The sequence below is a fragment of the Canis aureus genome, chromosome 3 (genome assembly GCF_053574225.1).
Source record: "Canis aureus isolate CA01 chromosome 3, VMU_Caureus_v.1.0, whole genome shotgun sequence".
Lineage (NCBI taxonomy): Eukaryota > Metazoa > Chordata > Mammalia > Carnivora > Canidae > Canis > Canis aureus.
The window spans coordinates 26,290,650-26,423,220 of NC_135613.1; the positions used below are offsets into that span (position 1 = coordinate 26,290,650).

At 53.6% G+C, this 132,571-nt stretch overlaps 1 protein-coding gene and 1 long non-coding RNA gene across 7 annotated transcripts; one reads left to right on the forward strand and one right to left on the reverse strand.

The window, feature by feature from the left end:
- The first annotated feature begins 11,762 nt into the window (after window positions 1-11,762).
- Window positions 11,763-26,120, forward strand: LOC144310399 (uncharacterized). Its single transcript, XR_013376111.1, has 3 exons — window positions 11,763-11,954; window positions 21,630-21,888; window positions 25,692-26,120. It is a non-coding gene; the product is annotated as an uncharacterized LOC144310399 (long non-coding RNA).
- A 15,981-nt stretch (window positions 26,121-42,101) lies between these two features.
- On the reverse strand, window positions 42,102-111,510 carry SPSB1 (splA/ryanodine receptor domain and SOCS box containing 1). Of its 6 annotated transcripts, none has more exons than XM_077891308.1 (3): window positions 111,350-111,510; window positions 53,825-54,665; window positions 42,102-44,154 (listed from the first exon to the last, which is right to left on the reverse strand). In XM_077891308.1, the coding sequence occupies exons 2-3, from the start codon at window positions 54,516-54,518 to the stop codon at window positions 44,027-44,029; spliced, it is 822 nt and encodes a 273-aa protein (XP_077747434.1). In that variant the 5' UTR covers window positions 54,519-54,665; window positions 111,350-111,510; the 3' UTR covers window positions 42,102-44,026. The 6 variants fall into 6 exon arrangements, with proteins under 6 accessions (XP_077747434.1, XP_077747432.1, XP_077747431.1 ...); XM_077891306.1 differs by lacking the exon at window positions 111,350-111,510 and adding an exon at window positions 110,085-110,188; XM_077891305.1 differs by lacking the exon at window positions 111,350-111,510 and adding an exon at window positions 98,342-98,401.
- Window positions 111,511-132,571: the final 21,061 nt, after the last annotated feature.

The following is a 132,571-nucleotide window of genomic DNA, read 5'->3' on the forward strand; positions in this document are numbered from 1 at the left end:
TACTTTCTTGTGTTTCTTCTCAGAACGTACCAGGAGGACACCACCCCCCATAGAAGACAGCTTCCTGACCAGCACCCCGTGTCAGAGGTCATCCACAGATTCTCCTCAAATTGTTTTAAAAACAGCTTTCACCCAGACGCTGCTTTCTGTGGGTCTGTACGCTGAGGCCAAGTTATATTTAAGCAGAGCCCTCCTACCTCATCCCCAAGAAAGCTCCTCTAAAACCACCTACATCCAAAGGAAAAAAAAATCCGTTTCTTCAAGTGCATGGTGACTTGAAGCATAACATGTGCAGTGTGTTAGAGGGTGGCCTGGGAGAATGGGTCGGCTCCTGGGTCTCTGTCTGGGGAGGAACAAGGCACCATAAGGGCTGGGGAGCGAGTGTCTGGCTCCCTTGTCACCACAAGGCCTGTGGTTTCCAACCCTGTCTGCATCCACGTCCCACTAAACAACAGTGGGAAAGAAAACAGACTTGCACACAAGCGGACACACACACACACACCCAGACTTGCACAGCCTTCAGAGGAAGTGGAGCACCAGATGTTCTGGGTTTCCTGTTCGATGCTTCCACAGCTGGTCGAGTCTGTGGTTGTGGTTTGTCTGTCTCGGGCTCATGTGAGAGACAAAAGCTGGGCTGACGGGAAACCTCCCCTCCCGGCCCCCCTTCCTCAGCTCTAACTGATCAGTCACACGGAAACCTGGCAGGTCAGACATTTCCTGAAACACCCAGAGCTTGGATTCTCCCAGGAGGAGGCTGACTCCCCCTCTGCTTGAGAAGCAGCCCCTGGGCTGAGGGTCAGCCCCCAGAGAACCTGGGGATGACGGCAGCGTCTCCGAATTTACTATTCATGGAGAGCTGCATCCCTGCTGAGCAGAAGGAAGCTGAGGCTAGGTTGCTAGAGTCACTGATCCGGGGCCTGGCATAGAGCAGCCCCTCAAAACACTCAGCACGTGCAGGAATGATGAGGAACAGAGAACTTCATCTCTGGGGGTTGGATCTAAAAGCTCTTGCTGGCCATCACTTCTTGCGAGTGGCTTTGGATTCAAACAGGCAAGGGTCTGACACTTGACGGTACTCCTGGTTTGCTGCAAGTAATTCAAACCTCTCTGGGCCAGGTTTCCTCATCTGTAAAGCGGAGACAGTTCTATCTATTTCACAAAGTTGTGAGGCCCAATGAGGCATGTGGATTTGCTTGATAAGTAGTCTTGCCCATAGTCACTGCTCAATAAATCCTGGTTCCCTCTTCTCTTTGAAACACAGCCATTTATTTAAGGGTTCACCAAAAAAGCCAACCAAAGCATTGATCCCAGAACAAACGCCTGGTGGGGCAGTGGAGCAGGAGTGCCGCCAGTACAGGTGTCAGCACCCATTGTAGGCAAAGGGGCTGGGGCTATCCAGGGTGGGGCCTCTAGGCTCCAGGAGGGAACCGCCAGAGCCTTCCTCTGGGCGTGGAGGAGGGCTTGTCCCTGGGAGCTCAAGGGGAGAATAGATAGAGCTTTCCTTCACCCTTTAGCTCGGTGGTGATATTAATACTTACGGCTACTCTTCAGCCTGTTCTTGGACCTGGGCAGCCAGAACCCTGCCCTGAGCCCCAGCTTTTCAACAAGGCCCCTTGAGGCCCCCTGCAGCCGCAGTCCTCCCTATGGGTCATTGCCTCTGAAGTCTGATGGACTAGGTTCAAATATTGGCTCTGACACTCATGAGCTAGCTCTGCAGCCTTAGCAAGTTACTTTACCTCTCCGTGCCTCTGTTTCCTCATTTATCAACCAGGTAAAATAATAACCACATCATGGGGTAGCTGTGCTGCTGAATTAGTGAATGTATGTAAGCACTCGGAAAAGCCGCTGGCACAGGGTGGGGGGCATCACTAAAGGTCAGCTGTCGTGTGCCCAAATGCATTTGATTTTTTTTTAATTTTTATTTATTTATGATAGTCACACACAGAGAGAGAGAGAGGCAGAGACACAGGCAGAGGGAGAAGCAGGCTCCATGCACTGGGAGCCCGACATGGGATTCGATCCCGGGTCTCTAGGATCGTGCCCTGGGCCAAAGGCAGGCGCTAAACCACTGCGCCACCCAGGGATCCCACATTTGATTTTTATAACAACTGGACGGCAGGTAGGTTCTGTACCTAGTTCCATTTCACAGATGAGAACACTGAGGCTCAGGGAAATGAAGTCAGTTTTGCAAGTTCACACAGGTAATAAGTAGTAAGGCTAAGACTTCACTCTAGTTCTTTCTCATGTGTGAGCTTTTAACCGCCTCCCCCAGCTGTACTTTTTTCTTTTCCTCGGAGCTCCCCAGCCACCCCCAGGATGCTCAGCCTCTTCCTGCCTCCAGGACCTCACCCCCTGCAGTCTCCAGCTGGATTTCAGCTCTCAGGGCAAGGTCTTGACTCTTGACTAATGTTTCTCTGCAGGAACTTATCTTGCAGAGTCACTTTTTACAAGCAGTTGTTCCTAACTGGACAATAAGTTAATTCTAGAAACAAGTGCTTCTAGGACAATTTGTATTTTAACCCAGAGAAATGGGAGGGCAGCCCGGGTGGCTCAGCGGTTTAGCGCCGCCTTCAGCCCAGGGCCTGATCCTGGAGACCCAGGATTGAGTCCCACATCAGGCTCCCTGCATGGGGCCTGCTTCTCCCTCTGCCTGTGTCTCTGCCTCTCTCTCTGTGTGTCTCTCATGAATAAATAAATAAGATCTTAAAAAAAAACAAAACAAAGAAATGGCCCTTTGGGGAGGATTTCACAAAAAGCAGTCTGGCAGGAGAGATCTTTTGTTTTAGTTGGGGAGTGGGTCCTTTGCTAAACCCTCAAAACCAGCCACTCTGGTGCTGGCTTCGTCTGATAGGAGCAGCAGCAATGGTGTGGTGCCAGGGTTCTCAAATTTGGCATAATTATGGTCTGAAGAGCTTTGAAAATGGAGGTTCCCAGGCACCATCTCAGAGTCCACGAGCTACATTTCGAGAAATACAGGCATCATGGCAAGAGACACAAAACCTAGGTTCAAGTTCTCTAATTTAGCTGTGCAACCTCAGACGGACATTAAATCCTTCCGAGCATCAGTGTCCTCATCCTTAAAATCAGAAATAAGCCTGTGTCACTCGCCTCATGGGGGATCACTGGTGAAGTACTTTGTGCTCTGTTACGTGCCTCAGGATGTGAGAGAAGTGTGTTTTTATGCAGTATTCAACCAAGGACTGCAGGGACCTTCAAAGGCAAGCACAGACGCCAGGCCCAAGTGCAAGGAAGCTCCCTAAATCTTTGGTGGGATAAGGGCCCCTCAATACACCCTCCTAAGCACTCCTTTGGGTGAAGGCTGAGGACCGGAGGAGGAGGAAGTGATGTCTTCCTTCCACCTCTTGGGTGCTGGTCTCTCCCAGTGAACAGCCTGGTAACATAAACCAGAGTGTGGTTGAGCACGAACCAGTCAGGGTGTGCTGGGTGATGGTGCAGAAACAATCTACCCTGGGTCTCAGCACTCGAACACAATACAAGTTTATTTCTCCCTCAACACCTATACATCCCAGCAGGCCAGCAGGCAGGTCTGCGGCACAGACTCGCTCAGGGCCCCAGGCGGACGGAAGGTCTATCTTGTGGCCACACCATCTGGAACACCCTGCTTCCAGAGTCAGCGGCTGGGGAAGAGAGCCTGCAGGATGGGGCATGGGCTTTTTACTGCCGTTGCTCAGTTTCATAGCCTCAGCTAGTCACCGGGCACAGCTGGGCCATGCAGGGGAGCATATGGCATATTTGGTGAGCATTCTTGCTTCTGCCACAGGATACCCCCAAGAATAGGAGATCGGAAAACCCTTGGCCCAGATTTTCAGCTTCCGTACAAAAACCCATGTCCCTTGAGAGAAAAGGCAGGAAGACTTCATTGAGTTGCTCTTGTACCTACATACTGAGAGATTCAGCTTTCCTGTCTGGTGGAGTGCCACTTTATTTGTTCGAGAAGGTGTTTTTTTTTTTTTTTCTTTCCCTTTTGCTCATTCTTGTCTACCCTCAAAACGTGGGGGAGAGAAACCATCTGCCTCAGCCAGCCAGCAGTCTGGCCCAGGCCCCCTAGGATGAAGAGAAGCTGTTCCCTACCAGGCCAAGAAATATCCCACGTGCTCCCAGGGTCCTTTGGGTGCTGGGTAGGAGGCTGCCATGGCCAAGGGGCCTCGTGCCCAGCTGCCAACTCCAGGGTCAGTCCTAGCACTCTGTGCAGAGCGTAGCTGAATGCAATGCAAACATCTCTGAAAATGGAGAACACTGGACTGGAACCCAGCAATTTGGGGCAGCAGTTTTCTGGAGCACATAGCTTGGGAATTTGCCTTAAGAAAATTTTCATTCCTAGAGTGTTGGTGGATAAATGGCACTTATTTGTTTAACCTCAAATCAAGCCACAGCCCCCATTTCTGGGCTGATTTGAAAGAGTTGTTTTAAAATAGCTGAACAAGCTGAAAAGCATGGGTCTACATTGCTGGAATGGCTTTGCAGAACGCGGCGGGCTCAGGAAGTTCCTGAATTTTCCATAGAATGTGACCAAGAGGCATGGGGAGGAGGGGAGACAAGCAGAGCCCGGGGCCCCTCTCCTGGAAGACTGCACGTTGGCTGGACTGTCTCTGCGGTGGGTCCAACCTGGTCCTGGTCAGTGTCTCCTTGGGAGTTTTGGGGTGGGAGGAAATCTGGAAGATTCATTGCTGAGATCTCTGTTATTTGTCTGACCAGCCTCTGCTTCTGCTCTTTTGGTACTAGAATACCTCTGTCCTTAGGAGAATCTGTTTCATTGGTTTAGACAGGGCTGACTCAGTGGTGTGTTTAACAGATGGCTCTGGAGGGTGGACTGAAAAGCCCTGGTCTGTAGCATCTGCCAATTTCCATGGTGTAAATACTCTCATCATAGCCAATTTGAAGCTACAAACTTCACTTCACCGAACAACCAGCCCTCACAAGTACATCACTGGTGCTGATTTTACCCCAGCCAGGGATGGACACATGACCATGAGGTGCCTTATCAGAGTTCTTTAGGGTTGTCAGAGGAGGTTGGTTCTTTCCCTTGGCATGGCTAAATAGAGAGGATGGTAGTCTGGGGCTGCCAGCAGCTGTCTTGCCACTTATAGGGAGAGAATTTGTTCGAGAGAGAGAAAAAGGACACTCCTGGTAGCCTTTTTTTTTTTTTTTTTTCCTGGTAGCCTTTGAACTCCCGAATCCAGCCGTACCTGAAACTGGTGTATTCAGATATTCACATCAGTATTTCCCCTTCTTTGCCTAGGTACTGTGACTTGAGTTCCTGCCTATAAAAATGCCATGAATAACACAAATGGGCCACCCATAGGAAGCCAGTAAAATAGATCTGGTGTTTGTCTCTTGACTGTGGTGGTGATCTTACAGGTGCACACATCCATCAAGACTCAGTGAATTGTACACTCTAAGTGGGAGAAGCTTACTGTAAGTAAATGACAACCCAAGATGTTAAAAATATAGATTGGGGTATGTGTAGGGGTGGGTGGGAGTGGCTTTTTCCATATTTTTTCTGCCAGGCAAAGGTTTGAGCAGGAAAGAAAGTGAAAGTAGAACCGTTCTACCATGTCATGTCAAGTGGTTCTTATTCTAACCTGTATCATGATTTATACCCACCGGCCTGCTTACCAGCTGGGACTCCTTGAAGAAGAAAGAGAGGAAGGTAGGACGGAAGGAGGGGAGGGAGGGGATGAGGAGAGGGAGGGAAGAAGGAAGGAAGGAAGGAAGGAAGGAAGGAAGGAAGGAAGGAAGGAAGGAAGGAAGGAAGGAAGGAAGGAAGGAAGGGCCTTTCTTGGAAGCGGGAGAAGCAGAGTTCTCCCAAGCCGAAGTTCAGTGTTCCCTTCTCTCGCAAGCCCTGGAAACCAGCCAGAGTTGCCATTATCCTTCCCAACCACTGAAAGTAGCCTTTAGAGCAACCACACAAAAGCAAATGGGGCCCAGCAGAGCTTTGCAAGGTGCTCCTTTGAGGAGGAGTTGAAACCAACCTGCTACAAACCCGGTTTTCCCTTTCTATCTCTGGGGTCTAGGAGAGGGTGGGCTCTGGACTACGAGGGAGGGGAGAGCCTACGTTCGGCCTAGGGCCCCGGTCCCAGCCTCCAGTCCTGGCTCAGGGCTCCGAGGCTTCTGGCTCACTCCCACCCCTCTTCCCGTTGCTTAGGGCACCTGGGCCAACATCTCATCTGTGACACCGGCTGCTTAGTCACGATGGAGTTGAGAAATAATATTGGTAACAGCAGCTACTGCTACTTCTATCAGACTATTTGGCTGCCCACCCTGTATCTGGATCGGCAAGCACAAGCTGATTTAATTTTCACAATCCTAGAGTTAAATTCTCCGATAATTGCCATTATATAGATGAGAAAGCTGATGCTCAGAGAGGTTAAGTCATTTGCCTGGGGTCACACAGTGAAGAAGAGTCATTGCTAGGTGTCAACTCAGGTCTGTCTGGCCCAAAACCTAGCTTCCTGACCACAGAGGGCAAAGCACTGAATTCATAGTAATCAGCCCAAGCCACGTGAGCCATCCTAGGCAAGGTGAATTCCAAACGCCTGCCGCCCGCCTGTGTGAGAGTGCTCTGAGCAACACAGCTAGGGTAGAGGTTCCCAGGTACTGATCCCCACCTGCACCCCCCGCCAAGATCCTTGGGAGATTACTGGGGTGGGGGTAGAATGGGGCCAGTCGGCTACCATAGATCGGATCATCCCGGGACTGGCTCATGGCTCTGCCAGAGTGGCTGGGCACGCTTGCCCTCCCTGGCATGGGTATTATTCCAAATGTGACATAAGTCCTATTCAGTCCAGCCTGCCCTACAGGCACCCCTCAGATGACTGCCTGGCCCCAGACAGAGGGAGTGCAGAGATCCACAGCCATTGATTGGCTTGCCTGTAGCATGAATGCAGGTGTGGCTCCTTGTCCCCGGTTCACTCTGGTCACGCCTGTTCTGGCCTCCTGAAGCTCCCCTTGGAGCCACCCCCTTTCCCACCAGCCCTTGTCTGCTGAGAGGCTGCTCCAAGGAAGGAACCGTTTTTGGCTGAAATTTTAGCTGAGTTCCAGGGATGCTGGCTTGGTCTGGTTGGGCAGTGTGGATAGATGGAATGGGGATGGGAGGACATGATGGCACGAATTGGGAGGGGCCATAGGAAGAGGCTCAGATGTGGATGGAGAGGAGGAGAGCGGAGAAGGAGGAGGGGATGGGTATGAAGTGGCAGGGTGGTCCAGCGGATGGGATGTGGACCACCAGAGCAGGGAAGGTCCGTGAGCTTAGTGTGAAGGATGGAGGCTGAAAAGCAGGGAGGGGGAAGTGTGCCCCCCCCGGAGGGGGGGGGCTGGAGAGAGGAAAAACACCAGAGCGATTAGAGCAAAGAGAGAGCAGAGTGGGGTTATAAAACAGTTGTAAAACATAGTTATAAAATGATTATAAAACGTGACTGACTGGTGCTGTGTGCTGGGAGGGCCCAGGGGTCCTGGGCTGGGGAGGGCTGGGGAGGGCTGGGGAGGGTGGAGCTGCCCCAGTTTGGGGATGAGTGTCTGCTCTGGGTGGCTGCATGCCACTGTCTGGGCGTGTCTGTGACCGGCAGGAAGCCAGGCAGGGGCACCACCCGCCAGGTTTGGGCCTCGCTGTCTGTGGGTGTGCAGGGGGCAGCTGAGGGCCGCTCCACCCCAGGGGCTCAGAAGCCGACCTGGCAGCTAGAGGTGGGAGGTGTGCTAAGCACCATGATCTTTTCGCTCTTCAATTTTCCAAGCATTTACAACCCTGTGACCGGCGCTAGGTACACTCAGCTTTAGCATGCATTTATTTAATTTGCCCAGCCCTCCAGTGAAGGAGGCACTGTGCCCGTAGCTAGAGTCCAGTCTTCTGGGAGGTAACAAGCAATGGACCCGGGTCATTCCAGGAGCAGCTTGTCACTCTGTCTCCATGGAGAGGGGCAGGAGCCCAGCAGGGGCTGAGGCTGCTGGGGGCCCTCACATTTGACCCGGGGTGGCGGCTACCCCCCAGTGAGGGTAGTCGACCAGGAGTGCCCTTGTGCGTGTGCCAGGAGGGCAAGGAGACTCCAAGTGAGCGTGTGTGCTGTGTGTGCACGAGCACGTGCTGCGGGTGTGCATGAGCGCGAGTGGGGCGGGGGTGTGTGCTGCGTGTGCATGTGTGGGTGTGTGTGCACGCGTGTGTGCAGGGTGAGAACGTACGCTGCGTGTGCCTGAGGGCATGCGGGGTGGGAGCGGGAGCCGGGGCAGTGGGCGTGCAGGGTGTGTAGCGGCTCTGGGCGGGGAGCCAGCGGGAGGGGGGCCAGGGGAGCCCGGTAGTCTGGCTGCGGCAGGAAGTCGCTCGCCCTGCGTGTTCGGTGGCGTCGGAGGGCGCCTGCGGAGCCTGGGCCGGGACAGGATGCTGTGGTCTCCACAGAAAAGCGGGAACCAGGGAGGGAGTGGAGGCCCGGGCAGGGTGGGCGTGGGGCAGGTGCCCTGGCCTGGAGGCTGGAGGGGGGCCCGGCTGCTGTGGGGGAGCCACCCTCAGACACGGAAGAGTAAGGGGCAGGGGCTTTGCCTCCTGTTGGGGGGACGCTTACCTGTCCGTGTGCCCGCCGCCCGCCTGGCATCTCATTGCCTTTCCACCTCCTGGCCCCTCTGCTGGTCCCTCCCCGCCAGTCCAGGGCCCCGGAGCCCCATCCCCGCCCCGGCACCCTGCCTTCTTGGGCTCTGTCGCATTTCCCACCCACGGAACAAGGGTTTCTCCCTCATGGGCCCAACTACCAGAACTAATCTTTCAATGCTCCCCACCCTCCCCAGCACCCTGACCGCCATAGCCCAGGGCTGAGCTCAGGGATCCCGTATAAAAACCTGGCAGGTGGGGAGAGGGTCCCCAGTGAGACCTCATTCCCATGTTTCTCCTAATACCATTTGTTGGGATTAAAGATGGGGGGGCTTTGGCATGACACCCACGCGGGGCCTGGGTCACTATGTTGTTTTGCACGTCTCGACCTTTCATACTGTAATCCTGCATCTGGAAATTTAAGAATTTGACGCCATCTGGAAATTTAAGAATCTTAAAAACACAAAAGACTTTTCCATGTGAAGGTGTTCACAGTGGTGTTATTTGTAACAGTGAAGAATTGGAAACTCCCCGTATATGCTAAACATGGGAGAGCAGCCACAAGAATAATGTAGTCTATACACATAAATAACAGACAGACATTTTTAAAAGAGCATGATAACTTGGTGGTCACATAGAAAAGTTTTATAATAACATAAAATGATTGTAACTGTGTTGTGTGTTGTGTAACACACAACAATATCCCCACACCCAAAATGTTTGCATAGAAGGGACAGCACAATGTTAGAACTTTGGGTGATTTCTGATTTCTCCCTTTCACTTTCTGTAACAAGCATGAATACTGACACCAAGATTAATCATACCATAACGATCTGTTTCTTTTTTTCAAGATTTTTATTTGTTTATTTTAGAGTGAGCATGAGCAGGAGGGGTGGAGGGAGGTAGAATCTCAGTGAGGAGAATCTCCACACTGAGCGAGGAGCCCGACTCGGGGCTTGATCCCATGACCCCAAGATCATGACCTCAGCTGAAATCAAGGATTGGATGCTCAACCGACTGAGCTACCCAGGCACCCCTTAATAATCTGTTTTCTTATCTTGAAAGTCATATGTATTTTTGGCAAGACAGTCCAATAAGGAAAAGAAGAAAATAAACATGGTAATATTTTGTGTATTTCCTTCCAGTCCTTTCTCCGTGCATATTTCTACATCTATAAATAGATGCACTTGGTTGACTAGGGAAGAAAAATCCCAAGGAATTTTGGAGGCGTTCTTTCTGAGCTCGGAGGTCTCAGTTGCCTGGAAGTGTCCTACGGCTGTGGGAAGTTAGGCCACTGGCCCAGGCTCATGGGGTAGAGCTGCTCCTTGCTCAGAATCTCAGGCCAGGGGAGCCTGCCACTTTCGAACTGGGAGCCATCCCTTGGGAACCAGCTCATTGACCCGCTGTGCCCAGGCCTGCTGTCCCCAGGCCCATTGTCTGCACCGCACCTTCCTGTCTCCTCTATTGCCTTCTGGGGGACAGCAGAGCAATCAATCTGCTAATTAATCCTGACCTTTCCGAAGTCTGAAGTCTCCAACCAGTGGGAGACTTGCCATTTTCAAGTGGTTTGGGCAGCTGTTGGCCATGGGTGGGTGGGAGCGGTTTCTATCTCAGTTCCATGGGTTGGCTGATCAACAACAGATTTGGCCCTGGAGCTCTGATGGGGTCAGAGTACGCCTGGTCCTACCCTGAGTCGCCCTGCTGAGATGGGAACACTTCTCCCAGGGGTCTGGCCAAAGCCTCCGCCGCCCTGGCCCCCTGGGAGTCTGCTTGCCGCATTCAGGTGGCCCTACAGGGCAGTGGACTCATTTACCCCCACAGGTTGGGGCCAGCCCAACTAGCCCCCCACCCCCTTTCCCAGGACTAGGATTGTCTCCTGGGCCTTGATCTCAGGGAAAGCACTGCCTTTGCTCTTCCTAGGAAATGCCCTGCACCCTGGGGAGGGTGGGGGATAAAGGAGGTGGGGTGTGAGGAAGAGTGTTCTCAGCGGAGGACCCCCTCCCCTTCCCATCTCCTCCCTCGCCCCACACCCCATCTTGTGGCCACATCTGCCCCTATGAATAAGATCCTGTGATTCAGAGCCTCTCATCCCCCTCCCGTACCAACCCCCCCCAACCACCCCAGCCTCTCAGCAGCTTTCTGATAACCACAGCTGTGTTTCTGTCTTGGTCAGAGGTGAACATGAATCAAGAGTCACTGGGTTCTGCCCTGAGCCGACTTTCCTTTGCAGCAGCCTGTTTCCACTTAGAAGGCAAAACAGGTCAAGCTGGCCAAGCCCTGCTTGCTGGGTCAGGGCGAGGACAGGGTGGGGAGGCTGGGCTCGGGACCAGGGCAGGAGTGGGAGGGTGGGACAGGGGCCCCCAGCGACTGCTGTCTGCACTGCCCTCCCGCGCCCAGGCTGGTACCAGGCACAGAGGAGGCCCTTGGAGTATTTTTGCAGAATAGATGCTCCTCCCAAGCCCCAGGGGTACATGGCATGGGATATGGTCAGATTTTACTTTTTAGTGCTGGGAACAAATTATTTGGGGTCATTCTCTAAAAGCTTAAATCTACCCAAAGAGCATCTGCTAAGCACCCACTGGGTATGGAATCTGTGCTTTGTTTTCAAGGGAAATCTCTGTCCTCCTGTTGCTGACCCGCCACCCGGCCCAGACTTGGAGCATCGCTGTCCCCAAAGTCTGAAGCCTTCAGCCCCAAGGGGGAAGACAGTGAGGCTGTAAAGACATGGCCTTATGGCCAGGCCTGGTATGTTGGAATTCAAATGAACTTCTTGGCAGGCCTGAACCACCCTCTGTGCTGGGAATGGGCCCTTCCGATTTCAGGGACAGAAAGTCCACTCAAGCTTTCCTCAGAGACTGGGGGACTGCTAGAAGGGTAACTGTGGAGCTAGAGCTGGGAGGGGGCTCAACCAGGCCACCCCAACAGGGGGGCACTGCTGTTTCCGCCTGCCCAGCAGCCCCTCTACCTGCTGATGAGAGCCTGGCTCCAGCCGGTGAGTCAATGTTCCCACCAATGCTGAGACCTCGCCCTCCTCTCCCTGGGGGTGGGCCCAGGACGCAGAGCCTGCCAATCAGGGTACCCACTCACACCTCTGGCTGCCGCGATTGGTTTAGGAATACGCCCTTGACCCAGACTGGCCAATGAGAGCCCTTCCAGGCACTTTGCTGCTGGGCATGCTCTCTCTTTCCTGGGGGCTGCTGAGTCACAGGGATGGCAAACTATGGGTGTCAGATGACCCTTGTGATGGGCGTCAAGAGAAATCTTAATCTTTGAGATATGGAGAAAGATGGAGACCTGGTGACATCATTTGAACTCCTAGATCTTGATGTACCTGAAGCTGGCCCCACTGTAAAGTTTTCAGGTAAAACCTAATAGGTGCTCCCCTCCCCCCAAGCCAGTATGAATCGTGTTTCTGTCTCTTCAGACAAGCCCACAGTTACTGCTGCCTCTCCTCCACCGTGTTGGATGTGGCTTGAGTGTCCTCAGGAGGAACCAGTTCAAGTTGATTTTCTGCCTCTTCAGATAAGCCCACAGTTACTGCTGCCTCTCCTCCACCGTGTTGGATGTGGCTTGAGTGTCCTCAGGAGGAACCAGTTCAAGTTGATTTTTTAAAAACTAGCCATGGAGGCACCTTGCTGGCTCCCTTGGTAGAGCATGCGGCTCTTGATCTAGGGGGTTGTGAGTTTAAGTTGCTCGTTGGACATAGAGATTGCTTTATTTTTTTTTAAGATTTTATTTATTTATTTAATTTTATTTTTTTTAAGATTTATTTATTCATTCAGAGAGAGCGGAGAGAGAGGCAGAGACACAGGCAGAGGGAGAAGCAGGCCCCATGCAGGAAGCCCGATGTGGGACTCCATCCCAGGTCTCCAGGATCATACCCCGGGCTGCAGGCGGCACTAAACCGCTGCACCACCGGGGCTGCCCAGATTTTATTTATTCATAGAGACACAGAGAGATAGGCAGAGACACAGGCAGAGGGAGAAGCAGGCTCCATGCACCGGGAGCCCGAGGTGGGATTCGATTCCGGGTCTCCAGGATCACGCCCTGGGCCAAAGGCAGGCGCTAAACCGCTGCGCCACCCAGGGATCCCCTAGAGATTGCTTTAAAAAAAGACAAAGCAAAAGTTGTAGCCTGGTGTACAGTCTTGATCCAGATTCTTTCTGCATCCTTGTGGCCCTCCACTCCCCCAGTCACACACACAAGCTTCTCTTGGCTGACCTTAGCATGGTAGACAGGATAATAGCCCTCCAAAGATGTCCACGCCCCACTCCCCAGAACCTGTGATTATGTGATCTCATATGGCAAAGGGACTTTGCAGATGTGATTGGAGTTAAGAATCTTGAGATGGGGGAGACTGTTTTGGATTATCTTGGGCCCCACGTAATCTCAGGCATCCTTATCAAAGGGAAGCAGGAGAGTCAGAGTCAGAGAAGGAGATGTGACAACAGGAACAGAAGCTGGAGTGAACTGGGGAAGGGGCCAGAGCCGAGGAATGTGGGCGGGTGGCCTCCAGAAGCTAGAAAGGCAGGGCTACAGGCTCCCCACTCAGAGCCTACGAAAGGAACACAGTGCTCCCAAAACCCTGATTCTAGCCCAGTATGTTAGTCTACTTGGCCCGAGATAGCAAAATACCACAGTGTAGGTGGTTTAAACAATAGAAAATTATTTTCTTACAGTGCTGGAGGCTGTAAGTTTAAGATTAAGGGACCAGAAAACTTGGTTTGCTGTGAGGGCTCTCTTCTGGGCTGGTAGAGAGCTATCTCCTGGCTGTGACCTCACCTGATCTTTTCTTTGTGTCTCTCCCTCTTCTTATAAGGACCCTAGTCTTATCAGATGAAGGCCCCACCCTGATGACCTCATTCACATTAATTACCTTCCTAAAGGCCCTATCTCCGAAGGCAGTCACATAGGGGTTGGGGCTTCAACATGAGAATTTGGGAAGAGGGACACAAATCAGTCCATAACTCTTAGTGAGATTGATTCCAGACCTCTGAGTTCTAGAAGGATAAAAAATAAATCTATGTTGTTTTAAGCCACGAAATCTGTGTTAATTGGTTACAGCAGCCACAGGACACTTGTACATCTCGCCAGCAATGCTCTGTCTCACCTTCATGGCTTCCCACACGCTGTACCTTCTGACTGGCGCTCTTAGCTGGTTAGGTCCTGCCAGGCCCTAGAGATTCAGCTCAGGTGTCCATGAAGTTTTTCTTGGCTCCATAAAATCTCCCGTTTATACATCTGTCTCTCTCAACGATGGGTGTGTATATAAACCCTTGCTGTTGACTCTGCAAAACCCAATGCTCTTGCCCTCTTGGAGATTTTGCTTCAATCAGGGAGCTGGACAGAGGGCAGGATCTCCACCTCTCTCACTTGTGTGTCCCCAGCACCTGGCAGCATCAGGTACATGGTGGATCCCAAACTGTTAAACTGACGCCAGACCCAGTGCGTGGGAGAATGGGTACCAGTCTGAAAGAGGCCCGGGGTTCCAGGCCCTACCCTTGTACAAATCCCCAGGGCTGCCATTCTGGAAAAAGTCCAGATGTGGAGTCTCAAGGCTGGCTCATCAGGCAGGGTGTGCTTTGCTGGCTCTGAGTTCCCTGGGTCCTCTCACACTTGTCAGGATTTCTCATTGCTCAGCCAACATCCAAGGCCAGCTTTGGGGCTAAGGGCACATGTAGACCATTCATCAGTCTGTGGCCTTGATGTGTCCGCTCTGAGCTGGGCTTTTCCCTGGCCCGCCTTTCTCAAGCCCATTGGTTCTCAACATGAGAGAGTCCTCCCTCCCCCGTGCTCTAAGGACATTTGGAACTGTCAAGACATTTTTGGTTGTTGTCATAAGTCAGGCTAAGAGGGTGCTAATGGCATTTAGTGGGTAGAGGCCAAAGATGCTGCTGAACATTCCTTGATGCCCAGGACAGCTCTCTTCTGATACAAAGAAGTGTCCAGCCCCACGTCAGTAGTCCTGAGGTTGGGAAACCCTGAGGCCTAATCCCACACTTTTGAATGATTCTTGGCTGGAGAGTGTTACTGTTTGGGTTATGGAGAGTTGTCACCTCTTTTTAGGAAAAGATGGGCAAAACTCTCTTGTATCGTGTCACAGTGGAGTCCTGGCCAGGGCTATCTGCCATCACATTATCTTCCTTTGAAGGCTTTCTGTTGAAACTTTGTTCTGGAGGATTCTACACGCTGGGGCTGTGATGTCTGGAGGCCACACTAGACTGAGAGTAATGTGTCCCCTGATTCACAACAAATCCCCAAGCACACCTGTGTTTCAGTCCCTGCTCATCTCAGCCCAGCTCAGGTGATTGGTGCCAGACTAAAGTCATCTTGGCCTTAAGATCCCCTGGGGTGCAAACCCTTGTCCTGAGCCTCGGAGCTTCCACTTCCTGATTTGTGAAACCGAGACAGTTATACCAGTCATTTAGAGCTGCAGGGGAATGAGATGTGAGTTCACTGGAATGTTGGACCTGGCTTGTACTGGCTCATGAAAGGCAAATGTTCAATTTTCAGGAATTTCGTGAGCCAGTGGTTAAATATAGCTATCATTAATAATTCAGTTCTACAAACTTACAATTAAATGAATTATAAGAAAAACCAAGCTAATAGATACTCTTGAAATTCATCACTTCCTATTCGACTATGGTGTCTGCTCTTAAGGATATTTGTATCTACTGGAAATACTATGTAACAGTGGCTGCTCTGCTCCTCTTCTCTACTCCAGGTTCAGGGACCTCACATCGGCATCTTGGAATCAGCCAGGGCGCAAGCATTAACGCCACAGAAATTGACCAGTGCTCATAGGACTTGCTTTGTTGTTTTGCTGATTTTCTAGATTTAAGACAGTGATGGAGAAAGGGTAAAGAGGGAGATGAAACCTGAGAGAGAGTTGTGTCTCTGGTCATTCCATTGTGAGTAGCCCTCCAAAAAATTAAGGAAAACCTCTTCTAGTGTTCAAACACTATTATCCAGTTCAGCCAGGTAGGGAAGTCCCAATAAACATCTTCACCGTCTCACCTTCCCAGAGTCTTTCATTGCAATGGAAACACCGATTAAGCTTCATGTCAAAATCCCACCCACTCTTCAATCCATGAACTATTTCTTTCGCTGAGCTGGATGTAATAAAGCATTTATTTGCAGTAAAATTTATTTATTTACTTATCTATTTATTTAAATGTATTTTTAAAAAGATTTTATTTATTTATTTGACAGAGAGAGCATGAGGGAGCACAAGCAGGGGGAGCGAGAGAGGGAGAAGCAGACTCCCTACTGAGCAGGGAGCCCAACATGGGGTTCAGTCCCAGGACCCTGAGATCATAATCTGAGCCAAAGGCAGACGGTAAACTGACAGCCACCCAGGTGCCTTTATTTATTTATTTATTTATTTATTTATTTATTTATTTATTTATTTATTTATTTATTTATTAAAGTATGCTCTATACCCAGCATGGAGTCCAACGTGGGGCTTGAACTTGCAACCCTGAGATCAAGACCTGAGCTGAGACCAAGAGTCGCATGCTTAACTGACTGAGCTACCCACACACCTCTGTGTGTAGTAAGATTTATAATGAACTTATGCATATATATTGATGGGATCATTGCCTCCCCCCACCCCCACCGGAGAACTGTTTGTTATACATTTAGCAGCACAGCATGGAAAGTGAGCCTAGATGTGGAAATTCTTCATGCAAGGAGAGGCTTCCACAGGGTCAGCACAGCCAACAGCCCTGCATCTGGAACTCTGTGTGTCTAAGCTGATATGGGGACTGGTTCTTGCAATCCTGGCCTAGAGGGTCCACTCTCCCTGCCCACCAAGACAACCTGAGTGGACATCCATGGGGCTACATGGCACATGCAGAGGCTGTGTCCTGGGCAGAGGTGAGCATCTGAGAACCCGAAGTGGGCACCTCCTGGTTTGGGCAGGTCCAGTGCCTACCCAGTTTGTGAGATGGCCCAGAAACCCCAGGGTCCACCTGGACTGAGCAGGTTGGAATGGGAAGGTGTGAGCATGGGTGGCCCTTGGAGGTAGAGGCGGGGGTGGGGGAGGCCTTGAGGGGCACACTCAGAGTTAGTCCAGTCTAGCTGGCAAAATATTGGGTACCAGGTCATTTTCACTGAGTCACTCAGTCATTCAGACAGCATACTGGATACTGCCAGAAAGTATCCCATCTATGCTGGCACTGAACGGGGTGCAGTCATTCAGCTCATTCATCTTTCCTTCTCTTGGAGAGAAAGTTCTAAGAGAGAGAACTAAGAGAAAAACAGGCCCCAGTGGCTGGAGAGCATGGCTGGAATTGGGGGTGGGGTGGTGCCAGCATGGCTAGGTGGGAGGATGTGTTACAGTGACCACTGTAAACAGTAAACTCTAAGCCTGGCTCATGTGTTGCTCCTTTACTAGTAAAGCTCATAAGCAAATGTTGGTGGAGTGAAAACCATCAAGAGATGGAAAGCTCACTGCTGTGCTTCCAGGGGGAAGGAAGGAAAGGTTCTTGAATGTCTGAGAAGCTTCATGAGCGTCATTCTTGGAGGATAAGCCGGGTAGGAATCTCAAAGTCTGTAAAGACCCCCACCCACTGGGCAGAAGCCGAAAGGACACTATTCTCAGCAGGATGGAGCTGCCCAGGGAGATGGTTGGAGCCAGGGAGTCCTTTCCAAAGACCAGGTACCTCTTGCCTGGCAGGACAGGCATGTGAGGTCAGTAGGGCAGCCGAGTGAGCACTCAGGCTTTACGTAAAAGACCCAAAGACGAACCTTCCTGGGGCATTTCGTCCGAACCCCCTTCCCATGCCCCCTCCTGCTGGGAAGCCCCTCACTGTTTCACACATCCACCCCTAATGGAGCCAGATTTAGCAAGAAAAATAGGATGCCCAGTTACATTTCAATTTCAGATAAACAACAAATAACTATTTAATGTAAGTCTGTCCCCTGCAACGTTTGGCAACTCCATACCTCCTGTGCCTACCTGAACCAGTCCCTGGGCCAGCACCCTTTCTCCCCAGCCACCCCTCTATGTGGGCTGGCTGCTGAGCAAGATGGGCTGAGCCAGCCCCAAAGCAGGGAGCCAGGGTCACATCCAGATGCAAGGAGGAGCCCAGGATCTGAAAGACACAGAGAAGCAGAGGGGGGTCAGGCTAAACCTGTGAGGGCAGAGCTGGGCCTGAACCCGCATCAGGTCTCAAACTCTCTCACCTGCTAAAGGACTTGCTGGCACCTCTCTTCTCTGAGCCCTTGTTGTCTGCCCCATCTGTCAGATGGGGATAATAATACTACACACAGGTGGCCGTGATGGTTACAGGGGATGGAGGGCACCCAGCACAGTGCCCAGCCTTACCGAGTGCTCAATAGATGGTAGGCATGACCATACGCTTATCCATTACTATATATATCATGTCATGTCATTACCAATGATTATTTATCACAATAATGAGCTATTATTGTTGTAGACTGGACTCTGGTTTTGCTGATTGTTCTACTGCCAGCATCTAGAATGGTGCCTGGAACACGGTAGGTACTCAATAAGTATGTGCTGAAGGACTATATCATGGGAATGAGAGCTTGGCCTCCAGGTGGCCAGGAAGGGACCAGGCACCCAGCAGCATCCCTGAGGTGGGCCTGGCCCATTCCTACCTGACCAAGCCACCCAGCATTGCCTGAATGATAAATAAACTAGACACATGGGAACATAGAAAACCCAGGCTGAAATGTGTGGCTTCATTTCCGCCGAGTTCTGGGAAATCAGACCTTTCTGACCTGGGACAGGAGGTGGGTGGCCTCTCGGTGCATCTGGGAATCCTGGCTCATCGTGGTCCCCTGTGGGGATGGAGCATGTTGTGATCCCAGCCCTACCCGTCCCTCCCGGCAGATGGAGAGGAACCTGGGAAAACAAATGCAGGATAGACAGCCACGGCTTCTGTTCCAGACGTCCCCCTGCCTGCCCTGGCCCTTGCTGGGGCCCCATCCCTGTGGCGCCCAGCATGCCTGGCCAGCGCTGCTGAAGGACACCGCAGCACCCAGCTCCGGCCTGAGCTCAGAGATTGGTCCCCTGGTCATTTGAGCAAAGGCACTTGCAAATTCCTGGGACTCTGAGCCCACAAACCCCAAACTCAGCATGTTTGAAGCTGAACTCCTGGCCTCCCACTGGGAACCTGCTTCTCCCCTCGTCGAGGAACACCTAAAGATTCAAGTCAATCACAGACACGATGACACCTCACTCCTGAACATTTATTTATTTAAAGATCTTTATTTTTATGTATTTATTCATGAGAGACACACAGAGAGAGGCAGAGACATAGGCAAAGGGAGAAGCAGGCTCCATGCAGGGAGCCAGATGCGGACTCCATCCCAGGACCCCGGGATCATGTCTGGCCCCCCTGCCGCTCACCCACTGAGCCCCCCAGGTGTCCCCCTCCTGAACACTTAAACAAGTGCCTTCTAAGATCAAGGACAGTCTCTTGTGCTACCAAAATTCCATTTGCATACCCAGGAATTTAACTTCAACGCCCGAAGAGTATATAAGGTGCAACCCATGACTGAATTCTCCAACAGCCCCTGGAATTAGCTGTTGTCCTTATTTTGCTTTGATCCAGGATCCAACCAAGAATCACACGCAATGTCCGGTGGTGCGTCCCCGTCGCCCTTCTGGCAGCACCTTGCCCACTGAAGCCCTTGTCCTGCCCCACGGAGCGGCTTCCACAAGCTCCCTGAGCGCAGGCCCCAAGCCTGTCTCCGATGGTGTCGCCCCGCTGCCCGGTGTTCCCAGTGTAGGGACAGCAGGCAGTCCATGCTTTCTGAAGCCGAATGGAGGAGACGACACACGTCCTGGGTGCTCACAACTCTCCTGTCCCTTCTCTGGTGAAACCCACCTCCTATAAAGAGGGTGCAGCTGCGGAAGCGCTTTGAACTCAGACCTTCACTCGGTCTAAACCATCTAAACCGCCTAAGCCGTCTAAACTGTGGGGTGTGCAGCCACGAGGGGAACGGGACCGAGGGCAGCTTGCAGCTCATCTTCGCTCTCCGTTTTTTTCCCTCTGAGGCTGCCCTAGTCTGACAGGGAGGGAGGCGAAAGGGGGCACCTGGGCAGGGATGTGGGGAGGAAGGGCCAACCGGAGCATCTTTCTGGCTCTTTCTGAGGATCTTTTATCTGTACCCCATGGCCATGAATGCCCAGGAGGTCTGGGGGATCCGGGTAAACGAGGCCGCGCAACGAGGACGCAGCAAATGCTTCCTGGATGAGGGACTCACTGGGTCACTCGCTCTGCAAGGCCCTGGATCTGGCAGGGAGAGTGACATGCTGGCTAAAATAACAATGGCCCGGACTGGGTCTTTGGAGGGGCAGGAAGGCCTTAATGGCCCTGCGAGACGGAGAGGTCATTCAGAGTCACCAATATTTATTGACACAGCCATGACTGTTCCTGGGACAGCTGTGAATCAGAGGAATTGCCGGGAATAGCACTCAAAGGCCAGACTCACACTGTCTGACCAGCGGCCGGCCGTGTCCCTCCCTCACCCCTGCCCCCAGCAGTGGGGCAGGAACCTCGCTGGGGCCCGTCCTGCCCGGACTCGGGTACTGCCCATGCAGGCTGGACGCAGCAGGGTGCCTGCTTCTGTAGCCTCCTGCACTAAGCCAAGACGAACCTCATTCCTTTGCTTGCTCAGTGCATCTTATTGAGCACCTACTGTACACCAAGCAGGGTTTTAAGCACTGAATTTGGTTTGAATAACCAATGCAGACTGAATGTCTGCATTTTTGAGCACCTACTGTGTGCTACGTGTGATCTGGATACTGGGTTCCAGTTATTGGTCTTTATTTATTTATTTATTTATTTTTTAAATTTTTTGATTTTTTTTTCGGTTATTGGTCTTTAAAAAAAATCTTATATATTCATGAGAGACACACAGAGAGAGGCAGAAACGCAGGCAGAGGGAGAAACAGCCTCCCTGTGGGGAGCCCGATGTGGGACTCGATCCCAGGACCCCAGGATCACAACCTGAGCTGAAGGCGGATGCTCAACTGCTGAGCCACCCAGGCATGCCTATTGGTCCTTTTTGTGTGCACCTACTATGTGTGTGTGCCAGGCATGGTATCAGAATGTTTGCCCAGGGTAATGCAAGGCAGTAAAGCCCAGAACCAGGCCCTGCCCTCACTTCCTTTGGGTCCTGACAGTGCTGCCTGGGGCTGGAGGGATGCAGTTTTCCCTCAGTCCAACAGGGATCCATGTGCCCCAAGGCCAGCCTGATAGGGGGGCAGCCCCTCAGGGGGGGCAGCAAGAGTGGGTGGCCCAGCTCCAGCCTGGGATGGGCATCCAGCCCTGGCCACTTACAAGGCTGTGCAGCCAGGCTGGCTGCGGCTCTCACCAGAGTGGCCCCCGTTGCTGGGAGACACCATGCAAAACAGTGCTGGCTGTTCTGCAAACCTGGCGTCACCCCCAGCCCTGAGGCCACTGCAAGGAGCCCAATCCCCTAATTAGAACCTGCCGGCTTGGCCCTCGCCCTCCCCAGGCCTGAGCTGACTTCAGTGGCCGTAAAACTTGCAAACTCTTTCCTGTGTGCTCTCTTGGGATGCAGCCTGCAGGAGCTTTAGAGGCGAGTCACTTCCCCTGGCCAGGGACGGGGCAGGTGCAGCTGCAGCCTCTGACCTCCCTGGCGGTGGAGGCTGTGGCTCTGGGGTGTAGGGCTGGCACACCGACCCATGCCTTTTGGGGCCTGGCACTCGGTGGGCACTGGGAAGGGACTGCTGAACAAATGAGCACACCCCTTCCCCCGCCCTGGCAAAGGCCCCTCTCCAGCATCCTCACCACCCCAGTCTGCTTCAGCCCAGCTCCCCATCCTGCGAGGGTTGGTAGTGGGTTCTTCTCTGGGCTTCCATGGCATCTGTGCAGACATACTGTGTTGCCAGGAATTCCTCTAGAGTGGGGACAAGGTTCTGTCCGTCTCTGCATCTCAGCGCCCTCCTCTTGGGTCTTGGCTCTGCTGGGAAGGAGCCACCCTTCTTTCCCAGGGATCGGAGATAGCAAAGCCTGACTTCTTCTCCCTACAGACCCCCAGAGGCTGGAACAGCCTGGGCCACCAGTGTCTCTAGCCAGGTGGATCGAACTGGTTCCAGCTCAGAGGCTACTTCTGTCCAAGTCCGGGCCGAGATTTCTACTTGGAGAAGATCCCCATGGTTGGGCTGGCTGAGGACCCAATTCGGAATCTCTGACTAATCCCAGCTGTCCGACCTCTAGTCCCTGAGTGCAAGGGAGCAGCTGGCATAATCTTCCTCCCCAAGGTTCTCCTTGGCCGTGCCTATGTGAGAGGTGGGTCTGGGTTGGGCACCCCGAGGTCTTCTAGTTCCCCCTTTTGTACCCCACAGCCTGCAGAAAAGCTTGATCCCAGCCTCTGAGAACTGTGTGCTGTGGCTTCCAGCAGGGCCAAGCCCCGCTGCAGGTTTTCTGGAAAGATGGCTGCTCTTTTCTGAGCTCTAGGGGTGTTTGTCCACACCAGTGGCAGTGGGATTCCCTGGTGGGAGGCCAGAGGGAAGGGTTGACAGCCAAGGCAGGGACTTCAAAGGGCTCCTCTGGACTCACCACTTGGGCCTCCAGCTGCAGGATAAGCTGAGCTGCCAGCCTGGCAGCTGGCAAAACATGGCTCTGCTTGCTGGAAGCACCGAACAGCAAACAAGCTGCCCAAAGGCAGCTTTCTAATCAGAGTGACAGGAGGGTCCTCTCAGGGAGTGGGGATTGAGGGTGGCTGTAGGCAGCAGACATAGGCAGCTCCTCCCCGGGGGCAGAGTACATGGGATCCCCAATCTCTGAGTGTGTGACTGTGACCCTGCTTGGTCCTCGGCCACCTCCTCCAGGGGCAGGCAACTCAGCTTATGCTGATTATTAGTTACTCATTTGTGAGTGACCATACTGGGGCAGAGTGGGGATTGGATAGATTCTGGTCATGACACACGAGGAGGAGAGGAATCTAGCACTTAGTAAGCACCAACTGCATGCCTGGCTTGGTGCTTGATGTCGGGGATGGAATGAAGAAGAATCAGCTCATGGGGTGGAGAGAGGGGAGGATGTAAGTCCAGGCTGTGGCCTGTCCTGGGATCAGCTGGGAATGGGGAGGCCAGTCCTCTGTCCTCGGGTGTGGGGCCGGTCCAGAGAATGAGGTCTTTGGTGGGCTGTGGCCCTGGAAAGGAGGGAGGAGTGGAGGAGAGGAAGTGGTGTCTGGGCCGAGGCTGCAGCTGTACCTTCCTCTGAGCCTCTCCAGCTTTCCCTGGAGGCTCCAGGCCCCCTTTCCTCCCATCCCCGCTGTGATCCAAGCAGAGTCTGTGGGCCCCCCACCCCACCCCCCCGGGCCACCTGCCTCCTGGTCTCAGGCGTTCCCGTGTGACTCAGGAGGGTGGAGAAGCAGCCTGGACGCGTCTCAGCATCCTCTTCCATCTCCTCCCGGCTGGTGGCCAGAGCCCTCCACCTTTTCTGTGGGACCCGGATGGCCTGCCTGGCTCCTCGGTCCCACGGAGCACATGGGATTTGAACCCTGTTTCCACTCAGGAAAAACCTGGTACATTCCACTCAGGAAAAACCTGGCTTGTCCCTGGGTGTGGCTGGCTGGCCTTGGCCCGGGGCCCCGTGCCAACTGTGCAGCCAGTGCCGTGCCTAGGCTCAGACACCCCAAAAAGGCTGCTGCTCAGCCTCACTGATTTAACCAAGGGGTCATTTAAAATCTCACCAGGGGCCCCTGGCTGGCTCAGTCAGTGGAGTTTGCGACTCTTGACCTCGGGTTTGTGGGTTTGAGCCCCATGTTGGGTGTGGAGATTACTTAAAAATAAAATCTATAAAGACAATAAAATAAATAAAGTTAAATCTCTCCAATTGCTGGATCACCGAGAGCCTGGAATCCATCCAGAGGACAAGCCTGCAGGGACCAGGAATTATCCCATAGCTCCCAGCTCCCCCAGGACCTGTTCTTCCCAGAGGCAAGAAGCGGCACGGGCCCTGGCCAAGCCTGGTGACTAGGCTTGCCAGATGCTTCCGTCCCCTGGAGTCTAGTGTGACAGCACTCAGGGAGGCCCTGGGTTTTTATGGAGTGGCCTCAAGGGTGACAAAAGCTCGCACAGCAGTGGGCCTCGGGGCACCAGGACTGCTGGACGCTTTAGAGATGCACCCTCCTTTCCTTCTCCCCCCAGGGCTTGCTGGGACCTTCCCAGGACACTTATGGGGAGGGGGTCGTCAGCTCCTTGCCAACAAGCACCGCGGCTGGGGCTTACAGGCCATGTGGAGGCTGCCAGGATTCGCCCATTACACCAGTCAGTCCTGTAGGTGCCAACCCAGGGAACAGTGCTGGATCCACCACCCCTCCTGTCCCCTTGTAAATCTTTTACCTCTTTTCTTTTTTTTATTTTTTAAAAGACTTTATTTATTTATGCATGAGAGACACACACAGAGAGAGAGAGGGAGAGAGAGAGAGAGAGGCAGAGATACAGGCAGAGGGAGAAGCAGGCTCCATGCAGGGAATGAGGTTATGAGGTGGGGCCCTGTCTCATGGGCTTCATGTTTTTTTTTTTTTTTTTTTTAAGATTTTATTCATTTGACAGAGAAAGAGAGAGAACACTAGCAAGGGGAAGAGCAGAGGCAGAGGGAGAAGCAGACTCCCCGCTGACCAGGGAGCCTGATGTGGGGCTCGATCCTAGGACCCTGGGGATCATGACCTGAGCTGAAAGTAGACACTTAACCCACTGAACCACCCAGGAGCCCAATTTGTGTCTTTATAAGAAGGGACACTAGAGAAGCTGTTCTCTCTCCCTGTCCCCCCCCCCCCCCAGGGCTGTGTACACACTGAGCCAAGGTCCAAGCACACACACAGTCAGGAGTGGTTGGCTACAAGCCAGGAAGAGGGCTTTTACCAGGAACTGAATGGGCCAGATCCGTCCTTGATCTCAGACTCCTCAGCCTCCAGAACCGTGAGAAATAAAACCCCGTTGTTTAAGTCATCCAGCGAATGATATTTTGTGTGGCGGCCTGAGGACAAGGTGCGAGGTGGGAGGGATGCTAAGGGTCCCATGAACCAGGAACCAAGGAACCCAGGCAGCCTCTAGAAGCTGGAAAAGGCAAGGAAGTGGATTCTTCCTGGAGCCTCCAGAAGTCAGCCCTGCTGACACCTTGATTTGGAGACCTCTGGCCTCCAGAACTGTAAGATAATCAATTTGTGTTGTTTTCAGCCGTTTTGCAGTACAGTCTGGTACAGCAGCCGCAGGAAGCTAAGGCAGGGCCCCGAGGCCCGGCCTGCCCTGTCTGCCCCGCTTCCCCTTCCCCTTCCCCTAGGAGCAGCCCCCGGCCCTTCCTCTGGGAACCCACTGCCCTGCCCGCAGCCCCTCCCCGGGCCACAGCCTGGAAACATCCAAACGGTACCTCTCCCTGCGCAGGGCAGGCCGCCGGGAGGCTGGGACTCTTGCTCAAACCGCGGGGAACCGCTCTTCCCACCGAGGTGGCCGAGGATGGACGTCAGCCCGAAGCCGTGGCTGGCCGGCTGGCCGGTGGGGGTGAGGCCCGCCCCGGGGTGCGGGCCACCCCTGAAATCAGGAACGCAGAACGGAGGGACGCAGGTGCCTCCTGACCATCACCCCAGTCAAGCCCCATCAACTTGAACTTTCCGACACGGGAACCACTAGATCCCCTGATTTGCTTAACCCACTTCCAGGTGACACTCTGCCACTTGCAACCTGCAGCGGCTTATAATAATGTCACTCACTCCCGGCCACTGTGATGAGCTCAGGTGGGAAAGAAAGGGCTGGAATTACAGCCAGCCCCGTGGGAATCATCCCCACTCTGGCCTGTCTTATCTCAACAGCGGCCACTTCAGTATTTGGGGGGGGGGGGTTAAGTGTGAATCACCGTGCTCCTCCTTGAACAGTTTCATTTGGGGAGCGTCCGTGAGAAACTGAGTCCTACCTGCTTGCTGTCTTCTACTCACCCTGGTATTGCACCAGGGGGAGGTGGGGACAGAGAGCAGCCTCGCCCCAGGTGAGCACCTGCTTCAGTTCTCCTGGGCATCCTTCTGTAAAAGGACACCCTCTTCTCCAACGTTTTATTTCTATTTGTTTCTTTCTTTCTTTATTTTTATGTAGCCTCCACACCCAGTGCGGAGCCCAACGTGGGGCTTGAACTCACAACCCTGAGATCAAGACCTGAGCTGAGATCGAGCAAGAGTCGGATGCTTAACCCACTGAGCCAGTCGGATGCCCCTTCTACTGTGTTTTATTCCGTGACGCTCCGGAACAGAGTACGTGGGGAAGAAAGCGCACGTGGCTCTCTGGAGAAATCTCGTGGGTGCACATGTGGCAACGGTGGAGTAAACGTGCATTTATCAGCGGCCCCACAGACACAGGGTGGGCAGGGCTCCCTGTGCCCTTGGGCAGTCTGGGCCCGTCGAGGTCTCCGTGGCTTCTGTTTTTCACAGTCTTGGGGACAGAAGAGCCACCACTTTTGCTTTGGGGTCTGGGTGTGATGGGCACAGTAATAATAACTATTACTTAGTATCTTCCACTTGTCGCTTGGATCTTGGCTCCAGCGTCCCCTGCTTCCTTGAGGCTGCCCTGTGTGGATCAGGGGCTCCTGTGGCCTCCGCTTTCTGGTTGGGAAGCCCCATAGTGGTCTGGAGAAAGGGGGGAGGCTCAAGGCAGGGATTCTACGCTTGTATTAGTTTCCTGGGGTTGCCATCGCAAAGCACCCCAGACTGGGGGGTTTAAACAACAGGAATTTGTTCTTGCACATTTGGGGGGGGGGTCATTAAGTCTGAAATCAAGAAATGGGCAGGGCCACAGCCTCCCTGGAGGCTCAGGGAGTGTCCTTCCCAGCCTCTCCTGGCTCTAGCTGTCTTTGAGCAAAAGAGAGACTTTATTGGCTCGTGTGCATGAAAAGTCTGTGATGGTGGCCTCACCTGAGGCAGCTCTGGATTCAGGTGTGCAAATGATGGCTGAAGAAGGCATGTGTCCCTCCTGCCAGCTCCGTGTCTCTGTGCCAGCTCTGTTTTGGATGGTTGTGCCTGGGAGCAGTGGGGGGCTCCTGACCTCCTGGCTTTGGGTTCCCAGCAGAAAGGGGGCTTCTCTCTCAATGGGGCCTGCAGAAGTCCCAGGGAAGACACTGGTGGACAGGGTCACATGTCGGGTAGGTGGCTCCCCAAACGGAAATCAGGCTGCAGTTGAGACTTCTGGAAAGGGCAGGTGCTTGGTGGGGGAAGGTGGGTGGAAGTTTAGTCACTTGGGGCTGTGGGGGTTAGGAGGGGCTGGGCAGATATGGGACTAGGGCTCCTTCCACCCTCCCTAGCAGAAGGGTCCTCTCTAGCCAGCAATTGGGAAGGAAGGGGTGGTGGTCTGTCTGGGGATGGGGATGAAGGCACTTAGGTGCCGAAGGACACCCCACCTGGCCCCAGGGCTTCAGCACCATAAACCCTCCCTAGGGACGGGGCTGCTCCTTCAAAGTCTGCCGCACACGGACGTCCCCAGGTGCTCTCCAGGAAGGCTCCGATATAGTGAATGAGCAGGATGGAGCCCCATCTGCCACCTCTAGCTATGTGACCTTGGGCCAGCACCACTGCCCTCTGGGCCTGTTGTAAAAATGGGGCCTGCTCCCCATCACTGAGAGGACCCAAAGAGGATAAGCAGGCATCTGACAGGCGCCCTGTGTGGATCTAGGAACCTGACCTCTGAGTCCCACCTTGAGGCCTGGTGATGAGTCCAGTGCTCCACAGTGTCTCCTGTCTTTCTGGGTCCCCTTCATGTCCTCTCTGGTCATCTCGTGGCCAGGCCGCTGGTTGTTCCAGAGAGGTTGGCTGCAGGTCACATTCTATCCCTCCTGCCCTGTGCATCCTTGGGCACTGCCTGTGGGAACTGATGTGTGAATCAGGAGAGGGGCAGGGGAATGAAGCCATGGGTGGGGGGTGTTGGGGTTGAGGGGGTTGGGGGAACTCTGCTTTCTCCAGGCTGGGTGTGAGTACCAGGCCTTGTGCCAACTTGGTGCTGGGCCAGCGCAGGCCACAGAGGACAAGGCATCCGAGCATCTCCATCTGAACCCAGGCCCTGTCTCCTTGCAGCGGGCAAGCCTGTGCCCTGGATGCCTCCGTTTCAGCCTCTGTGAGGGCAGGACAGACCCCCAATCGCAGGGCAGCGCTTCCAGAGCTAAGGGAGGTGGAGCATGTGCGCGCCTTGCGTGGGGCCCGGTCACTAGTTGATCGAACAGCCCAGTGTGGTTTGACTTCACTCCAGTTGCTTGATCTCCAGCTGTGCTCAAACCATTCTTTCCTTGACTTACAGAATTTCCTTCACTTTCAGTTTTAACAAGCGGATGTGGGGCATTCTGATTCTCTGGTCTCTCCCTTCATCTCCCCTCTGCTCTGTCTTTGCTCCTCCTGTGCGTTGGGTGGGGGTCGAGGGGAGCAAGGTTCAAGGTGTATGGCCTCGGTCGCCCTGGTCTTTGCTGTCTCTCTCTGGAGCCTCTGGGGGTGGGGGCGTCATCTCCTCCTGTCCTTGCCCTCTGCTCCTGTCCCTGGGGAGATGCACCCTTGCTCCCTCACCCCGTCGCTGGCAGCAGGATCAGAAGGATGACCTGTTACTTCCTGTGTCATTTGTTTGAGCCCAGTGGGGCCCATCCCCACCCCACCACCTCTCTTTGACTCTTGCTCTTCTGAGAGGTCCATCTGAAAGTATCAGCCTCTTGGTTCTTCGTAAATGTCCTTCTTCTGCTTGACTACTGGCCCCCTGGGATTCTGCAGCCCATACTAGGGGGTGAAATGAAAATTTTACTGACAAAGAAGGAGCCCGGTTTTCTGTTCCAGAGACTCAATCCAGCTGAGCCTGGGGGAAAGGAGGGGAGGTGGCACAGGGCCACCTTGTACAGGTGTTCAGGCTGTGTACTGCACAAGGGGGCCTTGGCCTATGAGGGCACTATTGTCAGTGTACACATAAACTGACTTATATGAGGTATGTGGGTAAATGTGGGAATGCAGGCCTGTGTATTTGGGTAGCTGGGGCAAGCCTCCTTTATGTGAACCCCACATTGGCCTGGACACACTTAGGGAGGCATCTGTACACTTCTGGAGCACACATGCATATGCATGTGTGCAGCTGTGCCTTCCCCTGCTGAGCTCTGGGGATGCCTTGAGGTCCCTCCACCTGCTTGCTGCTCTCAAATCCAATCCCTACCCTCACTGGGCTCCTGGGGGGCAGTCCTGAGGCAGGGTTCAAGGAATAAGTAGAGACCAAATAAATGAACAAATGAAGGAAGGGGCAAGTGACCAGACAGGGAGACAGACCTGCGTCTCTATCAGCAACTGGGAGAGAAAGGAGCCGGCAAGCAGCTAAATGTCTGACCATGTGCTTTTACTTCCTGGGTTGAGCCACGCTCCGGACCCAGGCTAGCTAGCTTCAGCATCTGTGCTGGGGGGTGGGGGTGGGGGGTGGGGGCGACGGACAGCCTTTCTCTCAGCTTAACCCCAAGTGGCTCTGGGCCTGGGTCTGCAGTCTCCCCCAGACCAGACTCGGGCCTTGGGACCAGTGGGTGGAGGGAGTACTGCCTTTAGAGTCCAGAGTCAAAGCCCCCCAGCCACCTGGGTGTCTGCGGCCCCGGCAGCAGCTGCACGGCGGAGAAAGGGAAGCACCGGGCAGAGGGCAGAGGCTTTACCAGGGCCCCAGTGGGCCCTCCAGGAGCGCCTGGCCTCCTTCCTCCCTCCCGCAGGGGGCACCGGCTCCCTGGTCCCCCGGGAATGGGGCTGGGGGTGGGGGCAGGGAGACGGGTGAGCTCTGTCCCAGCCAGCCCGCAGGGAGTCTGCTGGCCCCTCCCTGGGTTCTGGTGAGAGACTGGAACACAAAGCTATTTTTATTTATGATAGTGTCAGTGGGCTGGCCTCCGTCTAGACAGCTGGTGTTATCATTCGAGGCCATCCTGGAATGCGCAGCCCCATTTATTGAGAACAGAAGACAGTGTGCAGATTAAACAGCTCATAAAAATAAGCTAGGAGCTGACACTGGGCCGGGCAAACCAAGGTAACCGGCTAGGTCAACTGTCCACGTTGGTGTTGGACACTGGGATGTTTTCAGAGAAAACAAACCTCCATGTGGCTCTGAGGGAGCCAGTGTGCTCTGCTGGTGCCCCTCAGCAGAGGTGATGGCCAGGCAGGGGGCGGGGTGGGTGGGTGTTGGGGTGTGGGGGGAGGCTGCAGGGGCTCTGAAGTCTCTCTGCGGAGCCGGGTGCAGGCAGGGCTGAAGGAAGAGCCACCTTGCTCAGGACAGGTCTGCTGGGACAGCTGGGCCTCTGTTTGTGGAAACGTCAGCTTCCCCAGGGCCACCTAACACCCAGTCACCCTCTCCTGGGGCTTTTGGGCTCAGCCAGTGGCCAGTGCTGGTCACCCCCGTTATCTGGGTGACTGGTTGAAGAGACACATGTGCTGTTGGCAGGCTCGCCACCTCATTCACTCACTCGTTCACCTGTTTACCTGTTCGTTGGTTCACGGGCTCAGTCAACCCACAGATACGTCCTGAGCACTTGCAAGGTGCCAGGCAGTGACTCAGGCCTTGTCTTCGAGAGGTCTCGAGGCAGGTATGGGGGAGACAGACGTGAAAGCACAGACTCATATCCTGGAGTTCAAGGCCGGGGACTCGCACATGATCTGATCCTAGCACTCCCTGAATTAAAGGGCAGCCCTGTGGCTCTGCAGGAGGCAGCACCCTGGCCTCATTGCCTGGCCGTCCCACCCCCAGTCTTGCCTCTTGTGTACCTTCCAGCCCAGTGACGATGTCTACCCTCCCCAGGGGCCCTCTTGGCCTCGGAGCCTCTCTTTGGGCTGTGGGCTGTGTTTCAGAAGGCGTGTCCTTGGTCCTACCTAGGGCATGTGTCTCAGATGCCTCCACCTTGAAGAAGCCCTGGCGACCCCCACCCTAGACAAGGGTCCTGGCAGTTGCGTCCATGGGCTGTAAAGCCTCAACCCTTCCCTTGGGCCTTGGAGGTCTGGGAGGTCCCGGGAAGCAGGGGCTGGGGGCTGAGTGCCGTGTGGTGTGTGTGTGTGTGTGTGTGTGTGTGTGTGTGTGTATGTGTGTGATTCTGGAGGACATGGCCCAAATCTCCAGTTCTTTCTGGAGGTGCATCCAGCTGCCCCGGGCCTCAGTGTCTTCATCTGTAAAATGGGGATGAAGACGATGTGGATAAGGGGCAGAAAGAGTTTGGGAGTGCGCTGGTGCGTGGTGAAAGCCTCCCCAGGCTGATGCCTATATAGCTCAATTGTTATCACTTTTCTCTTCACCTTTGAAGTCTGGCCACAGGGTTTGCCAGGAGGCTCCGCTCTCTGCTAGCATCGTGGGGGATCTATTTCTAAGCTCCAAACAGAAATGTCAGTTCCTGGAAAATGGAAAGAGGAAAAGGCCTTGGCCAAGAGTGGCCTTGACCAGCCCTTCTGAACGGGCAAAGCCGCCGTAGCTGAGGCTCTGATGTGGGCACGGTGGGGCCAGTGCTGGAGAGGCCAGGCCTGGGCAGGAGAGAGCTCAGTGTGGATGAGAAAGGCAGGGACCCAGCTCTGCCCCAGCAGACAATCCCAGCACCCCTCTGAGCCTCAGTTTCGACTTCTGAGAAGTGGAAGCTAGTGGCTCCCTCGCTGGCTTGCCGGGTACGGAGTATGCCCAGTGCTTGGGAGCATCTGGTGCTGGGTGGACGCTTGACTCCTCCTGTGAACAGAGGGCCAGGTACCCACTGCCGCGCACCAGATAAACCCTGCTAGCACAGCGGGCCGGCTGGTCCTTTGGGTAGGGGCAGAAAGCAATGTACTTTCTGGTATCTGGTGACGTCTTGCTGTCCCAAGTGCATCCTGGCCTCCTGCTCCCACCCTGGCACTGGCTAAAGGTACAGATTTGTTCTTCTGCATTACCCTGCAGGCTACCCTGGCCTTTGACATCAACGCCTCTCCCTGCGCCGGGAGCCTGTGTGGTCAGAGAGGGCCCTGTCCTCATTTTCCTTCAGCTTCAGGAAGCCCAATGGTTTCTCCTGCTAACCCTTCCAGCCTTGTGGGCAGCCTCCCTACGAGGCTTGAGCCTCCATTCCAGCCTCTTTTTTTGTTCAGCCAATATGTATTTATTGAACATCTATTATGTGCCAGGGTCATGTAGGGAATCACATATGGCACCTGCCCTCCCATGCCTGTGGCAGAAGAACCTCTGGGTCGGGTCCACTCTGTCCCCGGGTCACCCCCAAAGCCAAGTTCTGCAGGGTAGCAGAACACCCTCAACCACCCAGGGCGGCAACACAGGAGGGCGTCAAGAGCCTGAGGTTGGTGCCAGTGAGTGATTTTGAGTTCCAGCTTCCCCACTTCAGCTGTGTGACCTTGTGTGTGTGCGTGGGGGTGCTATCTGAACAACCGAGGTCATGAGGCACCCCCCGTTAAAGGCTGTCATGGTGATAGTACACGTTAATGTGCGAACAGCGAGTGCTTTAGCTGGCACATGGCGAGTTCTCGAGGTTGGGGTATTGAATAGAGGTAGATGTTATGATCGTGCCTACTTTGGAGGGTGGCTGTGGAGGCTCAGAGACGTGGTTTTGTTTTCCCAGGACCACTAAGGAGTCTCAGGGCTGCAGGTGGAGCCAGGATCTTTTACCCTCGTCTATTTTTGAATCTATTATCCCCAGGAGGAATAGGCTCCAGTTCCTGCTGGGCTCCTGCCCTGGAATGACTTAGGAGGAAGGCAGCCTCAATCTATTGGGATGTGCTGGGGTTCTTTCCACTGCCCGTCAGGCCCCATGACACTGCAGCAGCATCACAGGGCTGACCCGCTGACACCGTGCAGTGCCTGAGGGACCCGTCACCATGCACAGAAGAGGCCCAGAATCCCCCTTTCTTTTTAAAGATCTTATTTATTCATTTGACAGAGAGAGAGAGGGAGAGAGAGAGCACAAGCAAAAGAGTGGCAGAGGGAGGAGAAGCAGACTCCCTGCTCAGCAGGGAGCCTGATGTGGGGCTTGATTCCAAGACTCCGGGATCATGACCTGAGCTGAAGGCAGACTTTTAATAGACTGAGCCACCCAGGTGCCCCATGGGGTCCCCCTTTCCCAGGACACACTGCACTGTGTGGGCTCAGAGTAGCCATCATGACTGCTCCCAGAGAAGACACCAGAAGGTAGGGCTCAAAGAGCCACAGGGACCAGCTCAGGCTCTTCTCCAGAGCAAGGACTGCTGGTGGGTTTAAGGGATGGAGCACCCAGGGCAATTCAGAGCCTCAGCATGGACCAGGAGCTGCCTAAGGATGGAAGAACTTCTGGATGTGAGCAGAACGCATGACCTGGGTACCTGAAGTTCTTTTTTTTTAGATTTTATTTATTTATTCATGGGGGGGGGGTGGCGGCACAGACACAGGCAGAGGGAGAAGCAGGCTCCATGCAGGGAGCCTGACGTGGGACTCGATCCCGGGTCTCCAGGATCAGGCCCTGGGCTGAAGGCGGCGTTAAACCGCTGAGCCACCCAGGGATCCCCAGACACTACTGTTATTACTATTATTATATCCATGCAATCCTTCAATGGCACTCACTGTGCCAGACATTGTTTCTAGCACCTTTTAAAGAGCCACTCAATGAGCAGGTCTTATCACCATCCCTATTTCACAGAGGAACCTGTACAAATGGGCTCAGTCCACCTCCCACCTCCCCCACTGAAAAATATTTATCTCTCAAAACCCTGGTAGGTCATCCCTGCCCTGATCTCCTGGTAGGGTCCATCCAGAGCCCCTCTGCATCACTTGGAGCCCTATCTCTTGCACCTGCTGGTCTGTGCCCATCTACTGAGCATCTTGCTCAGAAGCCTGCTTTTCTTTCTTGCCTTCTTCTTTCTTTCTTTCTTTCTTTCTTTCTTTCTTTCTTTCTTTCTTTCTTTCTTTCTTTCTTTCTTTCTTTCTTTTTTCTTTCTTTCTCTTTCTTTCTTTCTTTCTTTCTTTTTTCTTTCTTTCTTTCTTCTTTCTTTCTTTTCTCTTTTTCTTTCTTTTCTCTTTCTTTCTTTCTTTCTTCTTTCTTTCTTCTTTTTTCTTTTCTTTCTTCTTTTTCTTCTCTTCTCTTTCTTTCTTTCTTTCTCTTTCTTTCTTTCGTTCTTTCTTTCTTTTTCTTTTCTTTTCTTTTCTTTCTTTCTTCTTTCTTTCTTTTTTTTTTCTTCTTTCTTTCTTTCTTTCTTCTTTCTTCTTTTTCTTTTCTTCTCTTCTCTTTCTTTCTTTCTTCTTTCTTTCTTTCTTTCTTTCTTTCTTTTCTTTTTTTCTTTCTTCTTTCTTCTTCAGATTTATTTATTATTTTAAAGAGAAAGAGCATGAGCTAGGGGAAGGACAAAGGGAGAAGGAAATGATCTCAAGCAGATTCCACACTGAGCATGGAGCCCGACACAGGGCTTGATCTCACGACCCTGGGATCATGACCTGAGCTGTAATCAAAAGTTGAACGCTCAACTGACTGAGACACCCAGGTGCCCCAGAAGCCTGCTCTTCTGAGTCCGAATCCCTGGTGTTTCTGGTGTCTGGCACAGACAGGCAGTCAAGACACGTTTGCTAAATGGGATAACAGAGGCTATAGCCCTTCTTTTCTTCATTCCCACAGGCCCTTCTGGAGGAAAGGTTTGCTCGTCTCCCTCATAGGCGGCTAGAATGCCCTAAAAAGCCTGCCTTCCAACGGTGAGTCTGGGCTGGTCTGCTGCCCCAGCTCATCCCCAGCCCATCTTTCCAGGAAGCTGGGGGTGGGGGCGATCCCAGAGGGGCACCCAGCTTCCAGGGATGGCTGCAGGATGCCAGAGGAGAAGCCACAGGACCGGGGTGGGGGGGTGTTCTCTTGCAGGGGCAGGCATATCCAAGATACTCCTCTTTCCCACTTTCTTGTAAGTGGATAAGACCTTGGGCATGTGTGGGCTCTAGCACAGTTCCAGGCATTGCCCCACACCCAGTCCTTTCAGTCTTTGCAACACCATGAGCCTAGCTGGAAGGTATCACTATTCCCACTTCACAGAAGAGGAAATTGAGGCTCTCAAAGGTGTCTGGAGTCACAGGATCAGGGACTGGTGCTGTGAAGTGCAAACCCCAGCCTTCCCGCCCCCTTGCCTGGGTCTGTCTGCGCTTCTGCGGGTGACCGTGGGCCTCCCTCTGCAGCGGTCCAGCCTGGGAGCTTCCTGAATTCCACCACCATTCCTGGCTCTGTGGTGAGGGCTCCCTGCTTGTGATCATTCCTGTCTCCGGTCCTCTGGAGGACTCAGAAGAGAGAGGGGTGCAGGGGCTGGGGCTGGGTGGTGGGGAGGAGCCAGGCTCCTCAGGGCGGCCAGGAGAGGCCGGCTGGAGGCGACCCCTTGCACTCCATGGGGCAGGGTCCCCCGGCCAGTGGGCTGTTCCTTCTGTCCCAGGGCCACCAGGCCCGGCTCCTCCCGGCACGGCCCGCAGAGGCGTCTCCTTCCAGGGAGGGCCAAACTCCAGCGCGCTAGCAGAGGATGTTTTCCTGCCCAGTGGACAAAACATTTCTGGCACTTTCAGCAGGGGACTGAACACTCTGTCCACTTTGGCTGAGTTCGGGGTTCCTGGACGGACACAAGTGTGCTTTCACATGCAGCAAGATTAATCACACAGCCTCCCTCCCTCCCGGCTCCTCACCTGCCCCACCCCTTCCCTCATTGCCCGCTCTGCTCCAGAGCACACTTCTGAGACGTCACTCCAAGTGGCCTCAGGAAGTGAACACTTGAATCATGTGCCTCCTGCCACAGGCCTCCTCAAGAGGAGGAGGGGCTGAGAAACACCCCCTCACCCCCAGCCCTGAGCCCTGTGAACCCCAACCATCTCCCGTTGGGCCCATCCCATCCCAACTCGCAGGGCTGGCCTCTGACCTGACACAGTGGCCTTGATCCAAAGGTTGGTCCTACTCGTGCCTCCCTGGAACTTCCCTGGTTCATTAGAATTTCCAGAGGTTTGGGAACCTTCCAGAATCCTCTGGATTGACTGTGGTCCCAGCCCTTGTTCCCCATGTTCTTCCATGCTTCATTTAAAAAGGCTGGCCTCAAGTGGCCAAAGTGAAATTAGTGGGTGGGACCAGGATGGGAGATCAGGAAAGAAAGGGAAAGGTCTGTGTCCAGACCTCCAGGGCCACGCCCAGGGCTAAGGGGGAACAGCCCTGGCTAGGAGGGCCTGCTCCAAGGATGCCCCATTGCAAAGCTGTTCTCGAGGGCTCAAGGTTTGTTTTAGACTCTGCCTCTCTCCAAGGGCCCAGTGGTACATATCAGATGGAACATTCCACAATCTTAGGGTGGTGGCAAGACACCCTGAAGTCAGGGTCACACTGCCACCCTAGGAAGACCTGATGCTCTGGAAATCGGGCTCCTACCCTGGCTCCCCTCAAAGCAGAACAGGCTTGGCCTGCACAGGAGGGAGGGGCAAAGCTCTACAAGGGCCCCGTGGGCCAGTGCCAGGGCCCTGAACCCGCTGGGACAAGCTGAACTCCAGCGGGAGGCAGGCTGCTAACCAGTAAGCAAGTTGTAAAAACCCAACTCAGACACAACATCTGGCAGCTGCTTCAAATAGTTCTGTGTCTGAAGTTGGAGTTGCTTGAGGCCCTCCAGTAAATCAAACCATGTGCAAAGAGGAGACTGCGCCGACCTGAAGCACCCTGCTTGGCAAGGCCCCAACCGTGCCTCCAGTCTCTCTTGCTCTTTAAATAGCCTGGGGCTCACATTCCATTTCCTTGTACGATCAATTCGGAGCTGGCCTGGCTGGAGAAGCTGCAGGATGCGAGCTACCTCATTCGGTCTCAAAGAAAGATGGAGGGAGATGGGCACTGAGACTCCATCCTACCCCTGGCCCAAACTCTGTTTCTGATGACCTCTGAGCACTGCCTGCATCTTCCAAGACCCTGCGACCCCTGACTGTAGCTGGCCAGAGGGACACCCAGAGAGAGCCCAAGCACTCTGTCTGCTGTCAGGTTTCCCATTCTCCTCACATCCTGCCCTGAGCCTGGCCCTATGGCTTCCACGTGCAGTCTTGGTGCCCACCCTATAGAAGAACAACCATCCATCCTAAAGCAGATATGCTCCGGAAGAGACGGGGGCAGAAAGGACATGCTGGTGTGGCTAATGATGCTGGGAATCCTTACTTTGTTGCCAGCACCCACCCTGAGACTGGCACTGGGTTACGTTCTCCATGCTCATCATTTTGTAAATCCTCATGATCAATCTAAGAGGAGGTACTATTCTGAGCCTTGGTCTTTTCTTTTTTAAAGATTTTTATTTTTTAAGTAATCTCTACACTCAACATGGGGCTTGAACACACAATCCCCAGATCAAGAGTTGCCTGCTCCACTGACTAAGCCAGCCAGGCGTCCCTAGGTGCCCTGTTCTAAAGATATGTGTAGAGGGTTGGATGATGGTCCTCAGACAGGTGGGTCTACGTCCTATACCCCATAACTTTTGAATATGACCTTATTTGAAAAAAAGCGTCTTTGGGCGCCTGGGTAGCTCAGTGATTGAGCATCTGCCTTCGACTCAGGCCATGATCCTGGAGGTCCAGATTGAGTCCTGCATCCGGCTCTCTGAGGAGAATTTGCTTCTCCCTCTGCCTGTGTCTCGGCCTCTCTGTGTCTCTCATGAATAAGTAAATAAAATCTTAAAAAAAAAAAAAAAAAGAGAGAGAAAAGAAAAAAAGGGTCTTAGCAAATGCCATTGAGTTAAGCATCTCAAGATGATTTTGTCCTGGGTGGGCCCTAAATCCAATGATGAGTGTCCTTATAAGACAGAGACACAGGAGGGAAGACCACATGACGACAGAGGCAGAGGTCAGTGATGTGATCACAAGCCAAGCACCGCCTAGAGCCACCAGAAGCTGGAAGAGGCAGGAAGGATTCTCCCCTCGAGTCCCCGACGGGAGCACAGCTCTGTCCACACCTTGATTTTGGACTTCTGGCCTCCAGAACTATAAGAGAATAAATGTGTGTTGTTTTAAACCACCCAGTGCATGGTAAATTATTACAGCAGCCACAGGAACCTCATGCAATTTGGAAATTGGGGGTCAGAGTGACAGCACAAGACCACATAGCTCTTCACTGTTCCATACTCTGCCTCCCTGATTATGAGGCTGATTTTTAGAAAACTGACCTCATTTCCATCCAGCAGGATGGAGGCTCTGGGGCCCAGGCAGTTTCCCTGCAAGATGCCTTCCTAGGAAAGCCTTATTCACCAACCTCTGAGCATACAAGGGTCTGGGGGAGTCCCAGGCAGTGTGTGAGACATCACATTAGCTGCTTTTATTGACCACTTACTATAGGCCAGGCTGTGTTCTACGTTCTTCACAAACCTGGGACTCACTGAATCTTCACAGTAACCTCAAGAGAGGAAATTTTCTCTCCGTTTTACAAATGAGGAAACCGAGACAAAGGGAAGCAATGGGGGAGGGAGTCAGGGAACACCCCCTTGGAAAGCCAATTGGAAGTGAAAGAAGCAGGACTGAAAGGTTACATGGAATATGGTCCAGTGCACAACAGGCAAATCCGTAGTGTCAGAGTGCAGAGTGGTGGTTGCCAGGGGCGGGCCAGGAGGAGTGGGGAAGGACTGCCAACGGACACGGGGTCTCCCCTGGGAGGATAAAAATGTTCTGGAAGCAGATAGAGGTGGTGGTTGCACAACATCACAAATGTGCTAATGGCACTGAAGTGTACACTTTAAAATGGTGAACGTGGTATTTTATGAGTTTTACCTCAATTGTTTAAAAACCCAGTTTGAAAAGGGAGAGGTAGGAGTCCTTGTACCCTGTACCTTCTAGGTCTTAGAGGGTCTGAGTAAGAAACTACTGCTGCCATGTCCCAGACGGGGTACAGCAAAGCTCCTGAGATCCTTGTTGGAAGTCACCATCCTGGGTGCGCTGGGGTGCTGGGTGTGCATCCCTGGCTGTCCTGGCTCCGGAGCCTGGACCCTCTGCATGGTCCTGCAGACTCAATATGCAGACCAGCTCCACGGTGAAGCTCTTTGCTTTACAGCTGAAGTTTGTTCTACTTGTGGCCATCACAACCCAGATGGCAAGTTTGTTTAACACGATCAGTGGGCAGGAACTTCCCAAAGTGCTTTGGTTGAAAAAGCTGTAAAAAAGTGGGGCCAATGGCCCAGGTGGAAGGAAGAATGGCTTGTCTGCTCCTCATGCTGTAAAGAGAGGAGACAAGACACAATCGGGGAGAGACATGATCCTGGGGGGCACTGAGGTCATGGGACCCACCTGGGGAACCCCCAGTGGACAGCCCTGCTGGACGGCACCTGCACAGTGGCTCCGAGCTCCTGGTTCAGCTTTCTGGACTAATTTCCTTCGGAAAACCAAGGTTCCCTGCCTCCACTCTGGTATTTAAAAATTTTTTAAAAATTTATTTGAGAGAGAGAGAGAGAGAGAGAGCTCATGCACTAGACGAGGGAGGGGCAGAGGGAAGGAGGGAAGGGAGAAGCAGGCTCCCCGCTGAGCAGGGAGCCTGAAGTGGGACTCCATCCTAGGATGCTAGGATCACACCTGAGCCAAAGGCAGACGCCTAACCGACTGAGCCACCTAGGCGCCCCCACTCTGGTATTTTTCTCAGGCCACCTGGCTCACTCTTCTAGCCGAACGCTTCCTCACCCAGGAAGATGCTGGCGGTGCAGCCCCAGCTGGGGACTCTGCGGGACATTTGCATGTGCTCTGAAACTCAGGGTAGGGAGAGCTGATTTCCACGGAATCACCCCCACACTGGCGGTCTCCAGACTTCTCTGACTCATAGCCCCTGAAAGTCTCTGAAGGAAATGGGTACAACTCTGCAGATACCCCAGGCCAACGCATCAGACTCTGCTCCAATGTTTCACGAGGCAGAGTCCTGGACTTTACCAACTGCATCAACGTTTCTGGCATTTTGCTTTTTCCCCAGGGTGCCCTAGTGATTCAGATGCAGGAGGTACCTGCGAGGTTCAGCCGAGGGCCCCCAAGTCAGGTCCTGCTCTCTGTGTGCTTCTGTAAGACACAACCTTAGGGATGGCTGTGAGGTCTACCCTCCGAAGAGTCAGGGGAGGGATAAATGAGGCTTTGACTCTCCTGCCTACAAAGGAGACCCTGAAGGGCTGCAGCTGGGTCCAGCGGGGAGACAGACCCAGGGTAAGTCCATGCCACCTTCCATCTAGCCAGCTGCCCTCAGCCTGGGCTTCTCCATCAGGAACATTCCCTCTGCTCAGCAAAATCATTATCAGACCAGCAGCTGTGCGCTGGCCCAGGAAGAAAGGTTCCAAAGAAGTGTTAGCTTTCAGTTTTCAAGAAAGAAAAAGAAAAAAAGAGAAGAAAAAGAAAGAAGAAAGAAAGAAAGAAAGAAAGAAAGAAAGAAAGAAAGAAAGAAAGAAAGAGAAAGAAAGAAAGAAAGGAAGGAAGAGAAAAGAAAGAGAATAAAAGGGGAAAAGAGAAAAAAGGTCAGAGCCCCGCAGAGGACACGGAGGTCCGAGGCTGGGGCAGGATTTCGCTGAGCACACCAGGAGGACCGCCGGCCGCCCGCCAGCAGCTGAGCCCCAAGAAGCCCTCGGAGAGCCATGAGCGGCTTCCTCCGGGCTTGCTCGGCCAGGACATCATTTGTTGATTCTAGAGCCCAATCCCTAGCTCATGGTTTCCTCCTTGGTTGCCATGGTCCCGTACAGAAAACACAGCAAACTCCTGGCCCCGGGCAGCTCATTTATTTCAAATATTCCTTGCAGCTGGACTCCAACCATGTTTGGGTGTCTGGACTGGAGCATGAACTAATTGCTCTGTCTTCGCCCCCCCCCCCCCCCCCCCCCGCCCCCAGCTCCCCCAGCATACTTTATGGTTCAGTAAAGTCCACATTCCTCATCTCGCCGCCGAAGAGGCGCGGGAGGAAGGGTGGGAGGGAAGCCCGGTGCAGGAGAAGGAGGGGGTGCTCTTCCCATCTATGGCCAAGCCCCAGGCCGGCTACCTGCTCGAAGGCAGGGTATTAATTACAACCACATGGGCTGGTCTGCAAGATGGTTTTATTAAGACTGCTCCCTTCAACACGAAACCCTGCTCCCCCAGAAGTCTCCGGGCAGTACAAAGGGCCTTATTTTCCCTGGGCTTCCACCACCACCACCACCACCACCACCACCGCCGCCGCCGCCGCCGCCCCCACCCTGACCCCCTGCCTCCCCCTGCCACCTCCTTCAAAGCAAGCTGAGTTCCAACTGCAACCCAGACATGAACTCCAACCGAAAAAGAATTTCAGGCCACCCCTTTCCTCCCAAACACATCTGGGGAAGGCATCTAGGGCGCCCTTTCCCCCAAAACCCACCTTGATCTTTAGAGACTTTAGCCAAGAAGAAAGAACATTTACCAGGAAGCTGGTTTAGGGATGTTTGGACCGTTCTCAAAGACCAATTCCAGTCCAGGAGCTTCCATTTTCCAGAACAGAAGCGCACAAGCTTTTAAAGCATTTGTTTGCACACTTGCTGATGTGGCGGGCCCTGTCCTACAGCCTCATCTCATCCTCGCTGCCCTCCTAGAGATGGGCACTGTGAGGATTACCATTTGACGGAGGCTCATCCAAGAGTGCACAGTGGGGGAGGGGTCAGAGCCAACATTTGAACCCAGTTCTGACTCAGGAGTCCCTGTGCTCGTCGCTGGGCCAACCCACCAACACACTGAAAGAATTTCCCTTTCCTCAGCAACTTGTCCGGAAAAAGAGCTGACACAGTCGCAAACAGTGGTCTCCAAACTCTCTTAGGCAAGGTTGCTTGGGGAGTTTGAGAAAACTGCAGATCCCTGGCCTGGCCCCAGAAACGTTGATTCTGTTCATCTCAGGCAGGGCTCGGAGAAAACGTGCATTTTAGCCAACACCTCCCATGGGATGCCCATGCAGGGGGTGTGAGGACAGCTGGCCAGGAGGCTGTCAGAGAAGGGGACATGGGACTTTGGTCCTAGGGGTCTTGGGTCCTCAGACCAGGGTGCTTTCCACAGCACCGTGAGATCCTGAAAGGCCCACCGGGAGCTGAAATGCAATCTTGCCAATTCTTTGGAAACTAGTCATGACATGTGATCCTATCTAGGAAATTTCTTGACGATTTGTGTATCACTCACCAATCCTCTGAATAAGCCTGATTTTCCTGTCTTCTCTGCTAGAGGGTGAGGGGGAGGACCTGCCCACTGGAGCTGGAGGTACGATTCCTTCTACCTACAGCGCCTGGGCCCCGAGAGGGCTCACACGGGCTTATACCCTGCCCCTAAAAAGCCCACTGTCAACTCAAGCTGTAGACACAGGCGAGCCAGAGGCTCTTGCTGATGTGCAAAATCCTTTCTGTGAGGCTCAGAAAGTCTTAGTCTGGGCTGCAGGCTCACAAACTTCTGAAAAGGGATGGGGACATTCTAGGATCACCTCTCTAGGATTCGCCTCCTGCTGGGGCTCTCCTCACACCCTCTGCCAAAGTGTCCCAGGGGATCATCTCATTATCTATTGAAAACTAGACTCAGGGAGGCCTTGGCCACGCCTCTTCCCCTTTCCCCAAGGCACACAGAGGGACTCAAAAGTGGTTTTGTATTTTAATAAACTTTCCTTTATTAGGTTACTGACTATTATTAACCATCATAAAATAGAACGGGTGTTTCAAAACTGTACAGGTCACAAGGTTCTGAGCTGAGAGGAAAGAAGGGTGGGGCTGAGGTTTGGGAAACCGGGGACAGAGGTGCAGAGAGATGACCAAGAGCCCACAATTCATCCAGCGTCCGTGGGAGACGGCTGGGTCAAGGCGGTAAGGCTGGGATCTGTGTAAGTAAAACTCTCTCGTGTGCAACATTCATGAGAACATGACCCACCCTGAAACAGGAGTGAGAAAATGTCTTTAAGAGTCTTATAGGTAAGGTTTCCTCCCCTTCCTCCCCCCTGGAAAAAAACCTCAAAATAATAAGGGGGTAATTTACATTCCTCACCCAGACTTGGCACCAATTTTGTGCTTTAAAAAATATACTCCACTGGAAGACTTTTTTTTTTTTTAAAGGTACCCTACAGCAGCTGTTTAAAACATAATTCTTACAGACAAATATATATGTATATATATTAAACATTTAAACAAATAAAGTCATCTATTGTACCTGTACAGAAATGAACAGAAGTCAGATTTTAAGAGAGTTGACTTCAAGATCGAAGAAGCGGTGAGTACGGTGGCAGGGGCTGGGGTCTGCTACGTGGGGGGGCCGTGGCAGGGCACAGGTGGCCCTCTTCTGCTGGCTGCCCCTCCTCACCCCGCCCTGCTCCTTGTGTGGCTCTGGGGGGGGTCGTGATGAGCTGAGGCTGCTCCACTCGGATGCAAAGCCCGGACAGGAACACTATGTGGAGGCCTGCGCTGGCTTCCCAGGGGCACCTCACTCTGCTCTCCCAACCCCGCCGCGCCCCTGGCTTCTCTGGGGCTGCAGACCCCACCCATCCTCCCTTCTTAGTTCTTGGGAAGCCAGAGCTTCTGAGGCTGCACATGGGAGATCTCAGCTGGGGAGGCAAAAGCAAAAAGCAACCCCCCACAGAAGACTAAGAAGTAAAACCACGTGCAAAGATGTAGGAGCTGGAGTGGTTAGGTGACTACTTGGAGACACAGGGAGCTGCCACGGCCCCTGCAGACGGGTCCCCTAAGACTCTCATATTGCACGTGAGGCTAACGTTCCCTGAGGGGCGTGCTCGAAAACCCGGAGCAGAGCCCCCTGGAAACTGTGGGCCCGGGGACCCACATAAAGACACCGTTGTGCCCACGTGAGGACATACCACAGACACAGCCCAACAAGAGGGGCAGGTGAGGCACGCATGTCCCCGGGAGGGGCAGGTAGAGCAAGAGCTACAGAACACTCCAGAGAGAGGGGAACGAAACAAGGTTTCCTTTCTAAATGGAATAAATAAATGGCTTTCGTTATTGTTAAAAGAATAAATACAGGGTACCGGGGGAGGGCTGACAGCCGTGGTGATGCTGGGCGCTCATGTGCCTGGGGAAAGTCTTGGCTTCTGCCTGGGTGTCCGTGGGGAGTTTCTGATGTCCTGAGCGTTGTCTGCTGTGCCACGGCCCCCCTGGCCTCAGCACCAGCCCTCATCTGAGCACCTCTTAGCCGCCCTGGGGTCTGCTCTTGGGGTCAGGGCACCTCCTCCTGGGACCTGGCAGGTGGGGGGGGGTCCCCCGAGCCACCCCGAGGGCAGACTGGAGCTCAGTGTAGGGCTTCCTAGGAGTCTGTTCTCTGTGTTTTTTTCCAAAGAGGGACTGTGATACGGCATGCAGGGGACTTCTGCCAATGTCAGCATGGGGACAGAGGAGCCTGTGTCGAGCGGTCGGCGTCCGGCAGGGGCAGCGGGGAGGATGGAGAGGAAGAGCAAGGACGTCTTCCTGCAGCCGGATGCCAGTCCGAGGCACAGGGTACCGCACGGCGGCAGGCCGGTGAGGTGGCACCAGGTGTTTGTCGCGCTGGCGATGCAGGGTGGAGGGTCACTGGTAGAGGAGGTAGGCCTTGAGAGAGGCCGGCAGCGGCAGCGTGTGGATGTCACCCAGACGCTCCTTCCCGAGGGCCAGGCGCACTGAGCGGCGGCAGAGATCCATGAGCGGCAGGGGCTCGGCTGGGGGGACCGAGGAGAGAGCAGGGACAGGTTAGCACAGCTCTGGATGGCTCAAGAATGAACGATGCTAACAACAACAGCAATTGTAGCGGTGTTAGGTTCTATTTCATTATTTTTTAAAGATTTTATTTATTTGTTCATTCATGAGAGACACAGAGAGAGGCAGAGAGACACAGACAGAGGGAGAAGCAGGCTCCCTGCAGGGAGCCCAACGTGGGACTCGATCCTGGGACTCCAGGATCACTTCCTGGGCCAAAGGCGATGCTCAACCACTGACCCATCCAGGTACCCCACGGTGTTAGTTTTAACACATAAATAGTAATAAGACAATTTTACATTTTAAATCAACTGTTAATAGCTACCACGGAAAACCTGCTCTGGGCCAGGTACCTTTGTGAGCCCTCATTTAATGGTTTATTACAGTTGGCTATGAGGGACTCGATCCCAGGGAGGCATTATTATTATCCCCATTTTACAGATGAGGACACAGAGGGATAGGGAGTCCAAATAACTTGCCCAGGGTTACCGTGTTGGTAGGAGAAGGAGCTGGATCCGAACCCAGGCCGCCACTGCTCTCACTCAGTGGACAAGCCTTCATTGTGCATCTGATCCAGCACATGGAAGCCAGCCTGTCCCAGCACAGGCCCCAGCTCAGATCCCATACAGGCATTCAGGAAGGGAATCGTTCTATGTTAGCCCAATGCTTGTAGGTCCTGCAGCCGACCCCACCTCACTGGTGAGGGTGCTGAAGCAGGCAGGGCCTGATGTATCCGGGTTACATGCTGGGGTCTGAATCCAGGCAGTCCGAGCTCAGTAACCACATTGATTGCTGTCAATGAGGATGTAAGAAATGCTGGTCCAGGGGCGCCTGGGTGGCTCAGTTGATTGTCTGCTCAGGTCATGGTCCCAGAGTCCCAGAACTGAGCCCTGCATCAGGCTCCCTGCCCAGTGGGGAGTCTGCTTGTCCCTCTGATCCTTCCCCCTCTCATGCTTTTTTTCTCTCATTCACTATCTTGAAAAAATACATTAAAAAAAAATTGTAGGGGCACCTGGGTGGCTCAGTGGTTGAGCGTCTGCCTTTGGCTCAGGTCGTGATCCTGGAGTTCTGGGATCGAGTCCCGCATTGGGCTCCCTGCAGGGATTCTGCTTCTCCCTCTGCCTATGTCTCTGCCTCTCTCTCTCTCTGTGTCTCATGTATAAATAAATAAAATCCTGAAAGAAAGAAAGAAAGAAAGAAAGAAAGAAAGAAAGAAAGAAAGAAAGAAAGAAAGAAAGAGAAAGAAAGAAAGAAAGAAAGAGGGATCCCTGGGTGGCGCAGCGGTTTGGCGCCTGCCTTTGGCCCAGGGCGCGATCCTGGAGACCCGGGATCGAATCCCATATCAGGCTCCCGATGCATGGAGCCTGCTTCTCCCTCTGCCTGTGTCTCTGCCTCTCTCTCTCTCTCTGTGACTATCATAAGTAAATAAATAAAAATTAAAAAAAAAAAAAGAAAGAAAAAGAAAGAAAGAAAGAAAGAAAGAAGAAAGAAGAAAGAAAAAAAGAAAGAAATGCTGGTCCAGAGACACACTCTATAGGAGGCAGAGCTGAGGGGCCGTTCCGGGCCCAGCCACCCCATAGCCTGAAGGTGCAGTGTCTACAGAAACCCTAGGTCCTAGGTATACTTCTTCCCACCCAACACAGTGAGCTGAAGGCCCAGGCAAGGGAAAGTGGAAATCCCAGTCCAGCCTCAGCAACTGGGACCCTCAAGACTGTCCCAAGCACCGCCAGGGAAACTGAGGCCAGGGCTCATGGCAGCGCTGCTTCGGGCACCTGGATTTGAGAGGAACTTCCAGCTGCAGCCTACAGCCTGCAAGAGCACTTCTGTCCTTCTGTTCCTAGACAGCCTAGGATCTGTCTTCCCCAAAGGGAAGCTCCATGCAGCCTGCATCTCAGATAAACTCTGCTCCAGAAGAAGTGTGCAAGTCACTCCCTGCCAGGCCCTGGAGGCCGTGGGGGCAGAGTGGGCCCTGGTCTCCCTGCAGTTGATTCTTCCTGGGTCTCTTCCCAGAAGCAGGGTGCAGGTGAGCACACCTGGAGCTGCTCAGGGTCACCCCCCAGCATCCTGGATGTGGAAAGAGCTGAAGTGAGGGCATCTGTGGCTTTGTCCAGGGTCTCCCCTTGACACTGAGACTTCCCTGTGACCAAAAAACCTGAGAAAAAACCCCCAGTATTTCCTTTGAGACCCCACTGCCCCAATGAGAAGTGGATCGAAGTTCTTCAATACTCACAACTTGTCTCAGAATATTAAAAATACCATTTAAAAACCTCAACTATCGATGAGCAGATCCTATGGCTGGAGGTGTTGGGGGGAAATGGGGAATGATTACTGATGTGTTCAGGTTTCTTTGTGGGAGGAAGAGGGGGATGAAAGTGTTCTAAAACCAATCCTAGTGAGGGTTGCACAACTGTTACACCCTTTAAATGTGGGACTTGTACGGCCTGGAAATTACATCTTAACAGAGCTGTTAACAAAAGAATAAATCTGAGGCTTGGTAACACATTTATTAAATTCCTGGCTTCAAAAGAAGGCAAGCAACTGCTCTTCATCTCTCAGGGGCAGTTGGCCACAGCTAGACAGGAGAAGTATCTGAAATGGTCAATGTTGTTCATGAAAAGCTTTGAAATGGGGCCTTTCCTGGACAGCACAGGATGATTAAGGGGAGCCCTGGCTGGAGGCAGGAGGAGGAGCTACAAGCTCTTGCATGCTTTGGGGGCCAAGCATTCCAGCCTCCTGAGGCGCAGGGCCACCAGGTTTCTCCACCACAAGCCCAGAGAGCCACGAGTCTCCCTCATCGTAAGTGGCCCCACACCCAGCTACTTACTTCTGCCCTGCATAGCAGCCTGACTTCGAGCAGATCACTCCCTCTGCCTGAGCCTCAGTTTCCCCGTCTGTCAGATGAGGAATCTGGACCAGATGCTTCAGTCTCCTCCAGCTGAGATGCTGAAGGCCAGAAATGCCACCCAGTGGCTCTTGGCCTGGACATGCTGAGTGGCCCTTCAGCAGATCGAGTGGGGGGAAACCAGTGGCCCTTCCTCTCGTCCACTCAGGCTCTCTCTCTGTCTGCCACATCGGGCTAGCCCCTTTTTCCCCCAGGATGTGGCTCGGCCCCCATGGGGAGACGGAGGGGCTTCCCCTCGTGGCTGGGGACACTTGAGAAAGTATCAAGAGCCATTGAATGTGGCCAGAGAGCCGTGCAGAGCGACAGAGGGAAGGTTGAGAGGGAGTTCCTGTCACACCCTCTTAGCTTAATGGTTTCCCAGGCATCGCATGGGTACCCTCAACGAAGAGATGTTTCTAAATGGCAGAGCCTGCAACACCACCACCGCGCCCCCTCCCCCCACCCCAGCTTCCTTATTCTCGGTGACAGCCTACCTGAAATTAATGTCATGACCCCAGCAGCAGCTCCAGTTAGTGGAGCACAAATCGTGTGCCTGGTGGGGACTGTGCCCCCCACAATCTACAGATGGGGAAGTGACCTGGGGAGTAGAGAGCCAAGGGCTAATATGTGGATATGCACCCAGATCTAGCCAATTCCATAGTCTGGCTCTCTCTTTGCCAACATGACGAGGAAGCTCCTGATAGCCCCTTGTGCTTTACCCCAAGGGACAAGGACCTATGGCTACCTCCTTCCACCCCCACTGAAAGCAGCTGTGTGAGATGAGGGAGCTTCCTCTGCCTGGCCATCTCTGGACCACACTGAAAAATCCCGGTACGGAGGGGTAGTGAACCCAGGAGGGATGTGTCTTTCAGACATACCAGATCTGCCTGGATGAGTTGCAGGAGCAGCAACTAACAGATGCAGTGATGCATCTTGAGCCAAAAACATGACCAGCCATGCAAGCAGCCCATGGTGGGTCTGTTCTTGGGGGCCACAAGTACAAAAACAGGTCATTTCCCCCCTGGATCTTATAGGGGACAAACGATGATGCACAGGGCCATGGTCTGATTGTTTCTTAAAGGCTGGGCAGAGACCAGGAGTACACTGGCCACAGAAGTGGATGTGGTACCGGGCCATGGAAGATATCGGTCTTGATTTCAGTTGGTCACTAATAGATCCAAGAAGGTCTCCCTACCTCAACACTTTTGATGGGGGACTGCAGGCTCTGTATCCAGCTCCATCCACAAAGCCAGGTACCCACCGAAGTTCCACCGAAGAAGTTTCCAAACAGGGAAGGGAAGAGTTTATTTGATAACCTGTACGAGGGGCCTCAGCCACTAGGCCCACCTCCAGGAAGCTGAGGCGCTCGTCCTAAACTTTACATCGTTTATATGAATGGGGTGTGAAGGGCACGGAGTTCAGCACAGAAACTGGGAAGTAAATCAGGTGCTATTTATGGAAAGTTGAGGAACTGGATGGGTATATGCAGGAACTTCCACATTTTTCAGAGAAATGATTACCTGGTGGCCTATCTGAACATGCATGGCCTGGCATGCCCGCCTGCGCCTCTCCCACAGTTCTCAGAGCGACTACACCTGACTCATGCCTCCAGGGCCTGGTGCTGTGCTAGTTCACGGGCTCAGGGTATGAACTTTGGGTCTGCGAGGTGGAGGACAGAGATCTCATGTCAGGAAGTGCCCCTGGTCCAGCCATGTTCACATTCACACCCATCGCTTTCACCTTCCTAAGACTGGCCTCATGCTTACTCCTACGAGTAGCTCACAGTGAAAATGCCCCGTGAAATGGATTCTAGAAAGTGTTGGGTGGAGGACGGGCATCTCAGGATATGTGTGCATTTCCCCTCCACATCAAGCAGTTCTTATGAAAAAGAAGCAAGACCCCAACCCCTTGTACTTGGCAACCAGGGAAGGATACTTGACACAGTGAGCCTAGAACAGCCTCTTCTCTCCTAAGTGGGATCTTTTCCCCAGAAGGAAGCCCTTGGAGGTTGGGGTGACTAGGAGGTTCTCTGGAGCCCAGCTGGAATGGAGGTGCAGGGGGGAGCCACCATCAGGTGAGGCGCCCCAGGAGGGCATCTAGGGAGGCCAGGAGGACACCTGGAAGAGGTCACCAAGTGGAAAGTTTCTTGAGGAAAAGAGCTGAGCCCTCTCAGAACCCAGAATCCTGAAAATCCTCACCATACTCTTCTGGGAGCAGTAAAAGGGAGAATTTGAAAAATGGAGGAATGTAGAAAAAAGGATTCCTCAGTGGGAGACACAGTCACAAGCTGTGGGGGCAGGGAGGACCCAGGGGGACAGGGACTTTCCCTTGGGTGACAGCCAGTCTGCGGCTTGCAAGTAGGTCTTTTCTTTCTGTGCTTCTAGGGAGGGGCACAGGCAGGCCTGGAGGCCCAGCTGGGCCCTGTCTCCCCCTTACAAAGGTCATCTCCACCCCTTCACCCCAGGAAAGAGGAAGGTGACACCACAGCTCCTCTGGCTGTGGCTTCAGCCCCAGAAGGTCTCAAGGCTGGAGGAATCAGAACTAGTGGCCTGTGGTCAGAGCTGGCTGGGGACGGTGGGGGCGGCCGCACAGGGACACATTGATCACTCTGTGCCTTTGCTCTGGGCCCTGCCCCAGCAGGGGCAGCAACTCTGCTGGGGAGGGTGTGCCTAGGACACCAGGGAAGGGCCCCCCACTTAGCAACTCTGGCTGACAAGCTCTGCAAACTGCTACTCCCTGCTGAGGTCGGGACCTGGTGTCCGGGGTGGAGTGGGGTGGGGAAGGACGGTATAGAGGTCGTCCCAGACATCCCAGGGAGCGCTGACAGGTCAGATGGCCTCCGAGGCTGTGACCCTGGGAAGAGGTACCTAGCCAGCCCTGGCCAGACTCTGCCTGTCACACTCTGCTCCCCCGGGTGGGCCACAGATCTGGTCTTGCCATGACATTCCTCCTCCTCAGCTGCCTCAGAAGGTAAAGGAAACCCTCCTGAGCAGAAGACTTAGGTCCCCTTCGACCTCACCCAACAAATACCCTATCTGAGGGCCGTCTCGCCTTCCCTTCAGGGGGTGGCATGGGGGTCTCAGGGGGAATGATCTAGAGTCCCTGTCTCCACATCTATAATGAGGGGGATAGTGTCCTCTCTTCTAAATTCAGAACTCTCTGGATCCTCGGAATGTGACCCTCTTGGAAACAGCATCTTTGCAGATGTCATCACTTAAGGTAAGGTCATGCCAGAGAAGGGTGGGCCCTGAATCCAATGGCTGGTGTCCCCAAAAGATAAAGGCAGACCCAGGAGGTCATGTGGCAATGGAGGCGGAGATGGAGTCAGGCATCCACAAGTGAGGACTGCTTTCAACCAGCAGAAGCAGGAGGGAGGCCTGGGGAGGATTCCCCTCAGAGCCTTCAGAAGGGACCAACCTGTCGCCATCTTGACTTTGGACACCTGGCCTCTGGAACAGTGAGGGAATGCATTCTGCGGGTGGTCATCTGTTCCGGCAGCCCCAGGAATCAAACACACCATCCTTTCTGTCCGTCTGTAAACCCACTGCTCTGTCAGGCTTCTGACCCCACCCAACCCTGAAGACTTCTGTCAAGGCCACCAAAGATGGCCTTGATGTCAAAGCTGATGGACAATTCTCAGCCAGCACAGCACTTGACCTGGCATCACCTTGTCCTTCTGGAAGTCCTCTTTTCATGTGTTGTCCAGGCCACTCCTCTCCCCTTGAGCCCCACAGCCACTCTGTCTCCTCTCCCCTTCAACCGCCCTATCCTGAAATACAGACGTGGCCCAGCGCTCAGCCTCAGCCCTGCCCCCTCACTCCCTGGGTGATCTCATCAGGAGGCTCGGCCTTAAACCGCCCAGCCGTGGGTGACTGCCCCAGTGACCTCGATCCAGATTTGTAGAGCTACCGAGATGTGTGGAGTGAGAGTCTCAAACTTAACTCCCCTACCCTGGCCCAAGCCCTAGTCAGGCCACCTCTCCCCTGGATGACTGTCATGGTTCCTCCCCAGCCTCCCAGTGGCCACTCTCGCTCCCACCATTCATTTTGAGGCAGTAGCCAGAGCGATCCCATAAACGGGGCCCATTTATGCCCGACCAGGACTGGAAGAGACATTGAGAAGGCAAGGGAACACTCTGGTGTTGTCTGGCATCGAAACCAGTGGCCAAGGAATTCATGGAATGGATCACAGCTGCAGACTAACAGGCACAACTTTCTACCCAGATCTTTTCCTTCCTCCTTTAAATTTCACTGACTCTCGGGACACCTGGGTGGCTCAGTGATTGAGCGTCTGCCTTTGGCTCAGGTTGTGATCCCGGGGTCCTGGGATCAAGTCCCACATCAGGCTCCCCACAGGGAGCCTACTTCTCCCTCTGCCTCTCTCTCTGTGTCTCTCATGAATAAATACATAAAAATCTTAAAAAAAACTTTTTTCCTTGACTCTCCCTTGAGGGAGGCAGATTTGAGGCTTACCCTCCTGTCTCCTGGTTTGCCTGTCTCTCAAGTAAATCCTTTTCTTGCTGCATCCCGGTGATGGTCTGTGCTGCCCAGCGGGAAGGCAGACTTGGCTTGGGCTACAGCATGACATTTCTGGGGGGTGGAGGGTCCTCATCATCAACCAAGAGAATCCAAGTTGGGCTCAAGCCATTTGGCACTTGGGAGTCTCCATCCCAGACTCAGTTCATAGATGCAAATGTCTGCAACTCATTCCCAGGCCCGTTCCCTGCTCTGCTCCCCTCAACCTCCCCTCTATGTTTTCCCCAACAAGAAAATTTATAAAAGCATCCAACCTCCCATCGGATGCAGAGCTGACAGGGCATCTATTTCCAAGATGCGCATTTGGGCCTCCAGGGCCATCCTAGCAGAACCTTTGCCGAGCTTTGCTCTGACTAAGCAGAGGAATGATGCTGGTCGAATGTGCCCTGACTTGTCAGGTGAACAGGCCAGTCGCCTCCAGGCCGCTCGGGGCTCTGTGCTCTGTGTCAGAGCTGGCTATGTGAACGGAGAAGCCCAGTCAACTCCAACGCTGATGGACCTATTCCTGGAGGGGACAGGGGCTGCCCTGCTCTTGTCTCGACCAACGGTCTCAGTGACCTGGCAATGACACAGGGAGCCCAGTTGTTCGTTCATCTGTCTGTCTGCACAGAATGGGCATTACACTGACTAGGGCTGTGGTCACTCCTCTGTCAGGGCCAGGGCTCCTGAGATCCTAGTCCTGGGCAGGATGTGCCTAGTTCTCCCAAGGCCTGCCCACCCCAGCCTAGGGCAGATTTGGCTGTGGACTTTCTACTACCATCACCTGGGGTGAGAGACTCACAGAACTTGCTCTGCTGGTTCTTTAGATGATGAGGTTTGAGGTTATTTACTTGGGGAGGCTACCTGCCTCTGCCAGGAGTCCCATGACCTAGGGGTACTAGGCTGCACAGGTGAGGTTATTGCCATCACCCAGCCAAAGCCAGAGGCAAGAAGAGAGGGAAGGGGGGGGGGGGGCGTGGACGCTTCCAAAGAGAAGAGTTTAAGAGTTCCCTCTGCCTTATGTCCCTGGATATTTTCTCTGATATCTTCCAAGGCTGAAGTAGGGAAGAGCCATGGGAGAAGCTGAAATTCTGGAGGCTTCCAAGACCAGAGTAAGCATCTGTGCTTCTGACCCCAGCAGGGCCTTCCCTGAATGCTCACGTGGCCTATGGGGTGCCAGGTCAGACCTGCCTCATAGGGATGGTCAACACAGGGCTGGGCTGGGCAAAGCTTTCTGCACCTTTTTTCAGGCTGGGCTCTGCAGATGGTAGAAAGGACCCAAGAAAGAGTAAGGGTCAAACATGGGGATAGATAGTTTTGGAAGCCTAGGACCTCCTGCCACCATGGGGTCCCAGCCCCGAAGCCAAACAGCCCTCCACCTCCTACACTAGGATAGTATCACCACATGGCTATTTTCACATGTGGTCTGAGAAAGGCCACTCCCTTTCCCAAAGGAAAGGGTGGAAATCACTGCTGATTCAGCCTGTTTCTAATCTACACACTCTTCTCCAAGGCCTCCTGACGTCATGACTGAACAAGCCAGGGGACTGTGGTCTAAAGGAGCCAACTCAGAAGCCTCCAGCACCAGAAGAGACTCTAAACCTGTCTAATGAACAAGAGAGGCTATTGGCTTTCATTTATGTAAGAGATCCTCGTACCCTCAAAACTGCAAATCCAAGCCCAATAATATGCTGGCTACTGTATGAGAATTTGGTCAACAACAGATCAAAATTAGAGGTAGATCAACCAGAAAGAAAGAGCAACTACCCATGCATCTATCCATCCATCCAGCCACCCACCCACCCATCCATCCCTTCATCTATCCATCCATACTCCCTTATCTATCCATCTATCCATCCATCCCTTTATCCATCTATCCCCCATCCAACCATCCATCCATCCATTCACTCATTCTCTATCCATTCATCCATCCATCCATCCCTCCATCTACTCAACCATTCTTCTATCCTACCATCCACTCATTCATCCATCCACCCATCCATCCATCCATCCGTCCATCCATTCATGAGGTGCTTGCTATCAGGTAATCTGGCAGATTCCAGCTAGAATTCTTCATTTAAGCAGAAGCAGGCAAGAATAGCCTCTGAGGATCCGAATATGCTGGGATATCTACTTAAAGACGTTTTAGTTTCAATGACTGTAAACTTTTGATCAGGAGCAGCCAGGACCCCAGGAGGTCCGAGAACACTGCCACATTGGACAGCACAGGACACTTACGGTCAAGTCCATTCAAGTAGCGCATGCGGATCTCACAGTGGCCCCAGACGGCGCTCACTACAGGATATAGTTTTTTGCCCTTGAGTCCTCGAAAAGCCACTCCCATGTACTGTCCGTCCACAATGAAGCTCAGAGTCCCGTCATCCATGTCCAGGGCCACGAGGAAGGAGTCGGGGACAATAAATGTCTCATCCGGCTCCAAAAAGGCCGGGTATGTTTTGCTTGGTTGGTTTTTGCCATCATGATAGAGCCGGTTGCGCCCCAAGTCCCAGCCCCAAGACTCATGGTTGTTCCCCACGAGGGTTGTATACCCGACAGAGTGCAGGGGGGCATCCGCTGTCGCCACTCCAACCACAGCGTGTGTGCCCCGCTGCCTCATGGCCCACGTGATCTGCCAAACATGCAGCCCACGCGTGTACCCAACTTTGCCCCTGATGGCATCTGTACTCTGGGCCACCGGATGCCGGTGAAAGATTAGCTTGTCGTCCTCCTTCACAAAGACATTGAGCGATCGGTCATTGTTATTCCATGAGTGGAGCAGCTGGATGTCGTAGGACACGGGGGGCATGTCTAGCAGCAGGTCCAGGCGGGTGGGCTTGCAGTAGTCCAGGCCCTGGAGCTCCTGCTTCAGGGGCCGGTACGTGGGGTCCCTCATGTCCACGGTCTTGATCCCTCCAGTGACCTTCTGACCCATGTTTGCCTTTGGTTTCACCTCTGCACTGAGTCCCAAAGCAAACTCATCAATCGTGGGGCCTTCCGTCTGGTTTTCCAATGAAGCCCAGATCAGTCCTAAGGAAGGTTGGTAGGCGGCCTCTGGGGACTGTAGGGCCCTCCGTGGTGCCTGATGGAAGGAAAGAGAAACAGGCTGGATGAGCAGGAGGTGCGGGAAGAAGGGGAATACAGTAATTAGGAGTATGAGGCTGCCCATGCAGGCACGTCCCAGCTACCTGATGCAAGGCAGGCCGCAGCCATGGCTCTGTCGCCACAGCCACACCGCCAGGAAGGCGACAGGCTGTCCAGCTGCAGTCGGCAGGGAGAGGTGGGCTGAGGGGCCAGCCACCACGCTCAGTGGTGTTGGCTGTACGGCACTCACCTAACCCTAACCCCAGTTTCTCAGAGCAGAAGGCCCAGTTGGCATGGATGTTGCATCAGCCCCAAGGCAATGGGTGTCCTCCTGGGTCAAAGCAAGGGGAAGCTGATTTCCCTTGCCTGCAGTCTGGAGGGAAGGTGAAGCCATAACATACAACAGAAGTGGCCAGACCTCGTTTCCCAGCCCCTCTTCTCTTCTAGCACCGCTGCTTCCAAGGGTTCATGCCAGGGAAGGGGACCCTGGTGTAGGTAGAAAGCTCACTTGAGGGCTTGCATGGCACTCAGCTGGAAGGCCTCGGGGTCTCCTGGCTTGCGGTTCCCTGAAGCCACAGGGAACTCCCCAGCCAGCTCTGTGACCCTCCTGGGCCAGGGGTACCAGTGATACTCTTCCCGTGGCCCCTGGGCTGTCCCCTGATCAGGTGAGGACAGAGCTCTCACCCTCCTCCCTCAGGTGGTTCTGAACAACACTAAGAGGACCCCCACTTGTCCCTACCTGTACCCTTTAACCAGCAGCTGTTACTTGGCCCCTCGGGTGCCAACAGCCCATCTTGCGGGGAAGTCAGACCTCTGGACCCCTCGTTCCCACTCTGACTTCACCATCCCGTGGCTCCTCGAGGGAGGTCAGGGCCATGGGACTGGAGGAGAGATCTCACTCCATCTGTCCCGGTGTCTCCGCTGGCAGTGCCAGGAGAGTTACCTCCAAGGACGAGGGTCTGAAATGTGGGGCTGATCGACCACCCCCACCACACCTGTCCCGGTGTCCGGCCTTGGGTGAGGAAAAAGAATAGGTCATTTGGTTTCCGTTTTCTTCCCCGCAAGATTCTATTTATTTATTCATGAGACACACACACACACACACACACACACACACACACACACAGAGAGAGAGAGAGAGAGAGAGAGAGAGAGAGGCAGAGACACAGGCAGAGGGAGAAGCAGGCTCCCTGTGGGGAGCTCAATGCAGGACTTGATCCCTGGACCCCAGGATCACAACCTGAGCCAAACTGAGCCACACAGGTATGCCTTTCTCAAAGGTTTTAAAAGAAACTCTTGAGATCGTTCCTAGGAGCACTCAGGTGTCTTAGGTGAAGAGGGTACAAAGGAATCTGCTGGGGGTTACTGCGGGACTCCCCTCTGTGGGTGGCAGGGAAGAGCACCTGCTGGGAGATGAGGGCCGCCGGTGGTGCAAGGGAATCCGGGAGAGAAGCTCCCAGCGGGGCCAGGAGGAGGGAAGGGATCTGCAGTGGGCTTGCTGTCTCTTGTGGTCGGTCTCCCAGCCGACCCTGAGCCGCCTCCCGCCCCCGGGACCACATCTTCAGGGCAGCCAGGCCTCTGGGAGGCTGGCTCTCGGGCAAGATAAGTGTCCCTATGTGGGAGCACTTGGATGCACCCCTCCCTGCCCCCTCATTGACCACATCCAGCTTCTCACCCTCCCCTTTCTGCTGTGGAATGGAAGGCTCACTCACTCCCTGAGGCATGGTCATTTTTTCAGAGACTCATAGTGTCAAATGTATGCAAAGCTGGTATAGAGCAGAGGTGTCCGACTGCAGCTAGAGGACCATCCCGGTTCTGGAAAGTTCTATGGAGATCGTGACCTTAGTCCTGGATCCCCCAGGACAATACCAATTTCAAGCCTTCAGGCTCATTGACTCCTGAGAACCATCAATACTTTCAGGACTTGCCTGTGGCCCTGCGGGGACATCCCGTGGCTTTGGCACCTGCTTGTCTGGCTGTATGGGGGTGGAGAGATCTGGGGTTTAGGGGGTGCAAACATGGTCCTTGTAACTACAGACTGGGAGCCGCCTGGCTGCAGCCTCCCCAGACTCCATTCGAGTATCTTCCTGAGCTGGTCTGGGGCAGTTCTTAAAGTCAGAAGCACCCATATCCATCTCTGCCAGGACACCTCACTCTGGCCGGTGCCCTGCGACCTCTCAGTGCAGGAGGACCCTGTGGGGACCCAGGTCAGCCCTCTGGAGGACAGGGAGGGAGCTCTCAGGCCCCTGAGCTGAGACCTGTACACTTATAACTCCTACCTCAGCTAGACCAGGGATCGGAAACTTCCCGTGTACAGGGCTAGACGGCAAATGTTTTAGGCTTTGTGGCCAGGCAGCCTCAGCGGAACCACCCAACTCTGCCTTGTGGTGTGAAAGCAGCCACAGACAGAGCATAAATAAACGAGCATGGCCGGGTTCCAATAAAGCTTTATTTATAAGAATAGGCTGCTCCCCAGTCAGCCAACCATTGAGCTAGACAAGGGGCCGGGCACGTCATCTCCTCCGATGACAGAGCACTGCAGAAGGCAGGGGATGGAGGTGGGAAGGAATCTGATGGCTGCGAGGTCAGTCCAGCCTCGGAAGGAGCCGTCAGAAAAGACGGCATAACATCCCGGTGGCACCTCGGCTGTCTGTTGAGGCCAGTTCCGCAAGCTCTCCCCGCTCCACGGCCCCCTGGCCAGTCCATTGACATGGCCCTTGCGCTAAGCTCCCGCCCTCTTGGGCCATGACCCAGGGGACTGTCCAAGAGGTGGGGTCCTTCTGTCCCTGGACCACCTGACCTGGAGTAGCGGGAGCCCCTGGGAGGAAGGGGCGCAGGTAAAAGTGTCTGCAGCAGTGCGGGTGGCTCCCACGCAAGGGCACCCAGAGCCTCACCAGGGGGCACGGGCCACCCACTCTGCTGCTTCTGGGCCATCCTGCTGCAGTCACCCCAAGTGGGCAACCACCATAGCAACCCAGGCCACTCTTACCTTGTCTGTCACCTGCCTCTTCCCACCCTGCATCCACGCTACAGTCAGAGCCGACACTTTCTTCTCGTAGACCTCCTGCTGTCCATACCTGGCCACCTCCTTGCCATGCAAGGCCATTGAGGTGGTCCAGCTGCCCCTCCTTCCTTCTATTTTTAAATGTGGCCGCAGAGATCTGCCCTTCTGTGGGTCTCCTGGAGCCCTGCCAGCCCCTTCTTGGGGAGAGCTGTAGGGTGCCCCCCCACCCCGGCCCCCGACCAGACGCCTCCCCAATCGCACCTCCCTACTTTGTTCTCCTCCACCAGCACTGCTCCTGAGGACAGGGATGGCTCTGCTGCTGCTGCCGCCACCACCCATCAGCCACACTCAGCCACACACAAGCTCAGAGCAGCAGCGGCTGCGGTGTCGGGGCTACTGGGCAGGAGGGAGTGAAGTCCCGACAGTGCCAGGCTGCGGCTCCTTCACTCCCTCTGCGGGAGTTCCTGTTCAGAAAGCTCACGCACACAGTAGCCTCGGGGTCCCCAAGGCCACACCTGCCTGCCCTACTCAGGGCCGTCCCAAGCCAGCCCTCAAGACAAATTCCTGGTGTACACCTGTCCCGCGCTGCCAACCTCTGATTGCCCAGGTAATAGCTTGCTCCCCGCTGCCCTCAGCCCCTGGTGCTTCCCAAGGCCCAAGGCACACCTGGAGCAGGGGTGGGAGGGGCGACCTGAGGCTCCAGGATGGGGGCAGGGTGGAGATTTTTGGACTGAGTGGGTGGATTGTTACCCTCCTCAGCAGCACAGATGCAGCAGGATGGGTGTCTCAAGGAAGAGTAAGAGTGCATTGTGTACACACACACACACACACACACACCTGTGTGCACATAGGCACTGAAATGGAAGCAAAGTAAAATATGTTCAAAGGAGCTCTACCTGGAGGACAATTCTTCTTGCATGTTACATGGAGTCGACAAGTCATTCTGGGTTGGGAGCTCTTAGTGGCATTTTTCTACAGGTAAAAGTAGATTAAAGTCTCCAAAGGGCCCAAGGAGAAAAATAACCATACAAGGATGGTTCGGAAAGTGCACAAGAGAAAGGACACTCTACACAACTGTCAGAGAGTGTGAAGTCATAACACAGAAGCACGCCTGATTGGGGGTCAAGTTCTAGAGCCAGTGAGGTCGTGGGGCTCAGTGTGGTCAAAGTCACCCCATACGGTTCCAGAAATGCCATATGAACAGCTTCCTCACTGGGAAGGGCAGGCAAGCTGCCCCCTGCCCCCCACCGCACTGCCACAGGCATCTCCCTTGTCAGTTGGGCCACGTGGTTGTTGAGGAGTGGCTGGGCGGGGGTCACCAGGATTGAGTGTGCCCCTGAGGCTCCACTCTTCACGCTCCACTTCCCTCTGCTCCTCTGCTCCGCCGGGTCCACCAACCTCCCCCCACCCCCCTCCCAGGCCCAGCACAGCACTGGCCCCAGTCCCCAGGGGGACAGAGAAGAGGACCTGCCCCCAACATCAAAGCCAAGCTCGAGGTTGTGTCTGTCTCAAGCACTGGGGGGCTGGGAGTGGGCAGCGGAGGAGCACCCAGTGCAGGGGACGCAGGAACCACAGCCACCGGGCAGGGATACCTGTACTTCATACACTGGCTTTGTGAGCTGACCTGTTTTACCCTCAAGAGGGACACAGAGAGACATGAGCAAACACACCTTAGAAGCTTTAAGATGTTGCATTTACTTACAATCTCATGGATAATTTAAAAGCTCTGGGACTAGGGGTGGGGGGGTTGGGGGTGGGAGCACAGAGAAAGGGTGTTTGCTGTCAGGCCAGATGCCACTAAGGCCTATGGTCTGACCTGTGGGGGGGACCCCTTCCCCTCTCTCAACAACCCCCATCTCTCCCTCACTAACGCTACATATGCATCATCTTCGATGGGTCAAGTCAGTTCATGGTTCATTGCACAAGGGGATGCCTCCCCAACCCTCCAATGGGCAAAAGCATCCCTCCTACTATCCCTTGCAGCTGCCATGGGCTGGGTGACCTGTGCCTCCAGGACTCATCCTGTCCATAAAGGAATTCCAGGTGGACCCCTGGATTCTAAGCAGACAAGTTTCCAAAGCCTCCGGCTCCCACTGCTGCTACAGAGAGCCAAATTAAGGTGGTCTCAGTCCAGGATCAGGGACCAAGGCTCCTGTCACAAATGCCCGCTTTGGAGAGAGTTTGCTCGGGCCACAGCTCTCCATAGGGAGGAACACTAGAACCTCACAAACTATCTTTCCTTTCGTTTCTCAGGCCCCTCCGGGTATGCTCTTCTGTGCCGTCAGATGGCAGGGAGGCCAGATCTGGAATTGGTAGCTGTGCAAGGAAGGATGCCCAGAACTACATACGGATCCCTATGGGGTGAGAGGAGCCAGAAGCATCCTCATGGTGCACTGCTGGGGCGGGGGGGTGTCTGTGACCTGGGCCAGGGCTCCATCTTAACCCCAGGTCTTTAGTGATCTAAGGCAGCAATTCTTTCTCAAGGGGAAGGGAAAAGACACAGCAAATCTGTGTCTCCCGGGCACACATGGCAGGAGAACGGTGCCATGTTCTCACTCTACGGGTCAGAGTGAAGGGATGCTGGCAGACTGCCATCAGTGAGAGGGGACAGGGAACCATGTGGGATGCACAGGGTTAAAAAGGTTGGGAAGGAACTGGAGAGAATGTGGGGGAAAGTCACTCACACACAGGTGTGGGGGTGTGTCCAAGACATGCCACAGAGCAACCCCCATCCAGGTGTAAAACGCCCAGCAGTCCCCCAGCAGGTGCTCTTCCAGGGTCGTGTCTATGAAACCCAGGAGCTCTGCACAGGGACGCGCTCCCTGCCCTACGACCACACAGCCCTGAGAAGGAGACAGCCCCTCGGACTGCTGGCTTATAAATGTAACGTGATGCTCTTACATTTTAAAAAGTAAATTGGAGAACAATACACAGAACATGATCCCATTTCTGTAAGAACAGAATTTAAGAAGATTCTATCTGTGCACATTTATCTGTTTGTAGACATGGAGAAAGGGCTAAATGAATAAACATCAAACCTTTCACAATGGTTAACCCTGGTGGGGGGGTGGTGAGAGGGAAGATTTGTTCACTTTGAACGGTTTGGTTTTTTTTTTATGAGGCTCCACACCCAGCGTGGAACCCAATGCAGGGCTTGAACTCACTACCCTGAGATCAAGACCTGAGCTGAGATCAAGAGTCAGACGCTTAACCACGGAGCCACACAGGGGCCCCAACTTTGAACGTTTTTTGAATTGAAATTTTTTTAAACGCAAGTGTTACTTTGGTAATGAAATGATTTATAAGCGTGCGAAAAAAGAATAAAGGCTGGAGAAATACTGACAGTACACTTCCATCAACAAGTGGTTCCCAAAGCAATTCCTAGAGGCTCTCCACTCGTGTCACTTCGTCTAAAGCAAGCACAGGATAAATGTTTGATTTACGCAGGAAGATACACAGGAAGGATCCAGAGTCAGCAGAAGGGCTTTTAAAATAAAGGGTAGGGAGGGATCCCTGGGTGCGGCCCTGGGGCCATCCCAAAGAGGGACGTTATTCCTACAACTATTTCCCCCAAGACTTCCAACTGCACTGCTTCCAATTGGCAATTTTAATTTGCCCAGTAAAACCAGGGTAGCTACTAGTCTCCACTGGCCCCAAACAAGAACAGAACTGCTCTGTCCCGACTCCTGAGACCCATGGCGGCTGCACCCTTGTTCTGTGCTCAGTGAAGGCCAGGTGAGGAAGGAGCACCTCAGCGGGCAGAGACTGGGGAGGGACAAGAATTTCAACCCTTGGCTCCCCGAGCTCAGCACCTGGCCGCAACAATATACTGTCCCTTGGCTTAAAGCCACGCCTCTGCAGTTCCACTTTCCAAAAAAAAAAAAAAAAAGCACTTTGGAGTCAACTGGCCCCAGAGCCCACCTCCACTAAAAACTACTCCTCTGTCTTGTTTAAGGACAAGTCTGTTGAATGGGCATTAGTCTCTGACGGAGACACATCCAAGGGGACCAGTGACAAATGCACGGGGTGGGGAGTGAGGGGAGGGCACACACTCACCTCCCTTTTAGCTCAAACCCCCTCAGCGTGTCCGATTGACCCCAGAACAGTAAAACCATTGTTTTGACCCAAGACGGGGAAAGAATGAAATTCAGGATGTGGAACAAGGTGACCTATTTATAAAGCCTCCTTTCACCTGAAGATCAAATAAACTCCCTCCCTCCGCCTCCCCACCTCACACATCGGTGGTTGCAAGCCCAGAATTTTGCAAGAGAAGCATGCCCAGGAGCGGTCTGTTATTAGATCAGAATACAACCTCTGCAGCCTGGCTGAGTGGCTGCCCGGCTCTGCCTGCTAATTAGGGTGTCGTGCTCCTGTGAGCCAGGACTCGGAACCCTCTTGGTGGGGGAGCAGGCGCGGGGTGTCCGCCATGAGAGCCCGGCCACGAAGCCCCTGGCACGGGTGTCACCACCAGCAGGACAAGGCCATGCGGTTACAGTCCCCTGCCCCAACCCATCTGCCCGCTTGAGGAGAGATGCCTGGGAGCACCCAGGACAGCTGTGTGCTTCTCAAACAGGGATATAAAAGTAAGTCTCCCTTAGAACCACCAACAAAAAGTATTGGTCCCTTCTGGAAAGTTCTGACAAGTGATTTTGGAGAGAAAATCCTGCACGGTCCAGAGCTCTAGCCTCTGACCTCAAAAGACCAAGAATGCACCTGCTGTAAACACCTACAGAAGGACCCAAATTACTCACGGCACTTTCAGAAAGGGTGCAGATCAGTTGAACCTTGCCCCTGGGAAATTGGCATTACATTCATACAGAGACTAAAAATTAAAATAAAGAGTCACGACTGCAGCCTGAGGCAAGGTTGTGACGGCAGCAGCCTGTGCTTAGTTCGGATGAGAAGCCTTGTTCTTGGAGGGACCTCAGTGACACACAGTGACACATGGGGACCTGACCAAAAGTTTACAGGGAGCTGCAGATGAGCCTACACTGGGGGCTGGGCGTCCATCAAACTGGGCCTGGCTGGTACCCCAGAGACAGGGAGCAGGAGGGCAGGGCGGAGAGCTACACTCGGCCAGCTCCACAGGGACAGCCCACAGGAGCCCAGGGGAAAGGCCGGGGTACACAGGGCTAAGGGGCAGAAACCTGCCACCCCCAGGAGGATCTGGGGGCCTCAGTGGTGAAGCCTACCCTCCCTGACACAAGTGCCCGGAGGAGCCTCCGCAGGAAATAAGGGTTCTCTCAGGAGCCCTGGCATACTTCTAAGATACCAGTTGGCCTGCTCACCCCAGAGCCTGCGGGCCTGGAGCGATACCCCTGCCACCTGCCCCCATCAGGGAGGCCCCAGGAACAGAAGTCTGACCAAGCCCAGGCTTTAGGGCCTGGAAGCCTGAATGGGAGCAGGTGACACTCTCGCCTCCTCTGATGGGATTTGCCAGCTGGGAAAGGCCTCCTCTGGAGGGGTCCCTTGAGACTCGGTGGGCTGGCTGCCAGGGGAGTTAGAAGGCTGGTCTGCTCATCCTACCCTGCGACCCAGGTGATGCTCTCAAACCTCCTGGGGGCAGAAATGGTCGGGGGGAAGCAGCGCTCATCATTTCAATGTGGAGAAGCTAAAGTGCTCAACGTGGCATCGGGCACACACAGTAGGTACTTACTACATGTTGCATCCTGCCTTCTCCCGTTCCCTCTTAACACCAGGGGACATGGATGGAATCTTGAATGTCTAGTGCAAAAGAGCACTGAGCCAGGGGATACTAGGCCACTACCAGTTATGGCCTTAATGGGCAGTCCAAGGAGCCCAGTCCCACCCAGGGGGCATCTTGGGAGTGGCTTGATGTCACTTGATGTCCACCATACTGCCCGAAGGAGGTGAGGAGGCAGGAAGCCCCAGGTGGGGATGAAGAACTTCACAAAACTCCAAACTAAATAATGTGAATTTCTTAGGTCAGGACCAGGGACAGAAAGTCCCAAAACTTTTCTCCAGCAGGAGGTAGAGGCCGTAGGGATATTCTACGATGATGCTCATGATAGCTATGGTGAGCTCACCCTGAGCTATGATGATGCTCAGGGGTGGTTCTCAAAGTGGGGTCCCCGGATCAGGAGGTCAGCATCACCTGCTGGTGAAGCAAATGCTCGGGCCCCACCCCTGACCCACAGAACAGAAACTCTGTAGGTGGGGCCCAGTGGTCTGTGTTCAATGAGCCCTCTGCATGATTAGGAGGCTGCTGGTTCAAATGAATTACGGCTCAACATTTTGGACTCTTGAATCCATGTGAAATAAGAACTGCCAGGCTCGGATTTACAACACCATTTTTTAAAGAACTACTTGTTCTATCTTGATTTGAAATATTTCAAGTGTCATACATGCTCATAAGAAATCTCAATCCAGAAACGTATAAAGTGTAAATTAAAGTGTCCCCCTCCCACTGGGGGTAGGTTCACTAAGGGGAAAGGATCACACCCACATGCTACTCCCCAGTTGGCTTTTTCCAAGTCATAGTATATTAGCTCCTGTGTCAATTTTATGTGTTAGGAGCCATATGTTATTCCATCATCATAATCTGTCACTTGTCTCTAGAGATGAATGTGTAGGTTGCTTATAGTGATGGTCATGTGTGGGGTTAGGGATTTCTCCTTGGCAGGGTGGCCTGAGACCAGCTTCCTCTTACTAGTTCATGGCTACCTCTTCTCTCATCACTCTTGAAGTCTTGGACCTCAAGGCCCCACCCTACTGTCCATCTTTAGCAGAAGAAGATTAAATGTCAAAGGAACCTCCGACTGGGCTTCCTGGTGTTGGGACTGGCCATGGTACCTGGAAGGTGTTCAGATTTCTGCATAGCTAGCTGGTACAACTTCTTAACCCACAATGGCTCATGGACTTCCTCTTCTATGTTGCTGGACCTCCTCCTCCTCTCCTGTCAACCTGGGAAGTTCTGAACACCATCTGGGCTGCTATCTTGACAAGAGGGGCTCAGCAAATCCAAAGGCAGCAAATAAACCAATCCTGAACTTCCAGGCTGGCAGAAGGGTCCAGGTGCCATACCTCCATGGCAGCAGCTTGTCGCAGGGAGGACAAGGAAGGAAGTGGCCTCCCCAAGCTGAGACTTCTTGGGAATATTACACAGCCATCCAAGATGCTGGCTGGAAGGACCATTGTTCAAGGGGCAAGAAGAAAGGTCTGCGATTTCAGATGAAATGAAGATCACCAACTGTATCTGCCCAAAGAGTAAAATCTAGAACATACTATAGAGGCATGCATGGGAAAAGAGATGACAAGGAAGCCAGAAAACTGAAAACGTGGCTGTGTTTAGTGTGAATTTCCCTTTCTTTCATATTTCCTTACTGTTGTTTTATTATCGTTGCAAAAACATACATGGATGAACTCCCATGTCTGTCAGTAGACGAACAGGTAAACAAACTGTGGATTATACATACAATGATGGAACATTATTCAGGCATAAAGAAGCATAGAGGATTGACACAGGCTACAACATGGATGGACCTTAAATGAAATACTTGATGCTGGGTGAAAGCAGCCAGACATAATAAAAGATCGCATATGGCATGAGCCCACTGATATGATAAAGCCAGAAGAGTGACTCCATAGAGACACTATGCATGTTGGTGGTTGCCAGGGGCTGGGGAAGGTGGGGAGAAGTGAGAGTGACTGCTAAGGAGTTAGGGCCTCTTGTGGTGGGGGAATAAGAATGTTCTGGAACTAGTCAGAGAGTGGTTGCACAGTATCATGAATGTACTAAATGCCACTGAATTGTACTCTTGAAAACCGTTACGTGAATTTCACCTTGACAAACAAAAAAAGCACAAATGGATGACAGATGCCCACCTGTCCAAAGTGCACACGGCAGGAGGTGGGTGTGGAAGCGGCGAGGAAGGCCAGGAGCCGAGGAGGTCTGGCAGGTGGAAGGAGGCCTGTTCGCCAGGGTTACACACAGGGCCATGGCCAACAACATTCATATGTGGGGAGTAAGGAGCCTTCTAGAGCTGGGCTGCAGCTGCTCAGTGCTCTGCTCCCCACCACCCCCCTCTTTCCTCCAAAAGAAAAAGTGCAGAGCTGTGGTTTGGCAGACCCGCTGCCTGGACACAGCACCTGTAGATCGAGTTTCTCTGGAGGAATCTGGAGTGTGTGCCTGCATCTCTGTGCCTGTACCCAAAATGTGGTGTGGGGAGGGGTGACAACACATGCAGGAGCACCCTGCCCTGAAGATGAGGCTATGGAAGGACCCACGTCACAGTGATCACTGTCTGTGCTCTCCCCACTTGGGGAGCGAGGTGGGACAAGGAAAGCCTTGCTAGAATTCCCAGGCCCCTGCTTTTGCACAGAGCAAGTCAACACCCCAAGGCCACTCCAAATTGGCAGAGGTCCTACTTTGCGATACCAGGAAACCATTCTTGCAGCTCAGATCCTGCTCACTCCCTCTGTTTATGACGCTGGTGCCCGCCTGCCAGCTGCGATGCCACACCACAGGGCTTTGGCCCAGGCTGGGGCATGGTTTGACTGGACCTGTCACCACATGAAAACCTGTTCTCATGGGTTGAGTTTCTGTGTTCTCGTGAGGATTATTGCTCACAGACCTGGAAAGACCTAAGCCTCTTGGGCCAGGTGCCAACATCTCCCACCGACCCTCTGCGGCTGGACTCACTCATATAAAACATGGAAAGTTGGGCAAAAAACAACCACCCTTAAGGTCTATGTGCATACAGAGGTGTTACAAAATATCCAGGTTGCATACTCACCTGCTAGGCCCTGGGGGGCTAGGGGGCACCAGCTTCCCAAGACCCTTTCCTCGTTTCTTAGTCCCTGAGTACCTCAACTAAGTGGAAAATTCAAAAGTATGGGCTGCACATGGTTGGTGTTTAGGAAAGTAGGAGAGTGCCCCACCTATGCTGCCAGAGAGCATCTTCCCCCGGTGGAAAGTGCTAAGAATGGGCAAAATCAGCAGGACAGTCACCACAGAAGTGATCCAACCTGAGAGGTGGTCTATACATGTTCAGCTCATGAACATTTGGGAAACAGCCAAATCCAAGTAAGGTGCCTTAAGGTCAGAATTCATTTCAAAAATATTAGGCACCTACAATATACATAGTAGAAACCATTGCCTTTGTGGAGCTTAGTCTAGTGTGTGCGGGATGGATAGCAATCATTTGAATAACTCATGCAGGCTTCAAGGACAAAGGTTTTTATCTGTTGTGCTCACTGTGGCAGCTCCCATGCCTAGAACAGTGCCTGGGGCAGAGTAGGTGCTCAATAAATAAGTGTCGAATGAGTAAATATCTAATGCAGGGTCAAGTAATACAGGTCAAAGAAAAACAAGGCAGAGTAGTGAGGACAGAGCAAGGGATGGGAATAGGTGGTAAGGGAGGGTTTCTCTGATACTGTGATATATGGACAGAGATCTGGATGAATGAGGGGAGAAAGCATGAGCCTGCTTCAGAGGAAGAGCATTTTGGGCAGAGGGAACAGCTGGTGCAAAGGCCCTGAGGTGGAAGCATGCTTGATATGTCGAGAGAATAACAGAGGGGCCATATGGCTAGAGTCCAGGGAGGGGAGGCTGTGGAAGGAGGCAGGGTAAGAGCTCTGCAGATGGCAGCCACACAGGCCCTGTGAGCCAGAGTAGGGACTCTGGATTCTGTCTTCAGTGTGATGAGAAACCAGCAGAGGGCTTTGAGCAGGCAGGGGGCACAGTCTGACTTCTGCTCTAACAGGATCCTGTTAGGCTGTTGTGTTGAGAAGAGGTTGTTGGCAGCCAGAGTGGAGGCAGGGAGACCAGCTGAAGAGTCAATGCAAGGATGTTGCTTGAACTTGGGAGGGTGGTAGAAGCGGTAGGATCCAGAGCGTAACCAAAACGAATTATAACCCAATAGGTGACATTAGGCCTTGTCTAATGAAAGGGCTTGTTGGAGAAAGGGCTTGTTTAAAAAAGCTAGTGGTGAGTGAGGACACAGACTCAGAGCCTGGGAAGAGGGCGGCCTAACCTATGGACCCTCTTGTTACATCTGCCCCGATGGGGACAGCAGATATTGGTTATAAAACAGGAGGGCCATTCAACAGGTTCCCCTGAGCTCTGGTTCTATGCTTCCCATTTGTCACCTTCAGAGGTGAACACAAATCTTTAGCACACCTGACTGTCCTACTCCTTACTGTATGTAAATAAATTACCTCAGGTTTATACCCCAGTCTATGTGAGTTTGTTAGCTCTCTCTAAACTACATCCAAATTGGAAACACTGGGGGGAAAAAATCCAGTTCCCGAATCTACAAAATGTGGATGGACCACTATGACCCCAAGGGCCCAGATGGCCCCCTTGGGATCATCATCTGAGTAGCCCCAGTGCCTTCATCCAAGACTTCTTGGAACTGCAACAGGGTCAGTCAAGGGCAACTTGTTTACCAAGTGCCTACAAAGATGGAGAAGACACAAGCAGTCTGGAGTTGGGCCACTTGGGTTTAAGCTTCAGCTCCATGAGCTGGGAGACCTTGGGCAAGCTCTCGCCCTCCTCTGAGCCTTGCGTCCTCCACTGGAATGACAGGGGCATGACTGCTTGGCACCATGGCTTTGCTCTGAGGATCAAATGAGGAGCCCATAGAGAGCTTGGCACTTAATAAAGACCCAACACTGGTGATGCATTTGTAATTTAGGGGTTTGAGGAGAAGGGAGGGAGGGAGGGAGGGAAGCTGGGAGGGTTTCTTGGGAGAGCATCTCTGGTAGCTGTCCAGTGGTGGAATGCAGTCATAGAACAACCCCAAAGAACAGCCGCCTCAGGGTGTCCATGACTCAGCTCGGTGGCTGCCTCTGGCCATCTCAAGCTCATTAATGCAGGGAGAGGCTTCCTCAGGAAGCCCTCAGGTGCCAATGCCCCAAGGCCAGCAGTGGTTTTGCCTGCCTCTGCCGGACACTCCCTGGTGGCTCCCCAACGCGCCACCCCCCTGCTGCGCCTGCTCCAGGGCGTGGTGGCAGCTGTGGCTGTCCTGGGCTCTGCTGAGGCCCTGTGGCCGGAGGAGGCCGGGACACACACATCTGGAGAAGTTTCTTGGGGAAGCAACTTTGATCTGGGCTGAGTCTATCCTACATATCACATCTGAGAACACAAAAGGAAGAAAGGGGAAGTGGGGAAAAAGGGAAATTGGCCCAATATCCATTGAATGGGCTAGTGGGGCAGGGGGGCAATCAGGCCTCAGGGAGGAAGAAGCCAGAAAGGATGTGCTTGCTTCTCCAGCAAGCTTGTCTGAACAACTTTGGAGACGTGAGCCAGCCTAGGATCGGCCATCCGAGCCGAGCCAGGTCCCATGGGGCCCTGGGTCCCCGTGAGGGCTGCAGGTGCACCCCACAAGTGCACACCTCGACCGCCTTCAGAAAGGTACTTCCTCTGCAAGCTGGACTTGCGGTGAAGTACAGGTGGCAGCAGGTTACCTTCCCGGGGAGCCGGTGGGAGGGGGGGCAGAGGATGCGGCCCGCCCCCGCCAAGGTCACAGCCACAGGGAAGCTCAGACCTTAGACCCAGGTGTGGGGACCCTGTGCTACCCGCCCTGCTGTGGCTGGGCCCCCCAGGGACTGCCTTCCTGGCCAGGCAGCGAGTTTCCACAGCTGGAGGAGGACCACAGCTCCTCTCCCGCCGAACACTGGATGTGTCTAGGGCAGTCCCAAGTTTCCGTTCCCATATCAAGAGCGCCTCTTTTCTGCTGAGGCAGCAGGACCTGCCAACAAAACAAGCGGCCAGGACCCACGGTTTTCGTAACACAACGCCTTCCCTTGAAGCGCAGTGAATCACCGAGGTTTAATCGGATCGGCAGCTGGGCCGGTGGACGGCATCTGTGTGACGGGGCCCCGGCGCCCCCACCGCCTCTCCACCTCTCCTGGCCCCCAACTGCAAAACCAGACACGACCGCGGCCCTGCACGCGGAGCAGTCCAACTCCTTCCCCGAGGACACAGCTGCTTTCGGGGCCAGGGACCAGCTGGTTACACCTGCAGCTGGCGGGGAGTGCAGAGTCTCGGGCCTCCCCAGGTGATCTGCGCCCGGGCGGGGGGCTGAGGGAAGGCGGCAGAAGGCAAACGGAGGGGCGTCCAGCCTCTCCAGGAAGCAGTCCTGAACGTACCTGGCTCCTAACAAACCAAATCTAGAAGCCGACAAGTTTCACAGAAGTAACGGGGAAGAGTCTGTCACTGCCAGACCCACCGGAGCAGGGGCACCTGAAAGGGGCTGTAGATTCCCTGGCCCACACCTTCTAGAAGCCTCCGGCCACTTGGGGTCTGGGAAGACCCAGGTTTTGGTGACACTGTTCCAGCCCTTCCTCTGCTCACAGTCCGGCAGGGGCTCCCTTCTACCCACCCTCAAGTCCTCAGCTCTCCAAATATCCTCAATCCACCAGCGACCCACGCCAGCCGTGCCACTGCTCTCTGGGAGCCTCACACTTTCCTGCAGCCACACATGTTGCAGTGCCGACCCTGTCACTTCAAACAACCCCACCTGCTGGAATCCAGTCCGCCTGTCTGTCCGGGCACTCCTGGTCACAGAGCCTTCCGGGGTCAGCCTCATGCACATCTCCTGCTCCCGTAAAAAAAACCTCTGCCAGAATCACCTCCAGACCCTGGGTCCTGCCAGAACCTAGAAGGCAGGGCCCCTGTGGCCCCAAGTGACATCCTGGCTGAGAGCCGCCCCACACAGCCCGCCAGCAAGTGGCCTCACAGTCTCCCGGACACCTACCGGCAGATCCAGAGTTCTGGAATGTTTGGGGCCAGGGCCTGCGAAAGGCGTTGGGAGAGAAGCCCACGGGCCCTCAGGCTGGGGGAGCAGAGGAGGCAGCGCCCCCAGCCCTGCCAGCAGCCCGGGTCTGCAGGTCCCCCAGACCTCTCTCGCTGGGGCTGGATCAGCCCTGGCCTGAGTGAGCTCCACCGTCACCAAGGGGAAGCGGCCCTTGGTTACCACCGGCCTGGAGAACACAGAAGGCAAAACAAACAGTGGAGCCGCTCCTCCACTGACTCGCTCCTCGCTGCTGGGAACAATTACAAGGTTATAGGCCAGTTTTTAAAAGCCCTCCAGAAGGGAGGCTGTGGGCCCAATGGGAGGCCACTCTGTAACCCATTCCCTTCCTCCTGCTGCTGCTGCACCCTCCCCAAGAGCCAGGGAGCCTCCCTCCACCCCAGTCAGGGCAGCCCAGAAAAGCAAGGCCTGAAGTCACAGAGGAAGCGGGGCAGAGGCAGGATCTCAGGCAGACACTATACCCATTTCGAGGTCTCAAAACGACAGATGGGCCCGGCTTGGCAGCGGCTGTGGAGGTGACATCCCCAGACCCCAGTCCAGCCTGCAGGAGCAGCCTCATGACAGCACTGTCCCCTGAATCCCCTTCCCAGCCCCCTCTGGCAATGACCAGCTCTCCTGTCCCCAAACAACTTGCCATGAAACGAACAGAAACTCACCAGCTTACTGGGCTCCAGCTGGGGCTGGCAGGCGATGGGCCAGGATGGCACCGAGGCCATGGCCAGACTCAAGGCTATCCTCAGGGGGTACTCCGGGCCCAGTCTGGGTACTGATCCCCATTTGCCTCCTGTCAGAGGAGACCCAGAACTCCAGGCAGTTGGGTCACCCACGGGCAGAGGCACCTCTTGGCTGGGGCCTCAGTTATGTCCCAGGTCCCCAAGAGCAGAAATTCACAGGAGGGATACATTAGTGGAAATAGGGTAGGGGGGCAGCCCCGGTGGCTCAGTGGTTTAGCGCTGCCTTCAGCCCAGGGCATGATCCTGGAGACCTAGGGTTGAGTCCCACGTCAGGCTCCCTGCATGGAGCCTGCTTCTCCCTCTGCTTGTGTCTCTGCCTCTCATGAATAAATAAATAAAATCTTAAAAAAAAAAAAAAAAAAAAAAGGAAATAGGGTAGGGGAAGAGCTGAGTGATACTCCTCACCCCAGTCTCAAGGTGTCCCCCAGGTGGTGGGGGAGGGGCCCATGCCCCCCTCCCTCCCCCACTGTGGATTTATACCGAGCCTTTAATATCTTCCAGCACCAATTCAAGCCCTGCTTTCTCTCCCTACTTCCACACTGAGAAGGTGGGAGCATCCCTCACTTCCCCCAGGGGACAGATTGCTAACTCTGGAGAAGGTATGTGGCAGTGGGTCCAAACCCCCAACAAAAGGAAGAGCCATGAGAATACCTGTCTTACCTTTGGAATCACCCCACCCCCACTCCTCCCACCCCACCAGGCACAGGAGTCAGGTTTTCCCCAGTCTTAGTGAAGTCATGCTGGTCTCAGGCTGGAAGACCCCACCCTGGTTTCAGGGGCCTCCTAGGGCACAGATAGAGAAAGAGACAGAGAGATAGGGATAGAGACATAGACAGAGAGACACAGAGAGACACAAGATGAGGCAGGAAAGGAAGCACAGGGAGCAGGAGGCAGGGGCCTGGAGGCCTCAAACCCTCAACAAATGTCCACTTGGGACTCCAAGTGACTAGAGTGTCCCCATCAGGAGGGCAGGGCTGAGGATGGGTGTGGGACCTGCCCACAGAGGGGCTGCTAACCAGGGGAACCTTTTCCATGTGAGGCAGGAGGGTTAGCGCCCATGACCGGAGGGGAGAAGGGTGGCAGAGAGCTGGGATGCACCTCCTCCCACCCCTAGCCTTACCCTGCTCCTTCCCCGCACAAAGCAGATTTTCTGTTCTCAAACCTGGGAGGTCTTGAAGTTAAAACAAGCTGACAACCTCAGTGACCAGGCAGGCCAGTGGCTCCACGGCCTGGAAGGGAGAGGTCACCTGGCCAGGTGCAAGCTTCCTGTTTGGGGACTGGCTCTGGGGAGAGAGAGGGGACCAGTGGCAGTGGCAGCTCCACCAAGCAGGCCTGGAGGCTTGGGGGCGGTGCCCCCTCTCCTTTTAAAAGGCACCAGTACCTTTGGAGGTGAAGGCCTGGCTCCCCTGAGTATCGGAGCCAAGCTCCCAGTCTCTCTGCCCCACCTGGCCAAGTCTCTGCTTGTCTGAGAGGGACCAGGGGCCAACTTCCGCCCCACCCTGCCCCTGTCACGGAGCTGTTCTCTCGGTGGGGGTGGGGGTGGTGCTGAACTGCGGGGTTAGTCTGAGATCCCCACTCTGACATGCTGGGAATTGAAATGGAGCGTTTCTAGGACAGCCAGACAGAAACTATAGGAAGCTCCTCCCTCGCTCCCTTGAGTTGATAGTTTCTTCTAGACCTTCAGGTGTGGACTTTGCTCTGAATGGGGGAAGTGAAAGGACCAAGACTCATTGGACTAAGACCTCAGACCCTCCTGGGAGCACCCCCTTCCTCTGTCTCCCTTGAGGACTCCCCACTGGGGCAAGGGACCACTGCTGCTTTCCCCAACAGGAGTTCAGCTAGGGAAGAAGTCACTGGGCGGTGTCTTCTGTTTAAAAATCTGTAAACTGGCTTTCTCTTTGTAGTCTCTCTCCTCCCACATTAGAGGAAAAACATAAACCATCAGGAAAAAGTAAAAAGCTTCTTGACACAGCCTTGTTCTTTTCAACTACAAGGATCTGTCCAGCAAATGTGATGGTCTGCCTGTCTGGCAAGGCAGAGCCTGGGTGGGGAGACCGAGGCAAACACACCAGAGGTGCCTGCAGCCTTGTGGGAGAGTCACAGCAGAAGCAGGTGTATGACCTGCAGGGCTGCAGAGACAGGTGGGGGGCGAGATGAGCCGAGAGAGGCAGGCAGGAGAGACACTCTGGGCAGAGAACCTGGCCAGTGGTGATGGCGTATTTGGGAACCCAAGGGAGGTCAAGTGATTAGAGTAGCAGGAGCATTTAGGGCAATAATTAGCGAGCATGAGCGCAAGACAGGGTCTGGAGCAGGATGGTTGAATGTCACTATAGGGGGTCAGGACTCAGGCACTCGGACCAGCTGGGGAGGTATCAGATCAGAAAGTTCATCTGGCCCCCTGGGCTTCCAGAAAGCACTTTAAAAGGAAAGCTAATGAATGTCCTCTCTTTCCATGGAGCAGTTACAGTTGCTCTGCTTAATGAAAAGTGCCATGAGGGGCAGTGGCTCCATAAACACAGCAAGTGATGCCCTTTTATTGTCTCCAGGCTTGGGGACCCTAGTAGAGGAGGTGGCCTCTTGTGTGCCACTCCCCCTAAACACTTCCTCGAATACTTCTTGCTTTCTTTCTTTTACTTTGGGGGAGGTAGGTTAAGAACCAGGAAGGAAGAAAAAGAATATTTCTTTTAGGTAAACAAAATTTGAAATGCGTTATCAACCCAAGAAATACTATTTCCAACCAACAGCATGAGTAACAAATATGTAGTCTGCAAGAGGGCTGAGAGAATCAAAGACAATAATAGACGTGAAGAGGCCAACATTTCCCAGCACATAGTGGATCCTTCAACAATACCGGATGTTCACGCAGACCTCACTGTGAGGGGGGCATTTTTGGGGAACTTTGCACTTTTTACATGTTGATGTATTAGGTGGCATAATAATTGTTGTTCACATGATATTCAAGGGGTCAAATTTTAACTCCAAAGATCATCCTCTAGCCACTGACCACAGAACCAGAGAACCATTACTTTCTTTTCAAGCACAAAGAGATCTTAAAGACCACCTAATGGGGATGCCTGGGTAGCTCAGCGGTTTAGTGCCTGCCTTCAGCCCAGGGGTGTGATCCTGGAGTTCTGGGATCAAATCTCACATCGGGCTCCCTGCATAGAGCCTGCTTCTCCTGCCTGTGTCTCTGCCTCTCTCTCTCTGTCTCTCATGAATAGATAAATAAAATCTTAAAAAAAAAAAACAAAACACCATTCAATCAAAATGCTTTTTTTGGTAAAATGGTGCAGCTGCTGAGGTAGGTAGTATGGTGAATCCTCAAAAAAAATTTTAAGACTTTTTAAAAAATTACTTATTCATGAGAGACACACAGAGAGAGGCAGAGACACAGAGGGAGAAGCAGGCTCCCTGTGGGGACTCCAATCCCAGAACTCCAGGATCACGCTCGGAGCCAAAGGCAGACGCTCAACTGCTGAGCCACCCAGGTGTCCCTTGAATCCTCAGAAATTTAAACACAGAATTACCATTAACATATGATCCAGCAACTCCAGTTCTGGGCATATACTCAAAAGAATTGAACGTGGGGTCTGGAACAGATATTTGTATGCCCACGTTCACAGAAGCATTACTCACAGCAGCTAAGAGGTAGAAGCAACCCAAGTGTCTATGGATGAATGCGTGGGTGAGCAAACTGTGGAAGATCCATACAATGGAATATTATTCAGCCTTAAAAAGGAAGGACATTCTGACGTGCTATAACACGGATGAACCTTGAGGACATTATGCTCAATGAAATAAGCCAGTCACAAAAAGACAAATACTAGTGATTCCACTTCTATGAGGCACCTGGAGTACTTAGATTCATAGATGGCAAGGGGAATGGTGGGTATCAGGGGCTGCAGAAAGGGAAGGGTAAGAGTTAGTGTTTCATGGGGACACAGTTTCAGTCTGGGAAGACGAAGATGAGAGAGTTCTGCAGGTGGATGGTGGTGAGGGCTGCACAGCAGTGTGAATGTGCTTGACACCACCGAACTGTACACTTAAAAGGGGTAAAAACGATAAATTTTATGTATATTTTATGTAAGAAATGCTTTATTTTAGGGGCGCTTGGTAGTTCACTTGGTTAAGCATCACACTCTTGATTTCGGTTCAGGTCATGATCTGGGGGTCATCGGATTGAGCCCTGCTTTGGGCTCCGAGCTTGGTGTAGAGTCTGCTTGGGATTCCCTCTCTCTCTCTCCCTCTGTCCCTCCCCTCTGTGAATGCGCTCGGTTGCTCGCTCTCTCTAAAATAAATCTTTTTAAAAAAATGTTTTGTTTTATTGAAAATAAGGAAGAAAAACCTGAGGCATAGAAAAATTAAGTGAGGAAAAAGGGGTCCCTCTACCCTGAGCTACCAGAACAAATGCTGAACAAGGCAAAGGGATGTGGTCAGCCATCCCTGGCTGTGGCCCCCCATCCCCACCCCCTCAGCCAACTGTGGCCAAGGTTGTCCACACATGGAGCTGTTTTCCAAGGAGCCCAACTAGAGGGGGAAATCGGTCCAAGCAGAGAGATAGAATGTCACCATTTCTTTGGCTAACGGGCTCCAGAGACTTTTTTGCCAACCTCCCTTCTTCTCAGAATAAGGAAAAGAAAGGCCTGAATACTGACAGGCTGCTTCCAGGCCCAGTCTGAGGGGGTGGGCAGTGGGGGTGTTCCCCCACTATTTCACACTGGGGGTGCCTCACAAACCCAATGGGGAGGCAGGACCGGCAAGAGATATAAGTGGGTTTGGAGAAGAAGATAATTTCTGGAAGGCCGAGCCCAAAATGGCTAAGAAGCTGGGATAGGTTGCTGTCCAGGAAATGACTCATGTCTCCCCTGGTCCCTTGGGGCTGCTCTGGGAACAGACGCTGCAACAAGGAGACAAAGGTTCTCGAGGTTCTCACAGGAAGGCAGCTTCTGGCCGATTCCACCAGGGACTAGAGACCTGAGAGACACCTGGGCTGGTGGGCACCCTGCACGGCCCACGAGGGCGGCTCAGTGCCCGCTCCGGGCTGACGAGTGCGGAAATGGAGCTGGAGGGCCACCAGCCCAGGGTGCGCCATGGACTCGTTGCCCGCTCCTGCCACCACCCACACTTCCTGTGGCCTCTGTCACCCTCCACACGCTCAGGCTGCTGAGCCTAACAAGCTGTTGTGGGGCCCCAGCCACTTCAGGGGAAAGTGTTCTTCTAAAGTCATGACCTCCTCATCAATAAATCGAACAGCCTAAAACAGCATCTTCTCCATCTCTCAGCCTTGTGAAAATACGGACTGTGTCCTTGACCTTGAAACATTGGTTTCGCGCTGGGCGAGGCTCCCACCCCAGCTCCTCTGCCAGCTCTTCCTCCTGCCCCTTAGACACAGATGCTCTGGACAGTCCCTCCCTCCCGGGGGTCCTCTGCTCTCCTGGCTCTAGGGAGCATCCCCCTTGACCTTGACGTGTCCAGCAGATAGCATCTCTCTAATGCCAACCCTGCCCCCACCCACAGCTCCCCCTACCCCACCCCGACTCAAGGCCTCTATATCTGCCGATTTCTCTCCTCATCCTCCCATCCTTCCAGATTCAAACCCCTTACTTCCCTGTACTCTTCTTGGCTTCCCACATTAGCACCAAATGTTATAAACTCCTTGCCCCCGTAATTGCTCCAATCTGTCCCCACTCTCATGTTTAAGTCACTATCACTGGCAAGGAGACCGCAAGAGTCCCCAGACTGGCCTCTCTGCCCACAGCGTCTCTTCGACCCAGCCCACACAACCAATCTTCCCGAAACGCTCTCATGTAGATGGCTTCCTTCGTTTTGAAAATGTCTAATTCAAAAACGTATAAAAGGGATTTGTATTTTCAACACCTAAAATGAACAGCTGTCAACGGTTTGTCACATGTGCTTCTGGTCCTTTTCCTGCGCAATGGTCAAATGGCCAGAGGACGTGAATAGGCAATTTGGGGAAAAAGTAAATGCAAATGGTGAATAAACATGTATGGAAAGATGCCAGACTTCCCTGGTACACAGAGACCCACAGAACTGAAGTGATAGAGTTATCCGTTGTACCCCCAGGTTTTTAAATAGTCAATGCAGAGATCTTGCTGGTGGGGAGGGAGGAGCTGGCACCCACGCGGCCAGTATGGTCTCAATGCATGCAGCTTTGGGGAAACAAAATCGAAACAGAAATCATCCCAGCAATTGCACTCCTGGGGCTTGGGCCCACAAGGATAAAAGTGGCCGTAGTAAGGATGTCTGCATAGGATATATATTACGGAGACACTGCCATGGTCTGCTGCTCAAAATTAAGTGTATTGTCATGGATGGAAGAGTCATCAAGTGGATAGCTCTGGCACATCTGTACCATGAACCAGTACACAGCAATTTCAAAAATAAGGTTTACCTTATGACCCAGCAATTGCACTACCAGGCATTTATCCAAAGGATACAAACATAGTGATTCGAAGAGGCAACTGCACCCCCAAGTTTACAGCAGCAATGTCCACAATAGGTCAACTATTGAAAGAGCCCAAATGCCCTTCCACAGATGAATGGATAAAGAAGTCACACACACACACAATGGAATATTACTCAGCCATAAAAAAAAAATAAATCTGGGATTCCTGGGTGGCTCAGCGGTTAAGTGCCTGCCTTCACCCCAGGGCATGATCCTGGAGACCCAGGATCAAATCCTACGTCAGGCTCACTGCATGGAGCCTGATTCTCCCTCTGCCTATGTCTCTGCCTCTCTCTCTCTCTCTCTCTCATGAATAAATAAATAAAATCTAAAAAAAAAAAAAAAGAAACCTTACCATTTGCAATGACGTAGATGGAACTAGAAGGTATGATGCTCAGTGAAATAAGTTAGTCAGAGAAAGTCAATTATCATATGATTTCACTCATGTGGAATTTAAGAAACAAATGAACATAAGGGAAGGGAAGGAAAAATAAAATAAGATTAAAATAGGGAGACAAACCATAAGAGACAGTTAACTCTAAGAAACAAACAGGGTTGCTACAGGGGAGTGGAGTGGAGGGGATGGGCATTACAGAGGGCATGGGACAGAATGAGCATTGGATGTGATACAGAACTGATGAATCACTGAACTCTACCCCTGAAACTAATGATATACTATATGTTAACTAAATTGAATTTAAATTAAAAAAATTAAGATTAAAAAATGAGGTAGAACCACACCAGTGAATCTGGAGACATTTCCACATGTGTTCAGAGAGAAGAGTCATGGGGACCATGAAAGATGAGCCTGTTTTAATAGAATAATGCTGTCCCCAAAGATATATGCATATATATCACTGGGCAGGCAGGGCGGTATGGAGCTAGGTACTTGGGGTGTATCAACCTTCAGTAAGAGATTTATGTCAAAGTAAAAACAACTAGAAGATAACATGTTGGAAAGGAGGCGGAGAACTGGAAACCCTGTACGGTCTTGGCGGGGATGTAACATGATGTAGGTGTTGCAGAAACAGTACGGTGGTTCCTCAAAAAAACTAGAAGTAGATTTACTGTAGGGCCCAGCACCTCCACTTCTGGTTATATGCCCAGGATTGCCAGCAGAGACTCAGGCAGGTATCTATACACCTGTGTTAATGGCAGCATTGTTCGCAGCAGCCAAAAAGCAGAAGCAACCACTGATAGGTGAATGGATAAGCAAGATGCGGGGCGCCCACTCAATGGAGTACTACTCAGCCTTAAAAAGGAAGGAAATCCTGTCACACTCTGTAATGCATATGGCCCTGGGGGACATTATGCTAAGTGAAACAAACTAGTCCTAAAAAGACAAATTCTGTATGATTTCCTTTACCTGAGGTTCCTAGAGGAGTCAGATGCTTAGGGATAAAAAGTAGAGTGGCAGTTGGGTGGGGGCAATGGGGATAACAAAGTATATTTACTATGATGAAAAAATAAATTTTAAAAATGACTTTTAAAAAAGCTGTTCTATACAAAAAAATAATAGTAATAATAATAATAATAATAATAATAATAATAATAATAATAATAAAGGTATCGACAGGCACGTAGGAGCCCAGAAGGGGAGATTGCTGTCATCAGGTGTTAGGGGAGCGGGCTGTCACCCACTCCATGCCCAAAGGATAAACTTCCAACCTGAGCACAAGGTATTCTAGAAGAACCTAGTGGAATGCTGGAAGGCAGCAGAGGCCCGTGGATGGACATGGCCAGCCCAAGGTGACCTCACAGGACCGAGACAGGGTCCATCTTGACCTCACTCTTCTCCTTTTCTCTGATCCCAGCTGGAAGCCAGAGGGAAAAGGAGTCCCTCGACATGGTCCACTGGTCCAGCCCCAGGACCGGGGTCAACATGGGGTGTGGCAGGGAATGATCTGGGGGGGTGTGGAAGCCCCAGCATAAGTCCCAAGATTGTTTTTTTCTAAGCAGAGTACAATGCAGTATAATACAGGTGTCACCGTTTCAGTGAGAAAGAGAAGTAGAGTATATTATAGGCAAGGTTACATACACACAGCAGATCTGGATGGACCCCCCTCCCCAAGAAAATGACTGTATTTGACATTCTATGGAGGGTACCAGGGTATCTGGGGAACAGGAGTTGATGGGAGGGGTAGACTTTTCACTATCTACTGTATTATGCCTTTTGAATTTTGAACCCTACAAACGGCTCCAAATATTAAAATTTTTGTTCACATTAAAATTTAGAAATAGGGGCACCTGGGTGGCTCAGTCGGTTAACTGTCCGACTCTTGATTTCAGCTCAGGTCATGATATCATGGGTCATGAGAAGGAGCTTTGTATCGGGCTCCATGCTTGGCCGGCAGCCTGCTTGAAGAATCTCTTCCTCTCCTCCTCCTCCCCTGGTCTCCCCTCAAATAAATAAATAAAGCCTTTAAAAACTCAGAAATAAAATTGCATTTTTAAAAGAAAAAAAAATTAGAATGGTGGGTACCAGAGTTTGCGAGGCGGGTAGAGTGTAAGGGATACCGAGTTGTTGTTTTTTGGGGACAAATTTTCAGTTTTACAAGATGAAGAGTTCTAGAGATGGATGTTGGCAGTGGTTGTAAAACCCCGTAAACATGGTTAATGCTACAGAACTATACACCTAAAAATGGTTAAGACATGCTATGGACTTTCAGTGTGCATCCCCAGAAACGCATATGTTGAAATCCTAACCCCTAATGTGATCATACGAGGAGATCAGGCCTTTGGGAGGTGCTGAGGTCAAGAGGATGGTGAATGGGGTTAGTGCCCTTATAAAAAGAAACCCCAAAGAGATGATCTTTCTCCCTGCCGCATGAGTATACAATAAAACAGCTGTGTACCAGCCAGGAAGAGGGTCTCACCACACACCACACCTGCCGGCACCCTGATCTTGGATGTCCAGCCTCCAGAACTCTGAGACGTACATGTTTGTTGGTTAAGTCCCCTGCCTGCGGTATTCTCTTGCAGCAAGCCAAGAGGATGAAGACAGATGGTAAATTTTATTTTATTTTTTTAAAGATTTTATTTATTTATTCATGAGAGACATGGGGGGGGGGGCGTGGGGACAGAGACACAGGCAGAAGGAGAAGCAGGCTCCATGCAGGGAACCTGATGTGGGACTCGATTCCCGATCTCTAGGATCACACCCTGGGCTGAAGGCAGCGCTAAACCGCTGGGCCATCGGGGCTGCCTATAGATGGTAAATTTTATTATGTGTACTTCACCGCAACGTGAAAAAAAGGATGGAAAGACATGCTCCAGGTTAACATCGGTTTGGGATGGGAAATGAGAGAGACAAAAGGGAAGAGGGTTGTAGGCAGACACGAAATAGTCTCCCAAACGTGTCCGCCTGAAGATACGAATGTGTGTGGTCAGGCATCAGGAGGCTAATGTGGGGACCTCAGGATCAGGCGATTTGTACTTCTGTATATTTACATATCCCATATCCCTCAGCCTTCACGGTGAGTGCACATCGTAATCAGGAACAATAAGTTATTTTCGCCATGTAAAAAGATGACATACAGAAAAGCACAAGTGTTGATAGCACCAAACTCCATATTTTTTTCGTGCAGAATTGACAGCCGTAAGCAATGCTGCTTCAGATCGAGTCGTGTCTCCTGGGAGCGTCTTGTGAAAAAATCCCCAGCAATACGTGCATGCCATCCCCTTGGAACATGCATGATGTTCATCAGGATGTTCTTGCTCTAAAGCCCGGGGTGGCTCCGTCCAGCCAGTAGGACCAAGTCCAAACTTCTGACCTGGGCACCAAAGGCTATTCCCACACTCACCTCAGCTCACTTTGTCACAGAAAGGCTCGCTCCACCGCTTCGCTTGCTCTGACCAGCTACTCCCACCCCCGCCCCTCCATTAGACTCACACACCTGCCAATGTCAGGTCGCCCCACTCATCTGTCACTACAGGACCAGGAGACCCTCCGGAATCCCCTGGAAGTTGCACATCACCTTGAACAACCAGCTAACTAACCAATCAACCAACCAACCAACCAACCAAGTACAAAGGTGCCGTCTCTTTCCTCTCCGTATACTGTTCGCCTGTGAATCAACCTTGCTGTCTGCCCCACCCTAACTGAGACTCCTAGCAATTGTTCAACAATCGTGGGTGAGAAAGGACGCCCCGCGTGCTTAGAACAGTGGTACGAGACCCACGCAGACCGTCTGGTTTCTTTCTCAGCACAAACGTGTGGCCATCGGCTGGTGTGCCACTCTGAACCAGTCTGTCACTCAGGGCAACCTTCCTCCCTAGACTCTGGGAATCAGTCCCGGAACAGGCTCCGAAGCTTTATACCATCAAAGTTTTGAGAATAAAACATCTGTAGAGTGGCACTACCCACAGGACAGTGTCCACGACCCTCCCACTGAACCCATCCACACCCAAGCTCACTGTCATTCCTGCTGCTTGTCCAAGGTCTCCCGGACTCTGGCACTGCCTTCTAGTTGGCTGCCAGGCTCACCTCCCAGAACACTCTCCATCCCAGTGCTTTGTGCCCTCCTCATACATCCCACCCACTGCCCCGCAGCACCTTACCTGAACACTCCATCATTCCCTGTCCACAAAGTCATTTCCCTCCTGCCCTGGCGTGAAGTCCTTGGCCCCGGGCGCATGCATGCCCTCCATCCACTCAGGATTTCACCTTTGCCTCCCTCTTTAGCTGTGTCTCCCCATCCACGAATCCCTCAATTGGGGGCACCAGACCCTAATGCGGAATAGAACCACCTGTGAATGTTCTTATACCTTCAGGACTCTTCAAGCTTCCTGCTGGATGCCTCGTGCTCCTGCCCTGCGCCACCTGGGGATTCTCATCTACTCTGTTAGAGCTCCAGCAAAACTTCCTACCACTGATCAGAGATCCCAGGAAATGCAGAGTCCACACTTAGTAGCTTAACTAAGCCAGAGCAGCAGTTCTCAAGTGGGGTGATTTTACCTGCCTCCCACCCAGGGGACATTTGGCCATGTCTGCAGACCTTTTTGGGGGCTACACCAGGGATGGGAGGTGCCACTGGTACCCCAAATAACCTCCAGGGCAGATAATCCCACATCAAAAAATTATCCTGCCTGTAATGTTAACAGTGCCCCAGCTGAAAACAGAGAGATGAACGGATGCAGTGCACCCCTGGACAAAACTCTCTTCATGTGGCCGTGGCCAGAAGCACAATCCAGGACACCCGCATCTGTGACTCTGTATCAGGGCAAGGAGGTGGCACCTCCACTCCACGGCTCTCCCGAGCCAGGAGGGAAGTAGCTGACTAGAAACTCCAACCCGACACCATTTCCAGGTCTCTGTGTCACCCTGAGCAAGACATTCGACCACCATGGGCCTTAGGTATCCCCAGATGTAAAATAAAGTGTCGAAGCAGACTGGCTCTTCTGCAAATGGGGCTAGACAGATTCTTAAAGCACTGGAAAACTTGTTTCTGAGTTAGGGGAGATATGCTATGCCCTCCTGGAGTCACGAAGCCCATTAGCCTCTTCAAGGCTCAGAAAAAATCCTACAGGACAGACACTAGCAGGTGCTGTTCAACTCTGGTGCTTCCACACCCAAGGGAAGGGGATAGTCTTCACGCAGACACCTGCCCACAACGCCGCAAACTGCAAGGGACTCCAGTTTGCAGGGCCTCTGAATCTTCCAGCACTGCTGCTTTGTGATTCTCTGATGAGTAGGGGCCCTGCCTCCTTTCACTGCCATGACACTCCGGCTCTAAAGGAGTTGGTACAAAAGTGTGCTGGAGTTGGGGGTGCTCTGCTGTGTTATGGAAAGGGACATTTTACATGCTCCGCCTCTGCAAACTCCCTGCAGAATCTACCATACTCCTCGAATCCCAAAGCATATCTCTCTGGAGCACTCATTTGTGAATGCAAGATCAGGGGCTCGCTTTTTGCTGGGTGATAGCAGCTGGTTCTGAGCCACGTCGGGCCCCATCCCCTTAGTTCAGACCAGGGTTTGGCAAATGACAACCCATGGGCCAGTCTCAACCACTGTCAGTTTTTGTAAATAAAGTTTTATCGGCACACAGCCATGCCCTTATATTGATATAATCACCTCTGGCTACTTTTCTCCTCACTATGCATAGCTGTGATGGAGAGATCACATGGGCCATAAGCCTAATTACTTACTATCTGGTTCTTAGAGTTTGATGACCCTTGGTCCAGACCTTACGAAATGGTGTCTGCCATGGAAGAAACGGGCCAAACCTCTCCCCGAAACTCCTCCAAGAGCCCATCCCACCAGACCCAGGCCCCCACATCCACACGCAGGGGGATGACACATGATGCCCAAGCACAAAGCAGCGCCAGGATGCTGCTGCCTGCCACGCCACACCTGCCTACGCCCTCCTTCGCCAGGCACCTGCTCTGTCTTCCCAGGTGCACTTCCCCACCGCAGCCTTCCCTGGAACCCCCAGGGACGCCCCCTCCCTTCACAAGCCAGAACCCATTCACAGTACAGCGTACCAGCTTTTTTTCGGTTATGTACCGGGTTAGCAAACATTTAAGTACATATCTCCTAAAAGAGATATTATGCGTACCTTATGCTCCTGTGTTTCTGTATTGATAGACGACACACATTATGAAACACACATTAAAAAAAAAATAGAAATTAGACAGGAAGAGGTTAAAAAAAAAATCAAGCTACGAATTTCTTCCCCTGCCTTGGCAGACCATCTTAGGAGAGGCGTTCTGGAGGCTGCGGGTTCCCAGCGTCACCCAGCACCTGCAGGTGCTCAGGCCTTCAGGTGGGGGCTGTGCTTCTTTCTCAACAAAGGGCAGCAGCTTCACCAACGGATGCACAATCATCCTGCTGCCCACCCAGCCCTGAGCACCTGTCCCAGAGGACCCCTGGGTTAAAGGAGGCTCAGGGTCTTGGGACCCAGGAGCCACCAGGCTGCAGGCAGGAAGGGAAGGATTAGGGACCACCCCCCCCCCAGAAGGCACCAGCTCCTCCCTCAGCAGCAAGCACTGTGGCACATCCAGGGGGATTTTTGTGTTTTGACTCAGAGGCAATAGGTCTTTCAAATTAAGCCAACGCAGACCAAACTGCAGTAATGAGGAAAGCCCCTTGGACACAGCCAGCTTGGAGTTCACGCTTGTGCCAGGCCGGGGAGGGAAGATGGCTGGTGAGGGGGTGGAGAGCAGCCTGTGGCTCCCTCCTGGGAGGGGCTGCCTCTGGCACAGCAGCTTCAATGGGTTCTCAGACCTACCCCCCCAGTTCCCACCTGGGCCTCCAGCGCCCTCGCTCCGGTCTTCCCAGGCCAGTCCACCCACCAGGAAAACACTGGGCCCCAGGCAGTGACCCCAGGGAAGCTGAGGTCCCATCACTCCCCTTCTCAGCCTTAGCCACTGCTCAAGGCGCGATTTGGGGAGTCCACTCGGACACCACCCACTGACCCTCTATGGACACTTCAGAGGGCCTCAGGGGCTCCCACAGGGTCATCTGGCGGTCCCCATGGCACAGGCTCAGAAAAGTGACCTGAGCAGCCCTTGGGGAGTGCTGGGACCAAACTGAGGTCTTCCTCAACTCTCTCAAGGGTGATGCCTCGTTCCCCAGGAAATCTCATGAGTGCCAATGGCCCCGCAGACCAAAGGCAGGGAAGGCCAAACCCACACGGACAACCCTCCGTGTGACCTCTCCAATGTCAGGGGTCAGCCCAGCCACACTCCAGGGGACAGACAGAATGCACTCTGATCTCATGGACCCCAGACCCCCTGTAGCATCTTCTTTCTCCTGGGAAGTCCGGGCAGACGCAGGGACACACATACATCTTCCCTCGAGTTTTATGATGGAAAAAATTCAACCGCAGGGAGCTTAGTGCCAGCCCAGGAAGCAGGGCCACCCAAGTGAAAAGGCGGCCTGGCCTCACTGGGCAACTGGCTGCTTTTCGAGAAACACACCCTGCTCATCCACCACAAACATCAGCCTACAGCTCCCTGGTAAGAGAAGGGCTGCGAGCATGCTGGGCAAAGCTGAGGACGAGCTTCCGCTCTGCTGCCCGAATTGGTCCAGACGGCCTCCCAGGGAGAGAGCATGAGATCAAGTGCGAGCCCCAGCCATCAAGGAGGCAGGAGCAGGGACCTGGCCTCCTCTGTTCCAGGCCAAGCACCAAGCATGGGGCCAGCTCCTGACTGCGCCCCGCCCCCACCCCAAGCAGGCCACCAGGGTGGCCCAGGCCCTCACTCATCTCACGGTGTTGCTTCCCTGCTTGGAACCATCTGGTGGCATCTGTGAAACAGACAGGTCATCGGAGGTAGTTTACTGAGCGACCACGATGTACCAGGCACAGGGCCACCGCAAAAACAATGGTCAAACTCTCACTTACAAGAGCGTTTCATGACCTGGTTCTGACTACCCTTCTGGCCTCATTCCCCACCCCTTCCCTGCTGCCAGCCCCGCCCGCCAAACAAACACAACCACCCGCTGAAAAACAAGCATGGTGTCCCTAACAAGTAGGGGTGACGGTGAGGGTCTGACTCCTCGGTCCACACCCAGTTTCTCGTTCTGGTGATGCATCTCAATCCTGTCTAGGAGGGCTCCCCGTCCCTGCTCCCGGTCCTGGGCTCCAGGGTGGGCACCCGGGCTCACTTGACTGCACTGGGGCATCACCCACCCCTGTGATGGTGAGGATGCAGACCAGTCAGAACCAATCCTGGGGCCTTTGCTTAAATGACCTTCTGAGAACCAGGCCAGAAAGAAAAAAGGCAGACTAAGCTTAGCGAGAGAGAGGCACTTGCTGATGCCAGGATTTGAGCTTCTGGATCCAGCTATGCCTGAAACCTCTTAACTTTTTGGCTGCTTAATCCAGTTCAGCAAACCGGTTGTGTTTTGCTTAAGGCTAACACCGGGTTGTCTGTCTTTTGCAACTGGGAAAGTCCTAATCGACTCACAAGGCAAGCTTTTTGAAGACCACTTTTTTGCTTATACTGTGTCTTGCACCTGAATAGCCTGAGGTTACCAGGCTTTTCAAGGAGACTTTGAAACCAAACTCAAATTCCCTCTGGAAAGCCTGAAACACACACACCCATGTTACTTAGATGCCCCTACGCTGTGCGTCTCCATACCTGTGTGCTCTTTCCATTCATTCAACAGTCTCTCACATGTGCTGAGCACCCGAGCCCTGCCGCTTGGCTCACTCCAGGGGAAGATGCTGTGGCTGCTGGCTTTCTTTCCTGTCTCCCCCACCTTGAAGGAGGGACTGGTTTGCTCAAGCACCCAGCACAGAGTTCGGCACACAGCAAGTGCCAGATAAATGTCCACTGAAGGCAGAGGGAGCAGTCCTGCTTATCCACCGACATGTTACATTCAAGTGATGAATACAGAAATACAGAACCTGGTCTGTCCGGGAGCAAACCCTGTCAGTCCTACCTTCAGTCTATCCAGAACCCAGCCATCCTCATCACCTCACTGCCTCCTCCTGGCCCTCAACATCAGCCTCCTTTTGCCCAGACCCTCCAGGGTTCCACCCACTAAAAAGCAGGTGTTTCACAATGGCCCACAGGATCCCTCCAAGCCCAGCCTCCTGCACCTCCTCCCCCTCTTCCACTCTGTCCTGCCTTCCTGGCCTTCTGGCTGTTCCTGCCACATGCTAAGCCCCTACCTCTGGGCCTTTGCACTTCCCAAGCCCCTCTGCATGGTACCAGGTACATTGGGCCCAGGCACTAGGGCGGCAATCCCTCAGTTCCATCAGAACTCTACTCAAAGGTCATCTCATCACAGAGGCCTTCCCAGCTAGCCGAATTTAAATGGCAAATGTTCTTTGACCCCAGCACTCCTGCCTCATGCCCCAATGACATGCCCATGACTTTCAGCTTCCCAATGACATTCACTTGGTTATTTGCTTATGACCTGTTCCCCAACAAGAATACTTGCTTCCTAAGGGCAGGTGTCTTGTTCACCTCTATGTTCCAGGGCCTGGAACAGTGCCTGGTACACAGTAGATGCTCAATGAATACTTGTAGAATGAGTAGCTCTTTCCATTCCATGGTGCCACCTGCCACAGAAATGGCCAAGCCAAGCTCCACAGAAATGCCACCTCCCTGAAAGCAGCACCTAGAGCCTCCACGTCTACTCCACCTTCTGAAAGGTGTAGTCTGACATCCCTCTTGCCTGTCCCCTACTGCTCTAGAACCTTCCCCCAACTGATTCGTAGCTTCTCTGCACCCCCTGCCTTCCAGGTCCCTCATTCCTTGAAAGCTCGGTCTCCAAACATGCAAGAGCTCACCACTAAACAGCCCAAATCAACCCTAATGTGCAGGGCGGGCAAGTGCCCAGACAGCACGAGGCAATCTTGGTCCCTTTCCTCTGCCTACACTGGCAGCTCTTTCCTGGAAAACCCCGAGTCAGCGGTGGGAGCAGGAGGCAGGCTCTGTCAACTGCCACATGCTGAGCCCTGGGGTCCCCACGTCAAGCATCCACACAAGCCCTCCATTCAGGGGCAGCAGCTGGCAGGTGGCTGCGCTTCCAGACAGGACTCCCACAGCCCCCCCAGCGCCCGCCTGGCACAGACCCGCTTACAGGGCACCTCCCATCCCAGCCTCATCCCTACCACCCCCACCCACTTGGTTTTCCAAGAAAGAATGTGTCTGGTCTGGATCCGACAGCACTGGCTCCGCGACAGGAGAACAGACTTATTGTCCCAAACACCACCGTCTCGCCAGTGTTGGCTCAGAGAGGTCAAAGATCACAGGCGTTATCATCACAGTGGGCCGTGGCCCCTGGGCGGTCATACCCGTTCCCGGGGAGAGTCTGGGTGCTGGGAGGCGCTGGCCACCTCCTCCTCCCGCCGGGAGCTGCACACAAAGTTCCCTTTATGGGAACACGGCGGGCTGGGTGCTGGCAGTTTCAGCCTCAGGGAAACCAGGTTTGGGTTTTCTCTGAGGGCACAACCAGTCCTTTGTCTTGACTTTGCCCCATCCCCACCCGGCCGGCCGGCCTCCCTGTCGGGGACACTGTGTCCGGGACCTGAGCCCTTCCGAGCGGACCCTTCTGAGGCTGGGCCCAAATGTCTACACCACAGAAGACAGCAAGGCGTGTGGGAGCAGCACTGAACACAATCCACGCCCCCCACCAAGACCTCATGGGGGGCCTACTGCGCAGTGAGCAATGGGATCGCAGTGGAACCTGCCACAGAGGAGGGCAGCACAAGGGACCCCAGCGAATTGGGACACGATTCAGTGATGTGAGGAAATGTACAGCCCCACTCAATGCTGGCACTGTGCCCACCATGGGTCCAAACAGTGAAAGGACAAAGTGCTGTTCACCTGGAGCCCCCTCTGGCCGCATCGAACACACCAACTTGCTAAGAGAAGCATGAACGTGTGATCATCCACCGGGATTTGGTCCCCTACTTTGGCACACATGAAAGATGTGCCCTAAAAAACGCAGGAAAAAGAAACAGGAAAAAACCCCACAGATTATGCCTGAAGGGAGCAATCAGGGTGTCCCGAGGGGGGATTCTGGAGCTGGATTTTGGGTGCCTCCACCCCGCCGGCTGGTACGTATCAAGCCTGCCCGTGACACCCCGCACCCCACCTTGTGTCTGTATCCTGGTTCTCCTTCCTGCAGGAAAAGTCCCCCCAAATTTCACATGAGCTACAGGGAGGAAGGAAGGGAGGAGGCCCCACGCTGCACAGCCCTGCTGTCTGTGAGCACCACAGCAGACCTGATTCCTCATCCCCGGTATACCCAGCAGGGGTGCCAGTGGTATGGATGTGGCCTTGTCTCCTGGAGGCCTAGGGGCCCTTACAGATCTGCAAAGGCTACCTCCCCAGAATCTGCCTAGGGGACTCAGGTGCCCAAAGACACAGGCAGCCAGGTGTGGGCAGGAAACCCCCTCCCAGAGGGGAGATGGGTCTGGTGTTCTCTGTTCTCTGTTTTGTGCACACCTGGATTCTATGAAGACTAAAAGTGAAGCCCGAGGTGAGCCCTCCATGGCAGACAGGGCTCCAGGCCGGGCGAGGAGGCCGCACAGCCCAGCACTGCCTTCTGGGCGTCAGGAGACGTCGAGTGTGCACCTTCAGGTCACCCCTGTCATCCGGGCTGTGGGGAAGCATCTTCCAAGACCTCCCATGCTCTCCACCTGCAGTCCTGGAGTGACAGCTGCCCCCCAGCCAGCCTCGGGGAGGAGCAGAAAAACCCTGGTGATTTTTCGGAAGGAACATCCACCGCTGAGCACCAGGCGGAGGAGCTGGGGAGCCAGCAAGGGCCCGGGGGGAGCCGTCAGGCCCCCTCGGCTCCACCTGGCAGGAACTAGTCTGCTCCACGGAGACCGGCAGAGCCGCCGGCCCAGCCAGGGCACTCGGCGGAGAGGAAGAGGTCGGCGCTCAGACAGGAGGTCCGGAGTGTGGATTTCCCCTTGTCCAGCAGGGCCGCGGGGAGGAGGCGAGGCCGGCCGGGCATCGCAGGGCTGCGGAGGGCTGAGGTCCCCGAAGGCCAGAGTGGGGCGGAGTCGGGTGGGGCACCTCGCTCCCAGACACTCGCAGCCCCTCCGCACACAGCATCAAAGAGTGACAGCCAGACACTCACCGCAGGGAAGGTCACATGTGGGTCAGTGCCGGCAGCACGGGAAGGGAGTGACCTATTTCCAAGGCCCATTCAGGAACCTCTCTGCCAGGCCAGACGTCTGACGCAGCCAGACGACAAAGGGAAGGGGGCTGGGGTGGGGGTGCGGGAGGTGTCTGATGGTCCAACACGGCACCCCTACCCATCCCAGGAGCCCCCACAGCTGCGCCTCCACCCCCTGCTGACCATTGGAGTAGCCAGGGCAGGGCCGATCGTGCACAACTACCTGCCACCCTGCTCTGGTGCTCCTGGCTCTCCAAGAATATTCTAATTTTCAGTCTCGGTGGAACGAGAGCTGGTCCTGGACTCCTCAGAATGTGCCCCAGGGTCCCCGTAAGCACACCTCTCCCTGAGAATGATGCCATCTCTCACACGGCTTGGAGGGACACCCGTCACCCCGGGCCTTATTCACAAACATCTGCTCCCAATCAACCATCGGTCAGGACTTCAAGTCCACCTGCAGACAGGATAGGTCACCATAGGAATTGGGGAGGAAGAATCAATGCTAATCTACTGAAAACTCGTGAACATCAGAGATGGGCATGGGCTTTAGAAGTGACAACCATGGGTTCAAATCCCAGCTCCGACTCTCCCCTAGCGAGGACCTGAGATTTTTCTGGTCCTCAGTTTCCCTGTCTGCAAAATGAGGACAATAACCTTATCTGTGTCACAGGGGTGGCTTCAGGGTTAGGCCATCCAGTGCACATGTGTCCTGGTGCCTGGTTTGTATTGAGTGCTCCCGAAACAGAAGCCACAGAGACGAGTCCAAGGCAAGAAAGGAGCTCAGGTACCAAGGACTAAGCCCAGTACAGGATGGGAGCTCAGGGGAGCAGGTATTGAAACCCTCTGCCCACTGCTATTCCCAGGGGTGCACTACCCAGGACAGCCTCTGCCCTTCTGCACAAGACACATCGTGGCTGCTCCTCAACTGGGGTAGAGGCTACAGAGCCCAGCGGCCACCATGGGTGGCGAGCACTGACCTTACTGCTGCTGTTCACTCCCCGGCCCCACTCTGCCCCACCAACTGCCACCCGAGATACCACTGCAGCTGAACGAACCTCCCCCGTGAGCTTGGCCATGCCTCTGGCTGGTCCAAGGCGCCCATCCTGTCTCTCATGACTCAGGATGACTCACAGTTAACATTGCCGAGATCGGGCTGGTCCTGGAGTCCACGGCACGGTCCAGGGACAATCAGCAGCTTATTAAAAAAAAAGGGGAACCTTCCTTGCTGTGGGTCTCAGACGTGATGAAGGACAGGACTAATGAGCTGCTGTGTCCGCCTCCCTCATCGCTGCCTAAACTGCTCCAATGCACTCTTACCCACTTTTTGGCTGAGTAGTAAGTGTTCATTAAAGGTGTGAAGAGCCCAACTGCTCAGGCTCCTCCCTGGCAGGTACCAAGGTGATGGCCAAAGGTCAGGGCACTCTTGCAAAAGTCACATTGGGCCTGCTCTCTCCCAAGAGTGCACCCTGGGGCTTGGAGGCCACCCTGTGCCATCCAGGATATTTGGAATTCCACCCCACACATGCTTTCTTTGTAAAGAGTTCTGGCTTCCTGTACCACTAACCCAGAAACTCGACACTCAAAAGCATCAGCTAAGCCCTAGGAATGCGAATGTTTCAGGGTTTAAGGGCTTTTGTCAGGTGGGGGTGGGGTGGGGGCACAGGGGTTGGAAGAGAAGGTTAGGAGGGGGACAGGACTGTTGTCAGTACCTATAAGCACACTGCTGCCTTTTCTAGCCAAAGTGCATCTCATCCCTTGGCCTGGGGAGTGGGTCAGAGACTCAGGGATTCAGAGATGTGAATGGAACAGAGAAGATAATGCCTGTTTTAAAGGGGGAGGAGGTCTTCCCCTGGAGCCTGGGGGTGGGGAGTGGCCCCTCCCAGTCATACCAACTTTTCATGAGCAGAGCATCCCAGAATTCCAACCCACCTCCACCAGCCCCAAGAGTGAGTATGGCCTTAAACCGCCAGCGACATAAATGAAAAATCCTCCCCAAGGAAACAAGACACAGAGCCCACCTTCCAGGGCACCTTCTAAAAGAAGGCCATGATCAGCCTGGGTGGGTGGGGGGGTGGTCAGCCCCACAACTGGGATCAAGTGAAGCCTGAAAAGCACTCAGCCGATTCAGTCCTACGTGTGCTAGGCACTGTCTTAGGCACCTTGACTGCCAAAGGAGGCAGTCAGAGCCCCTGCTCTCATGGAGACAGACAGACATCAACAGGCAACCGCAGAATATGAGCTGATTGGGTCAAAGACGCTAACTTTTCCATCGCTGTTGGCTAGCCGGTTCGTTCATTCATCCGATGAATGAGCCCTTGTGGTGTCCCAGCCACTGTGCTAGATGGGTGCAGGACTTGATGGTGAGGACCAAGGTCTCTGCCCAAGGAGGTGTTCCAGTGATTCCCACATCCCTCAAGACCCCATGGTGCCTCCTGAGTTCCTCACAAGCTCCCGGGACAGGCACTGAGCATGGAGATCAGCTCCTTCAATTAATACATTAGGAACACTGAGCAAAGCCACTGGGTATAAGAAGCCCCATCGATAATGTGCTCTGGAAAAGATGCAAAGGGGTCTTCTGGCTCTAGGACCTTCCAAGACCTGCCAGTCAGACAAGAGAGCAGGGGCACACACATCTGTAAAGGACAGTGGGGAGGACAGGTGAGAGCAGGTTAAAGCCCAGCACAGGGGTAGAGGGAGGGAGGAAGTGTTGCAGGTAGGCCCCCAAGATTGAGATCCTCCCAACACACAGAAGGGAGTCCTTGCCTCCGGAGAGACAACAATGATTATCATTCTTCAGTCTGTGTTGTTTCTGCTATAACCCCCTGCCTAAAACAATGACTGGCACATTGTGGGTGCTCAGTAAATATTTGCAGAAGGGAGTTTCTGCTCTGAAAGTTTAAGAGGGAAGCAAAGAAAAACCAAAGTCGGGGGTGGGAGACACCCAGAAACAGTGAAAAAGAGACACCAACTTGGGCATCTAGAATCCCTGGCAGGGGACCTGGCCCTGTCCTGAGCAGGTGAGTCCGGCTGCCACAACATAAGTCACCTGACCCAGTGGGACAGGAAGTACACATTCCCCTCCACCTCTTGGAAAAGGAGAGTGTCCTGCCTCTGACCCCAGGACCAGGCAAGCAGGTGGCCCGCCCAGGCCCAGACCCAGTCAGGGTCTTCCCAGGAGGTCTGGGGCTGGAAGCTGGGGGACAGGCTTCCCACCTAAGGCCAACAGTTCATGCAACCACAGGACCAGTCAGTATGGACTCAGGAGTTCTCTCAAAATGACCTATCTCCAGCCGCCAGGTGGGACAGTGTTTGGGAGCCCCACCCTTCCAGAGGTGGCCCTATCAACAACACCCCCCACCCAAACCATGCCAGCACCTGTCAAGACACCTGGGACTGGAAACATCCCATGCTTCAAAGCCACATAAAACGCATGGCCCCTGCCACCCCAATCCAATTCCCCCTCAGTCCCCTTTCCACACTCCAGTGTGGACACCCGCTCCCTCATTCAGCTTCTCCCCACTGCACATGAGCATGCAGATCACATGGCTTCACCCAGCCTCTAACCCAAAATGGTCTCCACCTCCTCCTCAACTCAATTCAGGGGGCTCCAAGGAGGGGTGGGGTAGGAAGGCCCCCAGGACTGTCCTCATCCCTCCTGCCGGCCTCTCCTCTGTCCTTGCCCTTCAAGGCTCCAGATGGGGGTAGCATGGGAGGGGAAGCCCTGATCCTGTGGCGCAGGGCGTGTTCCACAGGCAAGGTGAATGACACGTGGCTGCAGTGGTTCACAGGGCCCAGCCTCCGTCCACCTCCTCTCTAGCCAGCCTGCCATGTCTGCACACCGACTGCTGCAGGACGACCCTCGCCTGGGCTGGGTCTCTGGGCCAGGGGGCCTCTCCTGCGAACTCTCCCTGCACCAGTCACACCGTGTTGTAATTATAGCTCAAGTGACTGTCCCCACCAGACAGCACATCCTCCAGGGCAGGGGCCTGCGTCGTCCAGGGTGAACCACCCAGATGGCTGGGTGTGCCTGAGAACAGTTCTTGGAATGAAGCAAACAACTGCCCACCAGGCAGCAGCCCCACGATCTTCGTCTAGCCCTTATGGTTACGATTCTGCAAGGGGAGCATTGGAAAAGGTTAAAGATGTGGAAAGTGAGACTCGAAAAGTCTAATGTGTCTGGGATCCAGGTCAGAAGCCAGGATCCAACCTCATGGTCATTCCAGGACGTACAGGAAGCCTGGCGAGGTGGCGGCTGGATGGAGTGTGGCAGGAGTGCTATGTGGGCTACAGGTGCAGGACTGCCTGGAGGTGTGCCTACGCCAGAGTGGTGTGTGTGTGTGTGTGTGTGTGTGTGTGTGTGGTGCAGCCACTGCTCTGCATGGGCAGTCATGGCATGGCATGGGCACCCGGGACACACCATCCCTCTCTGTGCCTCAGCTTCCCAGAATAAACGCCACGTCCCCCCAAGCTACCCGGAAAGGGAGTGAGTCTGGCAGCTTCCTGTGGTCCCCACCTGGCTGGCAGGGGCTGAGCCTGTCCATCCCGCTTCCCCGGGCTCCCGGGGGACGCCCAGTCACACTGTCTTGCCCAGTCCGGGCTCTCCAGGGCAGGCCCAGGGTACTGGGAAGTTCCAGAATAGCACGGGCTTAAAAACCCAACCAGGGCAATCACACAGGGTCGGGACTCCCCTTGGGTCTTGGCCCGTGTCTGTGTGTGCCGTCGGCCTGGCCCACTCGGCAGCCGGCTTGCAGAGAGCTCTGGCAAACATGTGGGATCAAGGGAGGCTCGATGAAAAATAAAAAGCACCCATCCAAGAAGCCTGTGGAGCTGCTGGGACTCAAAAAAAAAAAAAAAAAATCAGTTCCCTTTGCCACAGGAAATCAGTTGCATGTGGCTTTGAAATGGTCTTTTCCCACCTGGTGATGTGAAAATCTCCCTCCCATGTGTACACACACACACACACACACACACCCTTCACCTCTTGCCCTGGGAAGGCCATGAGTTTGACTCTGGCTTCCAACCTGGATCCCAGACAAATTACTTTCCACATCTATAAAAATAGATAGAACAGAACTATAAAAATAGGTTTCCAGATTCCTAAAAATCCTGGAGTCCTTGATTTTAAAGGTATTAATTAAATGCTTATTACACACTGGGTACCACCGCACTCCCGGCGGTTTGGGATACGGACAGCCTCTTCTGCCAGTGACAGATCTCTTCCCTTCTCTCTCTCTTTCTAGTTTTTACACATCCTAAGGTTCAACTTTAACATCGCCTCTTCCAGGAAGCCGTCCTGGATCCCTCTGCTCAGAGTAAACTCTGAATCCCAACTAAATACTCCAGAACTCTGCTTACCTCTCATTGCCTTTAGGACCCTCTGCCTAACATGATATTCTTTGAGAGTTAACCATATATCTGGCCTCTTCTCTTCCAGAAAGCACACAAACAAGTACTCAAAGGCCAGGACTAAAGATGATAAATTCCAAGGCATGTTCCCTCAGAGCAGGAAGGCACGTGGGTGGTAAGGCCCCACCTCACCTCAGGCCTTGAATCCCAGTTATGGGAAGGACAGCACCTTTCGCCCATGTCAACTCACTCCATCCATGTGGTACTCTTATGCCCCCATTTCACAGAGGGGAGACCAAAGCCCAGACCACAGAGAGAGGAAACACCAGAACAGTACAGCCGCCTCCACCTACTCCCAGGCCAGGCTCCTAGCTGCTCCAGCCCCCAGACCCAGATTAAACACAGTTTCCCAAGGTGGCTTCCTCCAGAGAAAAAACCCTTAAACCAGAACATCACACAGGGCTGCGTTTGTGCCCTGGGGCAGCGGGACGCCTGTGGGCTCCGAGATGCCCAAACAGTCCCTGATCTCTTGGTAAACAGCTACTGCCCCAAAACCCCCAGGTACCTCCTTCATCAATCAGCCCCTTTGCCACCTTCACCCTCTCACCATCCAGCAGTGACAGAGGTCATGCCTGGCATAGCAGGATCCTGCCCCAGGCTGACACGAAGGTCTGCCCTGCACGGCTGGTGCTCACGCCAAAGCAGCATGCTAATATTACCAGGTCGAGCCTGTGTGAGAACACAGACTCACACCCACCCACCCGCACCCACCCCTCCTTTGTCCCCTGGGAACCGCCTCTCACCCTCTAACGTGCCCAGGCACACCATCATCTCCACCTCACCTGAAGCAGGTGGCCCCAGCCAGCAGGGGAGTGTCTCCTTCCCAGGCCAGGTCCCCCGGGGGCTCCAGGGTGGGCGAGGCCAGCCATCCCACCTGGCACCGTCCTCCCACCTCTCCCCACCCTCCTCCCAGGCCTGCAGGGCTGAGCGCGGAAGCCCACGGGCCCTGCACCTCTCTGAACTCCCGCACCTGGTCCCCGCTTGTCCATGACTAAGCAGTTTCCACCTCGGAGTCTGCCTGCCAAGAGGCCCCGCTGGCCGCACGGCCGCACCGGGATGCCCGGAGCCGCACACACTAAACCCATCATTGGCCAGACCTCTTCTTGGGAAAGAAAACCCCCTCCATGTTTTGTTTTGTTTTGTTTTCCCCTAAAATGAAACAAATCCACCCACGTAGTTACTGGAAACTCAAGCTTGTGAAACTGAACCGTTTGCAAAGAGAATTAGTCAGCAAGCTTGTGAGTAGCGCCTCTGTGGGTGGAGCGGCCCGTGCTCTCGAGGTTCCCGAGCCAGGAGGGAAGTGGGGGTCCCGACACGCAGGCCAGGTCCCCCAGACTGCCGGTGACGCGGCTGAACGTGAGGGCGAGCCTGTTTGCGCCAGGTGGAGGGTGAAATGCGCTGCTTACCGCGTCCCCGTCCCCACTTTGTGAAACTCGGTCATGAGAGATCAGACTCGTATTCAGATCCCACCCCATCCAGTTAGTTGAACCCCTGTGGGTCTCAGTTTCCTCATCTGTAAAATGGGGCAACAGAACCTGCCAGGAACACTGCCAGGCTCACAGGGACCATCTATGGGAAGTGGTTTGTGTCTGGCACCCAACAGGCGGCAACGCGTGCTGCTGCTTGAGGAGGTGCCTGCCACCGGGGAGCTGTGGCTAGCGGATTGCTGTAAGGCTCTGTCCCTCCAGTTCTGTCCCTCTCGCTGCAGCAGAATCGGCTGAGCTGGTTTCCAGCCCTGCTGCCTTACCCAGGAGGCAGCCTGGGGAGGTGGAGGGGGGCCAGGCCAGGCGCCCATAGGTACAAGTCCAGTCCTGGATTCCTAAGCCCTGAAGCTCCGTGACCTTGTCTTCTTCGCCTGTACAAGGAGGGCTCAGACATTATATTGTGTTGTTTCTTAAAAAACAAACAAACAAAAACCCCACTAAGTTATTTGCCAAAACCACCTGGATTCCTGGATTCTCTTAGGTGGAAAAAGAAACGAAAAAAAAAAAAAAAAAAAAAAGAAACGGACCCCACAGTGACCCCACAGTGCGGTGGATCCAGGGCTGGGTAAGAGGCCACTCCCTGACACAGGATACACGCGCTCTGCTTAGCCACAGCCCTCCCCCTCCCTAGAGCCTTCCACCCGGTGCGGGTGCGGGTGCTTCGTTAGTGCCTCCCTCCCAGCCTCTGGGGGCATCTCAGTTTGTGACCCAGTTTAAAACCCTAATTTTATGTAGGAGCACGACCTCAGCCACTTGTCACTAGAAATATCCACAGTAAGTGTCCCTCGGGAAGGTAATTAAAGTCTGATGCTGCGGGCTGATTTTTCTTGGAGAAAAACAAGACGATGTGAAAAGACCTACGCCCCAGTCTGGCCGAGGGCAAATCAAGGAGGAGACAGTAATTCTCTGAAATTCTTTACGTGATTTACTAGACGGAGTGCAGAAGCGAGGGGCTGGGGTCCTATCCTCAGTTCCCTAATTGCTTCCCTCTCCTTTCGCTAATGAACCAAGAGGCCTCGCTCTGCCCTCACCCCTCTGGACGCGCAGATGGTGGGCAGTGGGGGTCCAGATGCTGAGGCGCGGGCCTCCCAGGGCGGCTGCTTGCAGAACCAGAAACCACCCCCCCGCCCCAGCTCTCCCAGCTGGCTATGGTGTTCTGTTTATTTGAGGGGGCAGGGGAGGTAGGATTCGGTGGACACAGCCGGATCTACTCACAGCCCAGCAGAGATGCTGAAAATGTCAAGTGAGCATTTGAGGGCATTCTCAAGGTGTCTGGGTCACTCCTGAAGGGAAAAACACAGGATTTAGGATCTCCAGTCTCTTGTCTCTCTAGTAACACATCTTCATTCAGTTTCTGCTGAGCACCTGCTAAGGGCTGGCCAGCGAGATGCAGCAGGGACAGACAGGCCGATGGGAACCAGTTATCATCCAGTCTGCGCCCTCGTACATCCTCCACCTGGGGACCCATCCTGCATTCCCTCCTTTGTCTGACTAAGGCTTCTCTCCTCCAGAAAGTTCTCATCCCCCCCCAGAGCACCCCCAGCACACTCATATCACGTAATTCAACACTGTGTGGCAACCCAATGACTACTGCCTTTTGACCCACTCCCCATCCCACCAGATCATGAGCCTCTACATGCTCAGAGGCCTCGTGGGGCAGTGATTCAGAGCATAGACGGGGGATGCATCCAGCCTGACTTCTTGGCTGTGTGATCCCAGGCTAGTTATTTGACGTTTTGGGGCTTCAGTTTTCTCATCTGTAAAATGGACACAATCAACTCCACTCTTGGGAGCCCTAAGTAGGTTAATGCATGGAAGGTGCCAAGCATGGTGCCTGGCACATAGTAAGTGCTCAATAAACAGTAAATAAACTGGTCTAAACCCAGGAGGAAAAGTCAGTGTGCACAGTCCACTGGGGACACACAGACAGCCCTGGGCCCAGCTTTGGGCAATTGGAAGAGTAACTGCCAGTCATTTCCCCTTTATAGCCTCCATAAAGCCCCAAACTACCTAGGCAGCTGTTAACAGGTACTTTCCAAGACTGAGGCTCAGTGAGATAACAAGGCATGAGATTGTCCAATCCTCACAAAATGCAGCTCATGAGCTGCTTACCCAAGGAACTTCCATGACTGTACTGCTTCTACTGGTGCCCACACTCAAAAGACTAGAAACTGCAATCCCCTGACCCTGGTTTCCACCTACAGAGAGTGCTGGCATAGTGAGAAGTCACAAATTCAAGGATGGTGTTGCTGGCTGCCATCAAATCAACAAAGTGGACATTTACAGTGGGTGAACTGCATGGCATGTGAACTGTGTATCAATAAGACTGCGGAAATTGAATCCTGCCTTAGCTCCTGCTGTATGCACTCTGAGCCTTGAAGAGACTGCATCCCACTATAATACCCAGAAAAGTCAGGTTCTACCTGCTTTGTCTTTTTAAAAATTCAGGGGGAACAGTGACACCAAGGCAAAAACTCGTCATCACAAGGGCTCTTGTATCCTCATGCTTGCGTATTCTCTGGCTTAAGGTGTGAAAGACAACTCCATTTTTTCACATTGCCACACCACAGCTATTTTATCTGGTTCCCCATGGATGCTCCAAACCCACCTTCCCAGAAAGAATACAGAGGTCACATCCCTGACACCCAAAATATGGCAATCGAGCCACATTTTGTGCCCAATGCCCAACAAGTTGGGGCAGAACCATCCTGCCTGGCCCCCAACATTGACTTTTACCTGCTCCTGCCCCTCACTGAAATGTTTTGGGTGAAGGGCAGAGGCAGGAGGGGGCGATAGAAAACCACCCTCAGTCTACTTCTAGGACACTGGCCCCCAAACTTATTTTCAGCAGTTCAATTTCCCCCAAAGTTAAGTCTTGCACAGAACCCTACTTCCCCCCCAAAAAAAGATCCAAGTCAGATGCTCTGGTCTTCCCACTTGGGCGCGGCAGCCCGAGGCTCTACATGAAACCAGGGCCCAGGGGATGTGGCATCCACAGCACAAGAGCCCCATCGGGGCTTCTCTGGGGCTTCGATGTTACCCCCTGAGCAGGACCTTTGCAGACAGGAGGGTGTCCCGTGCACAGTAAAGAGACACATGAATGGTGATAACACTGCACTGGGTCATGGAGACGTGGGGCTCATGAGACCCATCTCTGTGCCTGCATAGCCTCTAAGTTTTCCACTTAAAATATGCATGTAAACATGGACAGCAAAGGAAAACCTCAGGGGTGGTGAGACACCTGAAGGATTGGGGGGGGGAACCTGGTCTCAGTTCTGGACTCAGCTCAGACATGGTCCCCTGGGTCGGTGCCATCTGGGCATCTCCCTCAGCACAGGGACCGTGACAGCCGGGACAGCTCCGGCATTCAGCGAATGTTGGCTGGACGATGAAGCTGGAGCCGTCTGGACATGGCTGAGTGAGACACAGTGGTGAGGAAGACGGGCTTGCTGCAACCCTGGGGGGTACAGGGTGGGAGTGGAGGGGGACAAAACATGCAAAATACAAAACAGCTCAAATTTGGCCCAATAGGATAAAACCAGAAGGAGAGAGGGGAAATCCCTATCTTTTTTAACACTATGTATCTCCAAAGATGATGAAGTTTGTTCAAAGAGACCCTGACATTTATATATAATTTACATATAATTAAACACATTTCACACTGGTGTTGCCCCTTAGGGTGATTCTTTCAAGCTTCACAAATGCAAGGTGACGTTTCTCATCAGAGCTTCTAAAAATCTCCAAATTGCAAAGACCCTCAGACAAGCAAAAACCCTCACAGGTCTCCCCCTACACCCTCCTCCCAACTTCAGAGTAATTAGGCAACGCACTTCTGATTCCCAGGTTTTCTGATACGTCCAGGGGGTTATCCCTCAGAAATCCATGTAGGTGCCCCAAGAACTTGGCATGGGGCCCCTCACCCTGCACAAAAATCACCATGCTCTGAATCCTGTGTTTTATGTCAGGATTGCATGAGGCGTCCTGGGATCAACCTAGCAGGAAGATCCTACCCATGTGGCCTGTTTCCTGTGCCTTCCAATGGTGGGAAGTTAGCTCTGGCGGGTCCAGGAGCCTCAAAGAGCCTCCCCATGCTCTCACCAGAGGTTCAGGCCCACCCCTGCCATAAACCTCAGCCTTGCTCAGACCTGTAGCCAATTGCTGATGGTTACGGTCTGCTAGGAGAGTCCCAGAGCGTCCAGGAAAAGGACCAGGGGCTTGATTTGACTCCTAAGAGGACCTGGCCAGAGTATTCAATGAAGGAGGCAGAGGCAGATGGAGACAAAAATTTCTAGTTTATCCATGCCTCTTAGGAACAACTTTTGGGGTGAATGGGGTAGGAAGGGATCTAGGGACACCTCCTATCCATCCGCCCGGGGCCTGGCATTCGAGGCCTCCCTGCTGTACAGCAACCTTCCTATGATCCTCCTCCTAATGGTCAGTCCCTCCTCCTTGGGGTCACTCTACCTCCCTACCCCTATCCCGAGACCCCTCCCCCAGCCAGCACAAATCGTCTGGAACAGTCACAGGAGGCTCTCCGTGCCCACCCAGCACACCTGACAGCTAGCCAGTGATTCCTGTGCACACCTGTCATCTCTATCTGCTCCATCACAGACTCTCGCCAGCATTATGCCTGGGGACAAGAAGTGCTAAATGCCCCCCCCACCCCGTGTGCTCAGCAGTCACAGTAGAGAGAACAGAGGCTGTGGATTCAGGCCAGCCTTTTACTATCCACGCAGCTGTGTCTCCTCCAGCAGCACAGAAAACATCTCTGAAGCTCACTTTCCTCATTTGTAAAGGGGCAGGCCAGACCTATAACTCCTAGGTTAATGTTTGAAGCATTAGAAATCCGTCTACAACAGCAAGTACAGTGCCTGACACACAGCAGGCATTTGATAACAGTTAACACCATTTCTGAAAGAGTCATGCTTTGAGCAGACAGGAGTCGAGACAACCTCACTGAAATATTTGCCTGAGGGTGGGAGAGAAAAGGCAGGGGAAAGTTGTCAGGGGCTCCAGCAACGATAGAGCCAACATCCCCGGAGGTGTGACAGGTCAGGTCTTCTCCTATGCTGGGGGACACCCCACTGGTGTCCTTTCTACAAACCGCCCCCCACCCCACCCACAACGATGGCACCAGGGCTCTGCAGGGTCCCCCAAGGCAGGGGAACTGCTGATCCATTCAAGGGTGGACACGGAGCAAATGGCACACTGGTCAGGGCATCGCTGCCCCACCCAGTCATGTCCCAAATGAGACAGAGACAGTCCACTCTCTTGGGGCCTGATGGTCGGGTCTCAGCAAACACCCACAGGAAGGAGACAGAATGACCAGCTAAAGCCAAAGAAAGCCCTGGTGCCAGACGGGCCAGCAAGATTTGAAAGTGGCACCGAATTGCAATACTGCCAGTGCCCACTCCTAGAAACAGCTGCCAGCTCCAGGTGGCCTGGGGGAGAAGCAGCTCCATGAGCTACTGACCCCCAGCCTCGGAGCCAGTCCACGTGGGGACACATGTGGCATTGCTGCTTGAGATGGAGGGGGCGGCGGGTGGCTGCACGAAGTGAGCCTGAGACAAGGTCATGCCCTACAGGCCACATCTCAGATTTGGGGATTTTCCCTAAGAGCAACATGCCTATGGATGGGTTTCAAGAGAGGAGTGGACATCACCAGGTGTTCATTTAAAAAAGATCACCGGAAAAAGTTTGAAACAATGAAAAAGACGGCCAGCAGCAGGAGAGCAGTGGCGATGGATACACAGAGGGGCAGGTGTTTACAGTTCTAGGTGAATGTTTTAGACAAGCTGTCTGGACAGAGCTGTCCCCACCTTCAAGTGGCCCCTGAGTGAGCCACGAAGGGAAATCCAGCTTCTATTCAGGAAACGCTGCAATCTTCCATGCCAAACGTAATTAGCCAGAAGCCAGACACAAAAGGTCCCAGAGTGGATGATTCCAATTATAGGAAATGTCCGGAATAGGCAAATCCAAAGAGACAGGAGGCGGACCGGTGGCGGCCAGGGGCTGGGGGTGGGGGGCAGGCACAGTGACTGCTAACAGGTATGAGGTTTTCTGTTCGGGTGACAAAGATTTGGGGAAGTGGGTAGAGGGGCTGAGGTGATTGCACAGCATTGTGAATGTCCTAAATGCAACTGAACTGGTCACTTTGGGATGGTCTGTCTTAGCTTATATGAAATTCACCTCAATTTAAAGAAAAGGAAGTAGTCAGGACCCCAGCACATATTAAGAGGCAGTGAGGGCTCTCCACCGGGGCCCCAAACCCATTTCTGCTGGGAGTGCCATCATATCCTCACAAACTTGGGGCCCCTTCTGACTCTCAGTGACCCGCTATGTCCAGTTATCAGGCCACAGTGACGTCTGGTCTTCTAGCCTCTCACGTCACTTATTTCTGCTTCTTCGAGGCAGAGCTTCATGGGTAAGGGTGTAAACCCAGGAGCCAGGCTGCAGGGCTGGGCTCCCAGCTCCTCCCCTTATTGCTCAGTGGCCCCAAGCATCTGTCTTCTCATCTGTAAAATGGGGCAGCACCGTCTGCCAGGCTTCACAGACCACATGAAGCCTGACTTCACACACACGTAGCACCTGCAAGCGCACCCAGACTCACCAGCCTCCAGTAACTGTTGTTACTAATGGGGCTCCAAGCCCAGCACGGTGCCTGAATTTCTGTGCTTGGCCTTTCAGAGCTGCCTCTTGTCCACCTGACCTCTGCATGTGCTCTTCTTCCTCCATCATGTTCAAACCATCCTGGCCTGGCTTTCCTGTGCCCCTAAGCTGGACCCATCTGCCTACCCCAGTCCCCAACACTCCACCCATCTCCACCTCCCCGTCCGGGTGGTGAGTGAGGGGCATCCCACAGGGAAGAGTTCTTCCCAGCCCCCCTCCCCACGCCATCCCAGCTCTGCTCTGCCCAAAATGCTCTTCCCGGTCCAATCCTGGCTACTCAGAGTGAACACTTGCTGAGTCAACTCTTCTGGAAGCAGCATCCACCACGAGGAGGCCACTCTGCTATAGGGACCCACGGCCAAGGGGGTAAAAACGACAGACCTAGAGGAGTAGTCTCCCCACAGGCCCTCAGCATGGCCCTGAGGAGCCCATGTCAGAGCTCCCCCTCCCTACCCCATAGGCCCCCTCCTGGTGTCTGCCGGCTTCTCTGCCCTCGCCTAGCCCCAGCCAGCGGCACACTGGCCCCACTCGCCTCCCATGCCTGCTGTCCTTCCACCAGGAATGCCCACCTACCTCCCCCCACCCTCCCCACCACGCCCTGGCAAGGTCATCACTGGAGACAGGCTGATCTCCCACACCAGACAGAGAGGTCTCTGAAAGTGACACTCCCCCTCCCCTTTGTATCCTCAGCCCAGCAGATGGGCTGCATACTGTAGGTACTCAATATGTGCCTACAGTATGCAGCCTACTCATTCTTTCAATATGCGCGAATGAAAGAATGAATGACAAGCAGTCCAAAAATAGTGAGAGTGGAGGCTTGTTTTGGACTTCTGGAAATTCTCCCGGGGGAAGTTCTGGTAGGCACATTGAAAAGGGCACCAGGGTCTATGGTGGGTGGGTCTGTTGGGGACGATGCCACCCCCCGCCCCAGCACATCGAGACTACGCACTGTGGCCAGTGCTGATGCACGTCACCTTCCTGAACCCCCACAGCCGCCCCACCAAGTGGCGGCTAGGGTGCAGTTAGGGTGGCAGAGGCTCTAGGGGAAAGCCTGGGTCCAGGTCATCCAGCAACCAGGGCCTGGCACCTTCCCAGAGCCCAGATTCAGGTCTCTCCAAGCCCGCTCAGAAGCACTGAACTACCGGCCCTGCCCACATCCAGCCGTCTTGTGGGTATCCAGTAGGAGCCTACTATGTGTGCTGAGCACTGAGGGCGGAGGGATGAGCGACACCCACAAGGCCTGGCCCTGCCCGCTCCCCAGCCCAGTCCAGCAGGATGACTGCCAGCTTCCCCGTGGTTCCTCGAGGGGGTGAGTGTGTGTCTGGCTTGGGTTTCTGGGTGGAAGGTGGAGGCAGAGCTGCCGCAGGAGCACCATGTGAGCCACCGGGCCCGGGAGGAGGGAGGCACGTGGGAGTCAGGGTTTAAAACCTAAGCGAGACGGGCTTGCAGAACATCCAGGTAGAAAAGTGCTGGACTGCACGGAACATGGGCGGCGGCGGGGGGGGGGGGGGGCAGTCAGCGAGACATAGATGCAGGGGATTGAGACTGTGAGGGACATTAGGAGGTGGGGGGGAGGGAGGATGCTGGGAGGGAAGGACGCCTCCCCCCCAACGGAGGCTGGTGCAGAGAATTCCCTAAGCAGGAAGGAAGGGCAACAGCATCAAGGCAGCAGGTTCAGTGATTATTGGCAGTTGGGCCAGTGCCATCCAGGAGCTCCTGGAAAGACCCAGAAGTGCCAAGGAAGCAAGGAAGTGGAGACCAGAGGCATTGACCTGGGAGTGGGAGGCAGGCTGGCAGCAGTGTCTGGAAGAGCTGCTCCTCTTAGCCTGAGGGCAGCTCTGGGGGCTCAGGGACCAAGGGGAGCCAGAGCCCTGGGACTCCCTCCACCCCATGACCCAGGCTCCCTGGGCCCTGCGAGCTCCCACAGGCAGCCTCATCTTATGTCCGAGCAGCTGGAGGGGGCAGCAGCCTGTGGGGCTGGGCCAGTCGCATCAGGGCAGAGAGGGGGCCCAAGCAGCCCAGCATCAGTGCCCTCCTTCCCCGCACCTCCCCCCCCAGCACCCCAAAGGCCCATGACGAGGCCCCTCCCTGGAGCTGTGCTTTCAGGGAGTGCAATAAAAGGAGACTAAGAGTCCATCCATGGATGAATGGATAAGCAAAATGTGGTAGATCCATACAAGGGAGTATTATTCAGCTTTAAAAAGGAAGGACATTCAGGGACGCCTGGGTGGTTCAGTGCTTGAGCATCTGCCTTTGGCTCAGGTTGTGATCCCAAGGTCCTGGGATCGAGTCCTGCATCAGGCTCCCTGCATGGAGCCTGCTTCTCCCTATGCCTATGTATCTGCCTCTCTCTCTCTGTGCCTCTCATGAATAAATAAATACAAATCTATACAAAATAAGATAATTTTTTTTTTAAATGGAAGGACATTCTGACACAGGCTACACCACAGAGGAACCTGAGGACAACATATGGGGTGAGATAAGCCAGTCACAGAAGGATAGTGCATAGGATTCCACCCACCTGAGGGATGTAGAGGAGTCAGACTAGAATGGAGAGTGCCAGGGGCTGGGAAGAGAGAATGGGGAGTTGGCATCTAATGCAGACAGACTTTGAGTTTTGCAGGCTGGAAAAAAGAGTCTGGGAGATGGACATAGAGGCAGCTGCCCAGTAGCGTGAATGTGCTTGATGCCGCACCACTGCACACTTAGGGGTGGCTGAGACAGGAAATTTGATGTTATGTACATATTACGATAAAACAAGAGATAAGTTAGAAACCTCCAAACCGAGGGAGGCCTTCCCACCTGGCTCCTGGGCAGCCTGGCACCCACTGTGGAGACCCTACGCCCAACCCTCACTGTCAGAGGTGGACCGTCCAGAACACACACAGGCCCAAGCAGGTACACTAGGGCCTGAGGATGCTGGTACAAGGGTCTCTCCCCCAGTGCTAGATGAAAATGCCAGAGCAAGGGTTCTATTCCCAGGCATGCCTCATCTCATGCCAGATGCTCTTCTGCAAACCCCCTTGAAAGGAAGGTTCCAGAGTTTCTGTCTCCAGCCAGGCCTCTCTCTAGAGCTCCAGGCCTAGCTGCCATCTGGACACATCCACAGACCACTTCTACCTAGGAGAGGCTTAAGGCACCCCCATGCCCCTAGCCCCTAGCCTTCTCTATCGGGTCGCCATCCACTCTGACCCTCAAACTAGCCAGGAGGCTCACAGACATTTGTAGTTCTTCATACTTCTTCATACCTTGTGTCCAAATAGTTACCTAACCTGAGGATTCCACCTTGAAAATGCCGCCAGCCTCTGTCTCAAGCAGATGGAAACAGATGCAGCATGACACAAGGAAACATTTTTAATCATCACAGGCCCCAAAGCGGAGACAGCATTTGCGTGGCCACAAGCAGCCTGTCTGGCAAGGGCTGTTCACAGTGGGGGCAGCTGTCAAGACCCTGTCACCAGGCAGATCCTGGATTCCTGCCCCCTGTGGCATTTACATCCCACACGGCCTTAGTCTTAGGCCCAAATCACCCACTGTGTCCCTCATTTTCCCAGAGACACCCCAAGGGTGGCAGGTGCCCCCACGCTCCTGCATATGTTACCCGCACAGTGGTGTGTTCAATCGAGACGGTTAAGCTTGGGTTGAAGCTTGGGTCAGGTGCCATGCTTGTTGACAAACCACTTCCACATCCTCTGCCGCCCAGGCCCATCTCGAAGCCCATGCCTACACGAGGCCCAGCCTCAATGGGGAGCAAAGCAGGGTTGTGCCTTTCAGGTTCTCCTCCGCATCGCCAAGGGAGGCCCATGGGGAGCCGAGGCCTGTGGTTGACGTGGTTTGTCCCATGACCAGCGGACTCATTTATTTGCAATGTTAAGCAATGAACAGGACTCTTAAAACACAAGACAAGCCAGAAGCTTCCCAAAGACTCTGGGAGGGAGGTGGTGGCCACACCAAGACAGATCTCCCAATGAGCCATCCTCCTCTTGCTGCAGCCAGGAAGGACCCTTAAGTCCAAGTCAGGAAGAGTGTGCTTACCTCAACCTGCCCACAGTGGGGTCAGTCTATTTCTTTGAGACTTGAGATTTCACTTAAATGCTTAGCAAGGACTTACAGGAGACCTGACACCACATCCGAGACTGGTATCAGAATGGTCCAGCATGAGTGTGTGCGTGTGTATGTGTACACCTGTGTGGGTGTGTACAGATGTATGTGAGCATGGGTGTGCATGTAGGTGTTGACACTTGAAGCTGGTAAGGGGATCCTACACCCTTCTCCCAACTTTGGTATATATTTGAAATTTTCCATAATAATAAAAATTTTTTCATTAAAAAAATAAGGGGCACCTGAGTAGCTCAGAGGTTGACTGTCTGCCTCCGGGTCAGGTCATGATCCCAGGGTCCTGGGATCAAGTCCTGCATCGGGCTCCCCGCAGGGAGCCTACTTCTCTCTCTGCCTCTCATGAATAAATAAATAAAATCTTAAAAAAAAAAAAAGAGCTTAGGCACCAAAAATAGGGTTAGAGTTTTGTTCTGCTCCTGGTAGCAGCAAGACTACGGCTGGATCATATGGCCAGCCATTCCAACCTCAGGAGGAGGTGGATGGTAGGAGAACCAGCTCACTGCCTCAGGGTTCTTAAGAAAAGTACAAGGGTTAGTGTGTCAAGGACTCAGATGAGAGCCTGGTACTAGCAGGTGCTATAAAACCATTTCCTACTCTCACTACCACTACCACCGTCATCATCAAACAACATCATGCCTGTAAAGCATGCAGCACATGCCTGGCACCTGGCTGTGAGCTGGACTTTTTAGATTAGGAGGGACTCACTCTATCAGGTGACTGGGAAAAAAAAAAAAAAGCACTATTTTGGAAGTCTAAAATAAAAGTCTGGGTTCATCAGTCAGGCTTGTGAGGGAGGGGCAGGGTATTGTATCCTTAGGCTGGCAGAGGCACACCTACGCCTGCCCTGTGCTTTTGCCCAATAAAGATCCTCGTTCTCAAACTTTTCAGAAACCAAAAAATAAACTGATTATGCACAAGAGCCACAACCTATTTCTTGAAAAGAACTGGTGTGAAATTCCTGGACAAAACCCTCAAGCTGTAGAGTCAGAGGTTTTCCTAAGTGTGAAAACACAGCAGTAGGCAAGTCTCTGCTCACCCAAGGAAAGGAAAGGTCCAAGGGACCAGGCCCAGGCAGGGGAGCGCAGTCTCCATTGTTCCTAGTGAACAGGGTCAGCACTGGCCTCCACCAGCTAGACCCCCGTTCTGTTCCCAGGCTTCAGAGGAGAAATTAAATACCTACACTGAATGCCTGGGGGACCCACAGAGTTTTAGGAGGCAGCCCCAGGAGCCCACTGAAGGGTGGTTTTAGCCTTGTTGGAGCAGCGCAAGGAATGTAGCCTCACCCAGCAACAAAGTGACATCACCCAGGGCCCCTGGCAGGACCACTCCTTCCTAAGAGCAGTGTGACCCCTAGAACCCACGATCACCCCATAGCCCCGACCTCCCTGAAATCAGGTCTGCCCCTGCTTGCCCCGTGACTGTCAGAACCATTGTGGTCCACGTGCCACTGCTTCCCTGATGTAGCCAGGCTGGGAAAGAAAAGGATTCGTAAAGTTTCTGCATTAGGCCACTCTACACCTCCCCACTGGCAATCTCCGCCACCCCCCCCACCGCCCTGGGTAAAGCACTCTCTGCAGAAGAAAAAGGAGTAAGAAAACAAGAAGTGCTTAAAATGATCTAATCTTGTCCATCACCTTACAGCTGGGGAGGTGTGAGGGGCCCGGCCCATGACCTCAGCACCAGAGGCTATAACACTCAGCAACAGCCAGGGCTACGGACAGCCTCTGTAAGTCAGCCCCCCTCCCCGGGCCTCTGCCGGGAAGGGAAAGGTTGGCCTACACAGATGCCCTGTGAGTAAGATAGGGCTTCCCTAGCTCCGTGATTCCTCAGCAAAGGGAAGCCTGTCTCTGCCCTGCATGCTTAATCTAGCACTTTCCACCACCTAGAGGGGGAGTAGCAGAAAGGGATGGGGCAGAGAAGGGAAGAGAAGCCCCCACTGCCTTCCTTGTTTGCTGTCCTCCCAACACCAGGGGTGCAGTTCTGGGGCCCCCTCCCCAGCTGCCCTATCCCAGGAGAGAATTTTGCCAAGGACACCAAACTGTAGTCACCAGGGATGGCGTTTTTACCATCACCACCTGTTAAAACTCAGCTCATGACCAGTTTCTGATGCTACCGGCTAGAGAGTTTAATTAAATATTACTCACTCAGGAAGCAGCCCCTGCCAACTCACCCTCAAACCCTCGGGTTCATTTTCAGAGAAAAAGAGAGAGAAGGAGAAGGAAGGCTGTGTCCGCTTCAGCTGGCACGGGCAGGGCGACCGGTCCGCACAGCCCACTTTTGAGAAAAAAAACCAAGCAAGGAATAGTCAGGCCAAGCAGCTCTCGGTAACCAGCAGCCCCACTGCCAGGTTACCATAGATGGCACACACACACACACACACACACACACACGCACGTACACGCACACTCATAGAGACACACACTCACCCCAAACAGATGCACTCACCACACTCGCCCCAGGCGCACACTTACTGATGTCCACAGATACACAAAGACACAGAAACACACACTGCAGACACACACACACACTCACGCACACTTAATCTCCCAGACACACTCGTACACACCACCCTGACGTGCTCAGACACACACACACTCACACACACACTTGCAGTCTCCCATCAGGGGAAGCCACCGCGCCTGGGGCCAGGAAGCATTCCAGGAGCCTTTGCCCTGAACCCAGACAGGACAATCACCAAGTCCCCACACAACCGGGCCGTGCCACCGACAGACCCAGGCTGCTCTGGGTTGTTTTTTTTTGTTGTTGTTTTTTTTCTGTTTTAATCGATCTGCTGACACAACACTCGGCTCCCCCCTTGGTGCCGGGAGAGGCTGCGGCGGCTCCGGGACGGCGGGGAGGGAGGCGCCGCCCGGGGTGTCGCCCGGCGGGCTCCCTGGGGGAGGCGCAGCCGCCAGGGCGGGGGAGCCCCGAGGGGGCCCGGAGGGCCGCGCCGAAGATCCGGGACCCGACTGGCGGGAAAAGCGAAACTAAGTTCGCCGAGCGGGGTCGCGCTGCCCCCGGGTGGGAGGGGCAGGTCGGCGCCCCCGCCTCGGCCCGGGGACCGTCGCGGGAACTGGGGCCCCGGCGCCCGGGCACCTGGGAATCGGCGGGGGTCCCTCCCCGCGTCTGCAGGCAGCCGAGCTTCCACCCCCGGCGCCACGGTGTCCGCGCCGCCAGGACCCCCGCCCCGCCTGGCCCCGCCGGTGGGACCCCTGGACGCCGCGACCCGCGCCCGCACCCGCGCCCGCACCCGCGCTGGGCGGCGCCCGGCCCCCGCGCCCGGGACCTGCGGGAGGGAGGGGTTCCCCGCGGCCCCTCACCCACCAGGGCCCCAGCGCGCAGCCCCGCGCCCGCCAGCCGCTCCCCGAGGGCCACGGTCCCCGCGCCCACCCCGCGCGGACCCCACCCCGCGCCCCGCCCGTGCCCGCTGCCTACCGCGCCTGGGAGGCCGCCGCCGCCGCCGCCGCCGCTCTTGGGGCCGAGGAGGCCGCGCCCGCCCGCCGCGGGGAGAGGAGCGAACTCGTCTCCTCCCGCGGCCCCGGCGCCAGCGCCTGGAGCCTCGTTCCGGCTGCGAGCGCGCGGGGAGCCCGAGCGCGACTTCTGTGCGAAGAAGAAAAAGCAGGCGAAGGCTTTAAAGTGCTGCGCGGGGAGCGCGCTGGGGGCGGGGCCGGCGCCCCGGGAGCCCCGCCCGCCCCGCCCCGCCGCCCCGCCCGCCCCGCCCCGCCCCTCGGCCCGGCTCCGGCTCCCGCTCCCGCTCCCGCTCCCGCTCCGCCGCGCTGTGCGCTGTGCGCTGCGGGGGGGCGGCGGGGCATCCCGTGCCGGGCGCCCCCTCGGCCGCCCCCCGCCCCCCCCTCGGCCGCTGCGGCGCGCGGGGAGGCACCGGAGCGTGCGTCCCTCCGGAGGCGTCTTTGGGAAACGCCGGGCAGCCTCCACCGGGCGAGAGGCCGGGGTGCAACACCCGCGGGGCCGCGGCCGGCCGGGGGAGGGGGCTTACTAATAATAATTTTTAAAACCTCTGGGGACGGTGGGGTGTGTTTCAATAACCTCGGGAGCAAGGCCTCGCTTGCCTCATCTGAAATTCCCAGCAGCTTAAAGTTCCGTAATTCGGAGGCGCAGGAGAGGAGGACGCAAGCCGCGGCCCATCCAGGGGCTCTCCGCCCCGCCCCGGAGGCGCTGCCGTTCCGGTACCCACCCCCCTTCCCTCCCCGGCCCCCACCCCCATCCCCCCTGCTCCCCCACCGCCAGCCCAGGCGCTGGGGTCTCTGAACTCCCGAACCCCGCGAGGGCTCAGCGCATACAGCAGGCAGCGCTCCAGGAGTGTTTGTGGAATGAATGAGCGAGCGATTGCGGGTGGGTCCCCCTCCCCGAGGACTTCGTACAGAGTGTCCCGTGGCTCGTGGCTCCTCCAGGGAATGCCCCTCCGCAGCCATAGAACCGGGAACGTTTTAAAGAAATTCGTGTTTTAGGAGGAAGATCCCCCTGCATCTCTCACCCGTGTGTGTAGTGTCCACCGAAGGAGGTGGGGGAGCAGCGTTACTGGAGCGGTAACAAAGTGGTCGAGTTTTTTTCATCTTTACTCTAACTCTGTAACTATATCAGCGTAATATGAGATTGCTGTGGTCAGACCTCTAAGGTGAGGGCGCCCTAACTGGTGCAAAGGCCCTGCTGGGTCAGAACCTCCAGCCCAAAAGGACTCTGTTATCGTTTCAGGTATCTCACTTCGCTGTGCTGAAAATCAGCTTTGTTTTGTTTTGAATATAAAAATTACTAAGGCTCGACTGGCTACCTTGGGCAGAGTGAGCGTTGGTGGGCATTCTGGTGGCTCAGTTAACGCTGCCACTTCCAGTTGTCTAGGAACCCAGGCTGCTCAGGTGGGTAGCCACGGTCAGCGATCCAGGGTTGGGTGAGATTTCAAGAGAGCCCAGGACCCCCCCTTCAGCCCCTTTGCAATGTGAGAACCGTCAGTTGTCCCAGGATGGAATAGCACTTGGAAGAACTGTGAAAACACCCAGGATGGCAAAGGAGTCTTTCCAAGTTACTGGTATACCCCCAGAGTAACCTAATTCCTAAAAAGGACGGCCACTTCTGTGCTTCGGGTGTCTCCCTTGGAGGAGTAGGCATGGTGGGGTGTGTTACGCAGGGAGTGTATGCCCCTCGCTCCGGCTGTTGTCAGCCTCCTGAGAGGGACTCCTCCAGGCTTCACCTCTTATTCTGGAGGAGACCTTCTGGGGCAGACTGCGTGTAATTCAAGTGGCAGGATCTGTTCATTTAGGGCCAGAGACCCCACCTTTGATGTGAGGGCCCTGAAACAGATGGTTCCCAATTAGGAGTCTTCAGCACTCCCACTCCACCCTCCTTCGGCATTAATCTTAAAATCTCAGCTCTGAGCCAGTAGGGTAATTAGATCCTGCTGACCTAAATTTCCTAAAGGGATCTCTGGGGAGTGAGGCTTCCTCCCCACCAGGACTCTGCGCAGGTAGGTATGGCCATGGCTGGAGAGCTGATGATCCAGCAGTGACCCACTACAGCATGGAGCATTGTTGCACAATCATGGAGACCAGATTGTGAGAAAGGGGTGTATACTCATCCTATCAAAGCTGATACTATTATTTGCTTAAAAGATACAAAATCTTACAATATTGTGACATCAGCTGATAAACATCCAGGAATTTGAAGACTGACTCAAGTCTGTGCTCTACAGGGGTGAGTAGGGAGGGGGGTGGCTCTGGGCTCCTGGTGGTGCCACGCCCCCTCCACCCCCACTCCCACTCCACCCACACATTTCATCATTGGCATCCACACACACAATTTGTTCCTTTCTGTTATCTGTCTCGGGAGAAAATTAGTAGATAGCAAATTAACATCAGCTGCTTTTTCTGACAAGAGAAAAATCTGTCCAGAAACATGTTGGACACCTTTTGAGCCCTCTGAGCAGAATCTGTTGCCCTCACACGCTTGTGTCTCCTGGGGCACTCATTGTCTCTAGGTTCCTTTTGCTGCCTGGAATGAACAGATGGACAAAGGATTTTTATCCAGCACTGTCATTCATTGCCTATGTGACCCGGAGCTAGTTCCTTAACCTCTCTGAGACTCAGTTTCCCCATCTGTAGCAATACTCTATGTGTTCTCCAGGATTTCCAGGGTTGCGGGGAGGCAGGGAGGGGCAATCATCCAACAAATACTGAGTTTAACATGGGCAGGACAATGTGTTAGAATGAGATCAGAGGTTTTTGAGAAATTTAAAAATAATAGATGCATTTTAGATATTATTATTATTGACAATAATAAAAAATACTTTCCTGGTTAAAGTGAGGAATCCATAACACAAAAGAGTGGCAAGACCACCAGAACAGAAAGAACACTGAGGCATATTAATATATGAGGCACATACTGCATTCCTATCATGAGATATACTTAACTTGTGAAGTGAAGCTGAAATAGAGGGGGACTTATCTTACAGAATTTTGATCTTACAGCATTCATGAAATAGTACACTGATGCATTTTATGCTCTTGGCCTTAAAAAGCTGTGGGTGTCACACAAGGTCATGTATTGTTAGACAGCGACACCTGCCGGCAAAGTATGATATTGCAGAGTAGCTCTATCAGACATTACTTATCAGAATAAAGGGAAAGATGCAGAGCCCAGTTTCTGTAGCCTTTTTTTTTTTTTTTTTAAGATTTTATTTATTCATGAGAGACACAGAGACACAGGCAGAGGGAGAATCAGCCTCCCTTCAAGGAGCCTGATGTGGGACTCGATCCCAGGACCGTGGGATCATGATGTGAGTCAAAGGCAGACGCTCAACCAGAGCCACCCAGGTGCCCTTCTGTAGCTTTATGAGACAGTAGATGATAACCAAGATTGAGGAGACTTCCTGTGACCTTGAGAAGAGATGCTCTTGGGCATGTGACACTAATTATCGTAAAGTTCTTCAAAAACACTTCCAGAGAAGGAAAAGTGAAAAGGCTGTGATCTTGATGCCTGTCTTAACTCTTTACTACAGTCTTTCAGTGTAGTTTTTCCTCATGGGACAACATCTTTAATTATAGAACTTCAATATTATAGAATTATAGAACCCCATCATAGAAGTGAAGTATCCTTCCAAGTATTTATTTATTTGGTCCTTCAGTATTTTTTTTTTTTACTTCAGTAGTGAGGAACTGAATGAATAAATATTAAACAGCACTATTCTGCATGCTGGAGGGAGAATAGTAAACCAAATAGACCAGGTTCCTGACCTTAGATAATTCCAAGTTAAGTGGGAGAGACAGACCATAAATAGTAAGTGAGATCATTTCAGATAATAACAAGTGATAATAAATAATCATTTTATGTAAATTTGCTCTGTGATCTATTTTTCTTTAAACAGAGGTCAAAGTGGCCTCAGTTCAAACTTTCAGACTCTCTATAAAAATTCTAGAGAGGTCATCTTTCCGTTCCCAAATGACAGATCAGAGACCTCCAGTATTCAGGGACTCGTTTTTCCTTCATGACCCCACAGCATGGTTTGCTGTATTTGGTAGACACCTTAAAAAATGAGTCCAAACTGACTGGTCAGGCCTCTGCTCCATCCTCATCTCAGGATGAATTCCAGTCCCCAGTCAGGGGGTGAGCTGCCTCGCTCCCTCAGCAAGCACTTACTGGGAATGAGCTGTGTGCTGCTCTGTGCCAGGAGCTTGTGAAGTTAGCATCGATCCCACAGAGACCAGTTTGAAGACTGAGGATGGACCAGTTTCCATTCTGCTTCACTCCTAGGAAAGCATCTCCAAGAGCTTGGAACTTTGGTCCCGCCACCTCTTCTGCACAGAACCTGGCACATTCTGGCTGGGATTGGTGATGCCAGCTCCGGCTGAGCTGTTTTCTCATCAAGGGCATCCTAAACCTTTCTTTTAAGGGATGTCAGGTTGGAAGAAGGAAGAATTAGGCATCCAAACCCATAAGATGGTCATATATATATATATGCTAACATTTATTGAACACTTACAACATGCCAGGTGCAGTGCTCTGTGCTTTATGTATATCATCCCCTATGAAGTAAGTACCATGATTATCTACATTTTACAAGGGGGGACATGAAGTGATTTAGCAGATCATCCAGAGTTGCATGACCAGTAAGTGGCAGAGCTAAGACTTGAACCTGGAGCAATTTCTAGAGCCCCAGCTGTATGTTGGCCCAGGTCAGATCGATGCCTATGAACTCAGGGCTCCTGGTGCAGAGAGAAGGTCAAGTGCTGCCTTGTCAAGCCTGCAGAGGGGTCAGGTACAGAGCAACAGCCAAACAGGAGACAAGCCTGATGAGGAAATGAGTGGACACCACCCCCAAGGGGTGGCTCTGCAGCCAGGTGGAGGCTCATCACAGTGATCAAGAGAAGAGTGAAGCCCCAGATGGCCAGCAGTTGGGCTCAGCTCCACCTTCCATTTATTTTACCCCCTCAGTAACTCTCCGCACCGCCTATTCCTTGCCCCCTCCTCTGCACACCCACCCTATGCCTTGTGCATTGGGGTAAAGATCTTGTCCCCCAAATCCTGCTCACCCACAAATTGTGAACATGACCTTATTTAGAAATAGGTCCAGAATGTCATCCAGTTAAGATGGATTAGGGTGAGTCATAATCCAATGGCAAGTGTCCTTACAAGAAGGAGAAGTGGGGATGCCTGGGTAGCTCAGCAGTTGAGCGTCTGCCTTCGGCTCAGGGCATGATCTTGGGGTCAGGGATTGAGTCCTGTGTCAGCTCCTTGTGGGGAGCCTGCTTCTCCCTCTGCCTATGTCTCTGCCTCTGTCTCTGTCTCTGTCTCTCTCTCTGTGTGTGTCTCTTGTGAATAAATAAATAAAATCTTTAAAAAAAAAGTTAGAAGTGGACACAGAGGAAAATGTGATGTGATGTCCGGGGTTGGAGTGATGCATCTATAAACCAAGGATCACCAACAGCTGCTAGGAGCTGCGGAGGCCTAGAAGGATTCTCTCCTGGAGCTTTCCGAAGGAGCATGGCCCTGCTGACACCCCAATCTTGGACTTCTAGAGTCCAGAACTGTGAGAGAATACATTTGTGTTATTTTAAGCTACTGGTTAGTGGGAGTCTGTTACAGCCGCCCTGGGGAACTGATGCACATGCTCTCATCACGTGTTCCCATCACGTGTTCCCTGGATGGCTGCCACGGCCTCCTCACCCACCGCCCTGCAGGCACTCATGGCTCCTCTGATCCATTTCCCACTCTGCAGTGAAACTGACCTTTGCAAGATGCACGTGGCACATGGACCCCACTTGTGCTCTTCAGACAGAGTCCAGGATTCTTACCTCGCCTCCTGGCTCTAGGTGGTCTGGCTACTGTGGCCCTATAAACCAGCCGGGCACGGTGCCCTGTCCCACCTCTCCTGGCTCCACTGCTTTCCTCTGAGTCCCATGCTGCCTCCTGCTGAGAAGCATCCCTCGCAGCCTTTCCACCTGGATTTCAATCCCTTGCCCCGTTCCTCTTCCTGCTCCCAGCTCCCATCCTACCTGACCTGATCATTGCCTCCTACTGCACACTCTCCTATGTACATCCCTGACCCCCCTGACACTTGTCATGGGGAGAATTTTGCATTTATCAGTGTAAGATAAGATAAAGTTATTGCAGACCTTATCTCAGACCTCTCAGACCAAGGGCATACAGTGGCCCTTTGTAACAGTCAGCTATTGCTGCATAACAAACCACCCCAAAACTCAGTGGCTTCCAGTTACGATCATTTATACTCACATTTCTTCAGGGGGGTGTCCTGCAGTCCTGACCTGGTGTCTATGCTTTGGACTGTTATGCTGCCTGGCTTGGCTCATCCATCTGCTCTGTCTGTTCATCCTGGGGCTCAGGACAAAGAGGTCCTGGAAGCCCCTGGGAAGTGCTTCTCCTGGCAATGCCAGGGGTACCAAGAAGGAAAGGTCCAGAGTGCTTTTGAGAGCACATTTTTTTTAAAGATTTTATTTATTTATTCATGAAAGACACAGGGAGAGAGAGGGGCAGAGACACAGGCAGAGGGAGAAGCAGGCTCCATGCAGGGAGCCCGACATGGGACTCGATCCCGGGTCTCCAGGATCACACCCTGGGCTGAAGGCAGCGCTAGACCACTGAGCCACCCGGACTGTCCAGAGAGCACATTTTGATCTCTACTTGAGTCATGTCTGCTTGCTCCACATTGGTCAAAACTAGTGACATAGGCAAGCCTGGTCCTGGGGTGTGGAAGGAGCTTCTGCAGTGGATGGAGTGTGTGTGTGTGTGTGGGGGGGGGGGTCAGGGGGACAGTAAATATTAACTGAATGAGAATCTAATCTCCTACAGTCCTCAATCAATATTTGTTGAGCAAATGTATTTGTTTGAGCAAGATTAGTCATATGGAAATAAAGGGATAGTCATTAGAAAAAAAGGGGCGAGGGACAAAGAATTCTAGAATTCTCGGGAGGGTCCTGGGTGCGTTGCTTGGTTCACATGCTTCTGGTGCTGGCCTTTTGGAAGATGTCTCCTGGAGACCCCACGACTGTCAGCATTATGCTCCATGGGAGAGCACAGGGCACCCACCACCTTCCCTGTGGGGTGAGAAACACCAGCCCTGCCAGGCCCTGGGGGACGCACCAGGAGAGGATCCCCTCCTGAGCTCCCTCCTGTCCCTTGGGACACTGGTCCCTCATGCCTCCAGCCCGTGGCAGTTGGCCAGTCAGCTCTGGATGCCACTGTCCCTCACCCACTTGCACCCAGCAATGCCCTGCTCACCTCGGTCACCTGCCTCAGAGACCCCCTCACCAGAAGCAGTCAGCAGGACAGTGCGGGGGGGACATGCCAACACTTTCCTTCTTCACTTGGAACATTGGCTGGGGAGCCTTTGGCTCACAGGATCCCCAAAGGTCAGCACTGGGGGCAGGGAAGATCCTTGAACACCGTGATGGCCAGGTGGGGAAACTGAGGCATACAGGCATCAGTGACTAGCTCAAAGTCTCAAAACTAGCTGGCACAAAAACCAGAGATTAACCTTAGCTCTTTAGATTTAAATTCCAAAACTGGAAGCAGAAATATTTGTTAAGTCTCTCTTTGTACCACTCAGAGATCACATTGGGGAGCCCTCTTCCTTCCTCTGGAGTGAGCTCCAAGCTTAGCCCCAGACTCCTGTATAGGAGACTATTATTATTATTTCTGTCATACAGGTGACAGAAAGGCAAGGAGGCCACGTGGACTGAGGCACCCAACCACCAAGTTGAACCTTAGCCCAACCACGACTTCAGGAGAATCACCTAATCCCTCTGCTTTAGCCTCCTCGTCTGTGAAAGGGGAATAGTAATAGAGATCCCGTGAGTGTTCAGCAGACCCTCATCTTTGTCTTTTCCTCTTCCAGACCCAGGCATCCCTGTGCCAACAACCCAACTTGCTTTGCAGGTGCGCTGGCAGGCTTCCGTGGGGGTAAGCTAGCCCTGACCCCTGGGCACCCTTCTGACCACCTGCACGAGGCTCAGGAAACTGTGGGACCCCGCATGGCCTGTGTGTGGACAGCCCAGGGGTGCAGTTGGTCACTGCCCGTAGGAGCAAACCTTCGCCTAATGGGATATGCCGGCCAGGGATCCCTGGGTGGCTCAGCGGTTTGGCACCTGCCTTTGGCCCAGGGCATGATCCCGGAGTCCTAGAATTGAGTCCCACATTGGGCTCCCTGCGTGGGCAGGGAGCCGGCTTCTCCCTCTGCCTGTGTCTCTGCCTCTCTCTCTCTCTGTCTCTCATGAATAAATAAAATCTTAAAAAATAAAATGGGATATGCAGGCCAAAGGAGATGTTCTTATTTCTAAAATGCAATCCTAGGGGCACCTGGTGGCTCAGTTGGTTAAGCATCTGACTTTTGGTTTTGGCCCAGGTCCTGATCTCGCTGTTGTGGGAACGAGCCCTGTGTCCAGCTCTGTGCTCAGTGCAGTCTGCTTCAGATTCTTTCTCCTTCTTCTGCTCCCCTCTGCTCACCTGCAAGTGCTCTCACTCTGTCTCTCAAATAAATAAATACAATATTTGAGAGACAGAGTGAAAGAGAGAGAGAGCATGAACAGAGAGAGAAGCAGACTCGGGGCTTGATCCCAGGACCCTGAGATCATGACCTGAGCCAAAGGCAGACGCTTAACTGACTGTGCCACCCAAGTGCCTCATAATAAATAAAATCTTTATAATGGGATTCTAGTGGCTTCCCTGAGAGGCTGAGTGGTAGGTTATAAGACCAGCTCAGGGGTGCTCCTGTATACTGAGTCTCTCTCTTTCCTTGTCCTCTTACCCTCACCTCTGTTTGCAGTCCTAGGCATTGAGAGGATCGGCGTTCGTTTCATAAAGCCCTTGGAACTATGCCTGGAATGGAGCCCCCGTAGGTGACAGCACCCATGGTTTTTCCTGCCATTACTGTTATTCTCATCATAGCAGAGCTTTAAGGAAGGGGACTTCTGGTGACACATGGCCAACTGACCACTCATAGTTATCTGTCTCCCTCCCAAAATGGGATTTTTCGAGTATGAATGCCTGAGGACAAAGAGGATGGGCAAGAAGACAGCTGATGGGGGACGGCAAAAAATTTCAGAGTGGGCAAGCACAGCAGAGCCAGCATCTGCAGGAGGAAGCTCCGAGAAGCCAGCCACCACACCCCACACCCTGCAGGGCTTGGGAGGCTCAGGAGCTGTCCTGTGTCCTTCCCTCTGCAAGCAGCGCAGGTTGGAGAGAAGGGGGATCCCTGGTATGAAGGTACATGTGAAGGAGCTGGATCCACAAATCCCTCCTGACCAGGTGCAGCCAGGCTGTTTCCCACCCACTCTGGGGAGGCAGGTAACCAACTTACAGGTGCCCTGGGCTCCGGACACCAGGCAGGGTGGAGGGGTGTGGGCGAGGGGTGTGCCTCATTGAAAACAACCAGATGAAACCTAAGTCTGCCTGCTGAGCTGGGACTTTGCCCCTTCCCCTTCCCCAACTTCCCAGGGCTGCCTTTCCCCCCACAGACAAGAGACCCCAGGGAGTTTTCTTGGGGGTCTTTGGAGGGAAGGGGCACCTGGGTGGCTCAGTAAGCATCTGCTTTGGCTCAGGACATGATCCCAGGGTCCTAGGATTGAGCCCCGAGTCAGGCTCCCTGCTCAGCGAGGAGTCTGCTTCTCCTTTTGCCCCTCCCCTGTTCATGTTCTCTCTCTTAAATAAATAAATAATCTTTTAAAAAAAGAGATTTGGAGGGAAGAATTTGTAATAGGAAATTAAAAGACAAAGTAATACTTAACTATAGAAAACACACACACACACACACACACGTGCACACACACCAGAAAGGAAATGTAATCATAGCATACTACGTGGCTCAACTGTAAACGATAGAGAATCATAATAATGGGCTTGGTGACCACCTGTCTTACTGTGATTTAACTCTATTCTGAAGGTGGGAGGAGAGTGAAGGTTCTCATCAAGATGATGACTATTATAATAATATTAATGGCCAACGCTTATTGAGAGCTTATGTGCCAGGCCCGAAGCACACTTGCCGGTCCACTGTCTGCTCCTGTGAGCCTGGGGATGGGTGGGGGGGTGATACTACTACCCCACACCACAGATAAGGAAACTGAGCCCGGATGAGGTGAAGAACTTGTTCGGGGGTTGCACCATCATAAATGGCAGAGCCTGGCTTTGAACCCGGGTAATCTGGCTCAAAACTCTGCATCATAACCATTATTCTGTGTAGTTTCCTAGATTTTACACTTAGATAATGTCAAAAATGAAAAAATATGAAGCAGTTATATAGACAGGCTATTGAAAAATATGGCAATAAATATTCAAAATACTGGCCAAAAGGAGTTGCGAGTAGTCCCCTCTTGGGTGTTACCACTGGGCATGGGGGGTGGGGCAGGAAATGGCTGGGGGGGGTTGCTTTTGCTTGTAGCCCTCTGGTATTTTAAAAAACTATTTGCATGTATTATTTTGATTCAAATACAAATCAAATCAGGAAAGATGCTTCAAAGGGTACAAGAGGGATCTCCAGTCCCATCCCCCCCACCACCAGAGACAAACCCAGGTCTGGCGGCTTCCTGTGTGTCCTCCAGACCTGCCTGAGCTCTGTAGCACGGGCGCTGCTCATCACACCCATCGGGATGTCCCTCCTGTGGCTCTCCCCTTAATAGCCTGTCTTGGAGCTGGCTCCCATCAGGGCACAGGGGGCTCTCCAGCATTCCACTGCATGGTTGTGGCGGCACATCTAGCTATGTCTGCCAGCTGCAGGGGGCCCTGGGCGAGCTCTTCCCCAAGTGCCTGAGGACCTGTATGGCATCAGCCACCAAGACGGGAGCAGAGCCATCAAGCCCAGTAGCCTCTCGTCCTTGGCAGAGTTCAGACCCAGAGAGAGAGCCACTGTCCGGGCCACTGGCCACTGTTGGCACAGGCCCTGGGAGGATCTAGGGTCAGTAACCCAGGTGGCCCTGAGCATCAGAGCCTCACTGCCCCCTTTTTGTTTTATGGGTCATCTGGTTGCCCTCATCCTGTGATTTCTATGTGCCACGGATGCCCAGCACCTCTCTGGATGAGTGGTGCCCTGGGATATTGAGTCAGCTACATGCCACTCTGGTCCTCCCACTTGTCTCCAGGAATCCCCTCAGGAGTGAGGGAGTCCCCTCCCTGTCCTCCACCCTGTCCCTGCTCCGTCCCCTCTGAGAGCAAGAGCCATCTGCTCAGTATCCAGGAAGCTGAGTCTGGGTGAGGTCCCCAGGGTGCCCACTCAGAACCCAGAAGGAGGAGGACTGGGGTGGAGTGAGTTGAATTTCCTTTCTATTTAAAGAAGAAACCCAAGTCAATATTTTTAGGTGCCAGCTAAGAAGTTGCTTCCTTTGCACAGGGTCCTGGTCTGTTGTGTGGCTGGGTGGTGGCTGACCCAGCCTGCAGGGTGAGGGGGCAGAGGAGGAAGAGGAGCAAGACGGGGTGGGGGTTTCCGTCTCCCTGAGATGCTGCAGGATAGATGCTAACATCTGGTTTTAAGTGAGGGGTCTGTTTTTTCCTCACTCAACCAATGGGTTTGCCCGGAGCTCCAGAAGAAACTTGCAGGAAATTGGTGGCAATTCGAACCCAGGCTCCTTCTGGCCTCTGGATTTCGTTCAGATACCAGACCACCCAGGCGGCTGGCACTTAGCAAGAGTGGGCTGAGCTCTGTCTGGAAGCCACATCTGGGAGACACTCCAGGGCGGATGCTAAATCCAGGCCCATCTGTAGGATTGTCAACCTGTGTTTTTCTGTGCCAGCAGGGCCGGTTGCAAGAAGGTGCTCATGTGGGGGTGGCAGAGGGGGTCAGCTCTGTCTGCCAGGGCAGCTGGGAGGGGCACAGGGACTAGCAGAGGCCCAGCGGGGAGCTCTGCGCCACCCCCACCCCTCGTGCCCACCAGAAGCTTCTGGGCTTTGGGGCAACAGATGGGAGGTAGAGCCTCACTTGTGCTGAGACAAGGCACGTGGGCAAAGTGAGGCCAGGGTCGCTTTGTGGGTCATGCAAAATCAGAACAGCTCTTCGGTGGCTACCAGGCCACCTGCACCTGGAGCCCCACGGTCCCCTGCTCCCCCTGCAGCACCTGAGAACTCTCTGTTCAGGGTGTTTGAGTCTTACCAGCCTGTCATTTCCTGGGTGCAGGGCCGCGTCTCGGTCATCCTTGCAGAAGACAAATCCCTAGTGCTTAAGAGACCTGCAAGTGTTAGAGGAACAGGCTTTTGGTGGGTGGGTACGTGTCCCCTGCTTTCGGTGGGGCCCGTGCCTCTGGCCACCCGGGCATGCTGTGGGTCTTGGCTGCTGAGGCCCCCATGGAAACCCAGCTCTGCACCTCCTTCCCGGAAAGCAGGGTTTATTATCCTGGTTGACGGTGGTGAAATCAGCCCTGTTGCTCTGCAGCTGCACAGCAGGCCCAGGATTTGAACCCAAATATTTCTGACCCCGGGTGCCAGCTCTTAACCTCACAAGCTGCTGTCTCCTCCCAGACGTCTTGGAAAGGCCAAGGACGGTGGGAATCCTAGGTCCTTGCTCCCAATAGCCTGCTGAGGGGGCAGACATGTGCCACGGGCTACGTGGAGCATCTCTGGCTGTTGGCAGCAGCCCCTCCGAGAGCGGGAGCGGGCTGTGTGGGCAGAGCCAGCAAACCTTGGCCTCCACCACTGATACAAAACACATGGCCACGCAGCCTGACGAACTGCTACCGATCCAGTCATTGACAGAGTCCACAAGCACCCACCAGACGCCAGCTGGGTGCCAGGCAGTGGGGCCAGAGCGCCAATGGGGAGGGTGCCAAGTGACAGATCACAGCCTGGGGTGGGGAGGGAGGCCCCTGCCACCTCCTTCACGGCCGAGTCCCCCACATGCATTGTTATCTGTGGAATAGTGACCCCAGGGGCAAGCTGGTTTGGCAGGAGGGCCGACCCCCTTCTTGCTGGGCCCTCACACCACAGGCAGACCTGGCGGGACCCCTCCTGGGCTAGAAGCTCCTGAATGACCCCCCACCACCCCGGAAGTGATGCTCAGGCTTCCCCTCCCCCAAACCACCCTCACTTACCTCCAGTGGGAATGTTTTTGAAGTCTTGTGTTTTATATCCGAAAGGGGTGGAATTTTGCTCTTTGCCCAGGGTTGTTTTAGCATAAAAAGAATATTTTTGTTGAATTCTTGAAGCAGGTTTCTCTTTTTTCCTTAGAACAGGGTGCTTAATTTGCCCTGTGTCTTCACATCTTCCCAACTCTAGTGGTGATCACGCTCCACAATGCCCACATTCCTCGGCTGGCCTCAAGGCCTGAGGGTCAGGCCTCTGTGACCTCTGCTGTCTCCACCCCCCCCCCCCCCGCCCCCCGCCCCGGGACTGTCTTATTCATCAGCACAGGACTGCATGTGGCCCCTGACCCAATTCAGGCAGCTTTAGGTCCACTGCCTGGGATTCCCTGCGTGGCTCCCCATCTCCTCTGCAGGCTGATGTCTACTCATCCTTCCACACTCAACTCAGCACCGCCTCTTCCAGGAAGCCCTCTCAATCCCCAGGTGGGGCTCAGGGCTCTGCCCGTGTCCTCTGTAATGCCCTCTAGTGTCAGGCTTCCATTTGGTTTTAGAGTGATGTTTCTTATCTGTCCATCCTGTATTATCTAGGACTCTTTAATTGCAAATGATAAAAATCCAATCCAATTGGTTTAAGCCTGAGAAAGGGTGAGATTGGTTGGCTCACCAAACTGAGGAAGGCATGAGTGGAACCAGCCTCTGGGTGATGGGATGTGAGGACCCCTTCGTGCCTCTCATCCACCTGGCTTCTTTCTCTGGGCCAGGAGGCCTGGCTGCCTGCTCCCCAGGCAAACACACACACAATTCCCAGTCACAGGACAAAACACCTTTTCTCTACCAGCTGCAGGTAGAAAAGTGCCATGGAAGGTGTCTCAGCTTTTGGTGCACACGCATGAGAGTAATTTGAGCAGAGCTGGGAAAGAAGGTCTTTAGGTAGGTCTGGGCCCATCGTGGAAACGGCAAGGGCTGGGGCAAGCCTGAGCTGTGGGTTGGCAGGGAGGGCTGTGTGCACCCCCACCCCCAGGCCTGAAGGGCCAGTAGGAGGCCACAGGTACTGGAGGGCCAGGGGAGAGACCCACAGGGAGTCCGGGCCGCAAGAGCATCCGGGCCTTCCTCCAAGGATGCAGCCACCCTTCGCAGCTGGAGTGACAAGTTACCCATCCAGCTCTTGTCCTGTTAATGGACCCAGCCGGAGCCAGAGATGCTGCCTGTGCAGACCAACCCCTCGGGGGTGACGGGAGGCTGATGGCGATGGGAGCAAACAGATGGAGGGTGGGTGAGAGCTGACGACACCCTGCTGTATCAGCCTCCCCGCTGGGCCTCCCTGCAGCCTCCAAGGGGCCTGATGGGCCCAGCCTCTGGCACCTCCTTCTGGAGTCTGTATAAAGGGGTGCTGGGAAGGTTGACACCAGAGTCCTACACCCCCTCAGCACACATTCAGGTCTATTAGGGGGGCCTCCTCTCTTCAGGGTTTAGGACAGATAACTCCTCAGTGGATGAGGCTCCGGCAAAGCCTGGCAGCAGGGGCACAGCTGAGCGGGGACATGTCTGGCTGCCTCACAGGAGGCTTTCCACAGGGTGTGGGGCAGCCCAAAGTGTCCCAAAGATCAGGCCCTGGGAAGGGGCCCTGCCTGAGGGAGGGGAGCTGCAGGTGAATCCTGGGATGACAGCAGGAGGACAAGGTGGCCTGGAGCCCGCTGAAGGAGAAGGGAGGAACGAAGCCTCTTTGTGGGGTTCTCGGGAAGGTCTCTGCCGAGAAGCCCTCCAAGGTGGCCCTCCGAGGGGAGGCCACAGCCCCAGCCCGGCCCCCAGCTGCCTCTGCGTCACCTGTGGTCTGGCCAAGGGAGTCGGGAATGTCACTGGAGCTCAAGACACCGCGGCCACGCCTCCTGGGCCCTGGCTCTCTGTGGCATCTCAGGGTTTGTGAAAATCCTCTCTGGCAGCACCTGGAGTCGGAACATCTTCACGGATCAACCAGGGCTGAGAGTGGAGACGCCCTGGCAGCCTTGTTTCAGAGGCACGGAGGGTGGTTTCAGCAGTTTGCTGTGGAATTCAAGTTCGGGTTTGGCCCCCAGGCTGCTGCTGGGGTTCCCCCAGGGAGCTCTGCTCTCAGCACCAGTGGGAGGAACCCGGCTGGAAAACGAGGCCCTTGGTTTGGGTTTCTCGGGGGATGACTGCTTCCAAAATCACTTTATGATGGGAAAACCTTTCAGGTGGCCGTTTCCTTCCCTGGAACTCGGGATAACTGCTAAAACTATTATTTCTATTAACGAGATGGCCCTGATTTCTGAGGACCGGTAGGCGCTGAATGAGAAGTATAAGGCTTTTCCCATGTGTCCAGCCCACGGGAAGGATCCATCCATGTGGGTCTGGGCCAGCATGCTCTCCCTGGGGAGCAATCCAGCGGGTTGGCCCAGCACCCCAGGGATGAACAACACCCCCACCTCCCAGCCCCATCTGGCCATGTGTTCAGAGATGGGCCCTACCCAACGCCCCATGAGGAGATACAGGGCAGGCATCTGAGCAGGAAAGGGGACACAGTGCTTGACTTGACAAGAGCATCTCAACTCACCACGTCCAAGAGGGTGCACAGTGTGGGGCGGGAGGAGTCAGGGGGTTCTCCAGGCACCTCCTGGTGCTGCCACCGCAATGACCCACACTGGACACAACAAAGTTCCCCAGGTTCGCTGGCAGAGCCAGGAGCCGGCCCCACACCCTCTCTTCCTCTGGCATCTCAGGCCATCCGGATGCTGAGAGCTGCAGGCAGCCACAGGAAAACCTATCTGCACACACAGCAGGGTTGCCAGGTTAAACACAGGATACCCCGGTAAATTAGAATTTCAAAAAAACAACAAATAATACTTATAGTATAAGGAGTATAATACATTAGTTTAATATGTCCCAAATGTTGCATGGGACATATGTCTACTGAAATTGTATTTTTGTGCTTTATGTGAAGTTCTAATTTATCTGCATGTCCTATAGGTTTATCTGCAAATTCTGACAACCCCAGTGGAAGGGAGCTGAACTCCGCTCCTTGACGACACTGCCTGACTTCCCTGGATTTAGTTGTGCTGAAGCTGCTCTGCTCCGGGCCCTCCAAGGATGGGAGACTGGCACTTCCTTGTTCTTTCAGATCTAATCTGAGTTGGGCTTCTGTCACTTGCAACAAAAGGAGTCGAGGTTGAGATAGCCAGTGATGGCTACAGTTCAGGGGGAAAAGCAACCCCAGAATCCAAGGACTTAAAAACCCAAAGGATAGCACTAGGGGCTCAAGAACTCTCGAAGGAGGGTTTCTGGGGCTGGTGCCCTGGCCTGCAGCCCAGCAGGTGACCCCTGCTTTCCCATCTCCTCCTTCCTTCACACTCTCCTCTCCTTTCCTTCCTGGGCCATTGACTGTTGCTGTGGTTATAACTGCAGAGTTCGTTGTCCCATTACAAAGTCATTCATGTTTACCATCTCATTTTAAACCCCACATTTCCATAAATTTAAAAGAACAGAGAAAGGACACCTGGGTGGCTCAGTGGTTGAGTGTCTGCCTTTGGCTCAAGTCGTGATCCCAGGGTCCTGAGACCAAGTCTGGCATCGGGCTCCCCGCAGGGAGCTTGCTTCTCCCTCTGCCTATCTCTCTGCCTCTGTCTCTGTGTCTCTCATCAATCAATAAATAAAATCTTTAAAAAGAAAAACAAAAAGAGCAGAGAAGCTTTTTTTTTTTTTGCAGTAAAAAAACATTTTGTTACAGCATTACCTCCAGCAGGCAAATGCTAGAAATAGTGAATGTGTTCAATGACTGGATAGAAATGTTCATCAGGACGCTTCTGTTCCATGGGATGTGCATGGAACACATGCATGGAAGCCAAACATGAAGACATGAAGAAACATGGAGAATGTTCATGAAAACATATGCATAAAAAGAGCAGAATACAGAACCCTGGGATGGTAAAGATAAAGTGTCCTAGGACAGGTCCCTGAACACAAAAATAATAGTTAGAGTGGTGGGCAGGCATTGTGGATAATTTTTCCCATTTCACGTTTTTTTTAATGGTATTTTTTATACTTAACTAGAAAGCCAAAGGGTATAAAATCCACCTTTACGAATTGCTTTCCCTCTTGGTTGGATGTGGGAAGGGAAACAGACCTCAGCTTTGCAACCATCGTAGTTAAATTAATGGAGAGGCTAAATGAGGAGGAAGGGACTGCAGTAAAAACAGAAGTCACCCTCCAGCCCAGCCCCAGCTTTGCTCTCAGGGTCAGCAGACATCGGCCCAGTCCCCCCAGTTGGGTGCAGCCAGCAGGTCTTGGTGACAACGGCCTCACCTGGCTACCACCCCAGCTTAACGATGTTCTCTGCTGTGGATCAGCAGAAACAAGCCCTTGGGAAGAGGAAGCGAGAGCTGGCCAAAGTGGAGGCCCTCTCTCACTTGGAGCCCAGGTCTGGGGATCTGATGGAGGCTGGGGAAGGGCAGATGGCCTGGCTCCGGGATGGCCACTGGCTGAGCGCTGCTGTTTTACCCAAAGACAGCACCTTCTTTCCCAGGAGCACCTGCTTCTGAGGTGATCCCATAGTTAAGGGTGTAGACTTGGGTCAGACAGACATTGGGGGCTTTGCCAGTTGGTAGCTGGACCTTGGGCAAGTTAGGGAACCTCTTGATGCCTTGGTTTCTCATCAGCAAAATGAGGTCTTAATCTGAGCTGTGGACACTGTGGCTGTGGTGGCAGTGGCCTTTCACTGTGTCTGTGAGCTCCAAGGTGTGGCCGTGTCCAATAGGAGGTCATAATGACCTTCGAGGGCACTTCTGACAGAGTGGTGCAGGTGGAAGTAGGTAGGGGGGCCACTGAGAAATCTGCTAGCGAGGAGGGCATTCCTGCAAAACAATCTTTGTGTTCGAATGCTGAGAAGTGGCACAGGTGGCTAATGAAGCAGAGGAGGCATTTCCCAAAGACGGGGGTGTGAACCCCAAATAACAGAGGGATGGAGGATTTGAAAGAACGAGGAGCATGGTCTCCATGTAGATAGGGTCTTTGGTTCCTGCAGGATGCCCTGGGCTGGAACAGAGCCCGGCCTTGAGCCAGCAGCTGCTTCGTATCTAAACTGAGTGTCCCTTCCCTGGGGCCTGGCCCCCTGAGGCTGGGCGGTGAGGTGCTGCATGCTCAGCCTGCACCCCACACATGTATAGGTGGAGGGATGCATGCAGCCAGCACACCGTGGAGCCCGGGCCTCCATGGGAAGGGGCACAGAGAGGGGGGGTGCACATTCAGAAGACAAAGGAGACGCAGTCATGCCTCCACCTTCCTGGATGGGAGAAGGTGAGTTTGGGCATCAGAAGTGTGACATAGTGTGGCACGGAGACCACAGGAGGCAACTGGGAGAAACATTAGGAACCCTGGACGACAGCAAAATAAAAATCATTGAGCTACCAAAATCCAGAGCCGGGGGTAGGGGTGCAGGTGACGGGAAGCTGTGTGAGAGCCCATGTCTTTACCTATTGAAGTCAGCAGACCCCCAAATCGAAATCGAAGCATGGAGTTAAAAAGCCATGCTAAAAACCAGTGAGGACCCCAGCCTCTTAATGTTTTCGATACTTCTCATGTTAAAGAACCCTTTTTGGAAATAGTAGGTCTCGTGTGACCAAGTATTTACATGGAGTTCAGCAACACTTTCAATTTCAAGGAAATAATTAACGCACTATTGAAGTTGAAATTAGCTTCAAGAGAAGGATCTTGTCTTTACAAAATATTTTTGATCTGTTCTATTTGTATCCATGTCTTGCAAGAAGTTCACCTAATGCCACTGTTGCTTGTTTCCGGGGAATTTTTTTTTTTTTTTTTTTTTTTTGCATTTCTTTGTGTGCTTTTGGGTACAGTTAAAATTCAGTTATAGGGATCCCTGGGTGGCGCAGCGGTTTGGCGCCTGCCTTTGGCCCAGGGCACGATCCTGGAGACCCGGGATCGAATCCCACATCGGGCTCCCAGTGCATGGAGCCTGCTTCTCCCTCTGCCTGTGTCTCTGCCTCTCTCTGTGTGTGTGTGACTATCATTAAAAAAAAAAAAAAATCAGTTATACCCAGCATGCATTATTTTTACCAAAATATGCGATTTTGTTTTTTTCAAAAAAAAAAAAAGGCCAATATCCAAAGATCTTATAGTGGTTAATGCTGAGTGGAAGTGATCTACATGGATTAGTATTCTTTTTTTTTTTTAAATATTTAATTTATTTATTCATGAGAGACACAGAGAGAGAGAGAGAGGCAGAGACACAGGCAGAGGGAGAAGCAGGCTCCATGCAGGGAGCCCGACGCGGGACTCGATCCCAGGACTCCAGGATCACGTCCCGAGAAGGCAGACGCTCAACTGCTGAGCCACCCAGGTGCCCCTAGTTTAATATTCTTATCTTTGCTTTTCTGTATTATTTTTTTCTTTCTGTTTAAAATGAAAGCATGCGGAGCAGCAGGGAGGGTGTAAGTGGTGGCATGAGCCTAGTTTTATGATTTTTATTTCCAACAATGCTTCTTCAAACAAAAAATATGATGGCAGTGTCCACAGGCCTGTCGGGGCTCGGGACGAGAGAGGGGAGCGGCTGTGCCCACACCCCTCAGGATGGCAGGAGCGGGTGAGGCACAGGGGTGGGGGGGGTCGCGCCTGCCAATGTCCGGCGGCCACATTGTCCCCTGGCCCCGCTCCCCACCTGCGGTAAGCCGGAAAGTCCCTGGTGTGAGGGTAGACCTTGCCTCACTTCTGCAGGCCCCCCATCACCCCAACATGAGTACTGGCGCCCGTTGCAGCCGCTGCTGTGAAGTGGGAGATGCAATCTCCCCTGGAGGTGATGCCATGTATCAGTCTCCCCTCTGGCTGCCACACCCACCTTGTCCTCTACCCATCTGGCCTCTTGCATTGGCTGCCCTGGCTTCGAGAAGCTCTGCCGATGGCGCCCTGTGGAAGCTTCGCGGTCCCAGGCACCAGCCCTGTTCTGTCCTCACCCACAGACACCTACCTCGAGGCTCCCCAGCAGACCTGCCTGAGCCTCTTTTGGTGACTCTCCCCCAGGCTCCTGCTGGGGAGATGCATTACTCCCTGCATTACTGAGATGGCCCTGCTTAGTAGGTCCTCCAGGAGGAGGCACCTGTGAGCAAGGACTTCAGGACAGTCCCTGAACTTTCCCAGCCATAGCTGACAATTTTTGTCCAACTTTCACGATCACTCTCTATCCATTCAGTCACACGTTTACTGCGCCGCAGGCATGTGGAGTCTCTGGGGTCTTGGTACTCACTCAGTGGACAGGTCAGGGACAGTGGGCAGATGGGGGAGAGAACAGAGGACAGTCAGTGGCATCCAGCCACACCGTCCCCCTCTGCTGGGGGCCCAGGGTGCAAGCTGACGCCCTCCAGGGCTCTGGCTGTGGTCCCACAGGGCTGGGAGGAGACTCCGGAGAAGCCCTTTAGGCCAGGGTTTCCCGAGCTTGTCTGCCAAGAGCTCCATCCCTCCTGCCCTTCTGACTTGCTTAGCAAACACTTTGGTCAAGCAAGAAAAATGGTCCAGATGAAGAAACCACCAAGAGCCAAAGCACTATAGCACTGGGCCAGCCAGAGCTGGTGTGGCCACCCTGGACTGATGAAAGCCTGGCCCGGACGGAGCCATCTGCCCTCCTGATGGGCCCCAGCCACCTCTCGGGTCACTGTGGGGTTTCTGTTGGGCTTCCTCACCCCCCGCCCCTCAGCTGTGGTGCCTCTTAAGTGTATTCCTTGCCACAGGTGACAGCCCTATTTTCACTAATTGAAGCTCCTGCAAATCAATGATCAGTGGGCAGTATCACGGTGCGACTGGTGTCTGGGCCTGGGGTGGCTCCCTGGGCTCTGCTCTGCCGTGCCCCTCACTCTCAGGCTCCTCGTGGCGGGCGAGGGCTGCCAGCAGGTCCAGGACACAGAGCAGCTCTGGCTCTCATCCTTGAATTCACTCTGATTTGATTGACAGTCCCCACCGAGCCAGTCACTGCAGCTGTGGGCATCGGACGTCTTGTCTCTCCAGGACCCCTGAACACAAGTACACGGAGGCTCCCAGGGAAGGGGGTGGGGGTGGGGAGACTCTCCACTGCTGCCTTCACAGACACCAGCTGGGCCCCCAGCAGACAGTAGGGAAC

Bases quoted from the DNA above. Each gene is read 5' to 3' on its own strand.
- SPSB1 (XM_077891303.1), bottom strand. From the start codon at position 70,231: ATGTGCATGAGGCTGACCCCGGAAGGCTCTGTGACCAGGAGTGCCCGG. The intron at 54,666-70,156 runs GTGGGGTTGTTT...TCCTTCCATCAG, and splicing joins GGCGGACTGGATTCCAGCAG to GCACCACGGAGGGCCCTACA. The intron at 44,155-53,824 runs GTAAGTGTCCTG...CGGTCCCCCCAG, and splicing joins CTACTTGAATGGACTTGACC to CCGAGCCCCTGCCGCTCATG.